The 143,805-nt window shown below is 40.3% G+C and overlaps 2 protein-coding genes across 2 annotated transcripts; both read left to right on the top strand.

Moving 5' to 3' along the window:
• The first annotated feature begins 40,847 nt into the window (after window positions 1-40,847).
• Window positions 40,848-85,452, top strand: LOC137078963 (adipose secreted signaling protein). Its single transcript, XM_067446826.1, has 6 exons — window positions 40,848-41,036; window positions 47,535-47,633; window positions 70,029-70,159; window positions 72,213-72,348; window positions 78,699-78,824; window positions 82,502-85,452. Exons 2-6 carry the CDS (start codon window positions 47,615-47,617, stop codon window positions 82,600-82,602), a joined length of 513 nt encoding a protein of 170 aa, XP_067302927.1. The 5' UTR covers window positions 40,848-41,036; window positions 47,535-47,614; the 3' UTR covers window positions 82,603-85,452.
• A 4,310-nt stretch (window positions 85,453-89,762) lies between these two features.
• On the top strand, window positions 89,763-118,864 carry vax2 (ventral anterior homeobox 2). The gene is made up of 3 exons (XM_067452019.1): window positions 89,763-90,574; window positions 93,702-93,889; window positions 113,031-118,864. The coding sequence occupies exons 1-3, from the start codon at window positions 90,328-90,330 to the stop codon at window positions 113,514-113,516; spliced, it is 921 nt and encodes a 306-aa protein (XP_067308120.1). The 5' UTR covers window positions 89,763-90,327; the 3' UTR covers window positions 113,517-118,864.
• Window positions 118,865-143,805: the final 24,941 nt, after the last annotated feature.

Genomic DNA, 143,805 nt, shown 5'->3' with positions numbered 1-143,805 from the left:
CTTAGGAAATGTCCCATTATGCTTTACCATTGACATGTTTTGTTGACTTGGTGTTTTAGGCCCTGTTCACAGCTGGTGTTAAGATGTTTTTTGGTTGATTGGATCATAAGTATATGAAAGAGACATTCTAGTATGAAATATATGGCTTTTTCAGCTCTATCGAACTTATGGACAAAATAAGCTCAAGCAATTTATATATGACAGAAAAACACACCGAGAGCATCAGCTTTAGTTTCTGCTCTGACAGACTCAAGACCAGCCGAACGCTGTGAGTGTGTGTTAGAAATTAGGAATGGAGAGAGAACATTGTGCTTGGGTCTCAAGCCGACAATGTTTAAATCCCGTCTGACTAGCGCACTTCCCTTAATGTTCACGCATTAGGTCAGTAGCGGAGAGTATGCGTCTTTTGTGGCTGTTTTGAACACAATTGACCGCATGAACACATTTACACTATGAAAACAACCCAGTCAAACTTGTTTTTGACTACCTTTGAAGTGGACGAAAATAGACAAGCTCAAAACGTTTCAGACCCGTTCACACCTGTATATAGTGTCATCCACTTGTGAGCCGATCGGCCAAAACGCATCTCAAAACAGAGCCTTTAAACCTATTGAACAGAACTCTGATTTAATGTACAGATATGCACAGGGTCACATATTCTCAAGGTCTTTATATCAAATCATTGTTTTACTCTGTCGTTTCAGTTCATCCTCAGAACCCGTCACAGAGCTTCCCAAACTCCACCACTGACCCTGATGAAATTGCCAGACTGAACAAGATCAACATCAATGTAAAGTGTGCTGGAAAGATCATGGAAGTCAACATGTTTCCACTGGAAAGAATCTCCGTATTGCTAAAAGAGGCCTGTGAAATGGCAGGGAAGAAACCAGAGAAAATGTGCCTGGTTATTGAAGGTAAACACAGCATTCATAAATGGTTCTTGAGGTTGATCTGATGCACCAAACAACTTATGTCGTAAAAACGTTAGTCTAGTAGCCTGCCCGTAATTGCTAACATTATTTATTTTCAGGAGAACGTCTGGATGTGAACAAGACAGTGCAGCAGTGTGGTCTACGAGGGGGAACCACAGTCAACTTGATTCATGCCTAAATCATGCCTGGAATATGCATCAGGAACACACTACATAAATTGTATTTATTGTTGTTATTGAGTGTAATGTGGTTTAAACCAGTGTCATTGCAATGTATTATTGTTAAAAGTATTGCATTATTGTGTATATCTGTTAAAATAAAATCTGTTGAAATAAAACCAATTGCACTGGCGCTCATCACTCAACACAGCAGAATATCACATCGCAGATCTTTTGCAATAACACCACTCCCACCTTGTGGATTATTACCTTTATGACATGAGTAAACACAACGCAATGTAGACCTACTAATCAATGTAATCAGTAGCTACATCATGTCAACGTTATTTAAACATTTATTAACCCTGTAATGTTTTTAAAATCATTCTTCATTTTTTTTGACTGGGTCTGCTGGACATTTAATCATATGCATCCAAATGTTATCTCTCGTCGATTACTGGTGGAAAATTTCCTCACGCCACAACCCTACACAACAGCAGATTTATGGAAGCCCGTTTCCGCCACTAAATAATAAAAAAATAATAATAATTGCGACTTTTTATCTCACAATTGCGAGTTGTAAAGTCACAATTCTGAGATATAAAGTCGCAATTGTGAGTTATAAAGTCATTGATCTGCCGCGTCCCGACACGAGTTGTGTCGTGAACACATTATAATAAATATTTTAACTGTAGTTTTAGCTGATAATGATGGAATGATTGTCTTATTACCTGAGTGGCATTAATATCTCTGAGCAAACGCGCTCTTGAGGGGATTTTAAATGCAAGCTTTGGCACTGAAACACAACGGATGTGAGGTGATAACGTTCATATTCTGATGTGTTATTATGGAAATATAATCCCCAGAACATCACCACCCTCAGAACGTGCTGTAATTCACGATTTCCTCAGAGAACGATTGTTCAGTAATGACACGTCCAGTTGGGCATATGACATGTCGCTATACATACAGTCAACTGAGCGTGGTGCTGCTGGGACTGGGATCATATTTTTATAAATAACGAATCATTAAAGGGGGGGTGAAACACTCAGTTTCAGTCAGTGTCATGTCAATCTTGAGTACCTATAGAGTAGCATTGCATCCTGCATATCTCCGAAAAGTCTTTATTCTTTTTATAATTATATAAGAAAGATGCGCTGTTCCGGGTCTTTCCGAAAAAAGCCGAGCGGGTGGGGGCGTATCGTGTGAGCGGAGCTAAATAATGACGTGTGCTCGCTGCTGCTATTAGGCTTGTTTGAGATGAGCAAAATCTGCGCAGAATCGATCACCGGTGATCAGCGCGAGATGCATGCCGGTTAGAAATGTGTCCGAGGGCGGTCCGCCTTGCTCTGATGTCATGCCGACGTATGTAAAAAATCTCTCGCGATGGCAAGGCGGACTTGTCGGATTCTGCAGTCGAGCGCAGTTGCTCTCCACCAACTGCGCGGAGCAAAAGCATGATGGGAAACGACTTGCTGACGACACAGCTTAATGCTTATTGGTTTAAACAACCGTGATGTATGGTGGATTTTTTTAAATATTTGATTTTAAAACTCTGATATCATGTTTTTATGTGTATAAATTATGTGTGAATATTCTCAAACTCTCGGAGAGTGCGATCTCTCTGTTGGTTATGTGATTGTTGTCATATTAATAAAAATATATATAAAACGTGTGTAATTAAAGTAAAAATGCTTGATAAACAGGCCTTTCGAATGGAAATAAATAACAAAAACTTTGGGTGTCTTGTTCATAATATTTATTTTCATTTAAAAGCAACAGAACTTAAATTACATCCAGTTTATCAGCAACCGAGCGCACGAGTGTGAATCCCGCGATATCTGCAACTGATCTCGCAGGTGTCTGATCCACTACGAGAAGAGAGAACTGTCCGGATTGCCTGCTCTTTTTTCACTCCTCCCCTCACTGCAGCCGCCTAGTCTCGCCTTTATTTCAGGCGAGGCAAGGCGCATCTCAAACAAGCCTAATGTGTTGAGTCGAGTGCTTCGTAAAGCTGTCATCCCTAACAGCGGGAAAAAAACTTTATTCAAAATAAAAATATGGCTTTTAATCAGATACAGCCATACATCTATGATCCGGAATCAGACCCAGAGGCTGCAGTTGAACAGGAGCTGCAGCAAAAACGACTAGAGCAGGACGTCTCTATGTGGTACAAGTTATACACTAACTATATAATATGCTTAGCGCCAGTGGATGTGACGTCTGATTCCCGGTGTCGTGTATGGAATGTGACGTTTGATCTCCAGTGGTGTGACACGTCAGCGTGGGGTGGGGTTTGGGTCTATGTGTGATGGCTTATTAGTCTGATGATGATCACCAGTAAAGTCATGTGTTAACCAGCTCCTCGTGTCCGTGACTCATTGTGTTTATCTAAACACTGGCGTGGTGGCAGCGGTTACGAATCCACTCCGTCAATGCATTCGTTGAGCTTTTGATGAACAGTTAACGCTACGAATGATTGTAAAATTAGGAGGGGAGTAACTTTGATGACAAGACACGAGTTGTAAGCATGGCAAACACACACAGAGCACCGAAGCAGTGGTGTCTTACTAAAGTTGAGACAGTGAACTCCTTTGAGAATTGGCGTCAGAATCTTGTCTACACGCTGTTATTGGACGCGGGATTTGCTCCGTTTTTAAAGGATGATGTGAAGTGGGAAAAGAGGACGCGGACGTCACCATATAGGGGTTTCACTGATGATGGTGCGGAGATTCCTGCAGCTCAGCGACGCACGCGCCAACAAAAGGTTAGCATGCTTGAGCTTATGCTGGGACAGATTGCAAATTATTGTCCAGTTATATCCCGCAACACTATTGTTAAGAATTCTACGTGCATTGATCAGATATGGCAGACAATTAGGCTACATTTTGGATTTCAGTCCACAGGCGCCCATTTCATTGACTTTACTGCAATTAAATTAGAGCCTGGTGAGGGTCCGGAGGATTTATATCAGAGATTAATGGCCTTTGTTGAAGACAATTTACTCCGTAAAGACTGTGGCATTTCTCATGGAGGGGTAGCTATTGTAGAGGATGAAGAGCTCTCTCCCACAATAGAGAATTTTATTGTTCTCACATGGCTACGACTTATACATAAAGAGCTGCCAAAACTTGTAAAGCAGAGGTATGGCACTGAATTACGATCGCGTACGCTGGCGTCTATAAAACCAGAGATATCACAGGCTCTTAGCTCATTATTGGACGAACTTCAGTCGTCAGAGGATGCCAGAGCTATGCGTACTGCTGTGTCAAGCTTTCCAAGGCAGAAACCATTGTCTATGGGTCGATTCAAGAAATCATGTCCATTATGTAAAGAGGCTCACAGACCAGATAATCATTTTCTCAGTAAGTGCTCCTATCTGCCTCCCCATGACAGAGCATTCATTGCTAAAGCACGGCAAGTGGTGGGCTCGTTAGATCACACAGGGGGAGAATCTGATGATGGCCAGGAGGACTCTGTGTATTGCCCTATGGCAGTGCAGCGTGTTCATATCATGCAGTCACCGTATCTTGACGCTTTTCATGGGTATGCCCCAGTCAAGTTGACCATTGATAGCGGGGCTACAGGAAATATGATAAGGACAGCGTGTGCCAGTAGACTGGGTCTTAAGATTACCAGTAGTACCCAGTCAGCTCACCAGGCAGATGGCTCATCCCCTTTAAAAGTAGTTGGCGAGACAAAAACCCAGTTTCATAGAGATGGACATGAGCTGTACTTTGAAGGGCTTGTGGTAGAAAATTTAGACTCTGATATCCTTGCGGGCATACCATTTATGGAATGGAATGACATCTCCCTTCACCCTGCTAAGCATCAGGTCTGTGTAGGACCTAATATGTATGAGTATGGTTCTAGACGATCAGTGGGGAATACGCACGTTGTCCGACGAGCACATGTCCTTCGTGCTACTTCATCACATACTGTGTGGCCGGGTGATTTTGTTGAGCTTGAACTGCCTGCCGAGTTGGTGAATGTGAATGAGAGGCTTGCCGTTGAGCCACACGAGGCCTTTACACAGTGGCTTGCACCAGCCTTGTATACAGGAATATCAGGTAAAATCCGAATTCCCAATTTGACTAACACACCGCAGGGCATTAAAAGAAATGACCATGTGTGTCGTATTCGTATGACATATGTCCCAGAGCCTGAGCAATCTGTACGGAGTCTGCCTGAGACCTCAAGGACAGTTACCCATAGTGCCAGAATGACATCATTTTCTGATTTTGTCTCTTTAGATCCAGATAATATAATGACTTCAAACATCAGAGAGAGATTTCGGGAAGTCCACCGAGAATTTGATGAAGTCTTCAACCCACAGTTTAAGGGTTATAATGGTGCTGTTGGGCCCTGTCAGGCTAGAGTAAATATGGGCCCTGTTCAACCACCACAGCGGAAGGGTAGAATTCCCCAGTATTCAAGAGGCCAGTTACAGGAGCTACAGGCTCAATTTGACATGTTAGAACAGATGGGAGTCTTTCGGAAACCTGAGGATGTGGGTGTTGCAGTTGAATATGTTAATCCATCCTTCCTTATTAAAAAACCTAATGGAGGGTTCCGTCTTGTGACAGCATTCACAGACGTAGGCCGCTACAGTAAGCCTCAGCCATCTCTCATGCCAAACATCGACGCTACTTTACGTCAGATCGCTCAGTGGAGATATATTATTGCAACTGACCTCACAAAGGCATTTTATCAGATACCCCTTTCAAAAGATTCCATGAAGTACTGCGGAGTAGTAACACCATTTAAAGGAATTCATGTGTACGCTAGATGTGCAATGGGAATGCCGGGATCAGAGACTGCCCTGGAGGAGTTGACGTGTCGAGTACTCGGTGACTTTCTTCAGCAGGGAGAGGTGGTCAAAGTTGCTGATGACCTTTACTGTGGCGCTAATAGTTTTGAGGAATTGCTTGAGGTCTGGAGAAGAGTATTACTGGCTCTTCAGGCATGTGGTCTGTGCTTATCCCCTGCCAAAACAGTGGTGGCTCCCGCACAAACCAACATCCTAGGATGGGTATGGAGACAAGGCACCATCAGCGCTAGTCCACATCGCATTGCCACATTAGCCTCATGTACTCCTCCCATGTGTGTTAGAGGCTTGAGATCTTTTATTGGTGCTTATAAAGTCTTGGCACGTGTACTTAAGGGATGTGCATCAGTTCTTGCTCCCCTTGACGACATGGTTGCTGGGTGTGAGTCAAAGAGTGCAATTGTGTGGTCAGATGAACTTCTCCAGTGTTTTCACAGGGCTCAGAGGACATTATCCAGTAACTGTGCCGTGACAATACCGCGACCCGATGATCAACTTTGGATCGTTACTGACGGTGCTTTCAGGGAGCCAGGCCTTGGTGCAACTTTGTACGTAACACGGGAGGGAAAATTAATGGTAGCTGGCTACTTTAGCGCTAAACTTCGGAAAAATCAGATCAATTGGCTTCCATGTGAGATTGAAGCTCTTGCTATAGCGGCTGCATTAAAGCACTTTGGTCCATTTGTCATCCAGTCAGCAAAGAAGGCGTGTGTTCTTACTGACAGCAAACCGTGTGTACAAGCCTTTGAGAAGCTGTGCAGGGGCGAGTTCTCGGCAAGTCCACGTGTCACTACGTTCTTGTCAACTGCAAGTCGATTCCAGGTGTCTGTTCGTCACGTTGCTGGAGCTGCTATTCTTCCATCAGATCATGCTAGTCGCAATGCTGCAGCGTGCAACAGCCCAACTTGTCAAGTGTGTGGATTCGTTGAGGAGTGTACGAATATGGTTGTACGCCGGTCTGAGATTGGTGATATTTTGCAGGGAGTACAAAAAGTACCTTTTTCAAATAGAGCGTCATGGCTGTCCATACAAGCAGCGTGTTCAGATCTACGTAGAGTATGTGCACATCTTCGTCAAGGTACACGCCCCTCTAAGAAAGTAACCAATGTCAGAGATGTAAAACGATATTTGAATAATACCACTTTAGCAAAGGATGGGCTCCTAGTCGTACACCGTCATACACCACTGGTGAGGTCATCTGAGTGCATTGTCGTTCCAAGGAATGTGTTGCATGGCTTACTTATGTCATTACACATCAGGTTGAATCACCCTTCTGCCCATCAGTTGAGACTCGTGGTTAGCCGATACTTCTATGCACTGGATTTGGAGGCTGCTATTCAACATACCAATAAGGGTTGCCATCAGTGTGCTGCATTAGCAAAGTCCCCTTCGTTTGTGGTGGAACAGTCCAGTAGTGATCCGCCAGTGACTGTAGGATCTTCGTTTGCAGCGGATGTCTTAAAGCGTGAACGTCAACTCATTCTAGTGGTTCGTGAGGGTGTGACATCTTTCACAAGTGCCCTTTTAATCGCTGATGAGCGAAAGGAGACATTGCGAGATGGCATTGTAAGCCTGTGCATTGGCTTACGTCCACTTGATGGTCCGCTGGCAGTGGTCAGGACTGACCCGGCACCAGGATTTACAGCATTAATAAAGGACGAGGTGCTTGCTCGGCATAGATTGGTCGTCGAAGTGGGAGCAGCTAAAAACGTTAATAAAAACCCTGTTGCTGAAAAAGCTATTCAAGAACTGCAGGATGAGGTTTTGCGATTGGAGCCACATTGTCAGTTTATCACACCTCTTCTTTTGTCTATGGCTGTTGCTCAGCTGAACAGCCGGATTAGATCACGTGGCATGTCGGCCCGTGAGATGCTGTTCCAACGTGATCAGTTTTCTCTTAAACAGTTACCAGTCCATGATCAGGAGTTAATTACTCAACAGCATATACAACGCCTGGCAAACCATCCTCATAGCTGTAAGGCCAAAGCACCATCGAACCGATTTGCAGTTTGCACAGACGTTGGCCCAGGAGATCTGGTGTACTTGTATAGTGATCGGAATAAATCTCAGGCACGGAGTCGTTATCTGGTACTTAATACGGAAGGGACGTGGTGCAACATTCGAAAATTTACAGGATCACAGCTACGACGTGGCTCATATAGAGTTCGATTGAGCGATTGTTACAAAGTTGAGTCTAGCATTGAGAAAATAGCAGCAGTTGAGGAGGATTTGGACTCTGAGAGTGAGGAATGGGATGTGAGCTCTTCCCTACAGATTCCTGACATTCCTAGGGCAATAGCCGAACCCGCAGCGGCATCAGCACCAGCACTATCGTCTGACACTCCTACGACAGTAGATGCATCAGCACCCTTACCTGGTAGTCCGGTCAGCAGTACATGTAGTTCCCCCTGTCACAGCCCGGTGCCGACAGTCCAAAAGTCTGGACGTCTTCGCCGGCTCCCTGTTAAGCTGATGGACTATGAATTGCAGTAGGCATATAGCCTTGACTCGTATCCTTTTGGGGTGTGGGGGGGAGATTTATTTAATAAGTTTATACATGTTGTATTTAGTGTTCTTTAATAGTTGAGTACACTGTATTGTATGATTCTAACAGATGTTTCTTGTTGCCACATAGCTATCCTGGTCACCTCACTGTGATTTATAGGTCAGCAGTTACTGTAGGAGAGGTAGTGTGGTCTTATGGAAAATGGGTGGCGCCAGTGGATGTGACGTCTGATTCCCGGTGTCGTGTATGGAATGTGACGTTTGATCTCCAGTGGTGTGACACGTCAGCGTGGGGTGGGGTTTGGGTCTATGTGTGATGGCTTATTAGTCTGATGATGATCACCAGTAAAGTCATGTGTTAACCAGCTCCTCGTGTCCGTGACTCATTGTGTTTATCTAAACACTGGCGTAGCGACTTGTGTTATTTACATATTTATACTTGAATTATATCGTCGTATTTTTGTCTTTGAAGGTGTACATGTGGGAAGTGCAGTTGTGCACGTGTGTGTGTGTGTGTGTTTACGCGTGGTTTGTGTAGACAGTAAGCGGACTGGTTTTGCACGGCAGGCTAGTGTTTACATAGAAAGACACGGAATAGTAGCGCATTTGAATGAAGAAGCTCGCTTATTTAGTTCAACATATTTCCCCACTCTTTGTGTATTGTTGTTTGGAGTGCTTTTACAATACACAAACATAAAGTTACACATATAGTGGCCAGCTAAACAAATGTACACGCACTACACATCGCATGCTCCATTGATCAATTAACTATACGTGATCATGTTTGGGCTACTTGATGAGCATAGGCAAAAACACAGACATTTGAAGCAGTCTTACTCACAGCCTGCGGTTCTAACGTTGGGACCTTTATCGTTGGGACTGCTCCATCCTTCAGCATTAGGCGATCGGGAAAATCCGGCATCGAGCTGGGCCTTGTTTATGAAACAGTCGGCACCGAAATGCAGCGAACAGATATAAACATTCGCGCAACTCAGTTGCTGATCCGGAAAAGCAAATTACATCCACTGTTGCCTTAACGCAGGGTTTTTGGGGAATCTGTGCAGGACTGTCTTGGTCTGGCAACCAAAAACGCACTTTTTTGGTGACATTGTAATTGTGCACATCACCTGTCCAGCATCCTACAAGCCAGCGCTTTGATGGGCGTAGCCTGTTACTTTCGCTCTCTCCCTCTCTCTCTCTCACGCGCTTCCGGTAGAATTGTCCGTAAGGCCCATACAAGGAAATTCCGCCCCCACTAACGTCAATGGGGACGCATGATCTCAAAAAACTTGCCGAAACTTATGACTAACCGGAAGTAGTATTTTTGACAAAGAAATACTCCCATCAAACGTCCACCTTAACTTTTGAAACTTTGTTCATGTTTAGTATGGGATTCCAAGTCTTTAACAGTGTAAAAAGATCAGTATGCATGAAACAGCATTTCACCCCCCCTTTAATAACATATTTCATTAATAACGCATCAGAATATGCTGTAATGCAGGATTTCGTTTGAGAATGAATTTTATATGCCTCCATATACTCGGTTCTGATCATATTTGAAATAATAAATTAATTGTAAAAGGCTCTGTTACCACTAAAGTTCAAACCTCAATGTCAAGGTTGGTGCATGTGCGCACACGCACACACACACACACACACACACACACACGTGCGGTTGAATGGTGTTGAACCTGACAGAGAAACATTGAGTTCTGCTGCCGAACAGTTGCAACAGAAATATGAGGTTGAGATGGAGCAGTTTTCATTAAAAGCCTACTCCTGTAAATAATGATCTTATATGTTTTAATAAAAGGCCCACGTGACAAATTCAACCAGAGTACCCCTTTGCATTTATTTTCTATTCTCAAAATCCTGCATTACAGCATATGATGCGTTATTAATGAAATATGATCCCAGAATAGCGCCACCCTCAGGTGACTGTATGTAGCCTATCGACAGAGCACTGACGTGTTGTGATCGGGCAGCGTTAAAAAGATAAAATGATACTGTTTCAATAAATGGCGCATGTGACACCAGAATCAGAATCAGAGTTTTATTGCCTACCCCAGTAGCTATACACAATAGAGAATAAAAATAAATGAATGAGTGAGATACACGTATGCATAATACACACATATAGACAAATTTGTATGTACATGTGTGCTATGGAACAGAATAGGCTATAATATAGAATTAACAGTCAGGGAATGGAGTAAGAGGTTCTTGTCAAATAAATATAGTAAGCTATAAGTGGCAGTGTACATATTTATCATTTGAGGCATTTAACATGTCTTACATATTTAAAGCACATAGAAATATGACATTATATAATGTTTGCAGCTGAGATTTAATGATATGCGATTATATTACTTTATTAGAATTTGTAACAGATTAGCCAAAGATCGATTCATTTATTATTTCAAATATGATCAAAACCGAGCACATATGGAGGTCAATACAATTCATTCTCAAACGAAATCCTGCCTTACAGCATATTCTGATGCGTTATTAAGGGGGGGGGGGGGGGGGGTGCTGAGCTTTTTACACTGTTAAAGACTTGGATTCCCATCCTAAACATAGACAAAGTTTCAAAAACTATAATGTTTGATGGAGTATTTCTGTGTCAAAAATACTCCTTCCGGTTTCTCACAAGTTTCGGAGAGTTTTTTTCGAGTATGGGTCGACTTGACGTTAATAGAGCGGAAGGTCCCCCCCTTAATGAAATATGCTATTAATGATTCGTTATTTATGAAATATGATCCCAGCAGCGCCACGCTCAGGTGACTGTATGTATAGCGACATGTCATATGCCCAACTGGATGTGTCAACACACTAGTTCTCTGAGGAAATCGTGAATTACAGCACGTTCTGAGGGTGGTGATGTTCTGGGGATTATATTTCCATAATAACACATCAGAATATGAACGTTATCACCTCACATCCGTTGTGTTTCAGTGCCAAAGCTTGCATTTAAAATCCCCTCAAGAGCGCGTTTGCTCAGAGATATTAATGCCACTCAGGTAATAAGACAATCATTCCATCATTATCAGCTAAAACTACAGTTAAAATATTTATTATAATGTGTTCACGACACAACTCGTGTCGGGACGCGGCAGATCAATGACTTTATAACTCGCAATTGCGACTTTATATCTCAGAATTCTGACTTTATATCTCGCAATTGCGACTTTATATCTCAGAATTCTGACTTTATATCTCGCAATTGCGACTTTATATCTCAGAATTCTGACTTTATATTACGCAATTGCGACTTTATATCTCAGAATTCTGACTTTATATCTCGCAATTGCGACTTTATATCTCAGAATTCTGACTTTATATCTTGCAATTGCGACTTTATATCTCAGAATTCTGACTTTATAACTTGCAATTGCGACTTTATATCTCACAATTCTGACTTTATATCACGCAATTGCGACTTTATATCTCAGAATTCTGACTTTATATCACGCAATTGCGACTTTATATCTCAGAATTCTGACTTTATATCTCGCAATTGCGACTTTATATCTCAGAATTCTGACTTTATAACTTGCAATTGCGACTTTATATCTCACAATTCTGACTTTATATCACGCAATTGCGACTTTATATCTCACAATTCTGACTTTATATCTCGCAATTGCGACTTTATATCTCAGAATTCTGACTTTATAACTTGCAATTGCGACTTTATATCTCACAATTCTGACTTTATATCACGCAATTGCGACTTTATATCTCAGAATTCTGACTTTATATTACGCAATTGCGACTTTATATCTCAGAATTCTGACTTTATATCACGCAATTGCGACTTTATATCTCAGAATTCTGACTTTATATCTCGCAATTGCGACTTTATATCTCAGAATTCTGACTTTATAACTTGCAATTGCGACTTTATATCTCACAATTCTGACTTTATATCACGCAATTGCGACTTTATATCTCAGAATTCTGACTTTATATCACGCAATTGCGACTTTATATCTCAGAATTCTGACTTTATATTACGCAATTGCGACTTTATATCTCAGAATTCTGACTTTATATCACGCAATTGCGACTTTATATCTCAGAATTCTGACTTTATATCTCGCAATTGCGACTTTATATCTCAGAATTCTGACTTTATATCACGCAATTGCGACTTTATATCTCAGAATTCTGACTTTATATCACGCATTTGCGACTTTATATCTCAGAATTCTGACTTTATATCACGCAATTGCGACTTTATATCTCAGAATTCTGACTTTATATCTCGCAATTGCGACTTTATATCTCAGAATTCTGACTTTATATCACGCATTTGCGACTTTATATCTCAGAATTCTGACTTTATATCTCACAATTGCGACTTTATATCTCAGAATTCTGACTTTATATCACGCATTTGCGACTTTATATCTCAGAATTCTGACTTTATATCTCGCAATTGCGACTTTATATCTCAGAATTCTGACTTTATAACTTGCAATTGCGACTTTATATCTCAGAATTCTGACTTTATATCACGCAATTGCGACTTTATATCTCTGAATTCTGACTTTATATCTCGCAACTGCGACTTTATATCTCAGAATTCTGACTTTATATCTCGCAATTGCGACTTTATATCTCAGAATTCTGACTTTATAACTTGCAATTGCGACTTTATATCTCAGAATTCTGACTTTATATCTCGCAATTGCGACTTTATATCTCTGAATTCTGACTTTATATTACGCAATTGCGACTTTATATCTCAGAATTCTGACTTTATATCTCGCAATTGCGACTTTATATCTCAGAATTCTGACTTTATATCACGCAATTGCGACTTTATATCTCAGAATCCTGACTTTATATCTCGCAATTGCGACTTTATATCTCAGAATTCTGACTTTATATCTCGCAATTGCGACTTTATATCTCAGAATTCTGACTTTATATCACGCAATTGCGACTTTATATCTCAGAATTCTGACTTTATATCTCGCAATTCTGACTTTATATCTCAGAATTCTGACTTTATATCTCGCAATTGCGACTTTATATCTCGCAATTCTGACTTTATATCTCAGAATCCTGACTTTATATCTCGCAATTCTGACTTTATATCTCAGAATTCTGACTTTATATCACGCAATTGCGACTTTATATCTCAGAATTCTGACTTTATATCTCGCAATTGCGACTTTATATCTCAGAATTCTGACTTTATATCACGCATTTGCGACTTTATATCTCAGAATTCTGACTTTATATCATGCAATTGCGACTTTATATATCAGAATTCTGACTTTATATCACGCAATTGCGACTTTATATCTCAGAATTCTGACTTTATAACTTGCAACTGCGACTTTATATCTCAGAATTCTGACTTTATATCACGCAATTGCAACTTTATATCTCAGAATTCTGACTTTATATCACGCAATTGCGACTTTATATCTCAGAATTCTGACTTTATATCACGCAATTGCGACTTTATATCTCAGAATTCTGACTTTATATCTCGCAATTGCGACTTTATATCTCAGAATTCTGACTTTATAACTTGCAATTGCGACTTTATATCTCAGAATTCTGACTTTATATCATGCAATTGCGACTTTATATCTCAGAATTCTGACTTTATAACTTGCAATTGCGACTTTATATCTCTGAATTCTGACTTTATATTACGCATTTGCGACTTTATATATCAGAATTCTGACTTTATATCACGCAATTGCGACTTTATATCTCAGAATTCTGACTTTATAACTTGCAACTGCGACTTTATATCTCAGAATTCTGACTTTATATCACGCAATTGCGACTTTATATCTCAGAATTCTGACTTTATATCACGCAATTGCGACTTTATATCTCAGAATTCTGACTTTATATCACGCAATTGCGACTTTATATCTCAGAATTCTGACTTTATATTACGCAATTGCGACTTTATATCTTAGAATTCTGACTTTATATTACGCAATTGCGACTTTATATCTTAGAATTCTGACTTTATATCACGCAATTGTGAGAAAAAAAGTCAGAATTCTGAGATAAAAAGTCGCAATTACTTTTTTTTTTAATTATTTAGTAAACGGGCTTCCATAGATTTGACTAGGAGCAGGTACAATTCAGATATCTTAAAATAGAATTGTGACTAGTCGAAACTGAATTAGAGATATCTCTAATTACCTTTGCATGTGTGACGCGTCTATTGAAGATATCTATGACGTCATTACAGATATCTTAAATAGAGTTTTGACTAGTCAAAATGTATTTAGAGATCAGATTTCTTCCTAGTGCAATTATAATTGCAGATATCGCTAATTGTCATTCTGACTAGTCGAATTAATATTATCACTAGTCAAAATACAATTGTTACTATCTTTAAATATATTTATAGATAGTCAGACAAAGGTTTAAATGCTAAAATGGCTTGCGATAAACGGCCGGTTTGGACTACACCTCTGCACTTCCTTCGGGAATGACGTCACTAGAACCGTTTGTTGCCTAACCCTCCGCCCAAAGTAGGGGGCGTGGTCTTGTTGCTCTTCCACGTGGAGAAGAGCGCGCATTCAGCACTTTCATCGCCCCGTTATGGTAAGAGGCGGGACCTTTCCGGGCAAAGTGCGCTAAGCTGCTGTCCAATCACAACACGGGAAGCGCTGGGCCAATCAGAACTCGTTAAGTGTTTCTGAAGGAGGGACTTCATAGAACAAGGAAATCACAGAGAAAACAGCGCTGTACAGATAAGTAAATTGTGTGAAAAATACTGTGTTTTTACACGCGAAACATGAACTCGTGTTATATTGCACACTAAACATAATCAAAGCTTCGAAAACACGGGAAGAATGGGACCTTTAAAGTCCAAGTCAAGTTGCAAGTCTTTGTACATTTTGTCCAGTCAAGTCTGACTCTAGTCCAAGTCACATGACTCGAGTCCACACCTCTGGTAATGATTGTTCACTTTTATTATCTTGTTTTTAAGTGCTTCCTTATTACTTTTATTAGTGATGTATGATTGGCGACAGAGTGTATTTTAATTTAGTTTATTGAATTAAAAAAAATAAGCATCTCATATTGTAGATCATCAGTGCCTAACACAAAGTATGAGGCATGTATACTTTTAGTCAACCATGGCCAAAACAACATTATTTTATTAGGTTTTATACTCTAAAAATACACTAATGAAAATATGTTTTGAGGGCTTCAGAAACCTCCTAGGAAAATATGATCAGGCATATCAGAAAAATATGAAAATAAAACCTGAGGATGTCATAAAAGTAAGGGGATTTCCAGATCTCAATGATGAACAGGTCAATAATTTTGGCAAATATTGTTTTGGAGATGCAAGTTTTTTTGTAATGAGTTAACACAGTCATGCTAGCTTACATGTGATCAGGGACACATTCAGCGGTGTGCAGCGTTTTACTGAAATGTTTTCATGTTTCCTGGAAATGGTCTTCAACAACGTTAGAGATACGTTTTCTATTGTTTGGTGGGTCAAAAATGTCAGCCCAGTCAGCAGCAACATGTCAATAAGCCAACCAGTCTTAACCCTTAACCTTGTGTGGTGTTCATATTTTTGTTACTCAAGACAGTGTTCGTGGCTGGTGGACCCGCTGCATTTTTGGGTTTTTAATTCAACACAATCAAAAATGTTACGTTAAAATACTCAACAGATGTTAACTTCATCCCAATTACAAGCAATATAAACAGCATACATGGTTAATAGTTTCTCTTTACCTTTGTTAGATCACATTTAAGAATTGCAACCTCGTGTGAGAACGGCAGGGGTAGAAACAAAACTCACTCTTGCACTCTCTCACACTTACACACAATCTCTCTCTCTGACACGCATGCATACATACACTCATGCAAGCACACACACCCATAACACACATACACACACAAAAACACACACACACGCACACACTTGGATATGTGGTGTATGGTTACTCTCCATAGGCATACTGTTTTTTCTAATGTACAAACTGTATCATCTATCCCCCTACACTAAGCCTATCCATAAACTTACCCATCACAGAAAACTTTTGGCAATTTTTGAATTTCAGAAAACACCATTTTAGTGTGTTTTAGTGTGAGGACACAGATATTGTCATAAACCATGTTTACGTTGTAATGCCCATGTCATTATACACATTTGTTCCTGATAAACCATATACATATATATATTGCAATGCGCTTCTGGCTGGACTTCCATCTTGTGCAATCAAACCGCTGCAAATGATCCAGAACGCTGCTGCACGTCTTGTATTCAATGAGCCCAAAAGGGCTCATGTCACACCTCTATTCATCTCTCTGCATTGGCTACCACTCGCTGCCCGGATCAAATTCAAAGCTCTGACTCTCGCTCATGGATCTTCCACAAGTGCAGCACCCGCATACTTCGTGTGGCAAGGGGGGCGTGGTTCAGCGAGGTCTGCAGCGGGAGAGAGGGCCGCGGGACGAGCGGTAAGTGAGTGGGTTGGACGCAGATTAATAACACCTGTCTCTTGTTCTAGTAATGAGCGCGGAGACGGGATAAAACACCAGCGGAACCAGAGACCGAGGAGAGAGAGAGTCAGGACGGTTGTTGCCAAACCCATACAGAGACTGAGTTGCCGGAAGCCGGAAGTGCCGACCCGGAAGTGATCGCTATTGTTTTGAGTCTGAGAGAAGCCACACTATTGAGTGTGTTTGACTATTGAGTTACAAAATAAAAGAGCAACAACCGTCTAGCCGACCCCCGTGTCCTCTTCCTTCCTCACATTCACGAACTTTGCTACACTGGTGCCGAAACCCGGGAAGGAAGTAGGACAGTGCCGCCGCCATGACAACGCCCTCCGCCACGCCATTTGCGGATGTCATCAACTCCCTCGCGGTCCTCCACCAAGAACACCACCAGGCGTTGCTGGACCTCCGGACCGAACAGGAGCGCCGCTTCGAGGCGATCGTCCAAGGCCAGCAAGAGGACCGCGAGCGGTTCCGGAGCTGGATGGACCGGGAGGTCCGCGCCGAGGCCGCCGCACGGGCCAGCGCACCGGGTCACGTGCCCCTCCAGAAGATGGGGCCGGAAGACGACCCGGAGGCCTTCGTCGATCTATTCCAAAAAGCCGCGGAGGCCTGCGGGTGGCCCCGGGCACAGTGGCCGGTGCGCCTCATCCCCCTTCTATCCGGCGAAGCCCAGGCGGCCGCGCAACATCTACCGGTCGCGAACCTCCTGGACTACGACGACCTGAAGCGGGCCATACTTCAGCGGGTCGGCCGGACCCCAGAACAACACCGCCAGCGTTTCCGCTCCCTGGAGTGGGGTGAGGCCGGTCGACCCTTCGCATTGGCCCAACAGCTCCGGGACGAGTGTCGCAGATGGCTGCTGGCCGGCGGCAGCGACGGGGACCATGTTGTCGATCTGGTGGTGCTGGAGCAGTTCATCACTCGGCTTCCCCGGAAGACCGCCGAGTGGGTCCAGTGCCACCGGCCCACGTCGCTGGAGACGGCCATCCACCTGGCGGAGGACCACCTGGTGGCGTGCCCGGGGGTCGGCGAACCCCCACTAACTTCTCTCTCTCTCTCTCCCCCCTCTCTCTTTCTCTCTCGACCTGTCCCTCTCCCCAGGTCCCGCCCTCCAGGCCCTCCTCGCGTCCCCCCCAGAGGCCGGGGTGGGATGGGCCTTGGACCGTCTGGGAGTTCGCGGGTCCCGCCCAGGGGGGCGGGACCACTGGGGGCTGGTGGTGACAATGGCTCTGGTTCCGCCCCCTTTCCGCGCTCATCCTCCAACCCACTCCCCGCCGCAGGGGTGGCGGGTAAGCCTGGGCTGGCCTGCTGGCGGTGCGGTGATCAGGATCATTTTGTGGACCGATGTCCGAGGATGGACATCGGGACAATGATCCGGATCCCGGACGTCCAGCGGACCACCCCCGATCAAGCAGGAGAGTACCAAATTCCTGTAAGTATCAAGGGGGGTACATATCAGGCCTTGGTGGATTCAGGATGTAACCAAACCTCGATCCATCAAAGCCTGATGCAGCCTGGGGCATTGGATACAAGCCGCATGGTTAAGGTGCGGTGTGTGCACGGGGATGTGGTGGAATATCCGGTTGTCCCAGTCACGATACAGTTTAGGGGGAAAAAGCATAGTGTTGAGGTGGCGGTTAGTCCCCACCTCCGGCATCCGCTAATTCTGGGGACGAATTGGCCCGCCTTTTCGGCGTTATTGGGGTCGTTATGCGCGGATGCCGCTTGGGGAAAAAAGGCTAGGAACGGGGCGGTGCGAGTGCAGGTTGGCAAGACTGATACGGGACCCTTGGGAACAGCTTCAGGGGAACCGAGCGGGGTTGAGAGACTGATTCTCTCGGACCGCGATGACTTCCCTCTGGAGCAGTCCCAAGATGAGACTCTAAAACATGCTTTCCAACAGGTCCGCACTATCGACGGTCAGTCCCTCCAACCCGCATTGCCCGTCACGTATCCTTATTTTGCCATAATTAAGGATCGGTTGTATCGAGTGACCCAAGACACTCAGACAAAGCTAGATACAACCCAGTTGTTAGTACCAAAGAGCCGCCGGGAAATGCTTTTCCAGGCGGCTCACTCTAACCCGATGGCGGGCCACCTGGGACAGGCGGCCACGCTGAATCGTTTAATGACCCGATTTTTTTGGCCAGGCATTCATGACAATGTGCGCAGGTGGTGCGCGTCTTGTCCTGAATGTCAGTTGGTGAACCCACTGGCCGCCCCAAAAGCGCCATTGCGCCCCCTACCATTAATGCAGGTCCCCTTCGAGAGAATTGCGATGGACCTCATCGGGCCATTAGAGCGATCCGCACGCGGACATCGTTTTGCGCTAGTTATCGTGGACTACGCAACACGATATCCGGAAGCAGTGGCTCTCCGCAACATCTCGGCGAAGAGTGTTGCGGACGCACTGTTTCGTTTAATCTCCCGGGTGGGGATTCCGAAAGAAATCCTCACTGATCAAGGCACGGCGTTTATGTCACGCACGTTAAGCGAATTGTACGGATTATTGGGCATTAAATCCATTCGAACCAGCGTCTATCACCCACAAACGGACGGCTTGGTCGAACGATTTAATCGCACTCTTAAATCCATGATCCGTAAATTCGTACAGGAAGACGCCAAAAATTGGGATCGGTGGTTAGAACCCCTCTTATTTGCTGTGCGCGAGGTCCCGCAAGCCTCCACGGGGTTTTCCCCCTTCGAGCTTCTCTACGGTCGACAGCCACGGGGGGTGCTGGACGTCCTACGAGAAACTTGGGAGGAGGGGCCTTCGTTGGCCAAAAACGAAATTCAGTACGTCATGGACTTGCGAACAAAACTCCACACATTGGGGCGGCTATCTAGGGAGAATTTGTTGCAAGCCCAGGACCGCCAGAGCCGGTCATATAACAGGGGTACTAAACTACGCAAATTCACACCGGGAGAGAAAGTGCTCGTTCTACTCCCAACGTCGAGCTCAAAATTAATGTCAAAGTGGCAGGGGCCGTTTGAGGTCGCACGGCAGATAGGAGAGCTCGATTATGAAGTGATACGATCCGATAGGAACGGGGCACGTCAAATATACCACCTCAATCTGCTAAAAAAATGGAATGAGGTGGAATCGGTGTTGTTGGCAACGGTGATCGGGAGATCACCTCTCACCGTTACAACTCGCTGACTTATCGAAATTGCAGGCGGAATTCGCTGACGTGTTCTCGCCCCTACCGGGACGTACCGACTTGATTCAGCACCATATCGAGACCGAGCCGGGTGTGGTAGTTCGCAGCCGGCCGTATCGCTTGCCTGAGCACAAGAAAAAAGTAGTTCAGGACGAATTAGGCGCAATGCTCGACATGGGAGTAATCGAGGAGTCCAACAGTGACTGGGCGAGCCCGATAGTTTTGGTCCCCAAAACAGACGGCTCGGTCAGGTTCTGTGTGGACTACCGCAAGGTGAACGCTGTGTCGAAGTTCGACGCGTATCCAATGCCGCGGGTTGACGAGTTGCTTGATCGGTTAGGTACGGCTCGATTTTATTCGACACTGGACTTAACAAAGGGCTATTGGCAGATCCCCTTGTCTCCATTGTCCAAAGAAAAAACAGCTTTCACCACGCCGTTTGGATTACACCAATTTGTCACGCTTCCTTTCGGCTTGTTCGGGGCGCCCGCAACCTTCCAGCGACTCATGGATAGGATTTTGCGTCCCCATGCTGCATATGCTGCTGCGTACCTGGATGACATAGTGATTTATAGTCACGATTGGCAGCGGCATATGCAGCATGTGAGGGCGGTCCTGAGGTCGCTGAGGAGAGCGGGGCTCACGGCCAATCCGAAGAAGTGTGCGATTGGGCGGGTGGAAGTAAGGTATCTGGGCTTCCACTTGGGTCATGGGCAGGTGCGTCCCCAAATTGATAAGACTGCCGCAATTGCAACCTGTCCGAAGCCCAAGACCAAAAAGGAGGTAAGACAGTTCTTGGGGCTGGCGGGATATTATAGACGGTTTATACCAAATTATTCGGACCTCACCAGCCCTTTGACTGATCTTACTAGAAAGGGGCTACCAGATACGGTCCAGTGGACGGAGCCGTGTCAACAGGCTTTTACCCAAGTAAAGGCTGCTCTATGTGGCGGGCCGCTCTTACACTCCCCTGACTTTTCTCTCCCTTTCTTGTTGCAGACTGACGCTTCGGACAGGGGGCTGGGCGCAGTCCTGGCCCAGGAGGTGGAGGGGGGAGAGCGGCCGGTGCTGTACATTAGCCGTAAGCTCTCCAAGAGGGAAGCTAAGTACAGCACCATAGAAAAGGAGTGTTTGGCCATCAGATGGGCCGTTCTCACTCTCCGCTATTACCTCCTGGGGCGGGAGTTCACTCTCTGTTCGGACCACGCTCCTCTCCAATGGCTCCACCGCATGAAGGATACCAACGCGCGGATCACCCGTTGGTATCTGGCTCTTCAGCCGTTTAAGTTCAAGGTGGTCCACAGGCCGGGTGCTCAGATGGCTGTGGCCGATTTCCTCTCCAGAAATGGGGGGGGGGGGGCTGCAGGCCGGACGGCTCCCCGGCCTGAGTCGGGCGGTGGGGGTATGTGGCAAGGGGGGCGTGGTTCAGCGAGGTCTGCAGCGGGAGAGAGGGCCGCGGGACGAGCGGTAAGTGAGTGGGTTGGACGCAGATTAATAACACCTGTCTCTTGTTCTAGTAATGAGCGCGGAGACGGGATAAAACACCAGCGGAACCAGAGACCGAGGAGAGAGAGAGTCAGGACGGTTGTTGCCAAACCCATACAGAGACTGAGTTGCCGGAAGCCGGAAGTGCCGACCCGGAAGTGATCGCTATTGTTTTGAGTCTGAGAGAAGCCACACTATTGAGTGTGTTTGACTATTGAGTTACAAAATAAAAGAGCAACAACCGTCTAGCCGACCCCCGTGTCCTCTTCCTTCCTCACATTCACGAACTTTGCTACACTTCGACTCACTCCTACGAGTCTACACACCCACCAGAAGCCTTCGCTCAGCTAATGAGCGAAGGCTTGTGGTACCATCACAGAGAGGCATGAAATCCCTCTCTAGAACTTTTTCTTTCATTGTTCATGGTTGGTGGAACGATCTTCCGTCCTCCATACGCACGACAGAATCACTCGCTTCATTCAAAAGACAGGTAAAAACTCATCTCTTCCATGAGCACTTAATCTTACATTAAAAAAAAAAAAAACTTTCTCCCTCTATTCCTCCTTTCTTCTTTCCTTTTCTGGTCTTTGCTACTCTGAGCAGTGTACAAATCTTGGTATTTGGGGCACTTTTTGTGTTTCTCTGCCTCTTCTTGACGGATCGCTTCCTGTTCTCCTGAGTTGTAAGTCGCTTTGGATAAAAGCGTCTGCTAAATGCATAAATGTAATAAATGTAAATGTAAACATGAACACACACACACTAACAGCAGGCCCTGAACACCATACAAGGGTTAAAGAGAAAGCATCCACAATGGGGAAGTAAAGTCGTTTACTGATGTGTCTGCTGCAGCTCAGTTTATGCAACAATTGAAGGTATTAGCAGACATGTTTGTCTTTTTAATCCTGAAATGCGAGGCGAATGTTGGATCACAATAATTATGAACCACATTTCTACAAATCCCTTCATCCCTTCATTCCTCCAAACAGTAGACAGTATTCTGGACAGCAAGGGCAGTGACTGTAACATCGAGTGTGTTTTGCAGTATTAAACACATTTATACCGATTTCATCAGGCTCTGAAAATTCTTCACCAAAAAAAACACCAGAAAAAATGGCCTTCTCAGCTGCCATAGTTGCAACTCCTGCGTCTTCAGAACAGGGTCTTCAACGCACCACCGTTTCCGTTTAAAAAAACGCTTTGCAATGTTTTGTCAGGTGACACTTTCTGTTTAAAAGTGACTGGAATCCTGAAAGAAGTCTACATAATGATTTCACTTCATGAAACTGTGAAAATAATTTACACGCTTATTTTAGAGTTTGAATGATGTTGTGGTAATTTCATGAAAAATATATGTGATCCTTTTTATACACTAAAAAATGAAATCATATTAGGTAATGGAAAGGTGACAGCTTACTCTTAATACAATGGTATGCAGGCTCTTAGATGTTTTCTCAGGGAAAGCCCAGAGATAGTGAAAGTAGTTTGCACTATAAGTGGGTTGTGCAAGCTGTATATTACAGACGGCAGTGATATTTACTAGAAGTGTGGATACTGTTCAAGAAGACATGGACTACTTCTACGGCTTTGTCACCAATCTGGTAAATCTACATTTTAATCTCAAACAATTTTTCAGAGTAATTGTGTTTTAACTATGATAGAAAGTGCTTTTAAAAGTCATTAAACACAAGTAATTATTTTAAAAAAAAGCTTATACTAAAAAATATAATGACAGTGTTTCTCAACTGGTGGTGAATTCTCAAATTACCAACTTCATTTTATTAACAAAAGCTAGTTTGGGATTGGTATTTAATAGTCTTACCTTATATGCCTATTTAGTTATATACTAAAAATGTATGTTTATGTTAAGTAAGGATGGTATTGTGTGTGTCAACCATTTTTGTGAAATAAATTTGCTTGGTTTTTAAAAGCAAATGTATTATTATTCTTGTGTACCAGTTGAGAACCACTGTAATACGATAATAAAAGTCATTTTCATGTAATTTAAAGTATTTAAAACAAAGAACCTCAAGTTGTGGACATGTGCAGAATTTAGTGAATGCTTCTGTCCTCATATTCTGTGCAAGACTAGAACAAAAGACTTTTTATTGAAAGATTACTCTTAAATAAGATCTGTAATTTGCTTTGAAGAGGGATAAGATCAGCCAGATCTGGGGAAGCAGCAGTTCAACACCTGCCAATAATCAGACGGAGCCATCGGAGAGCTCAGACAACCGTACGGTGCACATCTACTCCATACTCTTATCGCTTATCTGTTATATGATTCATGCAAATTAGGTGTTTATATGTGTTGGTGCATAACACTATACCAGTCAAACATTTGGACACATTGGACTAAAATGTTTTTTATCTTAACCTTCATATGAGTTGTGCACATTTTTAATAATTAAAAAAAACATTTAAGATAATTTTATAATTCCCATTCTTCCACTGATGTTATTTTATAGACAGCAGGTAGTTCAGGTAATTAAACACTGCAGTGTTAAAGTTGACATGAAATCATATTTCACTATTTTAATATATATTGGTCTTATTGTGCAGTTATGTCTTATGCTATTCCAAATAAAATAGGGTTGTCCTTATAATTCTGAATCAAAAAATTGCTTTTTCAGATTACATCCCAGTCACACAACCTGCTCAAACGCCGGTGTGGGCGGTCCAGGAGGGGAGCGGTCCTGCACCATCAACCGAAAACTCACAGTCAGGTCAGTCTGCGCTCTGGGATGAAATACACAATAGATTAAATCAAGACCCAATTGAGCTTCTCTTAGGAAATATCCCATTATGCTTTACCATTGACATGTTTTGTTGACTTGGTGTTTTAGGCCCTGTTCACAGCTGGTGTGAAGATGTTTTTTGGTTGATTGGATCATAAGTATACGAAAGAGACATTCTTGTATGAAATGTATGGCTTTTTCAGCTCTTTCGATCTAATGGACAAAATAAGCTCAAGCAATTTATATATGACAGAAAAACACACCGAGAGCATCAGCTTTAGTTTCTGCTCTGACAGACTCAAGACCAGCCGAATGCTGTGAGTGTGTGTTAGAAATTAGGAATGGTAGAAAAAAGGGTCCAAAGGTTTTGTGTCCTATATTTACTTTATTGAATTGAATGGGGAGGATGTTTTGTCTTGTAGACTTAAATGGGAAAAAGATCTGGAATGTACCTTTGAGCAAGATTCTTGGCATTACATCTGTAAAAATGCTCAAACATTTTCATACAACAGTAGGCACAGAATCAAACAGTTTAATATTATACACAGGGTATATTATACACCTGAAAGATTACACAAGATTAGTGATTCATATTCCTGTCCTAGATGTAAAATAGAGGTTGGTACACTATTACATATGTTTTGGACTTGCTCAAAACTAAAATTATTGGGAAAATATAATGCAAACTATTGATAAGATTATTAATGTTAATGTAATAAAGTTCGTAGGAAAGAGGCGGGAACCAGCAAACGTTTAACAGCTTTTATTAAATAATCAAAACGAAAGTACCGCGGGCAGCCCCTCACGGACGACTGCCCGCACACACATAACAAAAACATAAACAAAACTCAACGTAAAGTCCAGGCCTGGTCCTCTCTCGTCCTTGACTGGTGTCGCTCGTCCTTAAATGCCTCCGAGCTCCCTCATGAGAGAACTCGAGACCGGCGTGGCTCGCAGGTGACGCTCCTTCGCAATCACGTCCCCGGACTCACGCGCTCGTCCCATGTCCCTCGCTCGTTCACCTCGCCACAGTTAAGTTTTCACATGATCTGAGATTTGTGTTATTGGGAGATGAATCGGTCCTCCAATTTGATCAAAGGAAGAATTTACGTTTTGTTAAGATGGCTCTGATAGCAGCAAAGAAATGTATAGCTATACAATGGAAATCAGAAGAACCCCCCAGTCATGTTGTATGGCTTAGAGAACTTTCGTCCTATGTTCCTGTTGAAAAAATAATGTTTCATTTAAGGAAAAAAACATTTGATGTTTGAAAAGATTTGGGGCAAATTTATTGAATATATGAATAATTTGGATGTTACATTAATTGAAAATGCTGATGTGACAAAAGGATCCTTCTTTACTTGAACCTATACTTTTTTTATTTTTTAAATTATATATTTTTTTATATTTACTTTATTATAATTCGTTTTTAGTCTTGTAATAATGTCTATTTGAGTGTTCTGTCTACCGAGGGCTGGGACAGGGATGGTAGGGGTGGTTAGAAAAGATTGTCTACTTGTATACTGAATGGATTCTGTAAGTTGTTTATGTGAAAAAAGTAAATATATTGATTAAAAAAAAAGAAATTAGGAATGGAGAGAGAACATTGTGCTTGGGTCTCAAGCCGACAAAGTTTAAATCTCATCTGACAAGCGCGCTACCTATAATGTTCACTCATGAGGTCAGTAGCAGAGAGTAGGCGTCTTTTGTGGCTGTTTTGAACACATTTGACCACATGAACGCGTTTACACAATGAAAACAATCCAGTCGAACTTGTTTTCGACTACCTCTGAAGTGGCCTAAAATAGACAATATATTGTCATCCACTTGTGAGCCGATCGGCTTAAATGCATCTCAATACAGAGCCTTTAAAACTATTGAACAGAACTCTGATTTAATGCACAGGGTCACATTTTCTCAGGGTCTTTATATCAAATCATTGTTTTACTCTGTCGTTTCAGTTCATCCTCAGAACCCGTCACAGAGCTTCCCAAACTCCACCACTGACCCTGATGAAATTGCCAAACTGGACAAGATCAACATCAATGTAAAGTGTGCTGGAAAGATCATGGAAGTCAACGTGTTTCCACTGGAAAGAATCTCCGTATTGCTAAAAGAGGCCTGTGAAATGGCAGGGAAGAAACCAGAGAAAATGTGCCTGGTTATTGAAGGTGAACACAGCATTCATAAATGGTTCTTGAGGTTGATCTGATGCACCAAACAACTTTTATGTAGGGATGGGTATCGTTAAGGTTTTAACGGTATTACTACTCTTACCGATACTGCTTATCGGTCTGGTACTTTAACGGTATCCTTAATATACACACACACACACACACACACACACACACACACACACACACACACACACACACACACACACACACACAATTAACAAAAATACACAGCCTACACCAGGGGCGAGGCTACGTAAGGGCCAGGGTGGCACTGGCCCACTCAGATTGACGGCTGGCCCACCCAATCAGAACAGACAAAAAAAAAAAAAAAAAAAAAAAAAAAATGGGATAGCAGAAAGAATATGCCTCTGTGACAACACAAATCACTTAAACACGTACAAAAAGTTTCATTAAAAAATAGGGCTGTCAAATATGTTAATAACGCGTTAACGCAAATTCATTTTAACAGCACTAAATTTATTAACGCAGCGCGCATTTTCTGTTTGATCTGAGGCATAGCCCGTAGTTGGAAAAAGTGAGAGCAGTCAGACGCAAAGGATGCAGCACCAAACATTAATAGGGAAAGAAAAGGGTTGACATTAATATTCTTAACCAAAAGAGCAGTTATTGCCAACATAAGCTACCACATTTTTTGTTTAACTTTTATTAGACTTCAGAAAGAAAAGTGCGTTTTTTTCACTGAGCACATTCTCTGCAGTCTGAGCGCGATGCACTGCAGCTCACTCTCGCTCATGTCTGAGGTAAATCATTAACACCATCACCGCCAGTACACCTGTTTTATTGAACTAAATACATTACAATCGGCTAAAACGAATGCACAGGTTACTTTCCTGAACAAGCGCGCTCCCGAGTCCATGTTCTTCACACTGTCCACGTAAATCGCGGCCCAGTTCGGCGCGCACACGCAAAATACCGGCAGTTGAATAGGGAGAGCGCGTCTCTTAAAGGGGCCGCACTATATTCCTACTCGTTGACTATGGACCTCCTCCGGGTGTGGTGTGGGTCTGGTGCGCTCACTGGTGGTACTCATTACCAATTTTTCAAAACGAACTTTGCCCTGCTCTGAATTAAACTTCCAGTGTAAAAACTCCCTTTATATTCTTAAAATGAGAGAAATCACTACTTGCACTTAATTTTTAAATTTAGGCTTAAGAGACATGAACAATTTCTTAGATAAACATCTATGACCTTTGATACGTCTAATCTTCATGCTGTATTGATTATTATTGAATAAGTATGGTTTCACTAATAATAAATGTACATTTGCATAAAGCATGCATATTTGTCCATACTCATGTTGATTAGAGTATTAAAAACTTAATTTTAGATTTACAATTGCTAAAAATGTGCGATTAAATTGCGATTAAATATTTTAATCGATTGACAGGCCTATTAAAAAATAATTACGGTAGAGTGAAAACATTTTCATATAACTGCCTTATTGCAACAGCCAATCAATAAGCTTAGTAGTAATGTTTAGCCAATCGCGTATTGTTGAGGGGATGGGAAGATGAGTTTACGTCTGCTAGTGAAATAAACTTTTAACACTGGCCACGATGCATAACACAAGACGAAATTCTCACAGGTTAAGCTGCAAATACATGTTTGATAACAGTTATACTAAGTTGCATAAGTGACAAGAACTGGTTATTCCATTTTAAAATTAACCCAATTACTGAACACTGATGTCTTGTTACAGTGGTCATATAGCAGCACAATATCTATATTTTTCTTCCTTGCAATAGGCTTTGTAGCTGCTTGTTATAAATTAATTTTGTATACATGAATTATATGAATTTGTTGGCAAAAAATAAATCATATATAGCTTATATTTACTGTCAAGTGATTTTGTCCCATATTGTTAAATGTGTGTAATTTGAGAGTAGTCATTGAGGTCCACCCTATTCCACCAAGGTCCACTCAGTTAAAAATTTCTGGCCTCGCCACTGGCCTACACATGCAGTGCTTTCATTTCAGGAAGAATTCTAGTAATCAAATGTAAAATAACACTGCATAGTTTATCATAAATAGCCAAAATAATGCTTATTAAATTCATTCAAGAGCTGTGAGTGATTTTCTCTTTGCATTTGGTTGTTTAATTCGCAGTAATTCGTCAGCATGTTTATTTACACTGCTGCCTCTTTAAGACAGATGTGCAGCTCTATAGGCGACTATACTATAATAGGCAGATGCACTACATTTTCTTCCAACTCTATCCATAATTACTACGTCCATTTTAGACACAAACTGTGTTGTGTTTTAGAGACTCTCCAAGCCGGTCATTTTGACATAGATTTTTGTGTACATTTGATCGTTTAGACGCGAGTGTGAAACCGAAAGTGCTCGTCTCGTTGCGGCTGTTTCAGAGCGCGCGCCGACTTGGGAACAATCTCTCGCGCACATTTTTGTGCATTTAATCGCTCTTTTTATTATTAAACACGGCCCTTTACAAACAGTAGCTAGACTGTATTTTACAGCAATCACTGATCGTGCTGATTCTGTCATTACGTTTGAGTTTTAGTGAGAAATATGGCAGCGTAGGCTATACTGCTGCAAAGGGAATTAAGTTGCGCTAGGCATAAATATTATTATTATAATCTTTGGATCACAGATCTAAAGTGTAACCAGGCTTGAATGATTAGTTCTGTCCTCGGCTGTCGTTTGCGCCGCTCTCTCTCTCTCTCTCTCTCTCTCTCTCTCTCTCTCTCTCTCTCTCTCTCGTCACGTGTATTTTCAAAAGTACCGACAGCAGAACCGATAACGTCCGAGCTTATCGATACAACGGTCTTTCAAAATTCACCCCCGGGGCCCGTTTAATACCGGTTTTCGATACCCATCCCTAGTTTTATGTCGTAAAAACGTTAGTCTAGTAGCCTGCCCGTAATTGCTAACATTATTTATTTTTAGGAGAACGTCTGGATGTGAACAAGACAGTGCAGCAGTGTGGTCTACGAGGGGGAACCACAGTCAACTTGATGATTTATGCCTAAATCATGCCTGGAATATGCATCAGGAACACACTACATTAAATATTTTTATTGATTGTTGTTATTAAGTGTAATGTGGTTTAAACCAGTGTCATTGCAATGTATTATTGTTAAAAGTATTGCATTGTTGTGTATATTGTATATTCTCTGTTATGAAATAAAACCAATTTTATTGTAATGACAAATTTTGATTTAATTTTGTCATAAGGCATATTGTGAAAATCAGTATATAAATAAAACTGACTTCATTCTGATACATGTAAATGAGTTCATTCAGACACAGTTTGCTGTTACATGGGAAGATTCATGGCTGGGAACAGATATTGATTATTATACAGAGATCCAGGGACATTCCCTGCACTGTAAAACATTATTTAGTAAAAAAAAGTTACCTGGTTGTCTTAAAATTTTGAGTTAATACAATGACCATTTTTTGAGATTCGAAAACCTTTATTAAAAATATTATTAAAAGATTTTGTAAGCATATTGGGTAATTGTGTGTGTTTTATTTCTGATGATGCAGTGAAACATGCCAAATTGGGCTATTTTCGTGATTTATCAATTTTTTTTATGTGGTTCAGATACAATAAAATTTTGAGTTTCTATTTATTAAACAAATTTCCTTCATTGTATCAACTCAAATTTTTAATTTCAATAAACTCAAAATTTTAAGGCAACCAAGTTACTTACTTTTTTAAGTTAAACAAAAAACAACCAACATTTTGTACAGTGTGGAAGAAAAGTGTGAAAATGTAAACGCTGAATGGACATTTAATATTTTTTGCGATAATGTAGTTGTGGCATCTTAATAAACCACAGTTTACACCACAATAGTGCTGTTAAAAATACACAGTTTGAGTGAATTAATAAATGGTTTGAATTAAGTGAGTGGAGTTCAGTATTGATTCTGGCAGTTGCCAACTAGTGCAGGCCAGTAGTGTTCAAGTGCAGGCGTTAGTGTAAAAATCATTACCCATGATGCCAAACGCTGCATTATATTTAAATTCACACAAAATGAATACAAGATAATGATTCACTTCACACTACTGGCTTAATATAGAAGCATGTTTCCATCACATACTAAGAAATTTAATTAAATTAATCAATAACTCTTAGGAAATGTCCCATTATGCATTATGAATGACATGTTTTGTTGACTTGGTGTTTTAGGCCCTGTTCACAGCTGGTGTGAAGATGTTTTTTGGTTGATTGGATCATAAGAATACGAAAGAGACATTCCCATTTACACCTGGTGTTTTAATCCATCTCTTTTGTCCACTTTTAACCACTTCTGTCCTGATTTCTTCCAGGGGAGGGTCTATGGGCGGATAAATGTACGACTTTTTCAGCTCTTTCGATCTAACGGACAAAATAAGCTCAAGCAATTTATATATGACAGAGAAACACACCGAGAGCATCAGGTTTAGTTTCTGCTCTGACAGACTCAAGACCAGCCGAACGCTGTGAGTGTGTGTTAGAAATTAAATGGAGAGAGAACATTGTTGTTTAAATCCCACAATTCTTACATTTGTCTTCATATTGAAAGAATAGAAAATAATCAAAGATATTTGAAATTGACGTTTGTTTTACTGTTGTCCACCCCCTCTCTCTTATCAGTGTGGCCATTTTGAATTCCTAAAGACAAAGGGTGCTTCCCAATTCTTATTTGTGCATCCTCGTTTCCTTTTCTAGCTTCCTTTCCTCGCGCCTTAGCTCCGCCCCTTCAGGATGCGAGGGAAGGATGCGAGGGCGGAGGAATTGAATCAAGTGAAATGATATTTCCTCGCTTCCTTTGATATAATTCTGCCACTGTCAGGTGTTGTAATTTGACAAACATTTGTGTCTTGCACATATAAACATAAAAATAATGATGAATAAACTGTGGCACGATATGAAGGGGGAGGAGAATTAATGCGTGCGTCACGTTTAGTTGATAAAACACTTCCTCAAAGGATACTCCAGTGTATCCTCGCTCATGACTCCTCAGGAAGCTCCTCACTCCTCAATCCTCGCCTCCTCGCGGTGCAGTTAGAGAATTGAGATCTCCTACAAGATGGCTGAGCTCTATCGGTTTCCGGGTCATAGGATGGAGGACGGAGGAGCGAGGAAACGAGGAGGGATATTGAGAAGCATGAGATGCTGAAGGCCTGTAGGCCAAATGGTGCCACACCTGTACAGTGGGGGGAGTTTGGTCTGATTGGTCAGTTTGAATGTCTCAGGGTTTCAGTCACATGGTCAAGGGATAGAGAAAAGAAGATTGGAACTGTTGCTCTGTCTCTTTCTGATCTTGCTTCTCTGCTCTCTTCTTCTATTTCTCTCTCTCTCTCTCTCTCTCTCTCTCAGGTAACATTCTATACATGCTGGGTAATAATTGATTAAAGGGGGGGTGAAATGCTGTTTCATGCATACACTGTAAAACATTTCAAGTCTGTTAAACTTAGAAACGAAAGTTCACCTGCTGCCTTAAAAACGTGAGTCAACTGAACTTAAAGACATTCTTTGTTTCAGCTCAAAATGTTATGTTTAACAAGTTATATAACTAATGAAAATTTGTTGTTTCAACTTGATCCTCTGAGTTAAGACAACTTACTTTTATACGTTAATCAAACATTGATAGTTGTTTCAACTTGATCCTCTGAGTTAAGACAACTTACTTTTATACGTTTATCAAACGTTGATAGTTGTTTCAACTTGATTCCTTGAGTTAAAACAACTTTGTTAAATGATTGAAAACTCACATCAGCTCATAATGAATCAACATAACTGGTCTGCTCAAAAATAATTCAATTTTATTGAAACAAGTTCAATGTTGCACAAACTTTAACATTGTTTTAGAATACAATTCATGAAAAAATTGCTCATTGGAACCTGTTAAGAAGAAAGGTGCTTCTATTTCATCAACATCAGTTTCTCCAATATGCAGAACAAAGATGAATGGTATAAAAGAGGTTTAGAAAAAGTACGGGAGGGGAGTAGAAAAAAGACATGAATTGTGGAAATATATATAGAGTGGTGGGCCATGTAATGACAAAATAACTGCTTGTCAATTTCTTTTAAAGAATATGAGTGTACACTGTATGAACAAGCTGATACATTTTTGACCTTGGAATGATTTGAGCAATACTTGGTCATTGACTTAATTTACATTTTTGGGTGAACTAACCCTTTATGTCATTAAAGGACAACTCCGGTGAGAAATGAACCTAGGGGTAATTAACAGTTGGTTACAGAGTAGATCGTTCTCTGGGATGCGTTTTCATGGAAATCGAATGTAAAGAGTTTTATCTCTAAAAACAGATTAGCTTATAATGCTTGTCTATGGGGCACAGGGTAGTGAAATTAAATCGCTAGTTAATACCACTAACAAGGCTCAAAATAGCCTCAAACTAACACGGCAGCATAATGAGGGTACCTACATGCAAACCGCAGCATTGAGAACTTTGTAAGAGTACAAACAGTTTAATAAGAAGATACGTTGTAAACATAGTGCCTAACGCGTTCACGGACAGGCACCATCTTGGAAAACAGTCTCGATGAATCGATCTACGAGCGCTGTTCTAAGTGAGCTGGTCGATAGGAATTAAGTTTGTGAAATGTAATAACATGGACATTTTTATTTTTATTTATTTATTTTCTCTGTTGTGTTCAGTGTTTTCTTCCGGAAACAACGGACCATATGAGATTCCTAAATCACAGTTCATCACTTAGCAGAGCTCTCGTCGCTCGATGAGTCGAGACTGTTTTCCAAGATGGCGCCTGTCCGTGAACGCGTAATGCACTGTGTTTATAAAGTGTCTTCTTATTAAACTGTTTGTACTCTTACAAAGTTCTCAATGCTTCGGTTTGCATGTAGGGATCCTCATTATGCCACTGTGTTAGTGTGAGGCTATTTTGAGCCTTGTTAGTGGTATTAACTAGCGATTTAATTTCACTACTCTGTGCCCCATAGACTAGTGTTATAAGCTAATCTGTTTTTAAAGATAAAACTCTTTACATTCGATTTCCATGAAAACGCATCCCAGAGAACGATCTACTCTGTAACCATCTGTTAATTACCCCTAGGTTCATTTCTCACCGGAGTAGTCCTTTAATGACTCACCCTAATGTCGTTCCACACCGTTAAGACCTTTGTTCTCCATTGAAAACGTATGCACAGTATACTGTCCATGTCCAGAAACTAATTAAAACATTATCAAAGTAGTCCATATGAGACATCTGTGAGTTAGTTAGAATCTCTTGAAGCATCAAAAATACATTTTGGTCCCAAAATAACAAAAACTACGTTTTTATTCAGCATTGTCTTCTCTTCCGCGTTTGTTTTCAATCCGCGTTTGCGACTCCAGTCTCCCTCAGACTACAAACGAAGCTTGCGCACCAGATAACACATCAGCAGCGTCACTGCGCAGTCGCGAACACGGATTGAAAACAAACACGGGAGACAATGCTGATTAAAGTCAAAGGTTTTGTTACTTTGGGACCAAAATGTATTTTCGATGCTTCAGGAGACTCTAACTAACCCACTGATGTCACATATGAACTACTTTGATGATGTTTTTATTACCTTTCTGGCCCTTCTGGAAAGGGACAGTATACTGTGCATACGTTTTCAATGAAGAGACAGAAAGCTCACAAACTAAATATAAAATATCTTAAACTGTGTTCCGAAGGTGAGCGGAGGTCTTACGTGTGTGGAACGACATCTTTATCCTTTTTACATCTTTGAGGTCATGAAGAACAATCTTCTCCTCTACCCCCACAGCCACATTAAATACATCAGAAGGAAAAGCATCATGCAGGACACCTTCATCTCCAATAAGAAGTCCAACATGCACTCCCTTCATAATGACATCTAGGGTTTCACCATGAACCTAAAACAAAAAGCACAGTTTCAATCCTAATTTAAAAGACATGTAATAGATTTGGTCTATAAAATATGGAAGCCCGTTTCCGCCACTAAATTAAAAAAAATAAAAAGAGTAATTACGACTTTTTATCTCACAATTCTGACTTTTTTCTCTGTCAGAATTCTGACTTTATATCACAGCAATTGCGAGTTTATATCCCAGAATTGTGACTTTATAACTCGCAATTGTGAGAAAAATAACGTCAGAATTCTGAGATAATGTCGCAATTACCCTTTTTATTTATTTTTTATTTAGTGGAAATGGGCTTCCATAATAATAAAATGATAGAAAAGGTCCAATAATACTTGATTCGAAAAAATGTCACTATGATAAAGGACAATAATAAGCAGCAGACAGTCTACAATCGACTGACGTTTTTGCAGTGCGCGCCAGACTAAAGGGGGTCGGCCGCGCCACGTCTTTAAAATTCAAAAACATTGTTTTCAAACCGCAGTAAAGATAGCTTGCGGTTCGATATTCAGATTTAGTTTGGCCATAAATCCCCCGTGCGCAGTCGTAGACATGCAAAATAATAGTTGTTGTCATAGTTCATGATTTGTGAATTCTAGTGATGCGGTCCTCCGGTCCGAAACTGCTTTTTTTCCCCACAATGACTATTCATTTTATATTGCGTAACGTTATATCTCCAAAAGTTGGTCACTTAGAAGACTGAAACCAGTGTAATCTTGATTTGTGAAATTTTTCACAACAAAGCACTTGACCGTAAATACGTTGGCGAGTCAGCTATGCCGAATTTTCAATGAGTTTTCACACCGGCGGGCATTCGGCGCCTGTCCGCGGCGACTCAGCAAGTTGTTCAAAATCCTGCCGCACCACAGAGCTCCATTTCAGTTTTATATTAAATGTATATTATATTTTCCTCATATCGTCAATGTACATAACGTTACTGATTTCACCCTGTGCTACAAGATACACCCATCGTGCAGCTCTCCTGATAGAAGTCGATTCAAAATTGAGCTCGCACGTAGCCTATATAACGTTAATGTGCGTCCGGTCTGAGACACGGGGCTGATCTTCGGTCCGGTGTGCGACCCCCTTTAACCCAGACTGGCTGTGGAAGAGCAAGAGAATGAATAACGCGGCGAAACTAAAACAAATTAAGCGAGTGAAAGATGAGAAATAAACCCGTATTTTCGGATTGTTAATCCTTTTAAGTCCTACAATAACGTACAATTATCAAACACCCTGCAGATCATCACCGTGTGCTTTAGACTTTGTTCAAAGGAAAACAGCGCCTTTTCGCTCCAGCAACGTTATATACATTTATAATAACCACCAAACAATAAAATACTACGTATAAGCTGTGAAACAAAGCGATATATTCAATTTATTTTAGCATCTGGCAGTGAACTGGTGAGGGAAACCCAGGTGGTGTTAAATTCGCGGAGCACGATCAATGTGCTACTTACACGAATTAAATCGCAACATTATCAATTTATAATTACAGATAATGATAATAACTCACCTTCCAAGTATATTTTTCTGTTTCTCAACACGAATTCATGTAAAAACCCCAGCTGGCAGCTGGGCTAACTCGAATGGCGATTACTGCTCAGTGTTTCGCGGTCTTTGCTCTGTATCACCCCTCCCCCAATGTTTAACTTACAGACACGAGTTAAATGAACACTGACAAACCAGACAAAACTCGCAAGGAGTCAACATAATGTATTACTGTAAGTTTAATTATTGAAAACTTATACACTTGAGTTAAATTTCCAAAACTTATCATGACAATTAGAGTTAAAGACTAAAAGTAAGTTCATATAACTTAACATGGCTATCATGTTTTACAGTGTACTGATCTTTTTACACTGTTAAAGACTTGGAATCCCATACTAAACATAGACAAAGTTTCAAAAGTTAAGGTGGGCGTTTGATGGGAGTATTTCTTTGTCAAAAATACTACTTCCGGTTAGTCATAAGTTTCGGCAAGTTTTTTGCGATCATGCGTCCCCTTTGACGTTAATGGGGGCGGAATTTCCTTGTATGGGCCTTACGGACAATTCTACCGGAAGCGCGTGAGAGAGAGAGGGAGAGAGCGAAAGTAACAGGCTACCCCCATCAAAGCGCTGGCTTGTAGGCTGCGCTGCACAGGTGATGTGCACAATTACAATGACATCAAAAAGTGCGTTTTTGGTTGCCAGACCAAGACAGTCCTGCACAGATTCCCCAAAAACCCCGCGTTAAGGCAACAGTGGATGGAATTTGCTTTTCCGGATCAGCAACTGAGTTGCGCGAATGTTTATATCTGTTCGCTGCATTTCGGTGCCGACTGTTTCATAAACAAGGCCCAGCTTGACGCCGGATTTTCTGATCGCCTAATGCTGAAGGATGGAGCAGTCCCAACGATAAAGGTCCCAACGTTAGAACCGCAGGCTGTGAGTAAGACTGATTCAAATGTCTGTGTTTTTGCCTATGCTCATCAAGTAGCCCAAACATGATCACGTATAGTTAATTGATCAATGGAGCATGCGATGTGTAGTGCGTGTACATTTGTTTAGCTGGCCACTATATGTGTAACTTTATGTTTGTGTATTGTAAAAGCACTCCAAACAACAATACACAAAGAGTGGGGAAATATGTTGAACTAAATAAGCACGCTTCTTCATTCAAATGCGCTACTATTCCGTGTCTTTCTATGTAAACACTAACTTAACCTGCCGTGCAAAACCAGTCTGCTTACTGTCTACACGAACCACGCGTAAACACACACACACACGTGCACAACTGCACTTCTCACATGTACACCTTCAAAGACAAAAATATGACGATATAATTCAAGTATAAATATGTAAATAACACAAGTCGCTAAGCATATTATATAGTTAGTGTATAACTTGTACCACATAGAGACGTCCTGCTCTAGTCGTTTTTGCTGCTGCTCCTGTTCAACTGCAGCCTCTGGGTCTGATTCCGGATCATAGATGTATGGCTGTATCTGATTAAAAGCCATATTTTTATTTTGAATAAAGTTTTTTTCCCGCTGTTAGGGATGACACAGCTTTACGACGCACTCGACTCAACACAATAGCAGCAGCGCGCACACGTCATTATTTAGCTCCGCTCACACGACACGCCCCCACCCGCTCGGCTTTTTTCGGAAAGACTCGGAACAGCGCATCTTTCTTATATAATTATTAAAAAAATAAAGACTTTTCGGAGATATGCAGGATGCAATGCTACTCTATAGGTACTCAAGATTGACATGACACTGACTGAAACTGAGTGTTTCACCCCCCCTTTAATGGTATAAGTTTTTACCATCTATTGTTTAACTATTTTAAGTGTAACCATAACCAGATTTTGTCATTGAATTCCTTCAATTATAAATGATTTGCTAACTAGTTTTGATTTGATATTGACTTTGAAGTGTTACCTATTGCAACACAATATAGTCACATTAAAGGGGAGGGGGGGGGGTTGAAACACTCAGTTTCAGTCAATCTCATGTCAATCTTGAGAACCTATAGAGTAGTATTGCATCCTTCATATCTCCGAAAAGTCTTTAGTTTTATTATATTTATAAAAGAAATATGGGCTGTACCGAGTCTTTCCGGAAAAAAAAGAGCGCCTGGAGGCGTATCGAGTGGGCGGAGCTAAAGAATGACGATTGCGAACAAAGCGGTGACGTCCTCAAGCGTGGAGAAACCCATCGCTATCTCAGCTAATACAGATATGATCCAGAATCATTGGGAGGCTGAAATAAATTGAACAGGAGAAACAGCAACAGCAGGACGTCCGTCTCTGTGGTATGGACTGTATTTAGTGGCCTGTCAACGTTTGTGTGTGTTTACTCGCAGTTTATGAGGACATGATTCGGTTTATGGACTATTTTATGCGACTAAAACTTAGCAGTAGCAAGCAAAATGGTTTTGCACGTCAGACTAGTGTAACGTTATACATAGAACAACAATGGAGTAACCGTTAGCGCATTTGAATGACGAAGCACGCGATAGTGTCGTTTACTGATGTTTACTCACGCGACGATAGCCAACAGCACAGACATTTGAAGCAGTTTTACTCACCGGCTGCTTCCAAAGCAGGACCAAACCTTTATCGCTGGGACCGCTCCGTCAAAAACACACTTCTTTGGTATGATTTGGTGAAGTCCTGACAGCAGTGAACGGTGGAGATCCACTTTGCGACGCGACTGAAGCGATGTTGTGAAGCTTCCCGTCATTTCTGCGTTCAAATCGGGTCAAATGCAGCGCTGCCTTCCCGGAATGCTGTGCTGAAGCGTTGAAGTCGCTCGACGTCACCCATAGGAATAAAGTGGAGCGCGGCGCCTGGATCGACTGGATCTGCACCTGAGCGAGTGTTTACGGCGTGCATTTCCTCTTTCGCTCTAGTCACGCACGCGCACCCTACCGGGAGAAGAGCCCGAACGGCCCATACAAGGACCTTCCGATCTATTAACGTCAAGTCGAGCCATACTCGAAAAAAACTCTCCGAAACTTGTGAGAAACCGGAAGGAGTATTTTTAACACAGAAATACTCCATCAAACGTCCAACATTAGTTTTTGAAACTTTGTCTATGTTTAGGATGGGAATCCAAGTCTTTAACAGTGTAAAAAGCTCAGTATGCATGAAACAGCATTTCACCCCCCCTTTAAAGCAACGCTCTCCCACATATTTTGCTATTGTAACTGCGCTTTTTTCCGTCGTTGGTATAATTAGCAGTGGGTGGTTATAGACAAGAAATGTACAGTTTTCTACCATCTTGCTTATAATGTTTCTTTAGTCGTTCGACAACCCTGCAGCCTGAACCACTGTATAAATGAATTAAGTGATCATGATTCTGAGAAAAAAGTCAGAATTGCGTAATATGATGAAATGAGTATTTCAAAGATAAATTATCCACTTTTTCAGGTTACAATCCGTGCACTATAAAAAAGTGTTAAAACTACAAATATGGCGGATGCGAGTCCGATAGTTGAGAGGTTTATAAAGGGGTTTGAGTGAATTAATAATCAGTAACCTGACGAAAAGATAACTATTCAGTGTTATTCACAATATTATACAGTATGTGACAGTATGCATGCAACTAAGAGACAGAGCTGTCCGTAATTGTTGTTTGTCTAAAAATGCGCCTGTACTATTCTGCTACAGTGCCAGCCTGCCAGGGGTGTCCAAACTCGGTCCAGTGTTGCCAGACATAAAATAATTATCGTATTTATACAATAATTTTGACCTCTGTATGATCAATACTCCCATAATGTACAATCATTTCAGAATTTTGTGACACTTCAAATTATAGTTGTATAGTAATCATAGGGCTTTTGTACTCATTGGCCTAGCTGTGGATCCGTTATTATTGTGAGGAGATCGTACGCAAATCTTCACCTCATCTCGCGTTTGTCTTTTCGGCCAATCATCGTAGAGAGAATAACTCTCACGAGCACAAGTTAACGTTTCTGCGCTATAGCCACTGCTGCCAAATCATTTTCAGGGGAAGTTGCTAAAGGCAGATCGATTTGTTGCTAAAAGTTGCTAAAAGACGTTGTGGCGTCATTGCGCTATGACGTAATTACATAATCGCAATACATTATGTAATATGTATTACTTGAAATATATATAGGCCCATGTATTAAAAATGAGAAATGTGTGCTACTGCAACTGCAACAATTTTTGCTGCTGCCAACCGTAGCCCCGCCTCTGTGCTCTTTCTGTTTTGTTTGTTCCGGTTTTCACAGCGATTTTAATAAATTATGAATAAACAACAGTGTATTGCGCTAGCTTGTGTGTTGTTTGGATTAGAGTCACTTTCAAAAAGTTGCCAAATAAATTGTAAAAAAAAAGAAGTTAAATTTGTTGCTAGATGCTTTTTGAAGAAAGAAAAAATGTTGCGGGTAGTCTAAAAAGTTGTTAAATCTAGCAACAAAATTGCTGGTAACACTGGCGCTAGGTCAGTTGTGTCCAAGCTGAGGTTGAAAGTATAGAAAATAAGTGCTGAAAAGGAAGGTAAAAAGGCAAAAACGAAGGCAGAGAGCGAGAAGAAAAAGTTGTTAGTCTACTCTAGATGAATAGCTGTATTCTGTAGCCTTCATTTGACTCGTGTACGTTTATTTTCTTCCAAATAATTTTGAGCTTCTTGTATGATACTTGGACATTTCCAATCTGGCAACACTGACTCGGTCCTGGAGGGTCGCTGTCCTGCAGAGTTTAGCTCCAGTTTGCCTCAACGCACCTGCTGGAAGTTTCTAGTATGCCCAAGTTAAACCTTGATTAGCTGGTTGAGCTGTGTTTCATTGGGGTTGGAGCTAAACTCTGCAGGACAGTGGCCCTCCAGGAGCAGGATTGGACACCCCTGTGCCACACACTCAAAAGTATGCACTTTTTCTTCACAAAATAGTACTTTTAGACTATATGGGAGGCAGCAACAGTTGTAGTGCAGCAGCAGAAACCACGTGATTAACGCGGAAGTTGTGCCTATTTACACTATTAAGTGTGTGTGAAGTGGAGCAGTCGCTCGCAGACCAGCGGTTCTGACTGGAGGAGGTTCGGATCTCTCGCGTGTTCACGGTTCTGGTTCATTTCTGTAGCATCCTGTGAGGTTCAACGCGAGACTACAGACTGTAATCTACCAGGTAGAAGCCAATTATCAGTGAGAATAGGTGAGTATTTCGAACCATTTGCTTTTAAAAATGATCGATGTTGCATAAGTTTGTGCACGACTATTAGAAGAGGACTCGAGAAGAAGATCCTTGCATCGTGTCAGTCGGTCGGTCTCTTTCCACCAGCTCAGCTTTAAACGCGTTAGAAGTCGGCTTTTCATTAAATTTGATAGTCTGTGGAGATCTACACAGTCCAAAATCCCATTGAACAGTCTGCAGGCATTGCTTTCTCAACACCAGGCGGGATCTGAAAGCTCTTCCTCTAGCTCTTTTGTAATGCAACAGACTGAATGACTGAAGGAGCTCGATGCATTTGAAAGACAGTATTTGCATTAGACATTTACAACCTATAAATTCAGGCTGGGACTCATGCTTCTGCAAGTGTTTTGCCTCAGGAAAACCACAGTGTACAATTAGCGAAGAATGCATGACAGCAAGCCACCGCAGATTCTCCTGGGGTTTCAGTGTTTTTTCCAGATGGCTTTCAGGAGGATTAAGATGCATGCTGCATATGTTTTGACTCTAAAAGGGTTATGACATGAGCATATGAATGTCCTTGCTAAAGCAATCCATATGAGCCATTGACCCAGTTCCCCCTCCCTGTGCCATGCTATACAGACTGTAACTGTTATATCTGTTGCAGCACTTGTGTTGACACTCCAGCCAAAGTGTGTGATGTGGAGATGGAGGGAAATCTGTGTGGTTTGATATTAGATTGCATGTGCAATTTTTTTATTATTTCTGCACCTCTCATTCTAAATGTATTAAGTCATTTGTGAGCAAAGGAGAAAGAATAATTTATTAAGGGGCACACCCAACCACAGCTGCGTGCATCCGTAGTTTTAACATGATATTTTTCCCAACTGTCGTGCTCTTTCGAAGTCCTCACATCTAAAACTAGATCTATTATAATGTGTGGTATTAAAGTAAAAAGACTGCATGAGAAAAGGATAGCAGGTGTATGTGGGGACTTTGGAATTAGCAACCACACCCTTTAAAAGTATAATTTAGTTTTTCCAAATGCAGTAATTGTTGCACAAAATATTGTATTGCATTTTGTGCACATTGCAAAAAAAGTTAATGCACTTAGTGTATAAAAATGCTTATTACATTTGGAGCACAAAAATATTTATAGTATGTGCTGTATAGATGGTTATTGCATTGGTGCATGAAAATAAGTAGTTATTGCATTTACTGCATGAAATAAAACTAAGCTATTGGATCTTGTGCATAAAAAAATGTTTATTGCATTTGGTGCATAAAAATAATAGGATAGCCAGTGTGTTTGAGGACTTTGGAATTAGCAACCACACCCTTTGAAAAGTATCATCTAGGTATTTCCAAATTCAATAGTTGTTGCTGCATTGGGTGCACAAAAATTATGTATTGCATTTTGTGCACATTGCAAAAAAAAGTTATTGTGCATAAACTGCTTATTACATTTGGCGCACAAAAATAATTATAGTGGTGCATAGATGGTTATTGCATAGGTTCATGCAAATAATTAGTAATTGCTGCACACAACTTTGTGCATAATTTTTTTTATTGCATTTGGTGCACACAAACTTAGTTATTGCATTTGGTGCATAAAATGTTTATTGCATTTAGTACAAAAATTGTTTTTGCATTTGGTGCACACACTTTAACTAAGGGTGTGGACCAAAAGCAGTAACTCAATTTTTGCATGTCATAAGAAACTGTGATGGTGTTTGTCCACTGCTACGGTGTCATCATGGTGTTGCTAAGGTATTCTGAGTGGTTGCTAGGTGGTTACTTACTTGCAGGCCAAAATTAAAAGAGCCTATCCAGCTCCATCACGTCTCCATGATATTTTTGTCAGCTGCATTCTCTGCCAGGTGAAAAATGTAAGTCTGATTGCTTAATGTAATACACACAATTTGATTATTACAGTTAGGGATCATTAACCAACATTAGAAAAAATAAATAGTGATGCTTGCTTCCCTTAGAAAAAAAAAGATTGATTTCTACTACCCTCTACCTTCAGCAGTTTCTCTCTACTATTGAGTGTTTTGTTGAAATGAGAATGTTAGCTTTTATGTCCTGCTGCTGAATGTCTGCTGTGGTTATGATGATCTGAGCTCTCTGCCACTTAATTACGTCATCAAGCTTTCTTCTCTCTGATGTGCATTAAACGGCTTGACACCCTGGTTTTTCCAGTACGTCTTTGATTTGACAGTAAAGTGGATAAACTTAAGCGAACAATACTAGATGAGTTTTCTCTCTCTCTCTCTCTCTCTCTCTCTCTCTCTCTCTCTCTCTCTCTCTCTCTCTCTCTCTCTCTCTCTCTCTCTCTCTCTCTCTCTCTCTCTCTCTCTCTCTCATTAGGCTAGCGAGTTTTTCAGCTCCTTGTTGAATTAGAAAGTTTCTCCATATTCGTTCATCCTAGTCACAATGCTTTTCTCTAGATGAGATCCGATAAAGGCACATTCATCACCCAGAGGAATAAGGGTGGAGTAATTGAAAGACAAAGACAGAAACTTAACACACGCTGACTGTTCAAACAGCATCTGGAGGTTGAAAGGAATCAAGCATAACGCAAGTTTTACAGAGAGAAAAAACAGACTTGGCAGATTCAGACAGGATTAAAATTGGTAAAGTATGTAGATGAAACATGAATTTCTCTAATGCCTGGTTCAGACTTCACAATTTTAGCCCGATTCTGGCACGATCTTTGTTGGCAATGGGCGTTGGGACGCAAAAATCGATTGTTGTGACAGAAAGACTAGCATGTTAAAAAAAAATTGCAGTCTTCCACAATGGGTTGCATAGGAGCTCAGAAGCTCTTCCGTACACAGCTTTAATACGCAATAATTACGATTTGTACCATAATAATGACTTATGAGTGTAATGTAACAAGTGGATTGTGTAATATTGTGAATTGTGCAATGTGAGAGTAGTGTGTAATGTGAGGTGTGTGCAATAATGTGAAGCATGCAGTTTGATGATGCAGTGGCCCTCTGACCCCAGCCCCTGGGACAACGGATGGAAATTAGCCTTTGGCTTCAATCCGGTGTGTTTACATTCATGTATAATCATGTCTGTTCATTAACGCACACTGTCCCTGTTAAATACATTTAATAAATAAGATGTTTCTGCGAGTCAAGGAAAACCTTTTGTCAGGCTATCACTAGACCAAGCTCAGTTTAAGATTGAACATTTGTCAGGGGAGTCTGCTCTGTATTTTCTACTGCACAAGAGGCATGATCAACGGGCAACGACCTAACGCTTCTCTAACCGTCATCGTGTTAAACCGCCAATAGCGCACCAGTTGGATAAGCCCGTCTGTGATTTGTTCCTGCAAAAGTGTAACAGAAGCAGTAGAAATGAATGTACAGGTTTCTAGCCTAGAAATCTTGACGCACCCTAGCGGCAGCAAATCTAATCTGCCGCGAGTGTCGTCTAGGAACTCTCAATACCCTTCTGAGCTGTAAACGCCAAACTCTGGTCAGGCCAATCACATCGTGTATAGAATCGGTGGGCGGGGGTTAACATAATGACGGCTGATTTGCGTTTGCGTGCTACAAGTAAACACAGGAACTGGCGAACGGCGGTCTTTCGAATCAGCTTTGACCGCGACTCTGGAAGACTTGGAGTTAAGGTTTTCTCTGAGAAAAGAACAAAGAACGGCACTGAAGTCATTCTTAAAAAGGGAAGATGTGTTCGAGTTTTGCCGACCGGATACGGCGAATGTTTAATCTTCACATGTTTACTAGCTTCAACTAGCTCTTCTTTACGTTGCTCTGGTTGGTTGTAGCGCTATCCTATCGCGTGCAGAGGGAGTTTGAAAGGCAACCGTTTATCCGCCCCTCGGATTGAGCTGTCAATGGTGAGTTTCCAGACCAAACATCTTGATGTGGGTCTGACTTGTTAGGCTAACAGGTTTCCAGACTGAGTTCAAATCTCCTGCAGATCAGGCTGGGTTTACCCCGTCTATGAAAACCTTCTACTGTAAGTTAGATAAATTAAATATTTCATATGTCTTACTACCAAATGATAAAGAGTTGCATATTGGTGGAAAGATGAGGCTATGTGTATTTGCAACTGCTTTTATCACTTAAAGCTCCACTGTGTGATATTTTCCCCCATCTAGCGGTGTAAAGGTATATGACCATCCAGTGAATAATAGTTTCTGTTCCTCTCAATGCCGATTCAGTCCAAGATTAACATGGCTTCACATTCGACATGGTGCCATCGAGTGTTAAAACGCGAAAGGCGAAGCTTGAATTTACGGGTATGTCCCTCTTTGGCTAATGTTACTTTTAAGATGGAGGAGCAACATGGCGACCGGCATTTGAACCATTCGAATTGTGTTTTCAACGGCATATCATGAACTTGCGAGAATACTTTATCACTTGAAATAAGTAAATATACATTAATGAGCACATATTTCTGAAAGAACTAAGTGTTTTTAGCTAAGAATAAACTTAAAAAGTTACACATTGTAGCTTTAATTAGAAACACCACCATTTTAAAATGTTGTCTTCTGTTACATAGGGACTACTGGACAGACATTTAGGGGTTTATTTTAAGTATTGAAAATAAAAAAAGTACTGTAAACACATGCATTTTTTTCAAGTGTTTCCCATTAGGCAATCAAAAGTTCTGTACACACTTGTAGTCCTCACGCCTACTTGAACGCGTGGGCTAAATACGTCATGCAAGTAGACAAGCGGTCTAGTGCAAAAACTGCAAGTGTTGGTATTTGGAGATGACATATAGGAGATGAAAGATTGTGTCGGGCTGATATTGTGTAGTCTGAACCTGGCAAAAGAATCCAAACAACAGCTCTGTGGTGCTTTAATCTGGCTCTCGTGTGTCCTTTATGGTCCGTGCAGCTGGCTGAGGTCAGTGTGTGTCAGATTTAACAAAAATAATGCAAGCCTCTTAACTGTTAAAAGAGTATGATACTCCCTCTCTCTTGGTTTAACCTCTTAACCCTCGCCCTGTGCTGAGAAATAAATAAAAAAATGACATACTCCAAATAAAAATGTCTGCAGCTCTTAAACCCTATGGTCTATATCCATAAATGTGGTCTTATTTTAAACTAGACACTTTAAATTATGTTACCCAAAAGTCATAATAACTCAAATAGTATAGGGACAGATTAAAACAAGGGGAAATATGCATGTAAGTGACTCACGTTTTTATTTTTTTATTATTCCCTTATGGAAAAAAATATTAGATTTTAATTTTTATGCCCTGAAAATAACCTAAATATAAAACTGAATGTCTGATCATGCTTTGATTAAAATTTGAGGACGATTCTCTCAAAAATGTAGCTTCTGTAAGCTTTTATGTCAAAAAAGACTGGGCGTCCTTTCAATAAAGTCCAATTATATTAGAACATTTGTGTAATAGTAAAGAGTAGTTTTTATTCAAATAAATCTGCAATAAACTGCTAATTATAATGCATTTGCAGTCCCTGATAACTAAAACAACTATTTACAGAATTTACAAGTGTAAAAAAAATCATTTAGTTGATAAAAACAGTCTCTTATTTAGTCTGTGCGTTGTGTCTAAGTGTGTGCGCTTACACTGGCAGGCGCTGGATACGATGAATGAATACTGTGGAGACGACGCTAAGTAACAGCTAAGTAAGCATGAGGTATTCACCAATGCTTCTTACGACGTCTCTTACAGAAACTACGCAAAATATTGTCTTTTGATTCGTTACTACATCCATCAATCAAATCTATGCTGGCTATGCATTGGCTAGGCATTGAATGGCTTATCCAACTAAAACAACCGGCGAGTTTGACTGACAGATGCATCACCCAGTGACGCGCTCCCTTTCTATTTATGTGTCCTAGTCAGCTTTTGATTGAAGGAGAGAGACCTGGGAGGGTTTAACAAGACCGGAACAGTCCACAGTACAGGGGAGATTGTCAAAATAAGGCTTACAATCGCTATTTCATTGGAAATGGACATGATTGATTACTCTTAACACAAAACGCTTATGCAAACAACGGAGGATTTTTAGTTTTTTCCCCTTATTTTTTCGTTGTTTTGGATTAAAAGTGGGATGCATTTTGAAGAGTGGACTCTTACACAGACATGTATGCTGTTGTTTCGTGGATTCGTCCGATCTGATCTGAACGTCAGGAGATGAAAGATGAGTACCGCGTTCATTATGCTAATGTTTAAATAGCCACTGCTTTAGCATTTAATTTAACCCTTTCCTCTCTGGTGTATTTATTGCAAAAACGAGTTCAGAACATGAATCTTGAGTGTTTTAGCTTTCAAATGATGCATAGTTTGTGATAGTTGATTGAACAGTTTGTATAAAACAAAAGTAATTATAAGTAGAGACACGCCCACTTGCGTCAGACGCCCCGCCCACGATCCGGTGCGGATTAAGAAGTTAAAATCCATCTATACACATCCTGTTTAGTTGCTTTTTTTCCTGTATCACTTCTGTGTTTCTATCAGCTTCTGTTTATTGATTTCTTTTGGTCGTTGTCATTCTGCCTCTCTCAGGGTTGTTTTGAGGTCAGATGATATCTATGATGAAGCCGTAACAGAAGCTGATCCTGAGTTTGGTCCAGATTGATGCCAGAATGGCCACTGCTAAGAAAGGTACGTCTCTCTCTCTCTCTTCCACCCTCACCAATGAAGAGTCAAAAGTCTGCTTTATTGTCAGTTCTTTCATTTTTGCAGTAGATTTGAATCTAAAAGGTCAAATTGGCCAGAAATCAAATATAAATTCAGACAGTTTTATTTTTCGCTCTCATTAAAAGCATCAAAGCTTCCCACAAATGCACGCTGCAAATGACCATAAAGTTACACGCAACACAATATACACATGGATTTGTAAACTCATCGTTACATAAATACATATCCTGTGAAAAACTATAATTCAATGCACAATTTAATGCTGTCATCAATAATTAAGCACGTGTTGTCATGAATTAAGTAACGCGTCTTCTCATAGGATAAAGACACGCAGTCTCATGAATAATTATGAGACGGCGATGAGTCACCGCCGTACTATAGTACGAGAAAGTGTCACAATATATGACGTTGACGTGAAGACGAATTTAAACCAGGAAGTTGAAAATAGAGCAAAAGGCTTAAAATTAATTACACTGTAAACCCTAATGTTGTCTTTACTTAAACAAATCAAGTGAACTTGACAAAATATAGTCTAAAAACTCAGACATATAAGTTAGTATAACTTATTAACCAACAAAATACATAAACTTTATTAAAATCGCTCACTCTGCTCTTGCTTTGATGTGATTGGCCATGCAAGGAGTTCTGTCTAGCAACAAGAGAACTAATTCACTGATTGGAGGACATTTCCAAAAGGCGGTCCTTTTCGCCTCATCTGTTGCTTGTTGTTGATTCAAATTAAGATGGAGACTTTTTAATTGTGTGCAATCTTAAATTCGGTAAGTAAAAATTTGTAAGTTACGAAACCTAACAATAATACGTGAACTAACTTATAACCAGATTAACTTTATTTCTGTTTTAATGAACATAATAGTTTTGTTGGAAGTCACCAAAGCTGGAGATAAGCATTTGCTTTAAGCCTAGTTCAGACTGCACGATTTTCAAACTCGTCGGGTCACAGCTCTATTCACACTGCATGACTATCTGGGGTATCATTCAGTCACTGCTGTGTTCACACTGCACGATGGTTTGACGACAGAGGAGTTCACACTGCATGACTGAACAAGAGGAATAATCGCCGACAACTCTCTCGCTCTCCGGTGTGCAAACTACGTTTCCCAAACACACGTGCGATGTGACAAGTAAACAACGCGAGATCACACGTGCGTCAGACCGGAGTTCTCGCGCGAGACTTGGAATTGTTATTAAAAATGACAAACTGCACAAAGTTTGCTTCAAATTGTATGTGCGCTGATTTGTGGAGAAAAAGAAAAAAGATTATGGCGGAAGAAATTGTTGGAGAGACAGAGGGAGCCAGGATTTTGTTCTGCAAAGACAGTTTGAGGTAAATAAATAATTATTTAATGTGCTGCTGCTGTGGCTGGATGTGCAAATGTTTGGCCTTTGTTTCTCTTTGATAGAATTGTAAATATATCTATTAAAATACTGAAATTCTGCTTTATAACTCCTCCCTGAACCTCCTGCGGCCCTGTATCTCACTCTCTCATTGGCTGTCGATGTAATTTTCAGTCAGAACGCATTTCACACAGCAGGAGTTTCAATCGCCGACAGGTCCAGATATTTAGCATGCCAAATATCTCACCGGCGTCGGCGACTCGTCGGCGATTCTCTCTGATCGCGTCTTTGATAATTCATACTGCGTGATTGTCACTCGCGTGCACGAGCACCGATTTGCCTGTGATCTCGGGCATTTGTCGGCGATTTCACAAAACCTGTCGGCGACTCAAAATCGGGGCAAAAATCGGGCAGTGTGAACTAGGCTTTAGTTGGGCTCTTGACCCTTGATAATGTAATATTAGTGTTTCTCTGGCTGCTTTGTGTTTGTGAGACATCTATGTGAAGTAACAAAAAGCCAAGAGAAAATATCATCAAGCGATGCTGTTTATTCATAAATGACGATAATAGCATCGTCATGTATAAGCAGAGTCCCTGATCTTGTGCAGAGTCCAATGCTTTGGATGTCAAAGCAGTTATTAATAGTTTTGTGTGTGTGTGTATATATATATATATATATATATATATATATATATATATATATATATATATATATATATATATATATATATATATATATATATATATATATATTTATTTATATATATATATATATATATATATATATATATATATATATATATATATATATATATATATATATATATATATATATATAATATAATTTTTTTTTTTTTTTTTTTTTTATTTTTTTTTTATGTGCACAAAATGTTTAAATCTACGGCATTAGTTAGACATACACACACATCACTAATCTGCATATGAGTCTCTACAATGGGGACAAAAATCTTTTTACAATAATATAAAAATTCTGATAAACAGATGAACTCTGAACATAAAACAAGCTACAAAAACATCAGAACAAAACTGCAAAAGTAACAGCAAATAGTAAGAGTTCAAAGAAAATGTGTCACAATTTAGACGCATAATTTATTCATGCCGCAATGCATGTTGGGAACAATGGGGAAGTTTTGATTGGTTGTACCAGCATGCTGTACTGAACTGGTGTAGCCAGTTTGGTGAACTTAACAATTTAAGTACAGTGAATGTGAGCACCAAGTTAAGTAAACTTAAATATTCAAGTTTTAGGAGACTCCATTACTCAATTGAACTGAGGGAATCACTTTCCTCAAATCATTTGAGTATTCTCAACTTATTAGGGTTTACAGTGTAGTTTTCTCCCACATTTATAACTATTAGATGGTAACATCGGTTTCCATGATGTTCAGTGATGTACTTCTGTTAAAATCTCAGAAAATTTTTGTTTAGGGTTTCATGACCCTTTAAGAAACTCGCTTCCTCTTTCATTTGTCTAATGCTATACACTGTTCCACTGCTGAATACATAAATTATCATTAATTATCAGTGGTGCTTCAATTCTTTTTCTGTTTTATTCAGCAAGGATGAAGTAAATTGATCAGAAGTAAAACTTATAACACTTAGAAATCTTATGTAACATTATAAATGTTATATATATTTCAAATCAGTTCTGTTCATTTCAACTTTCTATTCATCACAGAGCCCTGAAATGTTTATTTTGATCCGTTTCTTGAGCACAATATCAGGAAATTAGGCTGCTGGAAATTCAGCTTTGCATCACAGGAATAAAAAAAAAAAATTGAATTAGAAAACTTAAATTGTAATATTTCAGAATATTTTTGATCCGATAATGCAGCCTTGATGAAAATCTCACTGACCTCAAACTTTTGAACCGTAGTGTACAACTTTAAAAAAAAAAATGCTTTGTAGGAAATAAATTTAGGAAGTTGAACATGTTTTTTTTTCCCATAACAATCCCACCATACTGACTTTAAACTGCTTTTCAAAAATGTCAATCTGCTTATCATGGGTTTTGACAACCTGCTGGTTTTTCATTCTCAGGAATGAGGCTTTCGAGAGATTTTAATAAAGCAAGAACAATAATGAATTCTTGCTCAGTTGGTGGTGACTCAGCATTTGCGAGACATGTGGGCTGTTTCTTATTATCAGGAAATGTGCAAGAGCTCGTGTCTGTTTTCACGTCTGTCTGAGAAGCCTTTTCAGAGTCGCCATCGGAAAAAACTCCCAAAAGATAATGTATGTCTGTCTGCTGTCTTTCTGCCATTTATTGCGGTAATCAATCCTTCCTGGAGGCACAAAGATGGCCTCCATTTTGTTTTTGTTTACGAATGCGATAAAGTTTCATTTTGGATGAGGCAGAGGGTCTGTTGTCATGCTGTGCATTGTTGCAGCAGCTCCAGAACATCTACGGTTTCTTCAGCTCGAGCAGCTGTGCGACTTTCACAAAGCATCTTTCAATCCCAGCCGGCACGAGGCTTTGTTGTTGTGTATTAAAGCCCAAAACTGACCCCAGAACAGCTTTTTGGAAATGTCCCTTTCCTCAAGGGCCAGATTCCCTGTTGTTGCCATGGTTGCGGTGTGAAGTTTTTGATGAGGTTCATAAAATGTGCCGCCTCTATACAGCACCGCTGAGCATTTGTTTAATAGAGTCGATCTGTGGGCCCTGGCAGACGGCAGCATCTCTGCCTCGCTTCAATCAAAAGAACGGAGTTGCCTTTAGATCGTTTATACATGAAGAACAAATGTGATTGTCCAATACACCTTATGTCTTGGTCTTGAAAGTCATGGGTGTAAATGGTTTAATTTCTTGGGCTCTTATTGTGTGGTCTTCTTGGGTCCTAAAAATCTGTACTGGACTCGAATCACTTCTTACCCAAAACCCTGATAAAATTACACCCGAGTTCAACCCGACGGCATTTATTTTCTAACCCGAGTGGACCCGAAAGTACAGTCCAGCTGATTGATTTGACCGCTGCTCCATTACGAGGGGTGGGCAATATGACCAAAATCTTATATCACGATATGAGTCATTTTATATCACGATAACAATATATCACAATATAGTTAATCATAAATATAGTTAACATTACAGTTTTCCCGATTGAATTATCTCACTGTTTGCAGAATGAATGCACCTTTACCTTCGCAACCTATAAGGTGGAGGTCTGTGTTGCATTTATTGAAATTAATCGCTGAAGGTTTGATCATGGCAGATAACTCAAACGACATTTTCATGAACTCATTGGCAGATATTTGTTCTTGTTTTAAGCATAAACTCACTTAATTTAGTTCTGTTTGACTTAATTTCTTCTTTTTGCATCTCAGGTAAATGTATCTTTTAATTATAAAATCACTTTCACAAGATTTCACACAATTTCTTTTCTCAAACTTTAAGCTATTTTTTGTAAAATGAATAAAAAAGTTATGGAGATCTTTTGGAATTTGTGCTTTCAAACTTCAAAGTGTTTTTTTTTTCTTCTTTAAAGTGTTAAATAAAGAAAAAGTGTGCTTAATACAACTCATTGTGTGCTTCCTAACCCTATACATTTACATTTAACATATTGATGCGTTCTGTTCCCTTATTTCCTAAATTTTCTTTAAACGTTCTTAAATTTAAATTTACTTAAACTTAAATGTGTCCTTCATTAAACTGGTAGAGCCAATACTGAACGTAGAAGTGCAGATTCAGAAAACTTGATAAATGAGATGACATTCATAGAACTGGTTTAAATAAATGCCCGCTATGGTTTAACAGAATTCAAATCTCTTTGGTTCCAAGTGGACCCGTGAAGACCTCTACACTGTAAAAAAATTGTGGTGGTTTTTGTTGGTTTAACTTAAAAAAGTAAGTAACCTGGTTGCCTTAAAATTTTGAGTTTATTGAAATTAAAAATTTGAGTTGATACAATGAAGGAAATTAGTTTAATAAATAGAAACTCAAAATATTTTTGTATCTGAACCACATAAAAAATGTGATAAATCATGAAAATAGCACAATTTGGCATGTCTCACTGCGTCATCAGAAATAACAAACACATAAATACCCAATATGCTTACAAAACCTTTTAATAATATTTTAATAAAGGTTGTCGAATCTCAAAAAATGTTCATTGTATTAACTCAAAATTTTAATTTCAATGAACTCAAAATTTTAAGGCAACCAGGTAACTTTTTTTCTAAATAATTTTTTACAGTGTAGTGTAAGGATAAATAAGTATACGATTCTACACTGTAAACAATTATATGTTCAATAAGTTATGACAACATATGTTTTTACATTGTTTTAACTCATCAAAATAAGTTAAGCAATGTTAAACTTGTTTTTATTAGTTATACAAGATGTAACTCATTTTTTAAAGTCAGTTTAACATAATTTAAGTTGAAATTTAAGTTGAAACCAGCAGCCATATCACCCTGTAGCCCAAGACTGGTTTCCCACTGAAGCTAAGCAGGGCTGTGCCTGGTCAGTACCTGGATGGGGGACCAACTGCACTGTAAAAAATTATTTAGAAAAAAAGTTACCTGGTTGCCTTAAAATTGAGTTAATTGAAATTAAAATTTTGAGTTAATTGAAATTAAAATTTTGAGTTAAAGGTGAACTATGTAGTATTTTTGCAGTAAAATATCCAAAAACCACTAGGCCGGTGTTATATATTTTGTTCAGTTGAGTCCCTACAATATCCCAAATGTTTCCAACTATTTGTAAATTGTGAGAAAATTGCTATTTTAACTAAGGAGCGGGACGTTTCAGCATAGTATTTGAGGGAGTCGCCTGTCAATTGCGTCATATCTGCGCTACCCTCGGTTTCGGCTTTTATTTGGCAGGAGCGCTTTACTCTTAGCAGTGTGAACAACTGAACGCTCGGAGTAACGTCATAACATCGTTTTAAACACACTTAAATGTATCTAATATGATAAACAGAGCTGCGTTACCTCAAAATCATAACCGGAAGAGCGGATCTGTGCAGGCGCCCGGCAAATGAGTCCCGTCCCGTCATAATAAAAGTCCCGGTACTCGCAAGGCGGGTATTTGTTTAACAATCGCTCCAGCAGCTGTGCTCAGGTCCATAACACTCGGTCCTGCTCTGCTTTAGACTACAGTAACGTTAATAACCGCATGCATGAACGTGATTTCTGCCCGAGTCCTATTTTCCACCGGCTGTGATGAGAAGACCACATCTCCCAAGATGCTGCGCTCACACTTTGCGTCATCAAACTATGCATTTGTTTTGAATAGGCGCCCTCCAGTGGACGAAAGCTGCATAGTGCACCTTTAATACAATGACAATTTTTTGAGATTCGACAACCTTTATTAAAATATTATTAAAAGATTTTGTAAGCATATTGGGTAATTGTGTGTGTTTTATTTCTGATGACGCAGTGAGACATGCCAAATAGTGCTATTTTCATGATTTATCAAAATTGTTATGTGGTTCAGATACAAAAATATTTTGAGTTTCTATTTATTAAACAAATTTCCTTCATTGTATCAACTCAAATTTTTAATTTCAATAAACTCAAAATTTTAAGGCAACCAGGTTACTTACTTTTTTAAGTTAAACCAACAAAAACCAACCAAAATGTTTTACAGTGTGGGAAAACCAGGTAGCTGCTGGTAGAGGTGTTAGTGAGGCCAGCAGGGGGCGCTCACCCTGTGGTCTGTGTGGGTCCTAACACCACAGTATAGTGATGGGGACACTATACTGTCTTTCGGATGAGACGTTAAACCGAGGTCCCGACTCTCTGTGGTTTTTAAAAATCCCAGGATGTCCTTCGATAAAGAGTAGGGGTGTAAGGGGAGTAGGGGATGGCCTCTGTCCATCATGGACTCCTAATCTTCCCCCTCTCCTGATTGGCTTCATCACTCTGTCTCCTCTCCACCAATCAGCTGGTGTGTGGTGAGCGTTCTGGCGCAATATGGCTGCCATCGCATCATCCAGGTGGATGCTGCACATCGGTGGTGGTTGAGGAGATTCCCCTCTTTCTATGTAAAGCGCTTTGAGTGCCTTGAAAAGCACTATATAAATGTAACAAATTATTATTATTATTATTATTATTATTATTATTATTATTATTATTATTATTATTATTATTATTAAATAACTTAAACATCCAAGTCGATGTACTGCAAAAGTTCAAAATGTGCCTTTTTTTACAGTGTATTTTGTTGTGCTCATACACTGTAAACATTTTTTTGTTGGTTTAACTTAAAAAAGTAACCTGGTTTAAAAAATAGAAACTCAAAATATTATTGTATCTGAACCACATTAAAAAAAGTGATAAATCATGAAAATAGCACAACTTCACTGCGTCATCACAAATAAAACACACACAATAACCCGATATGCTTACAAAATCTTTTAATAATATTTGAATAAAGGTTTTCGATTCTCAAAAATGTTCATTGTTTACTATATAAAAACAAAAAAATCAGGTCTCCAGTTGAAAATTTTCTAGTGACTATCACATCTAAATGTTTTAGTTGGCCAAACTGAATTTCTCTGAATTGATGCAATTTAATTAACAGAAATTCAATTTGGCCAACTAAAACATTTAGATGTGATAGTCACTAGAAAGTTTTCAATTGGAGACGTGATTTTTTTTACAGTGTATTAATTAACATTTTTCTTTAAATGAACTCAATTTTAAGGCTAAAACCAAGGGGGTAATCTAGCGCTCGGAGAGCGTTCCATCCATAGGGACGGCCATTGCTAACCAAGCCATCACCTGCTGTTAGCATCCCATTGACTCCCATTCATTTTTGAGTCACTTTGACAGTGAATAACTTTACATCTGAGGTGTTTAAAGACTCCATTTGTCCATTGTTTATTTCTAAAGAAACATGACAATGTATAAAAGGCTCCGTTACCTTGTATCTTACACTATCGCCCCGCAGAAGCTGTTTTTGTAAAATATAGGCTAACGATTGCGTCATAACCAACGCGACTCTGTCGCACAGTTGAGAAATTACCGTATAGACCTGAGGAGACGCTCGCAGGCAATCTTTTACTGTCTATGAGACAGTCGGGGGGACGTGGAGACATAAAGTCTGATAAAGTCAAGGGAGAAGAATGGGGAGAAGCCCATAGTGAGCCAAAAGCAACGGGAGAAATAATTTAAACAACGTGATTCAGCTTTCACTTTCCACATCTACTAGAAGACCTACAGCTGTCAGACAGGAGGCTCACGTCACATCTACGTCCTCAAGCTCAGTCTGAGCCTGCGCAGTTCGCTCAGCCATCAGGAAGTGAGTGCTCCTAGGTTGACTTCATTATTTCGCCGTTGACGTCAATGGGATCGCTCTGTCCATTTCTTTTACTGTCTATGGCTAAAACATAACTTTTTTTTAATGATTATTATTACAGTGTAGGTTATAAAATGTTAGCTTGTATTGCATATGTTTGAAGTTTAGTTCTTGATTTCCCATCTCTGCTCCAGGACAGAGAGTATTTTAATGCTGTGCAGATGCTCTGTGTTGGTCATCCAGACCATGAGACACTATTTGGCAGGTCTATTAGTCATGTGTGAGAGTGTTTATAATAGTGCTCTACATTGGGCGAACAGTTGGAGTCCCATAACCTCTGTAACGAGGCCAAGAACGTGTCACTCGTGCTACAAATGTCGTCCTGTCCCATGCAGCTTACATTACGTTATGTGTAATTTTACCTCTGTGCCACATGACCTACAGCGGCAGGCGAACAGGGTCACCACTGAACCTCAACCAGCATTTTTATATTTGTCAAATGTGCTAAAATACTGTCTCTCTTTCTGTATTCTGCTCCAGCTTGTATGATACTCGTTCTCATACTCTAAACTTTAGAGTATGAGAACATCTAGGCATTGTGTAGTGCAAATATTGTTGGCTCATTGCTCTTTATTTGGAAGTTACTTTGAATAAAATGTAAATGTTTATTGAAGGTATAGTTTGAGTGTGAATGTGAAGTATCTTGGCGATCCCCTCATCTTTTATTTGTTATTGTTCCTCTTGTTCCTCTCAGAAGACATCCTCTGAATTTGAAATCTCATTTATTTTTATTTGTAGCGCAGGGATCAGAGTCCCTCTTGTGATCATCAGTATGTCAGAGGCACTCATTTCATGACTGGATTATAGCCCATATTATGCCATGTGTGACAAGAACGTTATTTGAATACCTTATAACTGATGTCTGTAATATTTCCACTGTTGTTGTTGATCATACTTGGCTTTAGTGATGTGAATAGTCTCTCAACACACATCCTGCACCGTCTGTTACGAACCCAAGTTAACCATTTTGTTTTGAACTCTCCTACAATAGGTTTATTTTTCTCATAAGGCATCACATCTTTTCTCATAGTGTCTGGAAACAGTTTGATAAAGGATTCAGGGTCACGCTTTCAAGTTGTTACTATCAATCAAATCAAACGTTATTTGTATAGTAAGTTGTTACTATAGTAATAACAGTAAATTATGCATAAGTAAGGGATAATGTTCACCCAGCCGGTTGTTATCGCAGAATAAACCCAGACAGAGTGATCAGGACCCCGACGCGAAACGGAGCATCACGTCTGAAGGGGTTTATTCTGCGATAACAACCGGCTGGGTGTACATTATCTCGCTTATTACATGGCTACTAGTCTCAAATAAATTATTATTAGACACAAAATATTGTCTTGAGATTAAATATTTTATTAGCTCTTACGCAAAGCTTCCGCGAAGAAAAACAGTTCCAACCTGCTTTAAGCCTTTATCTATCGCTGCTAAATGTTGAAAATGAATGCTGAAAGGGTTTGTTCACCCAAAAATAAAACCAAGCCTATGATTTACTCACCCTCAAGTCATTATAGGTGTATATGACATTCTTCTTTCAGACAAATACAATCGGAGTTATATTTAAAAAGTCCAGGCTAACGTTAATCCCAGCAGTAGTTGTAGCGTTAGCTGTTTTTGAAGTCCATAAAAAATGCAGCTGTCCGTCAAATAACGTGCTCCACACGACTCCGATGGGTTAATAGAGCCTTCTGATTCGAATCGATGCGTTTGTGTAAGAAAAATATCCATATTTAAAACGTTATAAAGGAAACCCACCTTGAAGTCTTCCATTGTAACCCACGGCTGTTTAAGCCACAAGATGGCGCCAGCGTTAAAGGTGCACTATGTAGTATTTTTGCAGTAAAATATCCAAAAACCACTAGGCCAGTGTTATATATTTTGTTCAGTTGAGTACCTACAATATCCCAGATGTTTCCAACTATTTGTAAATTGTGAGAAAATTGCTATTTTAACTAAGGACCGGGACGTTTCAGCATTGCATTTGAGGAAGTCGCCTGTCAATTGCGTCATATCTGCGTTACCCTCGGTTTCGGCTTTTATTTGGCAGGAGCGCTTTACTCTTAGCAGTGTGAACAAGTGAACGCACAGAGTAACGTCATAACATCGTTTTTAAACACACTTAAATGTATCTAATATGATAAACAGAGCTGCGTTACCTCAAAATCATAACCGGAAGAGCGGATCCGTGCAGGCGCCCGGCAAATGAGTCCCGTCCCGTCATAATAAAAGTCCCGGTATTCGCAAGGCGGGTATTTGTTTAACAATCGCTCCAGCAGCTTTGCTCAGGTCCACAACACTCGGTCCTGCTCTGCTTTAGACTACAGTAACATTAGTAACCGCATGCATGAACTCAACTCAACTCAACTCAACTTTATTTCTAAAGCACTTTCAAAACCATTAGAATGGACCAAAGTGCTGTCCATGAGTATAAAACAACATCAGAAGATACAACAATTTACAATAACGCACACACACAAAAAACTACAAAGTCAAGGTATCACATGACACCAAAAATCAAACACATAATCATAATCACATAATCACTCACAGTTTCCAACCCAGTCAGACGCCAAAAGCCTGATGAAATAAAAAAGTCTTCAAGTCCTTTTTAAAAGTGTCCAAGCTTTGCAAGGATTTCAGAGATAGCGGCAACTCATTCCAAAGTGCCGGGGCCTCGCCGAGAAGGCGCGATCTCCACTACGCCTCAGACGAGATCGAGGGACGGTTAAGAGCATGTTCTGGGAAGAACGTAACGGACGTTGAGGCTGGTATGGGATTAACATGTCCTTTATATACGCTGGGGCTCTATCATGTAGTGCTTTAAAAACAAACATTAACACCTTGTATTGTATTCTAAATTTAACAGGTAGCCAGTGAAGGGTTATCAATACAGGTGTTATGTGATCTCGTTTTCTATTATTATATGAACGTGATTTCTGCCCGAGTCCTATTTTCCACCGGCTGTGATGAGAAGACCACATCTCCCAAGATGCTGCGCTCACACTTTGCGTCATCAAACTACGCATTTGTTTTGCATAGGCGCCCTCCAGTGGACAAAAGCTGCATAGTGCACCTTTAAGCATAGAAGTAGTACCGGTCAAGATAACTCGATGAGCGGTTGTTATCTGGAAATAACATACCGCTGGAATGCGCGATTGACCAATCAGAATCAAGTATTTCACAGAGCCGTGTAATAATTACTGTGGCAAGGGGGGCGTGGTTCAGCGAGGTCTGCAGCGGGAGAGAGAGCCGCGGGACGAGCGGTAAGTGAGTGGGTTGGAAGCAGATTAATAACACCTGTCTCTCGTTCCAGTAATGAGCGCGGAGAGGGGATAAAACCTAGGTGGAACCGGAGATCCAGGAGAGAGAGAGGGACTGCTGACGCGACACACACACACACTCACGGACATTGAGTTGTGAGACACGTTGACCCGGAAGCGGAACGTTTAACCGGAACCCGGAAGTGACTGAGAGAGATACACACGGGCAATAGCCGTGTGAAGAGACTGAGTTTTGTTATAATAAAGAGAAGCGTCAGCAGTCAAACCGACCCCCTTGTCCTCTTCCTTCCTTACACAAACGAACTTTATCACACTGGTGCCGAAACCCGGGAAGGAAGTAGGACAGCGCCGCCGCCATGACAACGCCCTCCGCCTCGCCATTTGCGGACATCATCACCTCCCTCGCGGTCCTCCACCAAGACCAACATCAGGCAATGCTGGACCTGCGGGCGGACCAGGAGCGCCGCTTCGAGGCGATTGTCCGCGGCCAGCAAGAGGACCGCGAGCGGTTCCGGAGCTGGATGGATCGGGAGGTTCGCGCCGAAGCCGCCGGGCGGGCTAGCGCATCGGTCCACATGCCCCTCCACAAGATGGGGCCAGAGGACGATCCGGAGGCCTTCATAGACCTCTTCCAGAAGACCGCGGAGGCCTCCGGCTGGCCCCGGGCACAGTGGCCGGTGCGCCTCATTCCATTACTAACAGGAGAAGCCCAGGCGGCCGCCCAACATCTGCCGGTAGCGAACCTCCTGAAGTACGAGGATCTAAAAAGGGCCATCCTACAGAGGGTCGGTCGGACCCCGGAGCAACACCGCCAGAGGTTCCGCTCCCTGGAATGGGGCGAGGCCGGCCGACCCTTCGCTATGGCCCAACAGCTCCGGGACTCGTGCCGCAGATGGCTCTTGGCCGGCGGAAGCGACGTGGACCATACCATCGATCTGGTGGTGCTGGAGCAATTCATCACTCGGCTCCCAAGAAAGACCGCCGAGTGGGTCCAGTGCCACCGGCCCACGTCGCTGGAGACGGCCATCCAGCTGGCGGAGGACCACCTGGTGGCGTGCCCGGGGGTCGGCGAGCCCTCACTAACTTCTCACTCTCTCTCTCCCCCCTCTGTCTCTCCCTCTCGCCCTGTCCCTCTCCCCAGGTCCCGTCCTCCAGGCCCTCCTCGCGTTCCCCCCAGAGGTCGGGGTGGGATGGGCCCAGGACCGTCCGGGAGTTCGCGGGCTCCGCCCAGGGGGGCGGGGCCGCTGGGGGCGGGTGGTGATAATGGCTCCGGTTGCACACCCTCCCCGCGCTCATTTTCCAACCCACTCCCCGCCGCAGGGGTGGCGGGTAAGCCTGGGCTGGCCTGCTGGCGGTGCGGTGATCCGGATCATTTTGTGGACCGATGTCCGAGGATGGACATCGGGACAATGATCCGGATCCCGGACGTCCAGCGGACCACCCCCGATCAAGCAGGAGAGTACCAAATTCCTGTAAGTATCAAGGGGGGTACATATCAGGCCTTGGTGGATTCAGGATGTAACCAAACCTCGATCCATCAAAGCCTGATGCAGCCTGGGGCATTGGATACAAGCCGCATGGTTAAGGTGCGGTGTGTGCACGGGGATGTGGTGGAATATCCGGTTGTCCCAGTCACGATACAGTTTAGGGGGAAAAAGCATAGTGTTGAGGTGGCGGTTAGTCCCCACCTCCGGCATCCGCTAATTCTGGGGACGAATTGGCCCGCCTTTTCGGCATTATTGGGGTCGTTATGCGCGGATGCTGCTTGGGAAAACAAGGCTAGGAACGGGGCGGTGCGAGTGCAGGTTGGCGAGACTGATACGGGACCCTTGGGAACAGCTTCAGAGGAACCGAGCGGGGTCGAGAGACTGATTCTCTCGGACCGCGATGACTTCCCTCTGGAGCAGTCTCAAGATGAGACCCTAAAACATGCATTTCAGCAGGTCCGCTCTATCGACGGTCAGTCTCTCCAACCCGCGTTGCCCGTCACGTATCCTTATTTTGCCATAATTAAGGATCGGTTGTATCGAGTGACCCAAGACACTCAGACAAAAGTGGATACAACCCAGTTATTAGTACCAAAGAGCCGCCGGGAAATGCTTTTCCAGGCGGCTCACTCGAACCCGATGGCGGGCCACCTGGGGCAGGCGGCCACACTGAATCGCTTAATGACCCGATTTTTTTGGCCAGGCATTCATGACAATGTGCGCAGGTGGTGCGCGTCTTGCCCTGAATGTCAGTTGGTGAATCCACTGGCCGCCCCAAAAGCGCCATTGCGCCCCCTTCCATTAATGCAGGTCCCCTTCGAGAGAATTGCGATGGACCTCATCGGGCCATTGGAGCGATCCGCACGCGGACATCGTTTTGCGTTAGTCATCGTGGACTACGCAACACGATATCCGGAGGCAGTGGCTCTCCGCAACATCTCCGCGAAGAGTGTTGCGGACGCACTGTTTCGTCTGATCTCCCGAGTGGGGATTCCGAAAGAAATCCTCACTGATCAAGGCACGGCGTTTATGTCACGCACGATGAGCGAACTCTACGGATTATTGGGCATTAAATCCATTCGAACAAGCGTCTATCACCCACAAACGGACGGCTTGGTCGAACGATTTAATCGCACTCTTAAATCCATGATCCGTAAGTTCGTACAGGAAGACGCCAAAAATTGGGATCGGTGGTTAGAACCCCTCTTATTTGCCGTGCGGGAGGTTCCACAAGCCTCCACGGGGTTTTCCCCCTTCGAGCTTCTCTACGGACGACAGCCACGGGGGGTGCTGGACGTCCTACGAGAAACTTGGGAGGAGGGACCTTCTTTGGCCAAAAACGAAATTCAGTACGTCATGGACTTGCGAACAAAACTCCACACCTTGGGGCGGCTATCTAGGGAGAATTTGTTGCAAGCCCAGGACCGCCAGAGCCGGTCATATAACAGGGGTACAAAACTACGCAAATTCACACCGGGAGAGAAAGTGCTCGTTCTACTCCCTACGTCGAGCTCAAAATTAATGTCAAAGTGGCAGGGGCCGTTTGAGGTCGCACGACAGATAGGAGAGCTCGATTATGAAGTGATACGATCCGATAGGAACGGGGCACGTCAAATATACCACCTCAACCTGCTAAAAAAATGGAATGAGGTGGAATCAGTGTTGTTGGCAACGGTGATCGGGGGAGAGGATGATCTCGGGCCAGAGGCGAGCATTAAAGCGCAATCAGTCGCGCTGGCCCCTGGGGGAGATCACCTCTCACCGTTACAACTCGCTGATTTATCAAAATTGCAGGCGGAGTTCGCTGACGTGTTCTCGCCCCTACCGGGACGTACCGACTGGATTCAGCACCATATCGAGACCGAGCCGGGCGTGGTAGTTCGCAGCCGGCCGTATCGCTTGCCTGAACATAAGAAAAAAGTAGTTCAGGAAGAATTAGGCGCAATGCTCGACATGGGAGTAATCGAGGAGTCCAACAGTGACTGGGCGAGCCCGATAGTTTTGGTCCCCAAAACAGACGGCTCGGTCAGGTTCTGTGTGGACTACCGCAAGGTGAACGCTGTGTCGAAATTCGACGCGTATCCAATGCCGCGGGTTGACGAGTTGCTTGATCGGTTAGGCACGGCTCGATTTTATTCGACACTGGACTTAACAAAGGGCTATTGGCAGATCCCCTTGTCTCCATTGTCCAAAGAAAAGACAGCTTTCACCACGCCGTTTGGATTACACCAATTTGTCACGCTTCCTTTCGGCTTGTTCGGAGCGCCCGCAACCTTCCAGCGACTCATGGATAGGATTTTGCGCCCCCATGCTGCGTATGCTGCTGCGTACCTGGATGACATAGTGATTTATAGTCACGATTGGCAGCGGCATATGCAGCATGTGAGGGCGGTCCTGAGGTCGCTGAGGGGAGCGGGGCTCACGGCCAACCCAAAGAAGTGTGCGATTGGGCGGGTGGAAGTAAGGTATCTGGGCTTCCACTTGGGTCATGGTCAGGTGCGTCCCCAAATTGATAAGACTGCCGCAATTGCAACCTGTCCGAGGCCCAAGACCAAAAAGGAGGTAAGACAGTTTTTGGGGCTGGCGGGATATTATAGACGGTTTATACCAAATTATTCGGACCTCACCAGCCCTTTGACTGATCTTACTAGAAAGGGGCTACCAGATACGGTCCAGTGGACGGAGCCGTGTCAACAGGCTTTTACCCAAGTGAAGGCTGCTCTATGTGGCGGGCCGCTTTTACACTCCCCTGACTTTTCTCTCCCTTTCTTGTTGCAGACTGACGCGTCGGACAGGGGGCTGGGCGCAGTCCTGGCCCAGGAGGTGGAGGGGGGAGAGCGGCCGGTGCTGTACATTAGCCGTAAGCTCTCCAAGAGGGAAGCTAAGTACAGCACCATAGAGAAGGAGTGTTTGGCCATCAGATGGGCCGTTCTCACTCTCCGCTATTACCTCCTGGGGCGGGAGTTCACCCTCTGTTCGGACCACGCTCCTCTCCAATGGCTCCACCGCATGAAGGATACCAACGCGCGGATCACCCGTTGGTATCTAGCTCTTCAGCCGTTTAAATTCAAGGTGGTCCACAGGCCGGGTGCTCAGATGGCTGTGGCCGATTTCCTCTCCAGAAATGGGGGGGGGGGGGGCTGCAGGCCGGACGGCTCCCCGGCCTGAGTCGGGCGGTGGGGGTATGTGGCAAGGGGGGCGTGGTTCAGCGAGGTCTGCAGCGGGAGAGAGAGCCGCGGGACGAGCGGTAAGTGAGTGGGTTGGAAGCAGATTAATAACACCTGTCTCTCGTTCCAGTAATGAGCGCGGAGAGGGGATAAAACCTAGGTGGAACCGGAGATCCAGGAGAGAGAGAGGGACTGCTGACGCGACACACACACACACTCACGGACATTGAGTTGTGAGACACGTTGACCCGGAAGCGGAACGTTTAACCGGAACCCGGAAGTGACTGAGAGAGATACACACGGGCAATAGCCGTGTGAAGAGACTGAGTTTTGTTATAATAAAGAGAAGCGTCAGCAGTCAAACCGACCCCCTTGTCCTCTTCCTTCCTTACACAAACGAACTTTATCACAATTACAAGTAACTTACCCTTTACCTAAGTAGTGCATTAATATTACTCAGTAAGAATTTGAGCAAGTACAATGTAACTACGTCACCTGAAAATAAAGTGTACCGGTGTCATGACAAATCCTGTCCCCCTGTGAAATCGTGTCCGCAAGGACCCCCAGAGCGATTCTATTGGCTGAAATGAATTTTAATAGGTAATCTGTTCAGAGCCTGATTACAATTCTTACACAATCGCGTTTTGATTTTTGCTGTTTAAATTGTGTTAAAATAGTCTTTAATGTCTTACAAAGCATATGTTTTATATATTAGTAGTATATAACTGAAGCTATAAGTGCTTATATAAGTATATAATTCAGAAAATGTTTATGCTTCCATTATAGCAATCAATTTCATATTTCAAATAAATGTTTTGCGTGTGTACTTAGTATGGCAATGAATTCATAGTTTATTATTTAGTTATTTTTATAAGCCTTTTATAAGCCTTGTGTGTTTGAAACATTTTGGCTAGAGAGGAGCAATTCAATTGACTGATAGACAACTACTCTGTAAGTGTTTGTAACTTTTCTCATTTGATTGTTTGTTAATTTGTTGTTGGATAAGTGTGTCTGTGTAGTGCTGAGGTGTGTATTATTAGTTTTGGTATATTCTCTCGGTGTGTGTGGGAGTTAGCATTTGTTGAGTTAGCATTTGTTTGGTCAGTGCCACGTTGGGAAGCGAGTTTGTTGGGGGCGTGGCCAGCGAGGTATTAAAAGCCTTGTGTGTTTGAAACATTTTGGCTAGAGAGGAGCAATTCAATTGACTGATAGACAACTACTCTGTAAGTGTTTGTAACTTTTCTCATTTGATTGTTTGTTAATTTGTTGTTGGATAAGTGTGTCTGTGTAGTGCTGAGGTGTGTATTATTAGTTTTGGTATATTCTCTCGGTGTGTGTGGGAGTTAGCATTTGTTGAGTTAGCATTTGTTTGGTCAGTGCCACGTTGGGAAGCGAGTTTGTTGGGGGCGTTCCCAGCTGCTTTCAATAACGATACTCAAGTGAGTATAAATAGCGCGATAGTCCGCGGAAGCGGCAGTGTGAAGCCCTCCTTGTGTGAAGACCGACGAGTGTAAAGACTTCAACTCTTCCCAGTGCAACTCATCCCGAGCAAGGACCCCGGCAAGGCACTTGAGTATCATCTTCCTTTTCATTATTTGTGTTCGGCTCTAATTCCTATCTGGCCTTTTCACCATGTGCTTTCAAATCTCAACTATAACTACTAGCACTCGTAAATCACGCTCCGTACGCACGAGACGCCGTAATCCTAATAATTTGCGCTATATCCTAACATCCTCTGCTACTTTACTCTTTATTCCAATTGGTCTCTGGAATTGCCAGTCGGCTGTAAACAAAGCAGACTTTATTTCATCTATTGGGACTCATTCTCAGCTTAGCCTCATGGCCCTAACTGAGACCTGGATCAAACCAGAGAACACTGCCACTCCTGCAGCCCTCTCAAGCAATTATACTTTTTCACACACTCCTCGGCCTATTGGGAGGGGTGGGGGTACTGGTTTGCTTATCTCAAATGATTGGAAATTTGATCCATTACCGTCTCTACCGGCCAGTTCATTTGAATCGCACTCAATCACTATTACTCACCCTGTTAAAATCCATGTGGTAGTGGTCTATCGTCCTCCAGGTCACCTCGGTAACTTTGTGGAGGAGTTGGATGTTTCGAGGCAGATATTTCTAAACTCATCCTTTCCAATCACCCTACTACCTGTCCACTTGATCCTATTCCCACTCACCTCCTTCAGGCTATTTCTTCTTCAATCACTCCTGCACTCACTCACATTGTCAACACTTCTCTTCACACGGGCACCTTTCCCACAGCATTTAAGCAGGCTCGGGTAACCCCACTGCTTAAGAAACCCTCTCTGAATCCAGCACTTTTAGAAAACTACCGACCGGTATCCCTTCTGCCTTTCATTGCAAAGACCCTTGAGCGAGTTGTGTTCAATCAACTCTCTATGTTTCTTGAACGGGACAACCTCCTAGACAACAACCAATCCGGCTTCAAAAGCGGCCATTCGACTGAGACTGCCTTGCTCTCGGTAACTGAGGCACTGAGACTGGCAAAAGCAGCTTCCAAATCCTCAGTGCTCATTCTGCTGGATCTGTCTGCTGCTTTTGACACAGTTAACCACCAGATCCTCCTGTCAACACTTAAGAGGACGGGGATCTCAGGATCTGCTCTCCAGTGGTTCAGGTCTTACCTCTCTGGTAGGTCCTACAGGGTGTCATGGAGAGGTGAAGTGTCTAAGTCTCATAATCTAGCTACTGGGGTTCCACAGGGCTCAGTCCTTGGACCACTTCTCTTCTCCATCTACATGTCATCATTAGGTTCTGTCATTCAGAAACACGGCTTCTCCTATCACTGCTATGCGGATGACACTCAACTCTACTTCTCATTTCAACCAGATGATCCTACAGTCAGTGTTCGTATCGCTGCCTGTCTGACAGACATTTCTGACTGGATGAAAGAGCATCATCTTAAACTCAATCTTGCAAAGACAGAATTACTTGTTTTCTCAACCAACCCAGCGCTTCATCAAAATTTCTCCATTCAGCTTGGTTCATCGACCATAACTCCATCAAGGACAGCAAGAAACCTTGGAGTTGTGATTGATGACCAGTTAAACTTCACTGACCACATTACTGCAACAGCCCGGTCCTGCAGATTTGCTTTATACAACATTAGAAAGATTAGACCCTTCCTATCAGAACAGGCTGCACAACTCCTGGTTCAAGCTCTTGTTCTCTCCAGACTGGATTATTGTAATGCTCTTCTGGCTGGGCTTCCAGCATGCACTATCAAACCCTTGCAGCTGATCCAGAATGCAGCGGCGAGAGTGGTCTTTAATGAGCCGAAGAGAACGCATGTTACGCCTCTCTTCATCAAACTGCACTGGTTGCCAATGGCTGCTCGCATCAAATTCAAGGCACTAGTTATCGCCTACAAAACAACCTCTGGCTCTGCACCAATATACCTAAATTCACTTGCTCAGACTTACACACCCTCCAGAAGCTTGCGTTCTGCGAGCGAGCGGCGCCTCGTAGTTCCATCCCAAAGAGGCATGAAATCGCTCTCACGGACATTTTCCTGGACCGTTCCCACCTGGTGGAATGACCTGCCGATCTCAATTCGTGCTGCCGAGTCTGTAGCCATTCTTAAAAAACATCTTAAGACACATCTTTTCCATTTGCACTTGACCAATACAGAATAGCACTTACTGATCACCACAGCAACGACCAAAAGCGCACACTCCTGGATCATATCTACGTCTCTCATCCGGATTTGTGCCTTCAGGCGGGTATGTTACATAGTTATCATTACTATCAGAATCCAGTGTTCTGTATATTGCGTACGTGAGTTTTTGTTGTAGATGGCTATTGCTGCGCGTTTAGCTAGAATACAAAACCAACCCATTGGGCCACTGAATCTGCATTAACGACAACAGCTGGGGCAACAGCCTTAGTCCTAATGGGTTGTAGCTATCTTAGCTATCAAAATCCAGTGTTCGGCACTTTGCGGACGTGAGTTTTTGTTGTAGATGTCTGTCTTTAAAAAAAAAAAAAAAAAAAAAAAAAAAATTGTTGTGTATTGTGCTAATTAATTGAGATTTCTTACAGCTCTTACAGGTTTTTGGCCTTGTCTGTTCCGTTGCTTCTATTACTCTCCCCTTTTTTGTAAGTCGCTTTGGATAAAAGCGTCTGCTAAATGATTAAATGTAAATGTAAATTTTTAAACAATTGATTGTCCAGAACCATGTATAACAACTTTTGATCAGGCATTTAAAACCGCTACCAGCGGACACTATTTCACAGGGGGACAGGATTCGTCATCGGATTCAGTGCCTACTCTGCTCTTATTGGTCCGATTGTTCAGTGTGTTGTGATTGGTCCGGCCCTGCCCGACACATTAACTGTAATTATGAGCCCCAGCCTGATTTAAGCCAGACCATTTTTTAATCAAAATGTTTCTTGAGCAGCAAATCAGCATATTATTATGAGTTCAGAAGGCTCATGTGACACCGAAGACTGAAAATTCAGCTTTGCATCACAGGAATACATTTGATAATATTCAAATACACAACACTGTTTTAAGATACGTTTTAAATGAAGCTTTGGTGAGCAGAGACTTCTTTTAAAAAACATAAACTTACCAACCTCTGAATGGAAGTGAATTTATTACAATAATGCAACTTTGCTGTACTTGAATGTTGTTTCTCGAGAGCAGATGTACCCTAATCCTGGACCACAAACGGATTTTAAATGAAGAATTTGCATTGATCTTGCACTTTATTTTTGATCTGTGTCTGACAAACGCACCCCTGAAGGCCTGATTATCTGCTTTATTAAATCAGACTGTAAAAGAGAAGAGCCTGGAAGAACATGCTTGGGATTTTCTGTCTTTTTTTTTTTAGTTTTGATATTTTTAGGGCTGCTGCTGTAGTTAACACATTGAATGTGCTGAAGGCATTAGACAGCTGGCACAGCAAAACCCTCTCACAAAAGTGGCATCTTTTAATTTAATGAACACCTGCTTTGTCGTTTCATTTTGTTGCACCCCTTCTAGCTGTTTTTGAATGCACGTTTTAGGCATAAACATCCCCTAATAACACATTATGTGAACCTAAACCAGTTTTTCAATCCCTAATAAATCATGTGGGAAAGAGACTGAGAGACAAACTTGAAAGCTAAAAAAAGTTTTGTTAGGCCTAAAAAAAACTTGGTCCAAGTGTTTTAAACTGATTGTTTTATTGTAGTCTATTTAGTTATAGTTTATGAATTTTGGAAGAATTTCTTAGTTTTTTTGCTATGTTTCTTTGGAAAATATCTCTGATATCAGGCTGAATGTCTTTTCAGGTGTCAAATGGCAAGGCCGATTCAAATAATTGCAGCTTTAAAAGCTTCTTTTTCAATATTTTTCATTCAGCGTCTCAGTCTGGATGTCTATAAATGTCTCAGATTGGGTGTTTTGTTAGGCCTAAAACACACCAAGCGTGCATGTCCAAGTGTTTTAAACTGATTGTTTTATTTTAGTCTATTTATAGTTTTGGAATTAATTCTGCTCTGTTTTATTTTGGCTAAAGAAAAGATCTCTGATATCAGACTGAATGTCTTTTCAGGGTTTTCAGGTGTCAAATGGCAAGGTCGATTCGAATAATTGCAACTTTAAAAGCTTCTTTTTCAACATTTTTCATTCAGCGTCTCAGTCTGGATGTCTGTAAGTCTGTGGTCAGAGTGTAATTAGCGCAGCTGTAAGTCCTTTGCTTCTCTTCTTCCTGCAGTGTCGTCTAAGGCGGGGGGTGTTCGCTTCGCTGAGGAACCTGCTGCTCACTCTCACGTGCATTTTGACGAGAAACTGCACGACTCCGTCGTAATGGTGATACCTGAATCGAACGGGAACTTCATGGTTAAGGTGAGAGCCAGTGAGTTAAATACCTGCGGTTATTAGACTTATTTGACGGTCTTCGGTCAAGAATATAAGTTCATATTACATGAAGAACACTGGGTTTATATCTCCGCTCACATCAAAGGTTCAGCTTCTTCCCTTCGGGCACTGTGCTCTATTTGATTTGGAGCCTTGTTATGTGAAAAGAGATTGACAGAACTCATGCCAAGAGATGTATCTGGAATTTGAAGAGAGAGAGAACAGGATCAGGAAATGACAGAAGCCAGATTTGAGCTTGCATATGAACGCCACAGGTCAGAGCACGAGCTCTAACCGCTCGGCCACAGCTGTGATGAGACTATTTTTAACTTTGAATTGTTGTTTCATAACTTTTTGGTGCATTGCAAATATCAGGTTTGATATTACTTGCTAAGGCAACTCATTTTGCGATGCGAAGCTGAACGATATCTCAAATCATGCGGCTTGCTTAAAAGATGTGTTTAGTTACTTTTCTAAGTGATCAGTTGAGTATGAAATGCGAAACAGCCTAACAACAGTTCTTGCATGGGGTAATGATGGATGGATGGATAGTTAGAGAGTGATGGATGGATGGATGGATGGATGGATGGATGGATGGATGGATGGATGGATGGATGGTTAGATCAATGGATGTTAGATGGATGGATGGATAGAAGGGAGGTTTGACGAATGGATGTATGGTTAGTGATGAGGATGGATGGGAGGATGGTTGGAGTGATGGATGGATGTTAGAATGGATGGTTAGAGCAATGGTTGTTGGATGGATGGATGGATGGACGGAAGGATGATTAGAGCGATGGATGTTAAATGGACTGTTGATGGCTGGTTATTTGGATAGATCAATAAAAGGATGGATAGATGATGGATGTTAGATGGACATTTCTAATATTTGTGGAAGAAAGATTGGATAGTAAATAGTTTAACGGTGTATTTTATATTACTTTTGTTTATCAGAATGTTATTATGACTTTTGTTTTTGTTTTTAATTAATAAAACACATCATAAATGGAGAGTGTATTGTGAAAGTAATCGGGTCTGTGTTGTTGTTGAGTTGACTCTTAACATGTTTTTAATGGTTTACACAAGTTTCTTGTTGTTGTTGTGAGAACAGTGAGTTTTTTGAACACATTTGATCGCACAGAGACTCAGTGTTTGCCTTCCTCCTACTCGCAAATATCTGAGACAAGATACACAAACATGCTCGCGTTCACCCCACAGTGGGTGTCATATTCTGTGACTCTTTTCATCGTAGATGCTCTCACTCCCTCCATCTAACTGCCCCGTTACTGCCCTGTGTTGCCATGGAGACCGCTGCAGCGGCGTGGAGCAGTAAATGTACACCCGCACCTCTGGACTGTCAGTCTCGGCTCCATTATTGTGTTTTTCGGTGAGGGCTCTGGTCCAATAAGACGTCATTTGATTCTGTCACCTTTTGCTGAGACCTAAGTGCTTTTTCAAGGTTTCCTGGCATGAGTTCTGTCACTCTCTCTTCCACCAGTGCTCATCATTCATTAACTCTCAAATTATTATCCCATTTTCCTTCCTTGGTTAATAACAGCTTCAACAATTAATGAACATTTAATCTGACAGAAGGTTTTTTTGCCATTCATATAGGCTAATAGATATTATTTAATGTCTTCTGAACCTTGAATTAATTTCATTCAGAAATTAGTTCGGTCAACTATGATGTTATAAATTATCATTCGCCTCTAAAGTCATCAAAATAAGTTGAATATGATTTCATTATTGATCAGTCAAGTCAGATTTCATTCATTATTTCAGCAAAATATGATGTCATCAATTATGGTTCATAAATTTGTTCATTGTAAACTATAATTCATACAATGATTTCATCAGCTTAGATTGAATTAACGTAACAATAGTAAACAACTATGAGTTCACCATTTATCACAGTAAACCATGATCTTCATCAAATGCTCAGAGCTGTTTGACTCTTTAATTTTTGGTGTCTCATATGTCTCAATACATCATAGATCTAATGACACCCAATCATAACCTCTCTGTTTCTCTCTAACCTCAGGTGGGCTTCCTGAAAACACAGCACCGATATGAGATTGTGTTCACACTGCCTGAGATGCCAGAGTTTGGGAAAGATGTGTGTCCAGCCCCCATCCCCAATCCACACCTGCGGATCACCAATTTAACCGCGTCCTCAGGTACATCGCTCACTGACCAAACACAGCTGAACGTGCTGATGAAGAAAAGGGAAGTAATTCTGGTGTTAGTTGGGTGGATAAGTATATATGGATGGAAGGATGGAGGTTAATTTGTTGGATGGATGGGTGGAGGTTAGTTTGTTGACTGGACAGATGGATGGAGGTTAGTTTGTTGGCTAGATGGATGGATGGATGGATGGAGGTTAGTTTGTTGACTGGACAGATAGATGGAGGTTAGTTTGTTGGCTAGATGGATGGAGGTTAGTTTGTTGGCTAGATGGATGGAGGTTAGTTTGTTGGATGGACGGATGGATGGAGGTTAGTTTGTTGGATGGACGGATGGATGGAGGTTAGTTTGTTGGCTGGACAGATGGATGGAGGTTAGTTTGTTGGCTGGACGGATGGATGGAGGTTAGTTTGTTGGCTGGACGGATGGATGGAGGTTAGTTTGTTGGCTGGGTTGATGGATGGAGGTTAGTTTGTTGGCTGGATGGATGGATGGAGGTTAGTTTGTTGGCTGGAGGGATGGCTGGAGGTTAGTTTGTTGGCTGGGTTGATGGATGGAGATTAGTTTGTTGGCTGGGTTGATGGATGGAGGTTAGTTTGTTGGCTGGAGGGATGGATGGAGGTTAGTTTGTTGGCTGGAGGGATGGCTGGAGGTTAGTTTGTTGGCTGGAGGGATGGATGGAGGTTAGTTTGTTGGCTAGACGGATGGATGGAGGTTAGTTTGTTGGCTGAAGGGATGGATGGAGGTTAGTTTGTTGGCTGGATGGATGGATGAAGGGTTAGTCTGTTGGCTGGATGGATGGATGGAGGTTAGTTTGTTGGATGGATGGATGGAGGTTAGTTTGTTGGCTGGATGGATGGATGGAGGTTAGTTTGTTGGCTGGAGGGATGGATGGAGGTTAGTTTGTTGGCTGGAGGGATGTATGGAGGTTAGTTTGTTGGCTGAAGGGATAGATGGAGGTTAGTTTGTTGGCTGGACGGATGGATGGAGGTTAGTTTGTTGGCTGAAGGGATGGATGGAGGTTAGTTTGTTGGCTGGACGGATGGATGGAGGTTAGTTTGTTGGCTGAAGGGATGGATGGAGGTTAGTTTGTTGGCTGAAGGGATGGATGGAGGTTAGTTTGTTGGCTGGATGGATGGATGGAGGTTAGTTTGTTGGCTGAAGGGATGGAGGTTAGTTTGTTGGCTGGATGGATGGATGGAGGTTAGTTTATTGGCTGGAGGGATGGATGGAGGTTAGTTTGTTGGATGGATGGATGGATGGATGGAGGTTAGTTTGTTGGCTGGACGGATGAATGGATGGAGGTTAGTTTGTTGGCTGGATGGATGAATGGATGGAGGTTAGTTTGTTGGCTGAAGGGATGGGTGGAGGTTAGTTTGTTGGCTGGATGGATGGATGGAGGTTAGTTTGTTGGCTGGATGGATGGATGGATGGAGGTTAGTTTGTTGGCTGGACAGATGAATGGATGGAGGTTAGTTTGTTGGATGGACGGATGAATGGATGGAGGTTAGTTTGTTGGCTGGATGGATGGATGGAGGTTAGTTTGTTGGCTGGACGGATGAATGGATGGAGGTTAGTTTGTTGGCTAGACGGATGAATGGATGGAGGTTAGTTTGTTGGATGGACGGATGAATGGATGGAGGTTCGTTTGTTGGCTGGATGGATGGATGGAGGTTAGTTTGTTGGCTGGATGGATGGATGGAGGTTAGTTTGTTGGCTGGACGGATTAATGGATGGAGGTTAGTTTGTTGGATGGACGGATGAATGGATGGAGGTTAGTTTGTTGGATGGATGGATGAATTGATGGAGGTTAGTTTGTTGGATGGATGGATGAATTGATGGAGGTTAGTTTGTTGGATGGATGGATGAATGGATGGAGGTTAGTTTGTTGGATGGATGGATGAATTGATGGAGGTTAGTTTGTTGGATGGATGGATGAATGGATGGAGGTTAGTTTGTTGGATGGATGGAATGGAAAGTTATCTTATTGAAGGGATTCCCAAACTCTGTTGTCAGCCAAACCCCTTTGACCTAAAATAGTTACTATTAATAAGTTAATATTTCAGTAATTTCAGTCACATGACGTAGGTAAACTAATTTTTTTTCTTTTGAAGTCTTTCGATTTACTTTTATTTTATTTTAAATGTTCATGATTTCATTAATCATTAGGTTTTTATATTAAATATTAGCTTTTCATGAACACACTTCAGTCCTGTAGTTCCCTCACGTTTGAATGCAATGGCATACAGACATTAAGTGCATCCAAATCCTTTAGGAGCTCCTGTATATGTAAATGCATCATTATGCATATTCATATTCGCTGCTGTGATGTCCATCTTGAGATAACTCTTCTACATTCGCCCCCGCACATGCAGAACGCATATAAACTATGAGACTTGCGTCCCCTTAAGAATAAAATCCCACGAGAGCCTTGCAGGATATTCCAGGGCTCTCAGAACTGGTTTCAGCCAGTCCTTTAATGTGAACGAATGGGCACGTGCTGTATGAGGAAAGAATGATCACAAAAGATTCTAAAGCGTCACGTAAATCATCCCGTATTCCAGTTTTTGAATACGCACTGATTGGTCATTGAGAGTATGTTCAATGTTTTGTGTGTTCGTTTTTTAACCTGTTAACCGTCATCCCTCCCTTCCTTTTTCATATAGAGTACTATCCAAGCTTAAATTGTTGTAATTTAAGAATGCTTTGGAATATAGACACGATGGATGGATGGATGGATGGTTAGATGATAGATGGATGGTTAGATGATAGATGGATGGATGGTAAGGTCTATGGATGGATGGATGGATGGATGGATGGATGGATGGATGGATGGTTAGATGATAGATGGATGGATGGTAAGGTCTATGGATGGATGGATGGATGGATGGATAGATGGATGGATGTATAGATGGATGAACCAGAGAACATTAGATGGATAGATGGATGGATGGATGGATGGATGGATGGATAGATGGTTATATGGATGGATAGATAGATGGATGGATGGATGGATGGATGGATGGATAGATGGTTAGATGGATGGATGGATGGATGGATGGATGGATGGATGGATGGATGGATGGATGGATGGATGGATAGATGGTTAGACCGATGGATGGATGGATAGATGGTTAGATCGATGGATGGATGGATAGATGGTTAGATCGATGGATGGATAGATGGTTGGATGGATGGATGGATAGATGGTTAGATGATAGATGGATGGATGGTTGGTTAGATCGATGGATGGATGGTAAGGTCTATCGATGGATGGATGGTAAGGTCTATGGATGGATGGATGGATGGATGGATGGTTGGTTAGATCGATGGATGGATGGTAAGGTCTATCGATGGATGGATGGTCAGATCGATGGATGATGTATGGATGGTTAGATGGCTGGATGGATGGATAGATGGATGGATAGAAGGATAGATAGATGGTTAGATCGATGGATGGATGGATGGATGGATGGTCAGATCGATGGATGGATGTATGGATGGTTAGATGGCTGGATGGATGTATGGATGGTTAGATGGCTGGATGGATGGATAGATGGTTGGATGGATGGATGGATGGATGGATAGAAGGATAGATAGATGGTTAGATCGATGGATGGATGGATGGTTAGATCGATGGATGGATAGATGGTCAGATGGATGGATGGATGGATGGATGGATGGATGGATGGATGGATGGATGGATGGATGGATGGATAGAAGGATAGATAGATGGTTAGATGGATGGATGGATGGTCAGATCGATGGATGGATGTATGGATGGATAGATAGATGGTTAGATCGATGGATGGATGGATGGTTTGATCGATGGATGGATAGATAGATGTATAGATGGATGGATGGATGGATGGTTTGATCGATGGATGGATAGATAGATGGTTAGATCGATGGATGGATGGTTAGATGGATGGATGGATGGATGGATGGATGGATAGATAGATGGTTAGATGGAAGGATGGATGGATGGATGGATGGATAGATAGATGGTTAGATGGAAGGATGGATGGTAGGGGTGTGCATTGGCACTTCCTTCACGATTCGATTCATTTCGATTCTACGATGCATTGTGATGCATCAAAATTCTACTGCACACAAAGCAAATTTTTCATCAGTCATGAGGCAATACAAGCAGATATTAAACAACTGATTGTATTGGCTGCTATGTGTCTCCTGTATCTTTGACATAAATGTTATTAAATAAAATAAAATGTAATTAAATAAAATGCAATTAACCCTTAAATGCATGACTGTTTCACCAAACATTCTTACATATTCAGGTCGTTAGCGACCCAGATCTATATTTAACATGGATAGACCTCTACCTGTCGTGATAATATATAAAACTCCTGATTTTAGAGTAACAGCTACAGAAGAATAAAATAAAACCTATTTTGTTACCTTTTGGAGCTTGGAAGGATTCAGTTTGAGCAGATGTTTAATACCATCATCATCTGTCCTCGTCAGAGTTCGTTTACCAGTACATTCAGCATCTGCCTCATATTCGCGATCTCGAGCATATTCTCCAAACTCATTTTCAGTCTTCAAAATCAATATTTTGATCTCTGACAGCTTCTTGACCACATCCATCATCAAGAGACAGTGACACTAACATATGATTGTGTTTAGTACTTGCTCTCTGAAGTAAATCACTGAGTCATTTCAAGTTTTGCAGATTATAATTATTGTTTCGTTTTCTGTCAGAGGTAACGTTAACTATGAGTGAAACGTCACTTCATCATTGGGTATCAGACATTGCCACCTTGTGGAATAAAGGTGAATTGCGCAGTATTTCTTCATTATAGATTAATTTATTATTGTGCAAAAAATATATACGAACAATCCTACACACCTCGGGTCGTTAGCGCATTTTTAATAACCCGTCTATCGCGGTCATCTCCCTCCGACTCAGCCATCTTCCTTGTTGTTGTTGTTATTCTCCCGGAACCGGAAGTATTTGAAACTTCACAACTTTATCGTCTGCCAGAAAATAAACAGTGACATAATCGATTATGGCACTTTGCCGCATCGATGCTGAATCGTTCATGCCCTGCATCGCGATGCATCGCTTGAATCGATTATTGTTGACACCACTAATGGATGGATGGATAGATGGTTAGATCGATGGATGGATAGATGGTTAGATCGATGGATGTATGTATGGATGGATAGATGGTTAGATGATCGATGGATGGATGGTAAGGTCTATCGATGGATGGATGGATAGATGGATAGATAGATAGATGGATGGATGGATGGATGGTCAGATCGATGGATGGATGTATGGATGGTTAGATGGATGTATGGATGGTTAGATGGCTGGATGGATGGATAGATAGATAGATGGTTAGATTGATGGATGGATGGATGGATGGATGGTCAGATCGATGGATGGATGTATGGATGGTTAGATGGCTGGCTGGATGGATGGTCAGATCGATGGATGGATAGAAGGATAGATAGATGGTTAGATCGATGGATGGATGGTTAGATCGATGGGTGGATGGATGGATGGATAAATGGATGGATGGTCAGATCGATGGATGGTTAGATGGCTGGATGGATGTATGGATGGTTAGATGGATGGATAGATGGTTGGATGGATGGATGGATGGATGGATGGATGGATGGATGGATGGATGGATGGATGGATAGAAGGATAGATAGATGGTTAGATGGATGGATGGATGGATGGTCAGATCGATGGATGGATGGATGGCTGGATGGATGTATGGATGGTTAGATGGCTGGATGGATGGATGGATGGATAGATGGTTAGATGGATGGATGGATGGTTAGATGGATGGATGGATAGATAGATGGTTAGATCGATGGATGGATGGATGGTTAGATGGATGGATGGATGCTAGATGGGAAGACCTTTAGAAGGCTAGCGGTGCTCTTGGGCATAACCAAATAAATAAACATAAACACAATCCAGTTCATGTTTACAGACAGACAGCGGATGAGCAGCACAGAAGCGGGATCTGTGAGTCCCAACATATCAACTTCTGGTTTAGCCAGTCGTGTTAGTCTGGGGGCGGGGCTTCCTGAGGTGCCACCCACAGCAGCTTTAGGCGTTTCCCACAGTAATGATGGATTACAGTACAGGAGAAGAGAAATAAACATCAGGCAGGGGATGTGTTCATTAATGGACACACATCTAGCTGAGTGTGTGAGACGTCCGTTCCTGAACTGGTGTCACTGGAGCCAAACAAACGGTTTGTCTGTGAGATGAACCTGTATAAAGACTGTGTGTGTGTGTGTGTGTGTGTGTGTGTGTGTGTGTGTGTGTGTGTGTGTGTGTGTGTGTGTGTGTGTTCAGGGGGTCTGAGGGTGACGTGTGAATATATGGCCCATCAGGAGGGAGTGATCTGTGAGGAGCTGCAGATCCTCAGCGAGAGCAAAGAGGACGTGTGTGTGAAGGTCAAAGTTCACGCCCGTGTCATGGGTAAGTGACAGTAGTTTTTCCAGTATCTTAACATTTTGGGACACTGTTGTTAAATGATACCCTGAATGAATGAGATCAGATGTGAGGTTATTTGCTGCCCTCTACTGGTGTTCTTGTGCTCAAATTGATGAAGGCAATATTCCAGGTGCAATACAAGTTAAAGGGATAATTTGCCTATAAATGAAAATTCTGTAAAAAAATACAAGTTATTTCTTCTGGAAAAACAAATAATATGGCAGTTAATGGCTACTGTCAACTGTTTTATTACTAACATTCTTTAAAATATCATCTTTTGTGTTGGGTGAACTGTCCCTTTAAGAACATTTGCAGCATCATCACAAAATGTCAACTTGTTTCAGATAAATTAAGCAAAACTCTTAAAATGGAAGTAAATAATGTTTTTTTTTACAAGCAGCACTAGGTAACTTTTCAACCTTCATAATATATTTTTCAAGACTGTTGTGATGATAAATCGACTTACAATAGGTTGAATGACACGTCTGCCATAGCCTGATGGGGTCTGTATCGTTTTTACTTTTCAACTTCGGGTTTCGGGTAGTAACCCGAGAACAAAAAGAACTACAAAATCCGACTGCTTTACGGCATATACGTCACTTCCACCAACACCCACACTTCCTTACATTCAGACGTGCGAGCCCAACTTTGTTCGTCGGATAATATAGTCATGTCCGAAGCAGCACAGACAAATAAGAAAGAAAAGGTTTTGTTGGAGGAAAGCAATAAGAGGAAACGAAAAAGTGATGGGATTAAAGGCAGGACGAGGATCAACATGTGACCAGCGTTTGCTCGTTGGCGTGAGCTGGAGGAGGCGTGCCCGACCGATGCTGTCCTGCTTGTTACGGTGATTATCTACCACTCAAACATTGAACTGAAGTATCATATAGATTCTGTACAACGGTAACCAGTAGACTACTATAATGACGCTGGCTTGTAAATGAGAGCATCGTGATTATTTGGCGTTTGAAAAAAATAAAGCCCATGAAATTATATTCATATGACATGCTGAAGCATATGCCACTGACTGTACCTGGGATGAAGACATTTCACACGCGCCGCCAGAAGAACTCCTGCATGTGAACTCCTCCTGCAGTGTTCAGGGGAACTGTTAGTGCTGCACCAACCCGCGGGTCCCGCTTTTATGAAGTTATTTGGCCAAGCCCCGCACCACTGTATATATTTTTACAACCCGGCGCGCACCCGTGACCATTAAATAGACATACGGGGTCCGCGGGTTATGAGACGACCGCGCATTACTAGTTCAGGGCTATCAGGGCTGCCATGCCAACAAACGCACGCGTGATGGCATCCCCTGATGTAGGATGACAGATCTTACGACAGTAGTTGAGGAGAGTATTTTTTCCCTGTCGGGGGACCCCGAGAGCAAAAGTTACCAAGTGCTGCTTTAAAGGATTTACAAGCATAAATGTGAAGCTTATCATTCTTAAAAGTATTTACATTAAAGGTGGGGTAAGTGTTATTTCAAAACCGTTTTAGAAAAAGGACTCGGGCCGAGTGGAATAACAAACTTGTAGCCAATCAGCAGGTAAGGGGCGTGTCTACTATTGATGGTGAGAACAGTGTTGACAACTTAGCGACTTTGTCTCTATATTTAGAGGCTTTTCAGATCCCTCTAGCGACTTTTTTTCAAAAAAGCGACTAGCGATAAATTTAGCGAATTTTTGGACAAACGTCAGCTACTTTAGTTTATAAATGTCGCCAGTACTGTCCTGCGAGCGCGAGGTCTTTTTTTCCCCCGCTGCCGTCAGACAAACCTCTCTCTGCGTCTGCCCTGTTCAGTGAATGGCTGAGGGGAGCTGCACGCATGCCGGTAAACGTACACACACAGTTATTTCTCGCCTAATGATATCTGCTTCTTTTGTTTTATATTTAAGGAAATTAGTTATGATGAGTTACATTCTTCTCTTGTGCTTATTGCTTATTTACTCACTATCACAGAGGTTTAGTTCATCCAGTTTCTCAATTCAGATTTTACACATATAAAATGTTTGTAATTCACTATATCATCATACTCCAATTGTATGCCCAAAGGGTATAGGAAATGAAAACATTTATAAGACAGTCGGCTGTATTATATTATTTTAAATTGCAGTAAATGAGCACGGATTAGGAGAGAGAACGCGTTAGGCAGGCAGAACGCAAGGACGGCGTGATGACGTCAAGGGTATGCTAATTGACGCATGACGTCATCTTTTAGAGACTTTTTGGGCAGGCTTTAGATACTTTCCTTGAAAAAAAGTTGGCAACACTGGGTGAGAAGAGCTCTCGCTCTGTGCACGTCATTATTCAAAACACACGAGTCACACATGACCGACATTAGCCGAGAGCTAGCCTAATATATGCTGCTTGACTATGCTGGTGTGTCATGTTCACTTGTTAGTCCATTTGCGATCGTATTGTGTCTCACTTCAGCGACGATAAAGAACCGTTCATTTCCACACCGTATGGAGCATCTAAATCTCCTCACTGTGTGCTTCAAGCGTCAGCTCACACATTGTCTCCGACAAATAAGATACACCACTCCTAATATATGTTTGCTTACTCTTTTCATGTTCTATATAACCCTTATTCAGTCATAATTGTAATATGGCGTTAGCTGGACTGTCGTGCTTGTGTTCTATAGAGTTGTTCATGAGAACAGTTTGATCACTATCTCTAATCTTGTCGGAATTGTAATACGTTCGTACGTTCACAAGAGCGGTTTGTGTTTTTGTGATGAAGGGATGACTGTTTCATTGAATATTCGACCTGGATTAGATACACACAGATTCTGCCATAGCCGTTGATGCCTCTGGGTTTACGTATGTGTGGGGCGGCGCTATCAAAATAGGGGCGAGACCCTTTTGGGGGTAGGGGCGTGTTTGTTTGTTTTGGTGATTTGAAATAACAACAACGGTTACCAGCAGGCACTTACCCCACCCTTTAACTCTTCAGTTATAATGTGCATAGCACACTAGTGTTGGTAAGACTTTTAAACAGTTTTCTTCTCTTTTGCTCATCAAAACATGACATGCATTTATTTGACCCAAAATACAGTAAAAACACTTATATTGGGAAATATTGTTACCATTTCAAATAGCTGTTTTTTTCTTTGAATACATTGTAAACTCCCTTAGAGAAAAACCCCAAGAATTTCACGTGTCCACGTTTCCCCATGTTATTCCCAAAGGCTTTTAACACACAGTAAAAATTATTACATTATGAACAATATTTTATTACATTTTGAGTGATTACATTATGAACATGTTATTACAATAATAATATTATTACATTATGTGCAGATATTATATTGAGTTGTTACTTTGTTAGGATCAACTTTTTTTTTGATCCTTTGGGGGTTTATGGTGTTTTAAAATTAAAAAGTACATGATTTGCCCACACTAAAATCAAAGTAACATTTTTTTAATAGGCCTTATTAATTTCCATTTTAAGTGATTCATCTTCAGATGTTTGCCATTTTTAAAGCAACCGAGGAATTATTTGTTGTCATGTGAATCATGTGATTTTTAAAGGGATGTGTTGTCACCATATATGGTTCATTGGAGGCGTTTCCGATTCATGATTCGAATCATGAATCTATACGCTTTCTTTCATTTTTGGGTGAACTAACTCTTTAAGTGTGTGTTTTCCTCTGTCAGACCGTCACCACGGGACTCCGATGCTGCTGGAGGGGGTGCGGTGCATCGGCGCAGAACTCGAATATGACTCTGAGCAGAGCGACTGGCAAGGCTTCGACTAAACGCCTAAACCCACAGACTTTCTTCAGTGCCACTATCGTGTGTCTGCAGCGGCGTATCATTCCAGATTCGGCTGCACAGCAACGTCTCTGCTTTCTGCTCGCAGCGTCTGAAAACACACTGGCTTGTTTGTACTGTTACAATGAAATGCAGGAATGATCTGTCGTATTATACTGTGGCTCTCTGTGATTGTTGTTTTTCAGGTTTGGACACACACACACACACACACACACACACACACACACACACAATCAAATGATGTGTTTTGCTCTGAATTCTAGTATTATGGCTGAATGTGTCTTTTAGATAAAACAAATGTATTATGCTCTTATGTCTGTGTTACTGGACTTTCTTGCTCCAATCTGTGTGATTCTAACATTTTTAAAGTAAATCTAAGTTGAGGCTTGTGCTCACTGTGAATCAGCCCCTGTTTGTACCCATAGGGGGCGCTGTTGACCACAAATTCAAACTTACATATTGCACCATTAGCGTGGCTTATGTGTTAATGTTTTCAAAATTGATTTGATCATTATTTAGTCGGATCAAAAATAATTTTAGATAGGTTGCCCTGATGTATGTTGATAGGATAATCAATTTTAAGGGCTGTTCATTCATCTTTTTATGTGTAATACTGGTTTAATTTTTTAGAGCCGAAGTGCCTGAAATCATAAGCGTTATTAGTTTATATGACTGATGCCAGCATGTGAGCCATTAAACACTGAATATTATTTGAGCTTAGGCTACGGAGCCCCACTAATGTGAGATGGAAGGGAGAATGAGTCAAAAGCTCTGCCCTCCCCCCAAAACTTTTTTTTTTTTTTTGAGTGAGCGCCCAGGCGGAATCCAAGTTTATCCAAAGAATTTTTCATATTATCACCATATCCTTTAATATGAACGTGTGTTTTCGTCACAGAATAAAACATGTTTTTTCGAGCCGGATCTCACGAAAATGCGTATAAATAGTACGAGTTTGCAATCTCGTGGAATGTATACGCCAAAATGAGGTACCCCACCCAAGAGCGTGTCACATGCACGCCATAGAGTGCGTATCATATGCACGCAAAAAACTCATTTCGGGGTATAGCCTACATTCCACGAGATTGCAAACTCGTACGCATGACCAGATCGAGCTTTCAATTAGCCTACGAGTTTCCGGGTCCACCCACCCCATGAATTACTACGAGATAATTCTGACCCCCTCCCCACTCCCTTGCAATTGCTAGCGAGTTAATATCTCGCAATTCTAACGACTTTTCTCAAAATTGCGAGAGAGAAACAAATCTGAATTGTGAGATAAAAAGACGCAATTGGCCTAACTTTTGTATCGTTTTAATCAGTGGCGGAAACTAGCTCCCATGTGCTGCTTTAGGACTGTATTTAGCAAATATTTTGCGTTCTCTCTTTTAAAAACTGTTGCGTTTCAACCGAGAAGTGTTCGCCCTCGAAACATTTGTGATCTTAGTTGATTTGACTCCAGCATGTGAGCCATTATACACTCAATGTTTGTTTGCAGGTTTTTTTTGCGCACATAGGCTATTGTACAGAGCCCCTAAAAAAATAAGAGAAAGAAAAATAATAAGTCAATGCTTTTGTGTTCTCACGGATGATGGTGAAAAAAATTATGAGATGGAATGAAAATAAGTCAATTCTCTTGCATTCCCCCTTAAAAAGTTAACGCAAAAACATTAACAAATAATGTTCTCATTTGTCCTCTTCATCATGTCCAACGCTACAGCTTGGTTCGTTACAGAATAAAACATTTTAAAAGATAATTGCGACCTTTTATAGCTATCTCAATTAATGCTTGCTTGCTTATCTCTCAACTTTTTTTTTCTCCGAGTTGTGAGATCTATAGGCCTAAACTCGTAATACTTACCCTTTCTCGCAATTACGAGTTAGCTATTTTCTCAGAATTGTGCGATATAGCCTAATCCTCAAATGTGAATTAGGAATAAAGTCCAAGTCTGAAGGGGAAACTCAGAATTGTGAAAGAATACTTTATTTATTCAGTGGCGGAAAAAAACGTTCATATTAGGGACACCGTACACGTTAAAAAATTCTGGGTTAAAAACAACCCAAGTTGGGTTGAAAATGGACAAACCCAGCAATTGGGTTATTTTAACCCAGCGGATGAGTCAAATGTTGGCTTAAAACAACCCAATCAGTGGGTTAAAATAACTCAATTTCTGGGTTTGTCCATTTTCAACCCAACTTGGGTTGTTTTTAACCCAGCATTTTTAGAGTGTGTTCTAGCGAATGTTCCCTCTTTTTTTCTTTTCTTTTTTTGCGAAAGTTGGTGCCCAAAAGTTTGTAGGCTATTTGTGAGCGAACGCAATATGTTTTTTTTCGGGGAAATTCGTGAGAGAACGCAAAAGCATTGACGAATCATTTCTCTTCCCATCTTATGTTTTTTTCCCTTCACCGTGTCCCTTAAGGGGCTCTAGTATTGCATGTCCATTGAACTCCATTTATGGATCTCTGTTAATGCTCTTTATAAACGGCATTCAATTACTGTCCGAAAAAAAGATTTCTCTCAGAGCAAATAATACTGTTGACTTTCTTCACCTTTAAGGGCCTTTTTTCTGTGTCTTATAGGCTACTGTCTCTTTTTTTTATATACACTCAAATAAAATTCACTTGTTGACTTCACATGCTTTTATAATTTGTGTGGTGCAACAGTTAGTGAATCATTGCATTGAACAGCCACTAGTGGTCAGTGAACTCTAACTAATGGGCCTATTCACAGTTTCAGGTTGAACTTCTGGTGTTGTATTGATAATTGATAAATGTACGATAAAATCACGAAATTGAACATGCTTGATAATCAAATAAATGATGAATATATAAATTCACCGATGTTCTGTATTTAGTGAAAGACATCCCTGCAGAAACAACAACACAATCTCGTTTTCTCGTAAGATGAGACATTTTGTTTTCAGTGTGTTGAAAAGATGACGGGTTCATTTCATTTTACAAATGCAGTTGATCCGAAATCTTTAACTTAGGAACTTTAACGTCATTTCAGTCTTATTTTTAATTCAGGAATGTTGCATTATAAATTTCCCTATATGAAATAAAAAATGTAAATGAATTCCTCCCTGCATGTTCATAAGTTTCGGCTTACTTTAAAACAAACATCAATTATGTAACACAAAATTAGCATGTCAGAATAATTTAAATAAGATTATTGAATTCGGCTATTATAATAATCTTACACTAATGCAAATGACTGCGGTGAAGCAAATACTACAAAATAAACAAAAGTAATTTCTACATGGTTAAGTTGTTAAAGGCAAGAATTCAGGCGGAAACATCACCGTTATAAAGTGTGTATTTCATTTTATAAAATAAAACCTAGGCTACTCATCTTTCTGATATAGCCTGCGCATGTTCCCATGATCATGCACTGGGTCATGACTAATTTACAAGGTTGCATTCAAGGTTGTATTTAAACTGGTTCATCATTGCTTTTGTTGTTAGGTTAGGACATGGAGTTCATTTTGTACTCAAAAATACATTCTTAAATGATCCGACGAATGTTACCATTATTGTGTAGCCTACCAAGTAGTCTAGGCTATTGAGATCTCCATGTTCGGGTGGTTACCACATTAGGCTATTTCTATGTAAATAGACTATGTTGCACGAGCCACACAACATCTACTGTAGCCTAATTTGCTGAGTATAGCCTACGTTAGCCTAAGAGTATTGAAACTTAGAGGCTATTGCAAAGTAAACTTCAACTAGAAATTACTCAAACTTTACCTGACCAAGTTACATTTAGCCTACTTATTTTTCTTTGTCCATTTACTTTATTAGTTAAGTAGCCTAATTAAATCCATGGAATTTACTCTAAAAAGCGGCGTGCCAAAAATTGCAAAAAATGCTCGGTTAAAAACAACCCAAGTTGGGTTGAAAATGCACTAACCCAACAATTGGGTTGTTTTAACCCAATGGCTGAGTTGTTTTAACCCAGCAATTGGGTTGTCTTAAGCAACATTTAACCCAACCGCTGGGTTAAAACAACTCAACCGTTTGGTAAAATCAACCCAATTGTTGGGTTAGTGCATTTTCAACCCAACTTGGGTTGTTTTTAACCCAGCGTTTTTTAGAGTGTATAGCTAAATTTAACTTATTGTTTAACGGCCTAACATATCAGGAAAAGATGTGCTCTTGTGTTCTAATTTTTACCTGTTCAATGCCGAAGAGAGCTTCGTAGCCTATTTTATCCGGAGCACGAATCATCAAATCAAGGTTTGTGTTTTATCTGTCAGTCATTCGTTGTGAAGATCTCTTCCCTCGGGGCCACAGTATTGTCTCTATGCCCGAGTGTCACTATACCTTTGTGCGTCTGACACTGACGGACTGAAGCAGGAAACTCCGCTTAAAGCCAAATGAACACTCTTATAATCTTAGTTTTATGAAGGTGGCAGCTTCCTCACGACAATGCCACATCTCCACAGTGTGGTGCCTGAACGGCAGCTTTAGCTCTACTTTATCATTAGCCTATTGATACAAAACCGACGAAATAGCCATCACAAGCACACAATTTCCCATTAATGACTGGCGCACGGTAGTAATTTGCTGCATGCGAAAAATGTGACTTACAAAACACTGAAGGGTCCATTTAATAAAAGAACTATTCTTGGTTATTAAAGCCAAAAATAAACTCAACTTAAATGTGTTTGAGAAAATAAAAAGCTTCCCTTGTGCACCGAGAACCCTCATCTGTAATTTTGGGTAAAATTTCGCATCGATCTTATTAACAGTAGAAATTGGTTTGTAAATGACTGTATTACTATGGCGTTTTATTTCGATAAAGGCTGCATTTATTTCTGTTTTCCACATTGAGTCTGTTCGTACTACTTCCCAAGAAACCTCAAACTGTTTTCGAGTTTATTGAAGCTTCCGTTTAATGGAGATTGAAATTGACATAAAACATTTTCTATTGGATTTGTTGTTGAATTCAACGTTTAGGAAGATCATATTTTCTTGAATTATGGTTCTCATTTCCTTTTAAACTACGGAAAAATGTAAGTGAACAACATTCTGACAGTTTACGTTTGGTACACATTTTTCCTAGTGTATCAGAAGATGAACTGTGGGACATGTGAAGCTCTTGTCTTAATTTGACCCTTAATAATTGCTTGCATGCGGTATAACTTAACATTATCACATTGACCGAGTCAATTTAATAGTCGCATTAAATATGATTTACCTGACCAAACATAGGCTAATTATGCACACATAACTTTTTTTATTATTATTGTAATCTGGCTAGTTGTCACACTTTGCTGTTTATTTTTAAAAGTCTAATATATTTAATTCATACCTTCAAACATTGACTATTAAATAAACAAAAAATTGGCTAGAAAAACTTTTTTAGCAATTAGACCTATCAATACCCCTTATAACGACTTTTGGTTAGGGGGTAAAAATTAAAATGCAGGCTATGCTTTTGTGCTTTTGTTTAAACCCAATATTACAAAAATATGTGTGTGCAGCCAATTTTAGTGTGATAGAGAATTCACAAAATGGCCGTGTCTTCATGACAGTTAAAACCCATTGTTCAAATTGTTATAGGCTATATCTATCTATCTATCTATCTATCTATCTATCTATCTATCTATCTATCTATCTATCTATCTATCTATCTATCTATATGGAGTAGGGGAGAGAATATGTGTGCCCAGTATAATAATCATGTCTATGAAAAGTAGTCCCCATAAAACATGAAAACACAAGGGGAAGGTCTGTTTGTGTATGTGGTTGTGTTTATGGTACATTTGCTGTTTTGCCACATTAGTGTGGTGGAGGAAAGGGCCAGTGTTGGAGACTGTGGGGCCAGAGAGCATTGGAGGCAATTAAACCTCTCTTGACTGTACTGTAGGTTTGAGGAAGTGAGTGACAGCTCCATTCAACACGTTCACGGTTTAATCTGTGCTGAGCAGCTGAATTCAATAATGAGCCATTTCGGCACTGAATGATAAACACTGCTGAAAGTGGCAAAACTGCAATTATGTCATTGCGGCCTCCGTAATGGGATTGCGCACTCAGATAAAAGATTCTAATTTTGTTTTTTTTATGTATTGTGGCAACGGTTCAATGATGAGATGAACACCTGCTGTTCGCGCACTGTGAGGTAAACACAAATAAACCACTCTTTCATACTTGCACAATAACGCGCATAGAATATATAGGCTATTCCATTTTTCACTCTTCAAATAAAGGGTCTTTATTGGTATAGTTCCGAACATTTAATGTAAACTGAATCCATTATGCAAAAAGGTTCTTTATATTCCTCACACTATGGTTATTTTAACAAATGTTCACTGAAAGGTTCATTGGACAGCCAAAACGGTTCTTCTATATTCTCCTTTTTAGTAAAAACGGAACCCATTCTCTCAACACGTTCTTTAACACTTGTGGATGCACATTCTCCCTTGCTCAAACGTTGTGAAGTTTGCTGTGCATGTGAAAAGGTTAGCTGTGCATGTCCAAAAAAAAGGTAAAGGAATTGCGCAAAATGCATGATGTTAAAATCGCTTTTTGACTATGCTATATTTTGTTCAGTTTGAAAGAGTTTAAGTTTACTTAAAAGTTTATCTCTACAGAATACGTCCCTCAGTGAGTTCATGACCTTGATTTAGTTAAAAAGTCTTTATTAAAATAATCGTGTCGTTTAGAGTTTGAGGCGCTTGCTTTAAAATCACGTGACGCATCCAAACACGTTATTCAGTCGTACATGTATTAAACGCGATTCAAAAAGCAATTGTAAAATTGAAGAAGAAAAAAAAAGATCCGTCTAATGTAGGCCTATATATTCTTACCAACAAAGTCTTAAGACAACAGGGATAGTTTCATTCACATTTCGCTGACCGCTAACGGGCGTGTAAACCAACCTCGTGCTCCTCTTACTCGTCTCTGTTTACCAATCAATTGATGGATTAGTCCGGAAGTGACGTCGCTGCTGTCAGTCACCGTAAAAAAACACACATCCACGCTATGAATTACAATATTAACGTGACGACTGTAGGCTAACTGAGATTTTGAGAATATGCCAATAATCTCATTTGTTTCGTTATTTTTTTGTGCATTTTGTCGTTTAGCTATTAGCCTATTGGATATTCCTGACTGACTTGGCTGTAAAAATGAACACCCCCATCATCAGGAAGAAATCCTGAAATCCGCTGGCTCTTTCTCCAGAGCTTCTGTCGAGCCCAGAGCAAATACGGAGAAAAAAAAGAAAAAACACCCATTGTAGTCAGCGAGTAAATTGACTATATAAGTCAAAGGGAAAGTTTGCTCAGCTCGGATCCATGTTTGTTGTGTGGAATTACTTATACGCGGTTAAGCAGTGAAGCGCCTCCCAGTGCCTCGGTCATAGACCTTGAAACCCAGCGCATATATGCAGAATGTATTTTGGGTTGAGCAAGATCCTATAGCTGAGGAGGGTCCCCTACACTTGCCCAGGGCCCCCTCCACCTCAACCTTCCTTCCCTTCTTCATACATGATCTCCTCCTGCATGGACGACCGATGCCGGAACATGCGAAAACATTTGGGCAGAAACTCGGTTCCGTCGCTGAAGTCTGTGCCTGGATTCTAATTTGATGTTGTTTTGGGAATAATCTCCTCATTTCTGTCAAGAGAGAATTTACGCAGACTATTTATTTAACCTGAAAATAGCCCAATACAACTAATAGGACACATAAAACAGTTAAATTATTAGATGTTTGATCAAGCCACTATGGGCGATGGAATCGCCGAGGACCGAAACCACTGTGGATCCAATTCGTTGTGCCGTGACCGCGGCAGAGACTCCAAAAGCCGGACGGAAGTGGGGAACCGGTCACCTGTGCAAAGTTCTACCGACACACCGGGGACATCGGCATCCACACCGACTTCATCTAGCGAGGATGGACAAGATAAACTTTTAGGAGTTGATCCGGACTACTGTCGAAGGATTCTAGTCAGAGGTGAGGGAGCGAAATAGGCTCACTCTCAACAATAGGGAATCATTTCCTGTTTGACTTCAAATAGGCGTTATTTACTGAAAAATAGCCTACTAAGGTTTCAAACAAAATGCGCTTCATTTTTACAGAAAGCAATTTCTCGGTTTTCTATTTTATTTTGTTCTCGTAACTTACACTTAAAAAAAAAAGAGAGATAAAGGTTCCAAATGGGGTTTTCGCAGGCATTCCATAAAATAACCATTTTGGTTCCTCAAAGAACTTTCAGTGAATTCTTTTCGTCTTAGTGTAAAGAACATTCTAAAAATCTAAAGAGAATTTTTTTTTTTCTTGCCTACTATAAAGAATCTTTTTGTGGAATGGAAAGATTCCATTTATATTAAATGCTTTTCATTGAACCGTCAATGGCAATAAAGAACCTTTATTTTTAAGGTGCTTGTGACACCAAAAATATCTGATATTACTTTAAAATGTACAATTAACGACACATTAATACAAAAATGATGCACACAATAAACTGCTAATATGCCCATTAGGCTACATAAAAACAAATAGTCCACATCAATATCTGAAATTGAACAAATATTTAAAACCGTTTTATGCAGTTTATTTAAAAGAAATTATAATAATAATTTTAAAAAGTAATTTATCCAAGTCCTTCTAATGGTAAAAGGTGTCCCAATCACCCTGAATTCACCCTATATAAATATAGAATAGGTTGCATGGCTAAATGTTTTCGAGTTGTAGGCCCTATTTTATATTGCTTGAAATTTATGAAAGAGATTATAGGCTATATAACTTTATACAAAATACTGGCAAAAGCCACCAAACACGAGTGTTGAGCTGAAACAACATTAAAAGCAAAAGCAGCAAAAACAGAAAATACAAACATTAGCTACGCCTCCTTTTAAATTCAAGCAAAACATCTAAATATGTGGCCCATTTCAAATGGCGTTTATTAACGCAATCCACGTATATTTAGACTATTCGGAAGAGTATCTTCATTTTATTTACACGGTCAAGACATTATAAAAATGAGGGGGGGAAAGGAATGACCGTTAGAGTGAAAAGTAAGGAATAGGTCCATGAAAAAAAGCCATAATTTAGGGAGTATGTTTAATGGATCACACCGTGATTTGTTCATTAATATCACTTTACCAGAAAACGTTTTGCAATTCACGTTATGTTCCCATTTCAGGTTTCAAAACAACAAGACGAGCCGAGAGTGCTGTCAAAATGTGAAATAAAAAATATATAATAATGCTTAAATAACTGTGAGCATCATCTGAATTGTTTGCGTCACTGTAGCAACTATTAGCCTACATTTTTATTGTATTTATTTATATATTTTTGCCCGAATTGTTTATCTATAGGCCTATGAATGCATGTGCTATTATTCAGTGCATTTATGTTTTGTTAAGTCATTTTTGTGGCCCATAGATTGTATTGTGATACATAAATAGCTTACATTAGGGGAAATTAAATAGCCAAATGAAGTGCTCTTAAATGCCAAGACTTTTCATTCAGATGGACGTACTCTTCCACTGTATGGTTTATGAAATGTAATGCCCCCATAAACTGTCAGAGCACTGCAATGGTGTCTCTGTAAGCCCGCGATCATCGGTGTCACTATTTGTTTTTAAAGCTGGCGATTGAATGCGCCGGAGTCCTAGTGAGAAGCAGGGTCACTGAAAGGTCAGCAAGTCTGTGTCATCATCATCATCATGGCCGACGGGCTCGCGCTCATTTTAAACCGTGAGGAAAACGCAATTACAGAAGGTTTCGCCATTAACATCTCACTGCTCATATCAACAAATGCCATTAATCTTATTGTGATATTACAGTTCATCCAAGTGTGATCATCTTGGTTGCCAGGCAGACATCCAGATAGGCGGAGCTATACAATGTCAGGCTAAATATGAATACTTCATCACATCATTTTAGAAAACCGAGCTAATTAAATGCTTTTCTGGGACTCCCAGCCTGACAGATATGATTTGTTACAATCCCTAAAGCATCTTTATCCCAAAATAATGCCGTTTGAGGTGAACGTCTTAGTGAGGTTTTCCTTTTCGCCTACTAATGGATGTTTTTCTAAGGTTTAATAATGTCAAAATAAGTACATTTCTTAAAATCAACGATAAGCCAGTTTAAAATTATTAAAAAATATGTTTAATATCTCTCAAAAACATGGTTTCATTAAAAAGAAAAAATTAGTATATATGAAATAAGATCATAGGCTATGAGAAGTTCTGTAGGTCTGTATATAATTTAATTTCTATACCTGAGAATAATAATATTCCTCGATTTAATCGGCTGCAGCTTATCTCATGCAAGCTCAAAACAACTTGGCTATTAGATTTGAAAGTGGTATTAGATGAAAAACATGATGATAAATCAATGTTGCATTTTAACTCGGTTATGGCTTTCCGATGCGTGATGCTTTTGGTGGAACACAATGCATCGCCATATTAGGCACATTATTATTAATAATAATACATTATTAGCTATATGACATCATATCTGATCATTTCTGATGTCACTTGTCAGTCGAGGTTATCAATAAAATGAGTTGATAATTATGTTTCATGTTCGTAAAACATAATCTTCAAGTGATTGACAACTAATATGCGTGTTTTTTGTAAGCTGCTTTGGTCTGCCAGGATGAATACGAACATAAATGTTTTTTTTTTTTCCATAATTTGATAGACCAATGCAAAAGTAACATGATGCAATTTCAAACTATAACCTCAGCGGAAGGGCACAAGCATCAAGATTTAGGCCTACTGGATACTCTTGGGCGAGTCCTTTGAAAAAAAAAACGTATGAGTTGTGTACTAGGAACTGCATGTCCGATAAAACTAAATCAAATCTAGATTAAAGGCTACTCTGACCTGCTTCAGCAAACTAATTTTTTTTCTAGCTGGCACTAACTATAATTAATTGAGTTACTTAGTCATAGTTCATGTCCTGCCATGCAAAAAAAAAAAAAAAAAAAAAAAAAAAACATGATCTCATTTCAGATTTTTCGTATCTAGTTCACAATATATTTCCCATCGAATAAGACACTCTCCCACTCCCAATAATCACAAAAACACACGAAAAAAGTAAATCATGTGTGTGTCCCAAACAGACGCCAAGGGCACTATCCGGGAGATCGTGCTGCCCAAAGGCCTGGACCTGGACCGGCCGAAGCGCACGCGCACCTCCTTCACGGCGGAGCAGCTTTACCGGCTCGAGCTCGAGTTCCAGCGGTGTCAGTACGTGGTCGGGCGCGAGCGCACCGAGCTCGCGAGACAGCTCAGTCTGTCAGAAACTCAGGTACGACCCGGATCGATGCTCTGAACACGTGCTAGTGTGTGTGCTTCGCTTCTGAATTAGGAGCTGCTTTTTAATGCAATGCATGGTTTTGAATGAAATATTTGGTTGCATGGTTGATGTAGCCTACTTTTATTACTACCTGCTATTATTATTATTATTATTATTATTATTATTATTATTATTATTAGAGCAAAGCCTATTTTTTAGGCTATTCCCCTTTTTGTATTTTGTAAACCATGTTATATTGATTAATATTGACACCAGTTCAATGTGCATTTTGATTGTCTCTGTAAATTGTGCAGAATTCCCCTTAAAGTAGGACTAATAGCTACGTTTTGTTGATTGTTTTCTTTTTTTCACGGTTGTTTTTTATTGTAACAATATATAGCGTTTAAAGGGATTAGACTAAATTAATGGTGAATATAAAATATTAAAAAATAATTATTCCGCGTGAGAGTCTGCAAAAACCCTATCGAAACACCTCTTATATTATTCTTTAAAAAAAATTGAATCTTAATATGCATATTGTTCTTGTTTTTCATTTTATTTTTTATTTTTATCTTTGCATTTACTGTCTTATAAAACTACAGAAATATTTTACGTGACAATACATTGATATCCTTAATGAAAATGGCAAAATACAATGAATACAAAAAATGTATGTGTGTGTGTATATTTTTATATATATATATATATATATATATATATATATATATATATATATATATATATATATATATATATGCGCGCGTTTACTGTTTTCATGGGCGGCCTCGTTAATTGTCCATTGGGGACAAATAAAGTGTTGAAATGAAAGGAAAAAAAATCGTTTAAACACAAACGACGGTTTGTAATAATTGTATAAATTGGGTTGACTATTAATAATCAACGGAAAAAAAGTAGAAAATTAATAAATGGATACCAACGATTAAATAAATAAATAGCTCTAAGCAAATAAATACAAAACTATACATTTTGTTAAAGCAATTGCTACACATTACAGATGGTGTAGCAATGGCAAAAATCTAACGAGTGTCCAGACGTCAAATCGTGCGCGAGAGTTAACAATCTCCTGTCTGCAAATGCTGCATGTCAGCCGCCATTGTTATGAGCACAATACTCATAATTAGTATTCGCACAGTGGGCGTTAGTGGGCGGAGCTTTTCTTTATCCAGACGTGAAAAACTGAAAAAAATGGGGCCCCAGTTGTCCAGTCATCATTCATGCATTACGAACTGCGTCACTTCAGATTGAACTCTTTTCTTATCTATTTTTTTAATAATATTTTATAACGTTGTAGCTATATGTCATAGTTTTATTTTAGTCAAATGGTAAAATTAAAATGATTTTAAAAATCGAATAATAACTTTCCTCGGATAAAATTCATACGATTATATGACTAAGTGGTTACTCACGAATCCACCTAACATAACTCTACCGAAACAGAGCATATTCTGTATATTTACCTTATCAATCACATCAAAAAATGTGTGCACACGCGAGGACATTCATGGTGCAGGCTTCAGAGCTCAGTTTTCAAAACAAGCAATTTCGGTTTAATGCTGTAGCCTATTTTATTTTTAAATAAATATTATGATGTAGTATATTACCTGCACATACCATAGGTTTTATATCGCCATGAAAAAAGATCATTCAATGCGATGTATAATAAACTGGCAGTGATTTAATTCAAACAATGGTTTCACCGCATTTTGATCGATTATGGAGCTATAGGCGTTTACAGTCGTGGTTTTAATCCTCGCCTCACTGTTTTAATGTAAACCAAACAAAACGCTGGGAAACTGCTACCCAATTAGAAATTAATGAATTAAAATGAATTAATAAAACCCCTATTCCAAATTCGTTGCGTTGTTGGATACTAGAATTTAAATCTGTTTTAATAAAATTAAGCGAGTAGAAAAAATACCCATAAAATCGATATTTTTAGTAGGCCTAAGCTATAAATGTTGTTTGGTGGCTGCAGGAACAGGGGCGCATTATTACAGCTGGAAATATTAAAGTGAAACACGATGATCTATTTCATATATGGAGTAGCCTGGAGGAAAAGACACAACAGTTATGCTTTCGAGTCCGCCGTGATATGATTATGCATTCAGTTTTTAACGAGTTATATTATTACTTAATTTTATTTTTTAAACTGCAGGGCTATTTAAAATTAACTAGACCATTGAAATGGATAAAAAACTTCAGAGAAACAGTGACCAGTCCAGTTCTTCTCTTAGCATTAACCTTTTGATGATGGACGAAAGTCCAAACCGATGGCCAATGAAGCAATCATGAACTTCAGGCTCTGGCTAAATTACTCTGTCATATAGGCCTAGGTATTTATTGTATAACGTAGGCTATTTCTATAACTCTCGTGGTCACTAATATTAGGCATTTCCTTCATTGAAACCAGAAAACTGCTAAATGCAATTCCGTCTCGCGCGCTGCAATCTTTAAATCTTGTCAAATGTTCTTTCAAAGCCGCATGAGCTATTATTACAATTATGAATAAAAAGGGGCAAAAACCACCAGGCGCAGCATTGAGTTGTGCATATTCTGCCTTAATTAAGATTTAATTAAACTTCAAAGATAAATATACATTATAAATCGTTTCTCTGAAATAATTTCCGTTTGAACAGCGTGTATCCAGTAAAATCAATAAATCTTGTTCAATACACACAATAAAAAAAAAAATAATAATTTCATTGCTTTTACAATTTGCATAGCCTATAGCACAGATTGTGAGCAGGCTACTAATACTAATTCATATTCACTCATGCTCATACAAATTCACGAGGTGCATCAGCTTCCATTTCAGCATGTGCAAATTATATCTGCATTTTAGTTTATTCCCCTGAAATACTGATATATGTAAATGTCTTTCTGTTTATATAAGTTAATAACATTTCCTGAAAGAAAAATAACAAACCTAACCTGAAAAAGTGACGCACATGCAACGTTTTTAGACCCGCAGTTATCCAAAGGGTGACGTTGCATAATTTTATATAATTAATATGCATTTATTTTCAAATGCTTCGCCATCACAGTGGCATCTGTAGGGGTTGTATTCCCAGTAATATTGAAAGACATCGCAATATTACTTATTTAAATCTATTTAATCCAACACTATTAACGATACGATAAAGATTTAGCCTACAGTGCTGGACAGAAGTGTGTAGCCGCGCGCGCTCGAGTTTTGTACACTTGACTGTAGTGAAACCATAGAGTGAAACGCAGGCATTTATCGAGAGATCGGGAGCAGGGAGAAAGAAAGTAACATCTCCTGTCAGGCGCGCACACGCGACTTGTTGCGCCTCGGTGGTGGAGCCATTTACAAAGGCACTGGAGCTCTATAACACGTGATCAACTTTCCACTGAGTTTGTGTGTCTCCCCTGAAAGAGAATATGTGCATACACTTCAAAATAAGGTTTCCTTACTAGCGAACTTTAACTAGCAAAGATGAACAAGTAGCCTACAAGAAAAAATGAATTGCTCATGGGTTTATGTTAGCTAATAAAAATCCAGCTGTTCATGGTTTGTTCATGTTAGTTCACAGTGCATTTATTACTGTTAACAATATTTTAATAAAGTATTGGTAAATGTTAAAATTAACATGAACAAATATTAATAAATGCTTTATAAGTGAAGTTCATTAGTAGTTTGTTAACTAATGAACCTTATTGTAAAGTGTTACCAAAACTTCTAATGATAGATTAAAATATTATTTGTAAATGGGCATCTATTGAAAATGAACAACTGTTGTTGTTGTTGTTTTGGCTTAACTCGAACTCAATCCACATGGTTCTCAGTGGACTCTCAGTGACTTGTTTGAGAAAAGTTAAGGCTTGGAAAGGCATGGTTTCTTACACTTACTGCTGTTTAAATATGGAAGGATCAAGTCTTTAATCTCGTTCTCTCGTTGTGATTTAATAAGAATACAGTCTAGATGACAGCTCTGCAGCATATTTTGAATGATTATGATGGATGTAATATTGGACCCTCAGGTGGGGCGCAGAGTTGAATTTGAGATTGATATTTTTAAGGAAATGCTAACATTGACAAATATAGGCAAAGTGAGACATTTTCCTCGCAGGATAATGTCACTATTCATCAATAATCTATACAGAGCGATGGATAGATAGCTAGAATGATGGATGGACAGATTTACAGATGGATGAATGGAATGAGGTAGAAAGAATGATAGACTTTTGATATTAGATAGATAGATAGATAGATAGATAGATAGATAGATAGAGCGGGATGATGGACAGACAGATAGCTAGAATGATGGACGGGCAGATTTACAGATGGATGGATGGAATGAGGTAGAAAGAATGATAGACTTTTGATATATTATTGGATGGATAGATAGATAGATAGATAGATAGATAGATAGATAGATAGATAGATAGATAGATAGATAGATAGATAGATAGATAGATAGATAGATAGATAGATAGATAGATAGAGCGGGATGATGGACTAAGAGAGAATGATTGATAGAATAAGCTACATGGATGGATTGACAAACTTAACCCGGAGAGTGATGCACATGCACTGTTTGTAGGGCAGACAGGCAGACAGGCAGACAGGCAGACAGGCAGACAGGCAGACAGGCAGACAGACAGACAGACAGACAGACAGACAGACAGACAGACAGACAGACAGACAGACAGACAGACAGACAGACATCCTTTAGTATTACCCTATATGGCACCATCATGATACTATCACATTTTTTTAGTCATTGTATAGGAAACCGCTCTTATGGGCATCAATCATGGACTTTAAAGGAGTCTATCAACTTTTAATGCATTACAAATTCATAGAGCTGATGAGTGTGTAACCAAAGGTGTAAATGCAGCTTTCATGACTTTTCATCTGCAGCTTCTCAGAGGATCAGTTCAGTATGTGACCGACTGATTGACTAAATGTAAAGGTATAAAAAGTAGGAATTCCCATCAAAATATGTGTTTTTGGCCAGACCCCGTCCCGTCCCCAGCAGGTGGCTCCCCGCTCCAGCATAACACAGCAGGACACCTGAACCGCACGGCCCGGTCACACACCACAGACTCATTGATCGTGGAGGAGATCCTGTGTCTGCATGATATGCATTATCCCAGATGCTGCTGTTAATGTGTGTGCAGACTGAATCTTCACTCGGGAGCCTTTGTTCAGGGCTTTAGTTAACCTGATTTCAATCTCTAATGTCTTTGCATCACTCAATGAGAGGCGATAAAACAGAGGCTCGTAGAAAAATAAATGAATGAACCACTGCAGCCTGAGCCGCCCGCAGCAGCTCGTATAAAGCTCGAGGAAACGAGCCGGTTTTGTGCAGCACTTTGTTTCCTCATGTTTATCAAAGTGAGAGAGCTTTTTATTAGCCTTGTGAGTGACGGTTCACCTTCAGTCGAGCACAATGAGTCTTTTCCATCAGTTTGGCCTTTGCATGCATAAGCAGAACGCAGGGCTTGACTTCAACCTGGACACTTTGATGAAAGGCGACACACTCCCAGTCTGATTTATTAGGTTGTAAAGCATTCACGCAGCATGTTTCAGACTGTAAATATGTTTGATAGAATAAACATTCTTTGGGCTGAGGACAAAGCTGGCAAACATTCAATCTGAATGCGCAGGTCCTCACGGTGTTAAACAGCAGCTTTAATAGAATTAAACTGGCAGGTCTGAAAGCCTCGCGCGAGACTGTGTGCTCAATCTTTTCATCAATACAGCCAGCAGCATATTGCCACAAAGCACAACACACGGACGTATACACACACAAACACACACGCACACAAAGTCTCGTGCTAATGATATAGAAATAACATTTTTGCAATTGTTTCCCTTTTGTACCTCAGTCAAGGACAGAAGGATTCGTATTGAATTTGATATGAAAACATTTTGCATGTTGCCGCAAAGCGAGGCATGCAGATGTTTTTTCCCCTTTGCTAGTTGAACACTCTTTTAATCAGGTTGTGTTTCTCTTTACCTTCAAATGAGGGGTTTCCATTTATGTTTGTGGGTGGAGAAACCTCATCCCGTTTCTTATATGATGTGGGTTGAAGGTTTTTCTTTCTGGTTTTGTGTTAATCAAACCAGAGACTTGCCATTTTTCTTTTCTATCTTTTTAAATAAAATGACTTCTGACCATCTGAACCATCATCAAGATGGGAATAGCCAATTTCAATCTAAAGAGAACACCTGGTTTATTTTCTCCTCTGTATTTATCTATCCAATTCAGAGAATCCTTTTGATGCTTTTTGTGTGTGATATTAACAACAAATAAGAACGTATAGATGAACATTCATGAACTGAATGCAGTTCCATTGCCTGAATATGAAGCACTTAAATGTAACTATTTCTGGCTCCGCTTTATTCCCTAGATCCCTTTGGATTGCTTAACACATTGTAACCATTCTATTGTTGCTTTCAGTTCAGGGATGAGAGAGCCATGGATTTAAGCCATAAATGGAGAAGATTGAGTCATTTTAAACGTGATAGATAGATAGATAGATAGATAGATAGATAGATAGATAGATAGATAGATAGATAGATAGATAGATAGATAGATAGATAGATAGATAGATAGATAGATAGATAGATAGATAGATAGATAGATAGATCTATGTACTGATGGACAGAACGAGAGAACAAAAGATTAGATGGAATGATGGATTGATGGATGGAATGAGAGGACAATTAATTGACGGATGGACAGTTGGATAGATTGGATTGATGGATGGAACGATAGAACAATGGATTGATTGACGGAAGGACAGACTGATAGATATATAGATTGGACCGATTGAAGGATGGAATGAGAGAACAATGGATTGTGGAACGATGGATTGATCGAGAGAGAGGGAACAATGGATTGACAGACGGACGGGTGGATGGATGGATGGATGGATGGATTGGAATGATGGATTGATGGATGGAATGAGAGAATGGATAGATGGATGGATTGGAATGATGGATTGATGGATGGAATGAGAGAATGGATAGATGGATGGATTGGAATGATGGATTGATGGATGGAATGAGAGAATGGATAGATGGATGGATTGGAATGATGGATTGATGGATGGAATGAGAGAACAATGGCTGGATGGAAGGATGAATTAATGAATGGAGCGAGAACAATGGCTTGATGGATTGGAACGATTGAAAGATGGATTGATGAATGGAACGAGAGAACAATGGATTGATGGATGGAACGAGAGAACAATAGATTAGATGAAATGATGGATTGATTGATGGATGGAAAGAGAGAACAATGGATTGACTGACTGACGGACGGATGGATAAATTGGAATGATTGAATGGTGGATTGATAGATGGAACGAGAGAACTGACAGACAGATGGATGACGGATGGATGGGTGGATGGATAGGAACAATGGATTGATGGATGGAATGAGAGAATGGATAGATGGATGGATTGGAATGATGGATTGATGGATGGAATGAGAGAACAATGACTGGATGGATGGATTGATGGATGGAATGAGAGAACAATAGATTGGATGGAAGGATGAATTAATGAATGGAGCGAGAACAATGGCTTGATGGATTGGAACGATTGAAAGATGGATTGATGAATGGAACGAGAGAACAATGGATTGATGGATGGAACGAGAGAACAATAGATTAGATGAAATGATGGATTGATTGATGGATGGAAAGAGAGAACAATGGATTGACTGACTGACGGACGGATGGATAAATTGGAATGATTGAATGATGGATTGATAGATGGAACGAGAGAACTGACAGACAGATGGATGGATTGATGGATGGATGGATGGATGGATGGATAGGAATAATGAATGGAACGAGAACAATTGATGGAAGGACGGATGGATAGAACGATTGAATGATGGATTGATGGATGGAACGAAAAAATGGATTGATGGATTGGATGGTTGGATGGATGATAGATGGACAGACAGATGGATGGAAAATGGATTGATGGATGGATGGACAGATAGATGGATGAATGACGGATAGATTTATGGATGAATGGACAGATAGATGATGGACGGATGGATGGATGAATGATGGATAGATTTATGGATGAATGGACAGATAGATGATAGATGAATGGATGAATGATAGATAGATGGACAGACAGATGGATTTAAAGCTGGTTGTTTTACTCACTGATAATCAAGTCTTGCTCTGTCGCCGCTGAGCTGGTGATGTAACGAATGCTTTGGTTGTGCATTGTTCTCTTCTACACCCAGACAGCATGTACAGTAACGTAACGTCTGGCCTGAAGAGAAGAGATGAGGTCTAGAAGAGGCAAACGGAGAAAGAAAGACACCAGTTCAGACAATCTGAACGCGTAAAGGGGACCGTGTTAGGTAAGCGTCATGGCTGAATGTGGCTGGCTCTGTAAACTGAAAATAACCAGAAAGTGGAGTCAGGCCTCAGCATTAGCTCCATGTTAACCGTTAACCACAATACACTGGGCAGGCCAGCCGATGAGACCGAGGGCCAGACAGTGTTTGCATCTTAAGTCTGTGATTTGTTATTCTCTGGCCAGATTGTAATACAATTATCTGATAGGATTAGACAAAACCAAAAACCACTCTCAACTCAACTCTACCTTAGGAGACACATTTCTCCATGTTCACACATCTCACATTTTCCAGCTGAACTTTCACTCTTTTGAGCCCCTTATTCTCTTTATCTTGAAATTAGGGGGTTGCAGTAATATTCTGGGTAAAAAAACATTTTTATTTACTCTTGAAATACTATATAAAGTTGACTTCAACACTGTCCATAGTTTGTCCTTTTCACTTGTTTTGTGACAATGAAACCAGAGCTAATCACATCTATCTAGATAGCATTAATCATAGCTATCTATGGAATATTAATTAGTGGTGCTTGATGGATGAAAGAATTAAAAATAATTGAATTAGCGTGTAATGCGTCATCATCACGTTGTGTCAAATGCTCCACTGGAGGTCTTTATCAGACTGCGCTGTTGAAGGTCGACCACTAGAGGTTCTGCGGTTCAGCAGGGATGCCTTTTAATCCATTGGGAGGGCACAATCTATCAGTATCTGCCCACACACGGTAAGCCTAATTGCCTGATCACATATTCACGCGGGCCGCATCCGCCAGTAGTGCTGGGGGAAGGGAACTAATAATAGTCCAAATGCTTTTGCTGTTAGGAGGATTATAGAGCCATATCTACCAGCCATCGGTAAGACCAGGTTGACCCTTGGCTGAACCTGCGCGAACATGTGCTTCGATAAAACTAGGAAGAAGAGTCCGGGAATTAGGGCAAGACGGTAAACAAGTGAGAGGGATGGATGGACAATGAAACTATAGGTAGGATGATCAGGTAATATGCAGCAAGTGAGAAAGAAAGAATGAAGATATACGTGCAATAACGCAACATTTCCCCTTCCGCAACCATTACTGTACACTAGTGTTGTAGTACTAGAGAGACACCGGTCTTAAAGGGTTAGTTCACCCAAAAATAAAATGTATGTCATTAATGACTCAGCCTAATGTCGTCCCACACCCGTAAGACCTCCGTTCATCTTCAGACACAGTTTAAGATATTTTATATTTAGTCTGAGAGATTCTGCCTCTCCATTGAAAATTTACACTATACTGTCCATGTCCAGAAGGACCAGAAAGGGAATAAAATCATCATCACAGTAGTCCATATGAGACATCAGTTAGTTCATTAGAATCTCTTGAAGCATCGAAAATACATTTTGGTCCAAAAATAACAAAAACTACGACTTTATTCAGCATTGTCTTCTCTTCAATCAATAACTTTTCTCATTTAAATTATTAATTGTGTCGATTCAGAAGTTAATTAGGGACTGTGTCAAGAATGTCCCCAAAAATGTATACAAATGCTCACAAATTTCAAGCTATTGTTGCAAAAAGTTCTTGTATGAGATAATTAAGTAATATCACAAGAGCAAGAGAGCGGTGTTCACAAATTTGAGCATGACTGCAAACATGACATTGCTTTCACAAACATTAAATAAATAAAAAAAACATTATCATCAACATTATTTATGTATTTGTAATTTACTAATGCAGATGCATCACCACCTGTGTAGCGCAAAGATGAATTTTGTTGTTATTGATTTAATTTGATTAGTAACGGCTCTATATAATGTCTTATTCTAATCATATTACAAGTCATTTATTATAATTTATAAGTAATTTCTCAGGTGGTCATGTGGATCTGTATGAATTTAAGGAGTGCTGGTCTGGTCTTGGTCTCAACACTCATTGGTCTTGGTCTTGGATTAGGTGGTCTTATACAACACTACTGTCCTCCTCATGTGTGCTGCTTGTTACAAAATGTGTGTGCAATCTGGGCATTCTAGCACAAGTATATTCACCTCAAACCATACGTTGTGCCTACTATGTGCCAAGAAAGACATCAACTCGGGCATCGGCTGAAGCAAAAATCCCTGGGTAAAGAGCCATGAGATTAATGACCTACAAGCTTTTGAAAGAAGAGAGGTCACAGAGTGGTCACTGAATAACCAGAACGCCTCATCGGGCTCCATACTGCATGGCCTTATCACATGTGTAGGATCAAGAGGGCAGCTAGCGGGCAGTTTAGCTTCTGGACGGGGTCAGCAAAGGTGTCAAAAGGATCAGCAGACCAACAGGTGTTCATCTCACTTTTTTTGTTTCCTAGAATTTGTTTTTCATTTCTTCGGTTTTTAAATGTGTCGTGCAAAATTAAGAGTTGGAAAATTGCTGACTTTTCAATTCATGAATATCTACACTGTAAAAAAAAAAGTCAGTAAAAATAGGGCACATGTACTGTATAAATATGAAGGAATGTTCTGTATTGTGTTTTTTTTACAGGTCTTTTTTACCTGTGTTTTGAATTACACGTTGCATTAGTTTGTGTTTTAAGGGTTAACACAAAATTTTCCATAAAATGACTGGATACTGGCAGAAAATTACCAGTACATTTTCCGTCCATCCACCCATCGTTCAATTATTTTAATTTTACTCAAATATTCAAATCTAAATTTCATTGAATTTATGTTTGCATACTTGCGTTAAAATGTATATATATAAAATGCAAACTTGTGAGACCTCTTTCAAAAACGAGCTGAAATTTATGTACAATAAATGTACACAAAATACAAAAGGTGCATGCATGTTGCATGAATGAGCCCCTTTCAACAGACTGACAATCTCCTTCCCATTCATGTCATACACCATTTACAGTAGAATGACATACAGTAAACATGACATACAGCAAGTAAACAGAGAAAGTTATGGTGGAGAATGTAGGAGATCAAATTATGGAAGCACTGCTATGGATTTGGTAGGAAAGCAAATGGATCTGATGATGAACACTCATTGGAGTTTATTGCGCACTAGTGCATTGCGCTGATTCTGAGTCCGCTGAAGAACGAGAGCGGAGTGGATTGGGACGCCGCGGGCGAGGGACAAAATCCAGGTCATGCAGATCCTGCGTTGAGTAATCTCTGCCCCAGCAGTGAACCCTCGATCTCATTAAAGAGGATTTCACTCCAATAGTGTAGATGTACGATTCAAGAGATTTGCTTTTGTCTTTTCTTTTCATCTATTCCCCTATTTTTTTTCGTATGCTGCTTAAAAGTAAAGCTATTGCGGAGTTTTGAAACCAAAAGTAAGTTAAGCTCCGCCCAATATAGACTTAAAAAGTAATATTTGTCCCTTTAGCATATACAGATTATTGCCATATGAATAAAAGCTTTAAATATAAAATATATGCAAGACTGAACTATTAATGAACCCTTGGAACGCAGCTTCAGCAAGCTTGTGTAAGCTTTGAGGGATCACTACACAATCTCATTATCCTCACACTAATGGCCACGCCGAGTCCATGATCTCAGTGTTACAGACCTCATCTTTATTACTGCTTGCAAAACGGTTTGCTCCTGGCTTTATTCAGCTGTTGGCGACTTAGTGGTTTTACAGGAACGAAAATTAATTTCCTGTGTGCGTTTGCCCGCGTAAGAGCTGCTGTCTTCATGGAGGTCAATGCTAGACACTTATACACACTTAAAAAAAATACAGGTACCGGTGGTCTTTAGTTCTTATAGCATCCTAATGAAGTTAGTTTCATACCGATGAGAGGTAATGAAACAGTATGACGTGCAGCAATGCTTGAAATATCCTTCAAGGACCAGACAGACACGTCTGGGCTTTTAAAGGTTGACGTGAAACACTCTTTAGAACCTGTTTGGAAGTAAAATAATATTATATATATAATATATTAGTGCCAAAGGTTTTGGAACATCTGCGTTTACCTGCATGAACTTTAATGAGATCCCATTCTTAATCCGTAGGGTTTAATATGGAGTTGGCCAACCTTTTGCAGCTATAACAGCTTCAACTCTTCTGGGAAGGCTTTCCTCAAGGTTTAGGAGTGTGTTCATGGGAATCTATTCTTCTAGAAGTGCATTTGTGAGGTCAGGTACTGATGTTGGACGAGAAGGCCTGGACGAATTCATCCCAAAGGTGATCAAGTTCACGACCCGTCAAGTTCCTCCACACCAAACTTACTCATCCATGTCTTTATGTACAGACGCTTTGTGCACTGGTGCGCAGTCATGCTGGAGCAGGAAGGGGCCGTCCCCAAACTGTTTCCACAAAGTTGGGAGCATGAAATTGTCCAAAATGTCTTATGCTGATGTATTCAGAGTTCCTTTCACTGGATCTAAAGGAACAACCAAACCCCTGAAAAACAACCCTACACTCTAATCCCATCTCCACCAAACTTTACACCTGGCACAACAAAGCCATTCTTCTGGCAACCGCCCAAGCCATCCATCGGATTGACAGGCAGAGAAGCGTGATTGGTCACTCCAGAGAACACGTCTCACTGCTCTAGAGTCCAGTGGCGGCGTGCTTTACTCCACTGCATCCCACACTTTGCATTGCACTTGGTGATGTAAGGCTTGATGAGCTGCTCAGCCATTGAAACCCATTCCATGAAGCTCTCTGATCTTAAGATAATCTGATGGCCACATTTTGTTTGGAGGTCTAGATATCAACTCTGCAGAAAGTTGGCGACATCTGTGCACTGTGCACCTCAGCAGATTTTACATGACCTAACACTTCATGGCTGAGTTGCTCTTTTTCCCAATTGCTTCCATTTTGTTATAACACCACTATCAGTTGAGCGTGGAATATTTAGTAGTGAGGAAATTTCACAAATGGACTTCTTGAACAGGTGGCAACCTATCATGGTACCACGCTTGAGTTCACTGAGCTCGTGAGAGCGACCCATTCCTTCACAAATGTTTGTAGAACCGTCTGCATGCCTAGTGCTTGATTTGATTGGAACACCTGGATTTAATGTTTTGGAGTGTCGGTTAACAGTCGGCTTGTTTTAAGCGCAGAACACTCAGAATTCCCACACGAAGATATTACGTATTCAGTCCATTTTATCACAATTCAAACTATATATGCCATTTTGACCCTCTTTATTTTTATGACATGACTGATCACAGTAGGCGCTTCAGTTCATAGGAGTGAACGCCATCATCTCTCTTCATATCATCTTTTTCTAAAGCATAAACAAGAATTAATATCACTTAAGGTATGTTGAGGATACATTACAACGTACTGAAATGTATATGTCGTGTAATCGCTCAGCCCACCCGCAAAGACAAAACAGCTTGAGAACAATGTCCTGTTGCATCACATTTACCTCAGGCAAGTCATTCAGTGTCCACAGCTGTTAGTTCACTTGAGAAATAACTCTTTTGCTAAATATATGCACTATATTAGCTTATATTCATTATTCTACTTAATCTGTTACTGATGTCTTGTTTATATAATGTAGCTATGTTTAAATAAATCTGTCATGATTTGACAGCCGCGTATAAATGATTATATTTCAACGAATTAAAAAAAATGATTTAAGTTTATGCCTTATGTGAAGCTTATGTGTTAATTATTATATCTAAAAATAAACAACTGAATTGAGGCTATCAGTTGGGCTCTGTTAACCTTTAATATTAGCCTACAACATGTAGACTAAGGACTCCCTATATTTACAGCATTATCTTTTAAGACATTAGTTATAATTAAATTAGTTTAAGGACAGACACATTTTTTTTTCAGTAAATCACTGTTGAATAAAAATAAATAAAAAGCAAAACCGCTGTACCGAAATCGTAGGCTACCTAACCATGACTTCAAAACCGAGGTATCAACCGTAAGATTTGTGTACTGTTAGGCTATACACCCCTGAATAATGTTCCTATTTAACTAATGTCATCAAGTTTAAACAAATGGTTTCTGGTGGTATTTCAAACCCTTTTCAAAGTTAAATCAATTCTCAATAGGGTTTGGGCGCCGCATTGCATTCTGGGACGTTGCGGCCATGTTGATGGCCTCGCGAATGTAAACATACAGCAAGTCGAATGTGGAGAAGCAGAGTTGGGAGAAAGAAAAAACATGTGAAAATCCCGAAAGGGATGTGTTAAATAGGGAAGGCAGGGACCGCTATAGAGACAAAATCGGAACTATTAAAGTTTTGGATCCACATGAATTTCCAAAGAAAGAGCGGAGCACTGACGACGACGAAAACTTTATTTTGTTGGTCCCCGACAGACATTCTACTGACTATAAGTAACTTTGCAACTACAATTCAACTTATTCTACTAACCCGAACCCCAACACATAACCATAAGCTACCTGTCTACTAACAGTACAGTTAATACTCTAATTAGTGTTAGTTGACATGCTGTTGAAAACGTACATAGTTAGTAGAATGTTTAAAGTGGACTATCGAAATAACCGAAGTCTAACCGAAACGTATATATTATTCTTATTATTATTATATAAGAAATTGCTCTGCCTCCGTTTTTATTTGTTATTGCAATGTTATTGTTTACTATATTTATAATTTGCACTTCCTCCATTTCTGTGTCTTTTGTTGTTATTGTATAGATACCTATTTATTTGCTTATATAGTATTGAAAGAATTTATTTTTTTAAAAAGTGTATTTATTATTGTTATATAAAGTGCACTCCGTTATATAAAGTGCAACAACTTGCACTCCGTTTTCTGTGTTCATTTTTTATTTGTAACCTTTTACCTTGAAGCATTCCACATTTGTGTTCTCAGGTTGCACTACTTGCAAATAAACACTAAAAAACATCTGGTTTACCATAGTTGAAATAACGCCAAAATAATCAAATTAAGACACACGACTGAGAGGGAGTACGTCTATAAACAGTGCGCAGTAGTCCGAGTAGTAGTAAAGGATGCCATCAACATGGCCGCCACGCTAAGTAATGACGTCATGACGCCCAAACCCTATTGATAAAATAGACCCTTTTCACATTTCCGGGGTTTCTCAAAGCGGAAGCTGTCATAGTTGGGTTAACTTTTATGGCGGTGAATAAGACAATACAGTATTTTGTGTGTCCATATTTACTCAAATATAAAAAGAAAAACAACAATATTGCTTTCTCAACTTTCAAAAAGAGGGGAAAAGAGAGTGAGATTGATAACGGCAGTGAAAAGAGAGAAATGTTCTTTTTTCCATCACACCCATAGATGTTGTAATAGACACCTCACAGCAGCGGTAAGTTGTTTTTTGTAATTTGATGCAAAACAGCAAAAGTAATATAATACAAACTATTAGTGTTATAAATGTACATACGTTTAAAAAAAAAGAAAATACAAAAAACGTTGCAGGATTTACGATACTGATGACCGTTAAAACGCGTCATCAGTCGAAAAGGGTCCATTAAGATTATACCCTAGTTTTTTTTTCTCGTTGAATACCCATTTCACATTTAAAAAATGGTTTCATATTGCCTCAAGCAAGTATTGCACACATGTCATTCAAATCACTATTGTTCTGTAACGTTACGTCCATGTGTCTAAAGCACTTGTAGCAAACCTAAAATCCTTTTATTTTTTCTCGAGCACGGAGAAAAGCGTCAAAAGTGTCTTATAGAGCAGACAAGTGTTAAGTGCTCTGCTTGATGGCCGTGGTTCGTAGAAGTGGGATCTGAACCTCAATCATCCCATGTTCTAGAGCTCTAAACATTAAGAGTGAGAAAATGAGTGTGAATGTGCATTTCTGAGAGCTCGCGATGTGTTGATGCGTTTGTGCGTATGTATAGTCCTCCTTTATGGTCCCCAGGGTGGGACAAAGCAGCAGGTAACAGGTAAAAACCCGGTCAGGGTGAAATGCATTTTTCATAGGCCTGATATTCTCTATGTTTATGAGAAGAGCTTGATCTCGACCCATCCTCGACCCCAGAATACTCTCTGCATTAAAGCAGCGCTGTATCAATTAAACATGCAGGACAAGGACATGCAGAGTTCAGCGCACTTTTTAACCTGAGGTCAGCAGCGGTTTAACATGAGTTCAGTGCACTTTTCAACATGCTCCATTGATCTTTTTTATGAAGAAAGTCATAAGGAGAAGTCTTGCTGTGGCATCCCATATGTGACAGTATTGCTGAATAGACAATCCCTGGATTAGTGGTGCTTCCTAAGGCACGTTTTTCCAAACACCAAACCCAAAAATGAACTCGTATAATATAGGCTACTGACACCTCAAACCATGTGGGAAGTTGTGGTGTTATTTTTTTAATATGATCCTTAAAGGAATAGTTCACCCCAAAAATGAAAATTCTGTCATCCATTTCTTACCTCATGAAAACATTTATTTTTAGAACACAAATTAAGATATTTCTGATGAAATCCGAGATTTCAGTCCCTCCTGACAGCTATGCAACTACTTTTACGCTTCAAATTAAGCTTTTATTAACATTTAAACATTGATCAGCGAACTCAACCGACCTGCTTGACATATAAGAACAAATCTCATTGGTTCCTGCTGAAGCTCAAACGTGATGCGTAACACGAGAATGAACCTCATTGGTTCCTGCTGAAGCTCAAACGTGATGCGTAACACCAGAATGAACCTCATTGGTTCCTGCTGAAGCTCAAACGTGATGCGTGACACGAGAATGAACCTCATTGGTTCCTGCTGAAGCTCAAACGTGATGCGTAACACCAGAATGAACCTCATTGGATCTCGCACGTCTAAGGAACCTGCTTGAGCTTCTGTTTACCACAACTGATGTGCCAGTTTATGAATGTTTATAAAATAAATATGAATAAAAACCTAAATTAAATCTGTTCGGCATATAAAGCCATTGTGTTGTGCGTCTTCAGAAAATTTTGACTAAACCGCAAAATGGTAGCTGCGTCATCAAAAAGATCGTTCGTGTTCTGAAGACAAACGAAAGTCTTACAGGTGAACTATCCCTTTAAGAATTCTTTCTAATATGCTGATTTGATGCTCAAGAAACAGTTATTATTTTTTATCAAATAATATTTAGCAGCAAAAACAATTTTCAACATTGATAATGATAAGAAAAATTATTAATAACTGAGCAGCAAATCATCATATCAGAATGATTTCTGAAGGATCATGTGACACTGAAGACTGGAGTTATGATGATGACAATTTAGCTTTGATCACAGGAATAAATTACATTTTAAAATATATTTAAAGAGAAAACTAGCCTGACGTGGTCATCCTCAATTCTAGTCAGAATATGAGTCTGAAACTGCTCCATTGGGCTGTGATTATGGGGCGTGTTTCAACCCAACCAGGAAAGACCTCGATTGGACAGACCGACAACCAATCAGAGCAACGAAGCGACGCATAATATTAGTTGTCAAATGTCAACAGAGCTCAACTGCACTTTGTTGCCAAGTCTGCGGTTATATAGACCCTGGGGCCTATTGCACAAAACTAAGGGATTAAGCCGGGATATCTTGGTGAATGTGGCTCAATTTATCTACTAATATAGGCCATGTCCACACTAATACGTTTTCATTTGAAAACGTATATTTTTCTCTCTGTTTTGGCCTTCCGTCCACACTGAGACAGCGTTTTAAGTCAATGAACACTTAACGTTTTGAAAACGCTCTCCAAAGCGGATACATTTGAAAACGCTGTCTTCGCGTCAGAGTGTGGACTGCATGTGAAAACGGAGGCTTTTTAATACGATGCCGCATTTTTAGCCATGTGATGCAGTCATATGACCAATTCAGCCAAGATGGTGAACCACATTGTACAGCAGTTGTTTTGTATGCTTTCTGTTTTGACAGCCTTGTTAAATATTAATGTCAGTTTGTACATACTGTTAAAAAACTCTTCGCCTTTTCTCGACATTGTCGCAAAATGAGTATATAAACGAGTAGTGGAAATGACGCGGGTCGAAGCGTCTTGGATTTGCTCATGCGCAGTACAGGGATGTAAGCGTTTTCAGACGTTTCAGTGTAGATAAACGATTGAAAATGATAGTGTGGACGTGGAGCGTTTTTAGACAAACGTTTTTAAATTTATCCGGATTAGTGTAGACGTAGCCATAGTTATATTTTGTTATTATTATCGTTTTTGATGTGAGTGTGCCTTCAGGATACGTTTACACGACAGCAGTGTACTAAATTGCTTAATCTCTTATCCTAGTTTTGTGCAATAGGTCCCAGGAATGCGAATTTTAGCTGGCAAACTTGCCAAAATAACACACATTTCCCCAACCTCCCAATAGAAGCTATTGGGCTTGTTTTGGGCTAGTAGTTGGCAGGGTTTTTTTTGTAAAAACTTGGCAACCCTGTTCGCACACGTTAGAAGAAAAAGACGAGTGTAAACGATCTTTGCCGGTGTTGTAAAAAAAGAATTTAAGGATAAACGGTACTTTCCATCATGATGATCATTTCTGAGAGGAATAGTGAAGGTGAATGCAGATACGAACAAGCTCTCTGTCTGATGACGTGATGATTACGTTACTGTTGATCATCTGTCCATCATCGTCTAAAGCCCGCCCTGATGATTTCATTGGTCCGAACAGTTTGTGTTCAGGCATAATTACTCCTCTATGGATTGAGGCCAGACCGAACCGCCCGAGCTCATATGTTGTGGGCGGGGCTGAGTTCTCAGAGGCTAATAGAAAACAGTTATTTCACAATATTACTGTATTTCTTGGTGAATCGAAATCTTAAATAATTAACATCACTACAGTGAAGGCAAATTGCTTCTGCTTGTAAAAAAAAATGCGGATATATATTTAAATGTTTGCTCTCGTTTTGCAGGTGAAAGTGTGGTTTCAAAACCGCCGCACCAAACAGAAAAAAGACCAGACCAAGGACACCGACAAGCGCTCGTCATCCACCTCTGAATCCCTCGCCACCTGCAACATCCTGCGTCTCCTGGAGCAGGGCCGCCTTTTGTCTGTGCCCGCGCCTCCGCCCAACCCGCTGCTGGCTCACCCGCACCCCGGCAATGGCCAATCTCTCCTGGGCAGCCCTTCCGTATCCTCTTCCTCTGGGGTGAGTAGCACCGCCTCGGCTCCCGGATCCGGCGGGACGTTCGGACTCTCGCTGTCTTCTTTAGGAGGTACTCCGCCCTCGCCCCGCCTGGGAGTGCCACCACCCTCCCTTTGCTTTACCATGCCTCTCCTGGGCGGCACCCATCACGAACTGCCGTCGGGATACGGGTGCGGATCGTCGGCGTTCGAACCCTACATGAGGATAGAGCGGAAGGACGGTGAGTTAGGTGGGAAGAAGACGGTTTCCTAAAAGCGTTCCCTACCTACTGGTACCTTCCCCACTCTACCTGTCTCAGGGGTCTCACCTGTGCCGCGAACAGCCGGGAGCGGAGGTTCGCAAACGAACAGAAAGAGATTGAACGACAAAGTCTTCATTTGCAGATCCTCGTCTCGCTGGCCTCTCTAGCGCTAGTGCCTATAAAAACCAAATTTAGGCCAGTCGGACTCCATAATTTGGTAAGGAGGAGCGTTTGGGACTAAGCCTGTAATTAAGCATCGCTGTGTTCAGTGAATTTTTTGTCATCCACAGGTTTCCTTTCATTTTTGCATTACATGTTTGGTGAAGAAAGCCTAAGGCCCATTCACACCAAGAACGAAAACTATTGCGATAACTACACTGTAAAAAAATTCAGTTGGCCGAATTTAATTTCTGTGAATTAAATTACATCCATTTACAGAATTTCAGTTGTGCAATGTGATTCAAATGTGATCAGTCACTTGAAAATTTTCAATTGGAGACCTGAATTTTTTTTACAGTGTATATTAGCGTCCAGAAACGTGTTGAGTTTTGTTGTCGGCTGCTTTAAATGCTCATACGCTTTTCAAACGGGGTGGACTCTGATTGGCTGTCATTGTTTTCATAATTCATCTGCTAGACAAAAATCATTCTGAAAGTGATTCCAACAATATCGCTCCTCTGTGCCGACACCGTTATAGTTGTGGACTCTCCTATTCAAAACTATGTTTATCGTTATAGTTATACTTGGTGTGAACTGGCCTTTACTCTTTGTGAATGATAGAAAAAGCTGTAAATGTAACTGTAACTAAAGCAAAATTATTTTGCAAGTTTGTTTCCAAATGGGTGTTTAAAAAAAACAAGAAAAAAGGATGAAAAAAAGACGATTGATCAACATTGTGGTATGTTTTTATGCTGCTTTAAATTAATTGACTAGGGGAGCTTCTTGTTGGTATAAATGTTTGTCTGTATGAAAGTATAAGAACGAGAGAATTATCTGCGCGAATACGTACAGTAACAATAACAAGGCACTGACCATTTTTCTGGCATTGATTTCGCACTGCACCTTGGTGATGGTAATAATGAGACGCGTTCAATGGACATCATATAGCAATGATGCAACATTAATTGCATAAAGTGTAACTGTGTGGGAAATTATACAGGTCTTTTGCAAAATAATGGTGTCTAAATATACTTTTCACATGCGTTTTTCAGCACACCACTTTGAAATATGACCTCTTTTCTTTTTAAGCCATGACATTCTCAGTTGAAAATGTTGGCGAAGCCCTAATCCGTTGACTCAGCATTATATCGCCCCTAGTTAACATGCTTCTTGTTGTTTCCAAATGTATTCGATGCAAAGGGCTAATTACGGAGTTCACTTTGAGTCTTTCAGCACCTGGGGCCGGTTGCACCAACTTTGCATGAGTTACTCTTGGGGTGCGTTCACACTTGTAGTTCGGTTAGTTTGGTTCGTTTGGACCGGACCAAAAAACAAAAACAAAACATATAGTCCTGGTCCGCTTAGCGTTCACGCTGGCATTTTTAACAGCGAACCTAAAGTTACCGAACCAAAGGCACAGGGAGACGGTCACAACCTGATTGGTCGGTTTATGACGTAGGAGCTCGCTTACTGAACATTCACAACAATGCTGTGTGCTGGATTAAACATCATCATTTTATGCGTGTACATGGCATTATTTTTACCAGCTGAGAACTCATGAAGAGCTCATAAGATGTCCAAAACAGCTGCAGGATTTCCTCCGTTGTATGCAGATAAGAGACGGCAGTTCTGTCGTCTGTACCGGATAATAATGGGCAACACACGTCCTTTGATGAGAAGAACCAGGTTTGCTTTTTGTGCGTTTTTTTTTCTAGCATTTTCGAAACACGCTTGTTGGACCAAATATTGATGAGACACTTCCTCGTTGCTCTACGTTTAGCCACTAACGTTAACATTACTCATTTTGGATACACCGATCTTTCCGCATTGTCAAATCAGCTGACTATGCGTCGCATCTTGTGACATTATGTCCGGTTTTTGGTTCGTCTACATGTCTTTGGTCCGTGTTGCGTTCATATATCATTCGTACCGCATCAGAGTTCGTTTGGAAGCGGACCGAGACCCGTCTTTTTAGCGCTCTCGGTCCGCTTGCTTGGTGCGCACCAGGGTTCGGATGGCAGCGTCCACATATGTTCAAATGAACCGCACTAAACGAGCAATCACACCAGGGTTCGTTTTAAACGAACCAAACATGACGAGTGTGAACGCACCCTTAGCCTAGTTTGACGTAAAGAGGCACTAAGTTGTAGACTGGGTAAACCATGGCCTGTTCTGTCTGCGATTTGAAGCGATGGGTCGTTGCCTGTTGATCACGCCTCTTGTGCTCTGATTGGTCGAAGGACTATCCAGTTGCGTACAGATTCATTTGAATTACGCCCGTTGATCACGCCTCTTGTGCAGTAGAAAATACAGAGCAGACTCCCCTGACCAATGTTCAATCTTAAACTGAGCTTGGTCTGGTGATAGCCTGACAAACTAAGTTGCGCACTGCTAAATATTTTTGCATTGCACCATTAAACGTAGTAGAAGCGTAATTCTACATACAAGCTAAATATTTATGGAAGCGTCTGATTAGGAGAAACGGTTGGAATAAAATATCAGACTAATTGAACTGCATCAATAAGCTCTTGTTTTACATTGTGAATAAGCTCACTTTGTTAGCAGCTCTTCAACATGAACACAATCTATTGGTCCGTGTTGTCCATGTCAAATTAAATTATTCATAATACATTTCTAATGTTTTTTGTATTTATTTATTGATACTTATTCATTTCAAATACAGTGTTATTTACATATAAAATAGTCTACCTTTAATGTATTGAATTAAATAGAATCTTATTTTAATAGAAATTTATTTTTTCCATTTAGTTATGTGAGGAAAAAAGTTAGAATGAAGGATAAACTGAAATTCACAGCATTTAAACTTCTGCTCACGTATTTAAAGGCTGCTATTGGATCATAAATGTCATGTGACTGTGCAGTACTTTTACGAAGAACCGAATAAAGGACAGAGTTAGTTATAAACTAGCTAGTAGTTACTAACACCGCCTTCACGTGCTATCGGAAATCTGACAAATCCCACATCTGAAGTGGGGAGAGCATTCATGTGCAATTTTTTACCTAGTAAACTTGTATTTATTATAATTCAGAGAGCACATGAAAGAAGCATTAGCCTCTAGTGACTTTACGTTCAATTTTAAGAACTTGTGAATGGCTGGTGCAACCCTAACCTGGAGATCTTAAACCGTGTTTAATTATAAACAGCGTGCATGGGATCAGTTCACTACAGATTGCTTTTTACACGTAATATGGCTTGCCATTGCAGTTCTATAGATTTGGTGCTCATGTGTCTGCAGAATTTGGATTCAGGGACATGGTGAGGGTTTTTTTACAATGCTATTGCGTTCTTTCGGCAAATTTTCTGTGGGAAACGAAACGTTTTGCAAGCGATCACAAAGGCCCCGTCCACACGAAGCCAGCGCTTTCCCAATCCGATCTTTTTTTTTTCCTTGTTTCAAGAAATATCTGCGTTCACACGAGATTACCTAAACTGACTAAAATGATGTAGTTTGCATGCCAGGCCAGTGTGTGGCGCTGTAATTCTGCCAAAGAAATACACTAAAAACAGAGAAGAAGAGTTGTGGCTAGAAGGGGTATAGCAGTGGTCGGAGGTGAGGCGAAATCTCACAATAAAATAACAATAAATACATTTATTTAACAGATGTGATTTATTAATGCCTCCACCTACCCCAACCCAAAACATACCCTTACAATAATGCAGATAGCGTTATTAAATGACGCGATATTGATGTGCGCATGCCAAGAGCCCGTAGTTGTATCCCTTACCTCTTTCACCGTGCTGGACATAGTGTGATGACATCACCGTTTCAGAAAATATACGGATTCGCTGTACACACGAAAAGGGAAGATGCTCGTTTTCAGATTTATCCACTTTGGGACCCGGTTTCGAAAGATATCGGATCAATGCCTCTAAAACGCCGGATCCGTGTGGACGAAACGCTGATACGATACAAAATGTATACGTATACAGCTAAACGCGTCTCCGTGTGGACGGGGCCAAAGTTGATCTGAGAAACGCAAGTGCTTTGAACAAAAAACAAAGAAAGGCATACTTTAATGTGTCTGCAGAATTTGGATTCAGGGACATGGTGATGGAAAAAATTAGATGTGTGGATTTTTTTTTTACAATGCTTTTGCGTTCTTTCGCCACAATGTTTGCTCGCAAAACTTTTGAGTTCTCTCGCAAAAAACACAAACGTTTTTGCGAGCGAAATGCACATTTTCTGTGGGAAATAAAACGTTTTGCAAGCAATCACAAAGTTGACCTGGGATACACAACTGCTGTGAAAAAAAAAGAAAAAACGGGAAGTTTCTCGCAAACATTTTGTAAGCGAACGCAAAGTTTCTCTGGGTGGATTTTGTGTTAACACTTCAGCTCTACACCCACATTTGGGTCCAAAATTGCATGCGTCATAATTATTATATGCCGCAGAGCTGAAGTGGTTAATGTATTTCTTCCACATCATCTTCGCTTAATACCTACCATGCATATCGGTAAGAATAGCATGCATTGGTTTGTAAAAAATTCCCCAAACATTGGCTGTCTTTCAACAAACAGAAACTGGCCAAGACATCTACTGCAACTACTTCCCAACTTTAAAACGGATTCAATGAAATCATGCACGTGCAGACACATGAAATAGTTTCATAATTAATAGATTATTCTGCAGGCTGTGTCTGGTAAAGGCCTATCTACATTTTTTTTTTCCTGTGCGTGGCAAAGAACCCACCAACAAATATGGTTGCAGTGACTGAATAGATGCATCTGTGCTCAGAGAAATCTGTACTGTCTGGTTGAGTTGAAATTTGTCTTGTCAAACGTTTTTATTTTGCATTGAGTGATCCGGTTTATTTTTTATTAAAGCATGTGCAGTGCTCTAGGGTAAACAGACCTTTCGTCGGCACCTGTTTGTTTGGCTCTTAAGGAGCGTTCACAGTGACTGATTTCAACCGCTGAAATTTAAACTCGATTAAACATTGTTGCTCAACAGTTATTACCACGTACAGTATGTCAGACTCTTTCTAAAAAGCAATGACTTCTGGCCTCTTAATGTGAGTCGGCCTTTAGTGGCTTTGCTCAGTGGCGATCATCTACAACACTGTACTTCCATCACTATCCTCTGACAGTACGCTGGACGTTGAGGGAATAGTTAAGCCCAAAATGATAAGTGTGTCATTTATTCATGCTACTATTCATGCTAGCTACTTCCTTTTTTTAAAGTTAAACCAACAATATTTTTTTACAGTGCAACAGTGACTGATCACATCTAAATTTTTCAGTTGGCCGAATTGAAATTCTGTGAATTGATGCAATTAAATTCGGCCAGCTGAAAAATTTAGATGTGATCAGTCACTGTTGCACTGTAAAAAAATATTGTTAGTTTAACTTAAAGTGCGTAACCTGGCTGCCTTAAAATTGAGTTTATTGAAATTAAAAATTCTAGTTGATACAATGAAGGAAATGTGTTTAATAAATAGAAACTCAAAATATTATTGTGTCTGAACCACATAAAAAATGTGATAAATCATGAAAATAGCACTATTTGGCATGTCTCACTGCGTCATCAGAAATAAAACACACACAATTGCCCAATATGCTTACAAAATCTTTTAATAATATTTGAATAAAAGGTTGTCGAATCTCAAAACTGTTCATTGTATTAACTAAAACATTTTATTTCAATGAACTTGAAATTTTAAGGCAACCAGGTAACTTTAAAAAAAATATTTTTTACAGTGTGGTGAGCATAAAATACTTGTAAATTTACATTTAAAACTCTATTCCAAACTTTTGACTGGTAGTGTAAATTAAATGCTCCAAGAGCAAGATAGTCATGCAGGTTTGAAACAACGTGAGGGTGAGTAAATGATGACAATTTTCATTGTTTGGTGTAACAGATTTCTTGTCATCTTATACAATTGCTCTGCCATTGCTTTGTGAAGATGACTCCCTGTCAGAAAAAAAGTACTGATATGTACCTTTTAAGGTACACTGTGAAAATTTTTTTGTTGGTTTAACTTTAAAAAAGTAAGTAACCTGGTTGCCTTAAAATTTAGTTTATTGAAATTAAAAATTTGAGTTGATACAATGAAGGAATTTGTTTAATAAATAGAAACTCAAAATACTATTGTATCTGAACCACATAAAAAATGTGATAAATCATGAAAATAGCACTATTTGGCATCTTTCACTGCCAAATAAAACACACACAATTACCCAATATCCTTACAAAATCTTTTAATTAATAATTGATTAAAGGTTGTCGAATCTCAAAAAATGTTCATTGTATTAACTCAAAATTGTAATTTCAATGAACTCAAAATTTTAAGGCAACCAGGTCACTTTTTTTCTAAATATTTTTTTTACAGTGTACTAATATGTACCATTTAGGGGTGAGTAAGGTACAAAGATGTACCTTTTCACTATTGCATTGTACCTTTTTTTCTGGGAGTGCTGAGAAAGACACGGACATGATTTTAGCTTCTTTTGCAGCTTGATTGCAAATGGATCTTAACCGGTGTATAAAAATTCTCCTGGCAGTTGTTGGTGTTGTTGTCGAACATGGTTATTTTCTATAAGCATCATGTATAATTCACTGCAGCGTCGTTCAGGCAGACACTGGCTCATGAACATTGAGTCCAGGCTTACAAGACCTAAACACACCTGTACACATCACGCATTTTCTTTTCTCACTCTATGGTTTTCAGTGGTATCTCAAAATGTTTCCTTAAAGAACGATGCCGTGTTAGGTGTTAGTCATATTGTGAGCACTGTTATTGAGGGTAAACAACTAAATGAAGCATCTCACAGACCTGTATTTGCAAAAGCAGCAGATTCTTTGTAAAACGGCTTTAAAGAGAGTACTTGTATTTAAAAAAGAACCCTTTAATTATGAACCATAAGCCTGAAATATGTTTTCACAGTATGGCGGACAAGCAAAGGCAGTATAAATAACATTGCCACAGATATGATTGTAAAATGTGTTTTTGAGTTTGTTGTGATTGTGTGAAAAGATTTTATTTTTTGTTTTCTCACTTTCTTCCATTGTTAAAAGGTCAGTGCTCTTGTTCTGGCACAAAGATTATGTGTAAGTAAGCCATAAGCTTTTTGGCAGTACAGCATTTGTGTGACCGTGTCAAAAAATGATAATGATGATAATAATAAATTAAATAATGGCACCAGCTTCTCACACTTAAACAGTATGTACATATATGAGTCTTTGCACAGTATTTTCATGTTGTATTATGTGATCTTACAGAAAAGAAAATGAATGGAAAAAAAATATAAATGCTTTACAATTCTTTGTCTCATTAACTATTTGCACTTATTTAAAAAAGTTTTGTGTTCTGTGGCAAAAGAGCCTTTCTCATGGTTTGGCTAAAAAGCCAAGATATTGTACAATATGTACATGTGTTTTTATTCATATGCATATAAATATATGTCTATGTAATTTGCTTACTTGTGTGTCTTTCTTGTGACTCTCAGTCGCTGATAATTCTTAAAGATTCATCTAAATGAAAATGTGTAATCAATGTTCATTTGCAACACACACACACACACACACACACACACACACACACACACACACTGCCCTTGCTCCTAAACCTATACCATCACACGAAGCATTTTTACTTTCTCAAAAGAACGGGACATGGGTAATGTCCACATATTTTACCTGTGTCAAACCCATGTCATTATACACATTTGTGTCCTGATATTTCACAAAAACAAGCACACACACACCGATCAGGTATAACATTATGACCACTGACAGATAAAGTGAATAACACTGATTATCTCATCACGGCTCCTGTTAGTGGGTGGGATATATTAGGCAGCAAGTGCATATTTTGTCCTCAAAGTTGATGTGTTAGAAGCAGGAAAAATGGGCTAGAGTAAGGATTTGAGCGAGTCTGACAAGGGCCAAATTGTGAGGGCTAGACGACTGGGTCAGAGCTTCTCCAAAACTGCAGCTCTTGTGGGCTGTTCCCGGTCTGCAGTGGTCAGTGTCTATCAAAAGTGCTCCAAGGAAGGAACAGTGGAGAACCGGCCACAGGGTCATGGGCGGCCGAGGCTCATTGATGCACGTGTGGAGTGAAGGCGGGCCCGTGGGGTCCGATCAAACAGAAGAGCTACTGGAGCTCAAATTGCTCAAGAAGTTAATGCTGGCTCTGATAGAAAGCTGTCAGAATACACAGAGCATCTCAGTTTGTTGCGTATGGGGCGGCAAAGCCGCAGACCAGTCAGGGTGCCCATGCTGAAAGAGCCAACAGTGGCACGTGAGCATCAGAACTGGAAGACGGAGCAATGGAAGAAGGTGGCCTGGTCTGATGGATCCCGTTTTCTTTTACATCATGTGGCCTCCAAATTCCCCAGATCTCAATCCAGTCGAGCATATGTGGGATGTGCTGATCCATAGAGGCCCCAGCTCGCAACTTACAAGACTTAAAGGATCTGCTGCTAACTTCTTGGTCGCAGATACCACAGCACACCTTCAGGGGTCTAGTGGAGTCCATGCCTCGACAGGTCAGGGCTGTTCTGGCAGCAAAAGGGGGACCAACACAATATTAGCACGGTGGACATTATGTTATGCCTGATCGGTGTGTTTGTGTGTATATATATATATATATATATATATATATATATATATATATATATATATATATATATATATATATATATATATATATATATATATGGTTGTCAACGTTAACTCATGCGATTATTTTAAAGTCCTTAACCCGTTAAAATAATATAACTAAATAAAAAAAGTGAACAAGTAGCCTACGTCAAGCTGCGTCATTAACGTAATGTTCGTCACGCAGTTAGATCGAGTCGGAAGTTTATCATCACAATCACACTGACTGAGCATCACCTGTAAGCCGGTAGGAGGAAAAATATCCATTCTCTAACTCTTTAACTCGATTCTGCTTCTGTTTTAGATAAGGCCATTTAAACCCGTTAAACTCTGGGAAAGTGTTCAGTGATCCAGTAACTTAATCGAAATCATTCAAACAGTCCAAAACAGCGCGAATGTAAAGCAGGCCAGGCTGATTAGGCTAGTACACCACACACATATCAGAGAGCGTTTTTACTGAATTATTCATTCCAGTGTGTACTTTGCTTAAAACACGAAAAAATGTGCGCGCCCTATGATTAGTTATCATGGGTTTTTACAGTCAAAGCGGTTGATTTAGGAGTTTTTTTTTGCGTCTTATGTGGTCCTGTTCTTGAGTATCGCACCTTGACTCGTTTTTAAAAAAAAAAAACGATCTTGTTTGTTGTTGTTGCTCTGTCTATGTACACAAATACCACACTATACACTGTAAATTCTGTAACGTTTTTTTAATGTAATGTTTTTTCATGGGTGCTTAGATGTCTATAAATGTATTATAATAGAATTATATGGACTTCTTATATTTGGTGTCATTTTGAAGTCTTGAAAACTTGCATAAAACACACCCTTCACCCTTCAATCTGATCGTTTACGTTGCTGGATGTAGCAAATTAAGACAAAAATGAATGTGTTTAATGAGATAAATTGTGTATTATTAATTTCACGATAAATTTTTGCACGTTTGCAATTAATCGCGGTTAAAATGTAATCTTTTGAAGCCCTCAAATATGCACACCATTTTATTATAATTTTGTATGTAGCCTATGTATTTATTTTTATTAAATTATTTTACATTATATATATATATATATATATATATATATATATATATATATATATATATATATATATATATATATATATATATAAACACAAAAAAAAGACGTTGCTTCTCGTATAATAACAGCATCAATAAAACCCTTTTCAGATTATGAAATAGCATGTTGCCAATATTTATACCATTTTTTTATATTTATTATGTTTATGCTAACACACCACAGGCTGATCAGGAATAAACTTGTTCCTCTCAAAACCTCCAGCTCTTTTCTCGAGATGAGGTGGGCGGGCATGATTATTTTTCAGGAAATGGTGGACAAGCGGACACAATATGTTTAACCACATGTTTAGTCCCCTCGCTCTCCTCCCTGAGCTGCTCTCCCTTTCAGAGTCTCGCCTGGACAATCAACTCCAGGGTGCCAATTAAAATGATTGGCGGCTTTCCTTCATGGGACTGGACGGATGGAGGGAATGGGGACTGGATGGGTGGCCTGGTGGTTTTTAGTGTACGTAAAAATAAAAATAAAATGATGGGGTGAGTAACTCGCGTGATAGCAACAGTGTTCTTTAAGGTTTCATTTCAGAACCCAGATTTTATATTGGACACCAAGTAGCGACCTAACACCGGACAAAAATAGTTTGAAAGACAAACCTAAATAAAACAGACTTGCGGTGCATTTTTGGTCATAACCCACCAGTTGGATTCTTAATCTGAAGTGATGGCAATGCCATGCCTAAATTAGATAACATTTTGTCAATTTGTTTAAATGTTGTTGTTTTTTAAAACTATAAAAATACATGTTGTATTCTTATTATATACTGTTCTCCTAAAAATACCCCTAAAAACTCAACTATTTACTCAATCCTAAACTATTTTGTTTAAGATTGTTTTAAACAACTCTTTTCCATACAACTTTTCAAAGTAAGCACACATGTAATTCTCAAAAAACAAAACAAAACAAAAAAACTTATTAAAAAAAAGTTCTATATCAAATCTTAAAGAGTTCTGACTTTTCATATTTAAAGATTCCATCATGGGATTATTTTAAGGATTTAGTTTCAATTAAATTAATTTTGTTTTAATTCATTTTAATTATACTTACTTTTTATGAACTAAGCAGATTGTAAATATACTTTTTTAAAACATGGAAGTATTATGCAATCATTTCAGACATTTCTCCTTATAGAAACTCAGTCAAAATTCAGTCAAGAACCCTAGAGTTCTACGGAGAACCTCATTGAACCTCTTTTTTTTTGTGGATACCAAGTATTTACTGTAATTTACTGTAACAGGCAAGTATAAGTGTATGATCTAAACAGCATAAAATATAAAAATAAACAGGAATTTCTGGGAATATATTTGACTGGTGTCCAATAGAATAGCTGTAAAAGTTATAATGATGTAAATTATTTAATACATTAGTTGTTTTTAATGCTGGACAATCGATTAATCGCATCCAAAATAAAAGTTTGTGTTTACATAATATATGTGTGTGTCCTTCATTTAAGAAAAATCTTATATTTATATATACAATAATTTGTATAGAAACATATTTACAGTATATACATGTATAAATATATACACAAATGCAATATACACAGTATACACACAAATATTACTTAAACGCAAGCTTTTATTTTGGATGTGATTAATTAATTATTTTACATTTAGTATAATAATAATTTTTCTGTATAGAGCAATTTTTATAGTACTTTCCTGAAAACATTCCTTCGCTTTATTGAATAAAAATTAAAAGTACGGATTGTTACAGTAAATTCTAAGGTAAATCTTTCTTTTTGTTTCAAAAAAACATTTTGTTTGCAGTAAAGTTTTGTACTGTACAGTTAACCATAAAACATACAAGTTATTTACATTTCATGATTTAAAATTAGAACGATATATTTACTGCTTTGTGTGAGAAACACAAACTATTTCAAATTGAAATTATTCCTGTAAAACTTATTGTATTTGCTCTCAAATCTCATTCTCAGTTCTGCATATTCAAAGAAACATGCCGCGTTTGTCACAGTTCAACTAAAACACATGAAGACGTGAAGGAGCGTCAATAAACCACAGAATCTGTGTTTCTTTGGGGGAACGATCCCTTTAAAAAAACGCCATACTGGACTTTTAAATCTAGAACATTTCAAGAAAAAAAAAATAGAAGAAAGCATAAACTTTTCGTCCATCCACACTCAATAGTACAGCTTGGCAATAATTCAAGCGGCACCTTGGCAGAAAAAACGAGAGCGCCATTAAAGCTGCTCTGTCCATCAGCAACTGCAATATTTTCATTTCCGTGTAAAATTCGCTTTGGCCTTCACGCCTTTAACCACGCATCACTGTACCACCGCCGCCCTCTTTTTCCTTTCTAATTCTTCTCTCTCTCTCTCTCTCTCTCTCTCTCTCTCTCTCTCTCTCTCTCTCTCTCTCTCTCTCTCTCTCTCTCTCTCTCTCTCTCTCTCTCCCTCTCTCTCTCTCTCTGCCCCCCTTTCTCTACCCGCCTGCGCTCCCTTAGACCCTGTTCAGTGACCCTGCAGGAGGTTTCGTCACTAATTAGGGTCACTAATTGGGGGGCAATGGGGCCGGGGTCCTCTCCACACCTGCACCAGTCATGTGACCCATAGAGAGGTGCGCGGGGTCAAAGGTCACGGGGAGGGGGGGGGTCAGCTGTGAAGGTTCAGGATTAGTGAGAGAGGATGGAGCGCTATAAGGGTTAATTACAGGAAGACCCCTGGCCCGGACAGCTCAGCAGAGCCCCCTAGCATGAGCCGATTTTTTCAGCTCGGAAAGATGAAGGCTGCTTGTTTTGACAGACTTCACGCAAGCGCCTGACCCCGCCATGAAAGAACGATACTGCATTCCACAGAAAGAGAGGCATGAAATGAAGGAGAGACCATGCTAACTTAAAGTGTTAAACTTCAAGACGGGAATCGTTTTTGTGCTAAGGGAATGACATCTCAAATTGGGTTTTGTTTCATGGGGAAAGACTTGCTGTAGCATTTCTAAGGAATCAGACTTATGGTTTTCGTGGTGGATCATAAAATGAGCAAAGAGGGATGTGAACCATATTTATATTAGACAATATTCAAAATATTCAGTATAAATTCAAGCAAGAATCCCAAAACACACACTAGCAGCCGCATAGTGATGTACTAAAAATCACTCAGAAACCTTATAAACGGCATCATTTTACTAGGGCTGGTCGATTATGATAAAAAAGCTCAGGACATTTTTACTCAACATGGATTAGCCTGTTAGTCTATCATACAGCAGAAATAAACTCGACAACAACCAGTGAGTCTGAGGGAAAAAAGGGTGAACCCGAACGTGCATTACCCTCAAAAGCTGAGGAAATTGTTGGAAAAAAGGCAAGTGTATGGAAATGGTTTGGGTTTCTTAGTTTACTTAGGGGTGGTTTACCCCAAAATGAAAATGTGATGTTTATCTGCTTCCCCCAGGGCATCTCCCAGGGCATCCAGGATATAGCTGTCAGTCGTAAAATGCATGTGAATGGTAACACATGAGCGTACGAGAACTATAAGAGTATAAAAAACATACACTCTAAAAAATTCTACAGAGTAAAATACAACCCAATGTTGGGTCAAATATGGACTAACCCAGCAGTTGGGTTGTTTTAACCCTGATATTGGGTTGTATTAAGCAAATATTTAACCCAACCACAGGATTAAATCAACCCAATCGCTGGGTTAAAATAACCCAATTGTTGGGTTAGTCCATATTTGACCCAACATTGGGTTAAAACAACCCAGCATTTTTTAGAGTGTATAAATCCATTTTAAACCCTGTGGCTCGTGACGTCACATTGATGTCTTAAAACACAAAACGATCGGTTTGTGCAAGAAACACAACAGTATTTATATTTTTAAAAATACCTCTGGCGTATTCGAGGAAAAAAACGTATACATTATAAAAAATTATACTGCTCGGTTTCTCACACAGACCGGTCTTTTCGTGTCCTAAGACATCAATGTGTCGCCACGAGCCGCAGGGTTTAATATGAATTTGTATTTGCATGTTTTTTTTTACTCTTTTAGTTCTCGTACTCTCATGTGTTACCATTCATGTGCATCTTCATCTTCATTTGTGTTCTACTGAAGAAACAAACACACCGACATCTGATGCCCTGCATGGGGGTAAGCAGATTAACATCACATTCTCATTTTTGGGTGAACTTTCCCTTTAACTTGTTTCATTACTGGATGAATCAGCATTTTTGAAAGAAGCTCTTGAATGAATGATTCAGTTACGAATGCATTTTTATCCGTCACGTGTCGCCACCTACTGGTGTAACGATGTAATGGATACAATCTGTATTTGAAGCTCCATATCACGTTCAAAAGGTGATTTGCTCTATTGTGATCACTTCTGTAGACGTCAGTGTTTATATCTGAACTATAATCTTTTATCCCAGTACTTGTGGGATCATTTGAATTATTGGAAGACAGAAATAATGATACTGTGTGGTTGAAAAGACAGTTTATGAAGCGGTTTCACATGACAACTCTCTCTGGATCAGTGACGCCAACGCAGATCTGAATGCTCCAGTGGGATTTTGTCAAAGGTTTAATAGACGTGCACAGGAGAATCACTGTCATTTAGGAATAAGATTGTGTGTGTGTTTTAACGATTAATCATGCAGCTCTTCAATCTTTGCATTTTGCACTTTTTACTCACATTTCTACCTCTAAATCATTTCATACACTGTAAAAAAGTGACCTGGTTGCCTTAATTTTGAGTTCATTGAAAATAAAAATTTGAGTTAATACAATGAACATTTTTGAGAATCGACAACCTTTATTCAAATATTACTAAAAGGTTTTGTAAACATGTTGGGTAATTGTGTGTGTTTTATTTGTGATGAAGCAGTGAAACATGCCAAATTGTGATTTATCACATTTTTCAGATTCAATATTTTGAGTTTCTATTTATTAAACCAATTACCTTCATTGTATCAACTCAAATGTTTAATTTCAATAAACTCAAAATTTTAAAGCAGCCAGGTTACTTACTTTTTTAAAGTTAAACAAACTATTTTTTTTACAGTGTAGATATCAAATATGTGAGATGTTTGCAATCCTAATCAACAAAGAGACCATGCAGAGGAATTGTGTACTTGTTTCCTTTTATGGCTCATTAAGAGACACAGATGTGTGTATGCGTGTCTGTTTGGATTGAGTTGAAAGGTTTGGTCCACGGTGAGATGAGCACCACTCCAAGCCTGAAGCCCTTTCACAGAGAGCGAGAAAGAGAAACAAACGTCGGGGTTTGAGAACAGACAGCTGCTCTTTCTACAACACAGATATTTCCTGAGAGCTGAAGAGAGAATGACAGCATTAAAACGAAGAGCACCCGGTGAAAAGGCCGGGGGCGTCATTGTTTGCTCCGGCAAGGCTAGAGAAACTAAAGCAGTTTCCTGATATTGGTGGCTCAATGGAGACAAAGAATAAGTTTTGGTGGACCTTAACAATATAGTCTGCACTATAATGAGTCTTTAATTAGGTACAATAAAAGATTTGTTGAGCTGTGTGAAGCAACCGCTAAAATGATACTGAAATATATACATGAAATCCTAATATTTGCAACTGTTCAGTGAACTTTGTCTCAGATATTTCTCCAAAAACTAGCATAGAAATATAAAAAGACAGAAAATGTAAAAAAAGCACTTGAGAGACTGGAATAAACCATCATTTTTTGGTACATCCATTTAGCCTGGAAAACAGATCTTTCAGTAATTAGTGTATTTAACCTTTCATATTTCTAATGCTACGCTTTCTATAAGCCTATTCTATTTCTCCTATTTAGGCCACAATACTACAATGACTTTTTTTTTTAGTGCAAAAAAAGTTATTGCGTGTCTTTCTGCAAATCGTAACATCAATGTGATGAATAAAACGTTGATTGTCACTTTTTCTTTGAGAACAAGTCAATTCCTCACCTAAATCTATCCATTTTTATGACCCAATGACCCCAATTTTCACATGTAGTCCTACTATAAAAGCCAAGGACGCTCTTTCTCCATCTGTGCGTTTAAGACTCCTCCACAGAGACCATGAATTTGCTTTGTGTCCTCTAACATTTGTTCAAAATCAATTAAACCTTGCATCCTTGTATTCTTTCCAGCTTCTTTTGCACAGTACCGTGTCAGGCACTGCTGAACCTGCTGCCCTCACACAACATTACTTCAAAAGCTTTTTTACCTGTCTGAGCGGTGATTTCACAGTGCCATACTGGCGTGACCGTTACTATACTAACTCTGTGTTTCAACAGTTCACTGTGATCAATGGTACCATGAACTAATATGAATCATTACTAAGAGATAAATGAGTTTTCTGCTTAAAGAACACATTCAAGTCTCTCCACCACTCATCCATTTATTTTTCTAACATCCATTTCAGTTAAACTTTCTATGTTTGGATAGAAGTTCATGTCTGTCCGATCGTGCAGTTGGTTTCTTAAGCTTAATCTGGTTGCATTCAGAACTGAATTGAGAATGTCTTTAATTGGCAGTTCTTGAATTTAAGTTCAGGTAAGCAAACATCAATTTTCCGAGTGCATTTCAAATTTTAATGCATTGAAATATCAATTAAAACTAAAGCAAGTGTAAGACTGTTCAAGACAAATTTCAATGTTAGCTTAATAACTTCACGTTTGAAAGTTTTGAGATCTTGAGAACTTCAGATGGATAGATGGATGGATGGATGGATGGATGGATGGATGGATGGATGGATAGATGGATGGATGGATGGATGGAACAAGAGAACGATAGATAGATAGATAGATAGATAGATAGATAGATAGATAGATAGATAGATAGATGGATGGATGGATGGATGGATGGATGGATGGATGGATGGATGGATGGATGGATGGATGGATGGACCAGAGAACATCAGATAGATAGATAGATAGATAGATAGATAGATAGATAGATAGATAGATAGATAGATAGATAGATAGATAGATAGATGGATGGATGGATGGATGGATGGATGGATGGATGGATGGATGGATGGACCAGAGAACATCAGATAGATAGATAGATAGATAGATAGATAGATAGATAGATAGATAGATAGATAGATAGATAGATAGATAGATAGATAGATAGATAGATAGATAGATAGATAGATAGATAGATAGATAGATGGATGGATGGATGGACCAGAGAACATCAGATAGATAGATAGATAGATAGATAGATAGATAGATAGATAGATAGATAGATAGATAGATAGATAGATAGATAGATAGATAGATAGATAGATAGATAGATAGATAGATAGATAGATGGAACTATAGAACAAGATAATGATGTCGGGCGGATGGATGATGGATGGATGGATGGATGGATGAACCAGAGAACATCGGATGGATGGATGGATGGATGGATGGATGGATGGATGGATGGACCAGAGAACGATAGATAGATAGATAGATAGATAGATAGATAGATAGATAGATAGATAGATAGATAGATAGATAGATAGATAGATAGATAGATAGATAGATAGATAGATAGATAGATAGATAGATAGATAGATGGATAGATAGATGGATGGAACTATAGAACAAGATAATGATGTCGGACGGATGGATGATGGATGGATGGATGGATGGATGGATGGATGGATGGATGGATGGATGGATGGATGGATGGATGAACCAGAGAACATCAGATGGATGGATGGATGGATGGATGGATGGATGGATGGATGGATGGATGGATGGATGGATATCTTATATTGCAGTGAATAGTTTGTTATAGTGAGTTTCACGTCTGCTGTGAGAGAAGCACCTCATATCTTCTCTCTACCTGACCACTGACCCAGAGCTCATTCCCTGTGGCCTCATTAATAGCGAGAGGTCAAGCAGTTGCCCTGAAAAATGTTCAGGTCACGGCCACCCATCCACACACCCACAACGCCACCACTAAACCAGCTATAACCTCGCAAAAGAGAGGTCGCAGGAAACAGAGGGAATAGACTGTATATGTGTGTAAGCGAGAGAGAGAGAGAGAGAGAGAGAGAGAGAGAGAGAGAGAGAGAGAGAGACAGGCATCAGGGCGACGTCAGCAGGAGGGGGAGGTAGAGAAGAGCGCTTCTTTTGAGCAAACGTGTGAACAAAAGCTTGCTCAAACTGTCGGCCCAGAGGCCTGGGGTGTTTACAGCTTCTGTATCTATAACCAACAAATCAAGGCTTCCCCCTCTCCGCCGCCCCCTCAGCCGCCTCTCTTTATTGGGAACGACAAATTAGAGCCCCGTCCATCTGGGTGTTAGCACCAATTACGAGAGGAAGCTGTCAGGCCAGATTAGACCCTGTAGAGAAGGCGGGCATATGAACTGCTTTTATTAGAGGGAAAAAAAGGACGAGTAGAGAAAAGTGTTGTGCAAATTTCAATTATTTTCATATCTTAGAAGGGCTCAAACCAAACGAGTTTTTGATTTAGCTTGTCTGACAGTAATTCTACCACTTGTTTTAGACATAATTCTGCATATTTTAACGCATGCATAGAAAAGGAAGTTCAGTGTCAAAAGTACAATCACTGAGACTCCATTTTACTCTATGTTGTTCCTTTCGCCAGCAATTTTCGGTTCCACAAGCGTTTTTTTCCCTGCCGTCAACTGCACTGAAGCGCCCATCATTAACTTTTTGCTCCGTCGGAATGCCTAAAGACCCGATCCAACCCCCTCTTTCGCACTAATTTGCCAGGACCAGGTGTGCAGAGGCCGGGCGGAGGGGGCGTGCAGTGAACTAGAGGAAAGACTGCGAGAGTTTTGGGCTTGAGGGAGGGAGGACAATGAAAGCCACACAATGGAGTCCGAAAATCATGCCAGAGAGCAGTGATGCGCATCCTTAGGCGGAGTTTGGGGAATGCCGTGCCCCCACAATGGGCCAGAGCCTAAATTGTTTCATCATTATTTGAGCGTGTGAATAAAACAAATAAAAATTTACTTTGGTGCATAACTTGCCTGGCATTATTCAAGCAAAGCACTTACTTATAACCAGTGTTAGGTAAGTTACTCTAAAAAAAGTGATTAATTCCAGCTATCTTCAACCGTGCAATTAGATTACCGTTATTACTCTCTCTAAAAAGTATTTCATTACTTTTTACTAATTACTTTCTAAATCCCATCAAATTATAAATGCTTGCATTGCTTTCAAACCAGCACTCATTTATTTGCCAGTTTACCTAAACCACAAAACGTTACTTGCAATCCAATTCAATTATATTAAATTAAAGGTGCACTATGTAGTATTTTTGCAGTAAAATATCCAAAAACCACTAAGCCATTGTTATATATTTTGTTCAGTTGAGTTTTTACAAGATCCCAAAGGTTTCCAACTATTTGTAAGTTGTGAGAAAATTGCTTTTTTTTTTTTTTACCAATGAGCCGGGACGTCTGAGGGAGTCGCCTGTTAATTGCTTTATATCAGCATTACTCTCGGTTTCCGCTTTTATTCTGCAGAAGCGCTTTACTCTTAGCAGTGTGAACAAGTGTCACCGCAGCTGCTGAGCAAACGCACAGAGTAACGCAATAACATCATTTTAAACACACTTAAATGTATCTAATATAATAAACAGAGCTGCGTTACCTCATACTCATGACAGGAAAACCAGAAATGGCCGCCGGCATCTGTGTCCCGTCATAATAAAAGTCCTGCTACTCGCGAGGCGTGTGTTTGTGTAACAATCGCTCCAGCGGCCGTGCTCAGCTCCTCAACACTCGGTCCTGCTCTGCTTCACACTACAGTAACGTTAATAATCTCATCCATCAACATAAGTTCTGCCCGAGTCCGATCCCGATTCTTTCCCATCGGCTGTGAGGTGAAGAACACGTCCCAAGATTCTGCTCAAACTTGACGTCATCAAACTACGCCTTTGCTTTGAATAGGCGCCCTCTAGCGAATGGAAAAATTACACAGTGCAGCTTTAAATCTAAACATTTTTTAATTTTAGCTAATTTCCAAGGCAACATTTCTCATTTTAATATAGTTTACTAAAATAACTCAAATTTAAATAAATATTTTAAATAAAAAGAACTATATAGACAGACGGAGAAATAGATATTAAATTGTGACAAAAAAAAATTCTGGCGATATCGACATTAAGGCTTTTAAACACCTTTTAATTCAGGTGGATAACTGTTGCTTCAGTTGTACACTATTGTAAACATCTGCTCTGCACCAGCTGCAGAGACGCACACAGTGCAGCAGGATTCACTGATCACGTGACGATAGTGTAAGATAAGGCAAGATGACTGACAAGACCGTGGCGGAGGATTCATTGCGCAACAGAACCTAAGCATCTGACTTATGTCTTATCTAGTATTATGAATGCTCAGCACCGCCTCTCTCTATACACAGAGTAGGTGCAAACGCAGAAGTAAACCGCAAGCTCCATGATGTGCGCAAATTATACTAGGCAAAACCTTTTACAATGCTAGTATATTGTTGTCTTTGAATGCATAAATAAGAACTGAAATTACATTTATTAGAAGATAATAAGTTAAAACATTTCAAAATGCACCTGCAGACTATTTTTCCAGTCATTAATTGTTTTTGTCATTGAGGATTTCTTAAAAATACTGTGCAAAAATCTCATCCCGTCCATGTCGGTCGGTTGGTCGGAAGGTAGGTAGAACTGCTTTTTTTAGATGAAAATAGGAGAGCGACTATACATCAATACAGAGTATCTGAACATAATGATATGCTGTGTCACAAACTAGTGAGCTGCATTCTCATTTAAAGGGGGGGTGAAATGCTGTTTCATACTGAGCTTTTAAAAAAACACTGTTAAAGACTTGGATTCCCACCCTAAACATAGACAAAGCTTCAAAAACTATTTCTGTGTCAAAAATACTCCTTCCGGTTTCTCACAAGTTTCGCAGAGTTTTTTTCGAGTATGGGTCGGCTTGACGTCGATAGAGCGGAAGGTCCTTGTATGGGCCGTACGGGCTCTTCTCCCGGTAGGGTGCGCGCGCGCGTGACTAGAGCGAGAGAGGACATGCACGCCCATAAACGCTGCTCTCAGCTGCAGATCCACTCGTTCGTGCAACACGTCTGTGGCGCCGCTCTCCACTTTATTCCTATGGGTGACATCGAGCGACTTCAACGCTTCAGCACAGCATTCTGGGAAGGCAGCGCTGCATTTGAACCGAATTGAACACAGAAATTACAGGAAGCTTCACAACATCGCTTCAGTCGCGTCGCAAAAGTGGATTTCCACGGTCACTGCTGTCACAGGACTTCACAAAATCATATCAAAGAAGTGTGTTTTTGACGGAGCGGTCCCAGCGATAAAGGTTCGGTCCTGCTTTGGAAACAGCGGTGAGTAAAACTGCTTTAAATATATATGCTGTTGGCTATCGTCGCGTGAGTAAACATCAGTAAATGACATGATCGCGTATAGTTAATTTATCAATGGAGCATGCGATCTATGGTGTGTGTTTAAATACATTTGTTTAGCTGATCAATATAGGTGTCAGTTTGTTTATTGTAAAACCACCCAAACATAAACCTAGCGTTCTCAAGCGTGCTTCGTCATTCAAATGCGCTAACGGTTACTCCATTGTTTGTATAACGTTACACAAGTCTGACGTGCAAAACCGTTTTGCTTGCTACTGCTAAGGTTTAGTCGCATACAATAGTCCATAATCCTCATAAACTGCGAGTAAACACACACAAATGTTGACAGGCCACTAAATACAGTACATACCACAGAGACGGACGTCCTGCTGTTGCTGCTTCTCCTGTTCAATTTATTTCAGCCTCCGAATCTGATTCTGGATCATTATCTGTATTAGTTGAATCTGATCGATAGCCATGGGTTTCTCCACACTTGAGGACCTCACCGCTTTGTGCGCATTCGTCATTCTTTAGCTCCGCCCACTCGATACGCCTCCAGGCGCTGTTTTTTCCGGAAAGACTCTGTACAGCCCATATTTCTTTTATAAAAATAATAAAACTAAAGACTTTTTGGAGATATGAAGGATGCAATACTACTCTATAGGTACTCAAGATTGACATGAGATTGACTGAAACTGAGTGTTTCACCCCCCCTTTAAGCAACGCAGTTGATCTCCCTGATGTAAAGTCTTTTCAAAAAGGCAAGCAGCAACATTATATTACTACATAAGAGACTTTTGTTAATGGCCGAATTCTGCACCATCACATCCTTTGTGGAAAAAATGCATTGCTACAAGCTCTCTAAGAAAGCACTCTTTTAGTAAATAATACTCTGTGGAAGTATGCACATTCACTTAAAACCTTTAAATGCTGAAAACAAATTGTTACTTAATATCTGAGTGTTATTTCAATGCTCATTAGAGTAGCTAAGTTGTAGCCTAACACTGTGCGCTTCAGATGTGGTATATGAACGGACGCAGCGAGAGAGGGGGCTGCACGGTGAGGCGGGGGAAGGTCTAATAGGCCCTAATTGAATTGGATGTGCAGCGCAGACAGAGATTGTGGAAGTAATCTGTAGTGCCACAGCAAATAAAGTGCAGCAGGACCAGAGTGTCCGCCTCATGTGACAGACTGTAACGTAGCCTGCGAGAGGGCAATGGCCCCCTTTGTTAAAACTACAAAGAGGCAAGAAGGCCTGGCAGGCACTAAGAGTTGAGAGCTGCCGCCCGGCCGCAGGGGGAAGGTGGGCTTTAGCACTGCTGAAGCAGCATGGGAAAATGTATTTATGGTGTGAAAAAAAAGTCCTCCAACTTTCAACTACTTTTTTTCAACTGCGTCTTATTGTGTGTATATATATAATTTTGTATGTACAAACCCGATTCCAAAAAAGTTGGGATACTACAAATAGTGAATAAAAACAGAATGCAATGATATGGAAGTTTCAAATTTCAATATTTTATTCAGAATACAACATAGATGACATATCAAATGTTTAAACTGAGAAAATGTATCATTTTAAGATGAAAATAAGTTGATTTTAGATTTCATTTCATCAACACATCTCAAAAAAGTTGGGACAATGCCATGTTTACCACTGTGTGGCATCCCCTCTTCTTTTTTTATAACAGTCTGCAAACGTCTGGGGACTGAGGAGACAAGTTGCTCAAGTTTAGGGATAGGATTGTTGTCCCATTCTTGTCTAAAACAGGCTTCTAGTTGCTCAACTGTCTTAGGTCTTCTTTGTCGCATCTTCCTCTTTATGATGCGCCAAATGTTTTCTATGGGTGAAAGATCTGGACTGCAGGCTGGCCATTTCAGTACCCCGATCTTTCTTCTACGCAGCCATGATGTTGTAATTGATGCAGTATGTGGTCTGGCATTGTCATGTTGTAAAATGCAAGGTCTTCCCTGAAAGAGGAAGAACAGGAAGAACTGTTCCCTAGAACAGTTTTCCACTTTGCCACTGTCCATTTTAAATGAGCCTTGGCCCAGAGAAAACGCCTTCGCTTCTGGATCATGTTTAGATATGGCTTCTTTTTGGACCTATAGAGTTTTAGCCGGTAACGGTGAATGGCACAGTGGATTGAGTTCACCGACAATGTTTTCTGGAAGTATACCTGAGCCCATGTAATGATTTCCGGACCCACTTTATATTAGGTGGCCATAACTGCTATGTACCAACATTGTAATTTATAAGTTGATACAATGCACTTATTGTGTACATACATGTTTTTACATTTTACTTACATTTAAAAAAAATACTGCATGTAATTGTCTGTAATTAATTTCTGTAGTTACATTTGTAATTACACAGATGACACTTCCCTTACACCTAACCCTACCCTTAAACTGAACAACACCACCACACCTGACCCTAACTCTACCCGTATGCACCTAAATATCAGCAAAGGTGTTTTGCAATACAATTTGAACACAGTATACATTGTACTTATTTTTTGATGTAAGTACATCGTACTTAAGGCCATCTAATATAAAGTGGGGCCTGATTTCCATTACAGTGGCATTCCTGTATGTGATGCAGTGCCGTCTAAGGGCCCGAAGATTACCAGCATCCGGTAGGGTTTTCCGGCCTTGACCCTTACGCACAGAGATTGTTCCAGATTCTCTGAATCTTTGGATGATATTATGCACTGTAGATGATGATGACTTCAAACTCTTTGCAATTTTTCTCTGAGAAACTTCTTTCTGATATTGCTCCACTATTTTTCGCCGCAACATTGGGGTAATTGGTGATCCTCTGCCCATCTTGACTTCTGAGAGACACTGCCACTCTAAAGCCCCTTTCACACTGCACGTCGGACCCGCAATATTCCCGGAACATTGCCGGGTCGCCTTCTGTGTGAAAGCAACCACGTCCCGACCGAATTTGACCCGGGTCGGGGACCTAGTAATATTGCGGTATTCGACCCGGGACGAGCGCTGTGTGAACAAAAGCCGAAACTAATGCCGAAACGTGTACGTAGTTATCGTGCGACTCCTAGAGCTTGTTTTTTCAATAATACAACCCTGCAGTGCCAGAAGAGCTAGTCTGTGTTTTAAACGCAGAGAGTGTTCGTATACAAAAGAAACTAAAATTAAACAAGCAGAAATGTGTGCAAACTGGACACAAGTCGAGACCACAGAGCTCCTTACTATCCGCGCTGAAGCTGAGATCGCTCGCCATTATTCGTCACATCAGTATGTCACGTGTCAACTCGACCCGGGACCGTTAAGCGTTGTGTGTGAAAGCGCACATATTACGGCATTTCGCTGGCAGTGTGAATGGACCAAATCTAGCGGCTCGGGAACAAATGCCGGGTCGCATTATCCGTGTATTTGCCGGAATCGCAGTGTGAAAGGGGTAAGAGGCTCTTTTTATACCCAAGCATGTTGCCAATTGACCTAATATGTTGCAAATTGGTAATCCAGCTGTTTCTTATTTGTAGATATAACTTTTCCTGCCTCTTATTACTACCTGTCCCAACTATTTTGGAATGTGTAGCTCTCAACATTTAAAAATGTCGCACTTTCAACATTTGATATGTTAACTATATTCTATTATGAATAAAATATAAGTTTATGAGATTTGTAAATTATTGCATTCCTTTTTTATTCACAATTTGTACAGTGTCCCAACTTTTTTGGTATTTGACCAGCATGCCGCCACTGGACTCTAGAGCAGTGGAGACGTGTTCTCTGGAGTGACCAATCACGCTTCTCTGTCTGACAATCCGATGGGCGAGTCTGGGTTTGGCGGTTGTCAGGAGAATGGTACTTGCCTGGCTGCGTTGTGCAAGGTGTAAAGTTTGGTGGAGATGTAATTATGGTGTAGGGTTGTTTTTCAGGGGTTGGGCTTGGCCCCTTAGTTCCAGTGAAAGGAACTCTTAATGCTTCAGCATACATTTTGCACAATTTCATGCTCCCAACTTTGTGGGAACAGTTTGGAGATGGGCCTTTCCTGCTCCAACATGACTGCGCACCAGTTCACAAACCAGTGTGACCAATCACGCTTATCTGTCTGGCAATCTGATGGATTGGGTTTGTACTCAAACAGTGTTCATCATTAGCTTTATTGCATTCAGCTCAAACAGTAATAATGACTGTGATTGGGACTGTCATATTACACAACATTATAAAAAAAGCAATATTGTTATAAAATGTGAATTATTTTTAGTTGCTCCAGGAAGTGCATCTACTAGACAAGTCACACACTGAATAACACTTTAGTCCAAGTTCACTTGTGTGATGTAATTTTGTGCAGATATACAAGGATTATTAGGAACACCTGTTAAATTTCTCATTAATGCACTTATCTAATCAACCAATCACATGGCAGTTGCTTCAATGCATTTAGGGGTGTGGTCCTGGTCAAGATAATCTCCTGAGCTATAAACTGAATGTCAGAATGAGAAAGAAAGGTGATTTAAGCAATTTTGAGCGGGGCATGGTTGTTGGTGCCAGACGGGCCGGTCTGAGTATTTCACAATCTGCACAGTTAGCTACTGGGATTTCTCACACAACCATTTCTAGGGTTTACAAAAAATGGTGCAGCAGTCCTGTGGGTGAAACTGCCTTGTTAATGCTAGAGGTCACAGGAGAATGGGCCGACTGATTCAAGCTGATAGAAGAGAAACTTTGACTGAAATAACCACTCATTACAACCAAGGTATTCAGCAAAGCATTTGTGAAGCCACAACACGCACAACCTTGAGGCGGATGGGCTACAACAGCAGAAGACCCCACCGGGTACCACTCATCTCCACTACAAATAGGAAAAAGAGGCTACAATTGCACAAGGTCATCAAAATCGGACAGTTGAAGACTGGAAAAATGTTGCCTGGTATGTTGAGTCTCGAATTCTGTTTGGACATTCAGATGGTAGAGTCAGAATTTGGCGTAAACAGAATGAGAACATGGATCCATCATGCCTTGTTCCCACTGTGCAGGCTGGTGGTGGTAGTGTAATGGTGTGGGGGACACCTTTTGCATTGGCACACTGTAAGTCCCTTAGTGCCAACTGTGCATCGTGTTTAAATGCCACGTCCTACCTGAGCATTGTTTCTGACCATGTCCATCCCTTTATGACCACCATGCACCCATCCTCTGATGGCTACTTCCAGCTGGATAATGCACCATGTCACAAAGCTTAAATCATTTCAAATTGGTTTCCTGAACATGACAATGAGTTCACTAGCTGTACTAAAATGGCCCCACAGTCACCAGATCTCAACCCAATAGAGCTGGGATGTGTTGGAACGGGAGCTTCGTGCCCTGGATGTGCATCCCACAAATCTCCATCAACTGCAAGATGCTATAGACTCATTTTACAATCGTACCAGCCCTTTATTTAGACTAAAGCCCTTCTCATTCATTTGGTCAGGAACATGGTATTTTAAGCAGCATTTGCACATCCTGGAAAAGGGGGGTGTTTTTTTATTAGTATATGATCAGCTAAAAATGAGTAAATAAACAAACAAACTATGTTTATTACAGGAAAAAAACAAAAAAAAACAATGACAAGTAGGGAAAAGTGTCATGTGAATTTTAATTATTAGTCTTAAAATTACAAAGAAATATCTGAACCAAACAAGTTTTTGATTCAGTTTTAAATAAATTAAATATATTTATTTTAACTAATAAAATCTCTCAAAATGAACTGCCTTATTAGAGGAAAAATAGAAGGACAGGTAGGGGAAAGTGTTATGGAAATATGAATAATTTGGTCTTAATGGCCAAATCAAATGAGTTTTTGATTAAGCTATAAATAAATGTAATTTATTTATTTATTATTTTTGACTAATAAAACCTGTTTTAAATAAATTAATACCTGTTTAAATTAATTCGTATTTTTATTAAATAAATTAATAAAATGTCATAGTTTAAAATAAAAGAAATAACCTCCAAAGTGAGCAAGAAAATCTCAGTTTCAAGTTCAAAATCGGCTCTTTATGTTTATTTTTATGTTTTATGAATTGTTGTGAACCAGAGAACAAACAACAGTTGTCTTTGGGGTATTCCACGCACTTTGCATATACAGTAACTGCAGAAATATCAGTATGCCATTGAAAACGCAGCCATAGATTTCCTCCGTCCTCCTCTTCCTCCTCACTGAGCTCTGATTGGTGGGATACACTATAGTCACATGATCCAAATTTGGCAGTGGTAACAAAATTGCAGGTGGCTCTAAAGTGGGGGGCTGTGTGTGGGGGGGACAACATGTTTCTAGTCTCTTGCTTTACAAAACTGTTTCCTTAACAGACAGTCTTGCAACAACAACAACAAAAAAAGCACTGAGCAAGTGAGTGGCAGTGATAATGCATTTTCAAAACAAAAATACATTTTCATTAAAATCTCCTACTAAAGAATATATGAAAAAAACTAAAAAAGGAACAATAGAAACTGTAAAAAGGAACAATGAACCAAATAAACCGTTATGCCATCTGAAATGGCAAATGGCAACTAAACATACAAATTGAAATTTAAGGAAGAGTTTAGAACGACTGAAACAGAGAGAGAGAGAGAGAGAGAGAGAGATAGTGTGTGTGTGTGTGTGTGTGTGTGTGTGTGTGCGTGCGTGCGCGTGTGCGTTCGGCGCTGCAGATCTTCTGTTCAGGGGTGTGAGAGTGTGTCAGAGCAGAGGACGGGGAACGCTGTACTCTTGCATGCAGCTGGACTAAAGCCCTGCCAAGACCTGCTGCGAGAGGTCCTGACCTTTACGGAATCAGTGGTCCTGCATGTCAGAACTAATGGCTAATGGAGGTTGAGAGAGAGAGAGAGAGAGAGAGAGAGAGAGAGAGAGAGAGAGAGAGAGAGAGAGAGAGAGAGAGAGAGAGAGAGAGAGAGAGAGAGAGAGAAAATCACACCAAACTTCTGTTTCTAAGATTTGTAGAGAAAGGGGGGTGTTGTAACGTTGTCCGTTTGACCAATCAGAAGCGAGTTACAGAGTGAAATCCCTAAGCAGAAACCTCAGACTCAAGGCTAGAAATCAGGTCTAGAATTTCATATTATATCGATAATGCACACAATTTTACAAAACTACACTTGCATGTGTACAAACAAAATAGTGCTAAACAATTTGGCAGTGGTCATTTTTTTTACTTAGGAGTATATATATATATATATATATATATATATATATATATATATATATATATATATACACACACATACATACATGGAGGTTTTTATATTTTATTTAAAGCAACAGTTGTTGTGGTTTAATTAATAGTTTTAGTTTCAGTTAACTGTTCTAAGTACACATGCAACTAAGCTGCCAATATTTATAAACTGTGATGCAAATAAAGCCGATGAACTGAAACTGAGCGGAAGTGAGAACAGTGCGGAAGGAAACCTAAACAAGAGGCTGAGCGGTCAACCCATTCGATGCTCTCCTCCTGATTTGGGGCTCTGTCTGTCCTCGTCCCGCACAGTGAACGGATGTTGGGACGGAGGAGGACACAAAGACCTTAAAAGGGCTTAAATGTGGACAGAAACAGGTGGCGGGCCGGTGTGGGTCCCCCGCAGAGAGGCATCACACCCTCCAAAAAGGCCAGTCAGCTGGGACTTCCTGTTTTTTGTCCCGCTGAGGATCATATTAAATCAACAGTTAACACAAAACATTTCATCCGTCCTCCTCCTGGTCCCCATTCTCTCTCTCTATTCCCGTGAGTCACAGCTGTCTGGCGACTGTACCACTTTGTGCCAGGCCAGACTTCGCTTCCTGCGACATCGGCTTTGGGAGACAGGGCTGGTCTGTCTGTGCCAGCATGTGCCGCGTGTCTAGATATCTTCCTCTGTCCCATCATCGTCTCTTTATAAGCCTGACACACTGTCTGTACCACTGCGTGCACGGCCAGAACGATCCGAGTCACGTCCCATCAGCCACTTCATTCATCTGCCGCACTGCAGAAACACATTTACATTTATGCATTTAGCAGACGCTTTTATCCAAAGCGACTTACAACTGAGGAGTTACAGGAAATGCCTATAAAAAGTACAAGTGTGCAATGTCGTGGAATGTATAGCCTACGGCAAAACTCATTTTGGCGTGCAAAGCCTATGCTACGCTGTTTTTTCGCGTGCATACCCCACCACCCCAATCCTACACAAGAGCGTGTCATATACACGCCATTAAGTGCGTAGCCTATCATATGGACGCCAAAACTATGAGTTTTGTCGTACACATTCCACGACATACGCATTTACATGTGATCGGGTCGCTCATTCTCAGGCACTTTTCACTCTCCCCGCTTCACGTCATGAAAAAGGAAGAAACGCAAAAGTGCCTTAAATAGGCTACAAAGGTTTGGATATTAGGCCTACTCAGAGTATAAGCTAGAATAGGGAGGGAAAAGGGGAAGATTAGTTTATTATTATTTTTTTATGATGCACAATTACTGTCAGAAAAAAAAGGTACAGTGCGGTCTGGGGCGGTACCCTCCCTGAGGTAGGCCTACAAAAGTGAAAAGGTAGGCTACATCTGTGTACCTTACTAGGCTAATGGTAGGCTACATATTAGTATCTTAAAAGGTAGGCTACATATACTTTAATAGTGCGTATTAGAACCTTAAAGGTACATATTAGTACCTTTTGTACCGCCCCAGTGACAGTATAGGCTACCTTTTTTCCTGACATTGTGTCATAAAGAGGCAAAGAAACGCAAAAAAAAAAAAAAATGCCTTAAATAGGCTACAAAGATTTGGATATCACTCAGAGTAGCATAAGCTATAGAATAGAAAGGGGAAGAGATTAGTTATTTATTTTATTTATTTATGATACACAATCACTAAACATTTAAAGGCCCCCCTCCCACCAAACAATACTTTCAAAGTTGCAAAATACAGATTCAAACTCTTTAAAAGAAGCTTTTAATAATATAAATAATAAACAGGATTGCAATGCAAACCTAAACTAAGATAGGTCACTCCGTAAGGGTTTGTGACCAAATGCTGGATTGTAGGAAGGAAAAATTATTGATAAACTTGTAGCCTATTTCCTGTAAATTCTTGAAGAAGAAAAAAAAAATTGATCTTTTTTTTTTTTTAAATACAATTA

This window comes from Pseudorasbora parva, chromosome 1 (genome assembly GCF_024679245.1).
Source record: "Pseudorasbora parva isolate DD20220531a chromosome 1, ASM2467924v1, whole genome shotgun sequence".
NCBI lineage: Eukaryota > Metazoa > Chordata > Actinopteri > Cypriniformes > Gobionidae > Pseudorasbora > Pseudorasbora parva.
Note: the sequence above shows the minus strand (reverse complement) of the source record. Positions and strands in the feature narration are given on the sequence as shown.

Bases quoted from the DNA above. Each gene is read 5' to 3' on its own strand.
- LOC137078963 (XM_067446826.1), top strand. The intron at 70,160-72,212 runs GTGAGAGCCAGT...CTCTAACCTCAG, and splicing joins ACGGGAACTTCATGGTTAAG to GTGGGCTTCCTGAAAACACA. The intron at 78,825-82,501 runs GTAAGTGACAGT...TTCCTCTGTCAG, and splicing joins AGTTCACGCCCGTGTCATGG to ACCGTCACCACGGGACTCCG.
- vax2 (XM_067452019.1), top strand. From the start codon at position 90,328: ATGTTTGATCAAGCCACTATGGGCGATGGAATCGCCGAGGACCGAAAC. The intron at 90,575-93,701 runs GTGAGGGAGCGA...TGTCCCAAACAG, and splicing joins TCGAAGGATTCTAGTCAGAG to ACGCCAAGGGCACTATCCGG. The intron at 93,890-113,030 runs GTACGACCCGGA...CTCGTTTTGCAG, and splicing joins TCAGTCTGTCAGAAACTCAG to GTGAAAGTGTGGTTTCAAAA.